We start from the raw sequence: 136,119 nt of genomic DNA on the forward strand, positions 1-136,119 counted from the left end.
TTATAGATTAGCATTACTACTATGTATTTTGTGTTTCTTTTTATCCTCAAGTTTCTTACACGAGAGCTTCTTCTTCATTATTCCTTCTTATTCTTCTCACAGTTCACTCGCATACATTTATGTGCTGCATTTTGTTTTCCAAATAAACTTCGCATATTTCCACTAAAACACTAAGATGCGTACTTCTGTGTGATGTATACGCGTTTATGTGAGATATTAATGCTTCATTGTAATCATTTTCAAATATTATTTCAGGTATAATTTTCCTAACAGTTACACTAGTGACTATTTAAAAGTAAAAATTGTTAAAAAAAAAAAAAAAAAAAAAGCTGAAATCTAGAAGAACTCCTCCGAGCAGCAGAAGTGTACAGGTCGAGATCAACATTGTTGTCTCTTTCTCTAGACGCGCAATGTCGCCGTCTAATGACACCGTCTGGGAGATTGGACGTGTTTTGAACCAGCGCTCGGCGACTTCCAGTGGAGGAACCTGAACCTCCCCTTTTCCTGTGTCCTCCAAGATCCCAAGTTCCCGTGCGAGCGCTGGATCAGGCGGGCGGGCAGGTTCCTCCCTGGATCCGGACGGAGCGCTGAAGAGGCCAGTCGAGCCAGCCTTCGCCGCCCGCTGCAACTTTCGTCCGGAGAGGATCTAGCCATGAGCTGGGGAACGGACCTCTGGGTAAGAGACCCGCCTCGCCCGCCGCCCGCCGCCCGCCGCCCGGGTCCTTTGTTGGCGCCTTTCGGCGTAGGTGCGCCGGCTTGTCAGCATTGTTACCAGGCGGCACCTCCACCCCGGCCACTTCCGGATAGAAATGCATTTTCACCGTTTATTAACTCTTTTTTTTATTATACATATATGTGTTTTGGTTGTGTGGTTTTTACATTTGAATTTTTTTTGTTGAAGTGATCTAGTGATTCCCGAGTCGATTCCCGGACGGCGAGTAAAAAAGATTCGGCTCCGGTCGTGAAGTGGGTTCCGCGTCTCGCTACTTTTCAACTCGCCGTGTCGTTGCGTCTCGCAAACGACCGAAATCCACGCGAACCGGAGGCGGGTTGATTTTTTTTTAAAAATGTGTATTTGTCTACTTGTTGTGTGTAACCTGGTGTATTTCGGGGGCCGGGACCCGGTTACGGTGGCGGCTTGACGCTGACGCTCAGCTGTCAGGGACAAAGAGCGAGTTCCTGCCGGAGGGGTGTTGGCCCGTCCCGGCGCTGCTGTAAATGCGTGGATGCCCACGCGTGTGCGTGGATTTGAACCCGCTGTTGCGGGTGGGGGGTCGTATCCGTCCAGTTTGTTCGGGCTTCGTGCTGCTGCCACCCCCCCCCCCCCCCGCACCCCGAGTCAGTCCGTGCGTGGCATTTCCCGGCAAAAAAAAAGTCCTTTACGAAGTCCGAACGTTGATTGTTGCATGGACACAGAGCGAGAAGGGATGATGAAGAGTTTTAGTTCAAAATCCAGCCCTGCTTGCTTTATTCGTCCGGAATTATGGGATTATCTGCCTAATTGTCTGGTTGCCTGTGGCAACCCCATCTGGCAACCCCATCAAAATCCAAGGCAATAAGATAAAACTCTGTCATGACGAACAGTACGTACGGATTGGATGCTCATGAGCTCATTAATGAGCGCTGTCACCGATTTGAAGGGACGTGCCATAGCAAAATTCAGGATGGTATCGGCGATACTCTCCCAATACGGTAAAAACCGGAACGTTTCGAAGCAGGGTTGGCACTGGGGTCGCCACTGAGTCGCGTTGATGTGCGGAGGGCAGTATTCCTACCAGCACGGTTACTTTCATTTGGAACCTGCTACCGAAACGGACGAGTGAAAATATTGTGCTCGTGTCGATCCAATACTGACACCGACTTTGCGTGAACAGTATCGATATTTAGGGTCGGTCCGCGCCCTCTGTCCTATCTGGTGCGCTTCTGCGCGTCTCTGCGATGTTACCGTACGTTAAAACCTGAAGCACCGAGGGCTGTGGCCAGGAAGCTGGCTGTGCACGAGAAGTGGATGCTGAGGCAGGGCTGGGTCAGCAGAAGGCTTTGGTTCTCCGGGCATGGGGACCATTGTTTGGTCCAGTCAGAACTAAAGCGAGGACGTCAAAACGGCGGCACTTGTCCTCCCAGCGTCACTCGGTGCGCTTTAACCCTTTTGCACGCGCTGCGTGTACCTTGCCACAACAGCAATTATTATCGGCCGTGTACAAAAATGTGGTTTTGGCTCAGTCCTCTTCAAGCGCCACACCAGCCTTAGACAACTTAAATATCTTCTTTTCGGTCTTATCCATTTTATTTAACGTGTTTGGTAAATGAAGTTAAAATTCAGTTCCGACTTATGTTGTTCTGGCTGAATTATTAATGTAATGTGATCCACCCAGATTGCATCTTGTATATCTGCTCTGTTGTTATAGTGTCAGTGATCTGTAGATCTGTGCGATTTCTAATCGTATCGTGAACCATTTATCGTGATACGCGCCCCTAATAATTATTGGCGCTCGGTGCCGCAGCCCCGCCCTGTTCCCGGCTGCGGCGTGCGCAGAGTTACGGGGAAGCGGTGCGGCTTTGATTCGGCCAAGACCAGACCTGTTGAACCTGTTGTGGAGCGCAGGCATGACTGTACGCGCCTCACGCCAGACGCCGCCTCTGTAATAATTTATCTCTGCCGTGCACCGAGGGCGAAGTTTTAAAAAACCGACGCAGCCTTTCCCCGGAAAGAGAGGTGGAAATGTGCGGCTTGTCCGGTTTTCGGGGAGCGCCTGGAACCCCGGATCGTCCCGCCCTCTTACAGCTTCAGCTTGGCCGAAGACCGTTGAGTAACTCTAATCCTCCGGGCCGGGCTTGGCAGCGGGGCCCTGCCACTTGGCTCGGCTCGTGTTTTTGACGAACCCGCCCCCCATCCTGCTTGCATGTTGGGTTATAACAGGACAAAAGAAGCTTATCAGCCTCAGGACTTTGTCACTGTTGGCGCAGGCCGAGGAGGGGACAAAAAAAAAACAATGGCTGATTTAATTTTTTTTTTTTTTTTACCAGACCTGTTTGTTGACCCGATGCGTGTGTCCAGCATCGTATTGTCCACTTGTTCTTTTGAGGTCATTTGTTTAGCCTGGTAGCCTGGAGATAAGGGCAACAATATGGAGTGTTAGTCCCACCATTATGCTTCCAGTTGTTTTAGAACATATTTATATAAAAGGATCGCTTCCTGTCTGAATATGAACTTGGCGTGCAGTGACTTTGTAATGCAGGACGGCCGAGCGGTGAGGGTGGCATGGAAGACAAGTTATATTCCAAAAAATGTACATAAATACAGTGTTTAAAAATCTACCCAAAAAATCAACCTCTCTAAAATCGCCAATCAACTCTCATATGTCTGTGTAGACCCGGATCAAGCCATTTCTCTGATCAGGCAAAAATCAATTATAAAGCTTTCCAACAGTTCACGATCATCAAAATGACAGACTAATATGCACTTTAAAATCATTAAAGATACTGATATTAGTTTAACACTACCGGTAACAGAACCCCAGCTCTACTCTCAGAACGGCTTCCTTTATGTACTGTATGTTGCCTCCCAGGCCTTCCCGGTACCTGGCCCGACTGGAATTCACCTGTAACCCCCGGGGCTGCAGAGACATGGGGCTGCTGGGGAGGGAACTGAGCCTGTTTTAATGTTGTTTTTTTGGAGGGTTTTTCCTGTATGGTGCAGACTGCTTTGAGTAATACTTTTAGACATTTCCCATAATGTTTGCAGTGAGCCAGCAGCCATCATTCTCTCCAAATCCAGTTCTGTGTTTACACCTGCTTCAAGGGCCCTTTTATGTCTCAGCGCAGAAAAACCTCCTCTGCGATCGTTCCGTAACGAAAATGACGTCTGTCTGTGAGTGCTGCAGCACAAAGGGAAGGTTCCTGCACAATCACGGCGTTGCGGTTTCTGCCTGTTGGCTCTGTCCCCATCATGAAAAAGCCAGCAGCTGCGCACTTCCTGCTCACCCTGGCCATACGTGGAAAACAAAAGTCTAGACTCTAGATTCATTTCTCCCAGAGCTGGTATTTAACCTACTTTGTAATCTCGCAGGTTACCTTTCCTTGTCCTGTATTTGTTGTGGGTAAATATAAGTAGGTACCCTCTTGAACTAACCTTAACATCTTGTGTATAGGTCACGTTTCCCCAGTTGTCGTCATTGTACATTGGTTAGGAAATTTGCCAGTCCACATATTTTCACGTAGAGTACCTTTGTAGCACTTTACAGAACTTTACATTTACAGCATTTACCAGACGCCCTTATCCAGAGTGACTTACAATCAGTAGTTACAGGGACAGTCCCCCCCTGGAGCAATTTAAGGTTAAGTGTCTTTCTCAGGGACACGATGGTAGTAAGTGGGGTTCGAACCTGTGACTTTGTGGTCTTCTGGTTTATAGGTGAGTGTGCTACCCACTAGGATGCTACCACCTGTTTATGGAAATGCTTGTAGATTGTTGATGGCGGAAAAAAAGCTGCTTAATATGGTCTGTGGTGTTGTATGGACTCTTGTGGTGTCGTTACCTGGTGATTGTAGCTGTGATTCTGTTAGTCACCGCTCTCACCGGGACTGTGTAAGTTGTTGGTTTGCAATATTTTTAAATTGAGGCATCAGTATATTACAACGAAGTTATGCTTGGTCTATGCCTAGAAGTCACCCATTATTGATCCCCTTTAATAGCCCCGGAACAAAATACACCCCCCACCCTCCAAACGGAGTTCCTCCATGCATGTATTCACGTTTTTTACCTTGACCACATACAGAAATATAGCCAAAAATAACAACAACATTTATTTCTTATATAGCCCAAAATCACATACAGTATGTCTCAATGGGCTTTGACAGGCCCGACAGTTGACACCCCCCACACTTGACCCTTGTGCACACAAGGAAAAACTCCACACAAAAAAAACTCTAGGAGAGAGAAAAAAAAGAGAGGAAGAAACCTTGGGAAGGAGTGATACAGAGAGGGACCCCCTTCCAGGGTAGAGTGAGCCTGCAAATGGTGTCAGTGCAGGGTTGGATATGATATAATGATAAGTCCTACGGTTGTAGGGATGGAGAAGTCCAGGATGTATTCAGTGTCATGGTCTAAATAACGAAGCATCAGAGCCAAGGAGAAGGGGTCAGAGCACCCTGCCTTTTAATATGTTAAACGCAAGCCTATTAAGTTGATTAAGATACATCAGTGCAATGTTGTCTCAGCAGTAACATTTTCACATTCATTTCTTAAATAATTTCTTGAAGAAACAGAGCCTTTGGCACCCGTGGTTCCCCCAGCGTGGAAAATGAATTCGGCTTTAGTGTGGACTCTCTGGGAGTTTGGCCGGGACCGTAAAGAGGGGTAACAGAGTTCATTGTTCCTTTTTACAGGGCGTCTTGCAGCTCGACTAATAGTTTGGGCTTGTTTACCCAAAGGTGGGGGTGTGGGTTCGTCATGCACGTTCACCTCCCAAACGTTAAAATACAGTTTGGACGTTGGATTGCCGTTTTATAAATAAGTATGGTTTTCTCGCGAGTGAAGTGCCGTGTGAAAGAGGCTGTTTTAGTGACCGGCATACTAACGCGTTAGCAGTGAATTGTTGTTTTGTTTCCCGGGCAGCGTCGTGCTGTGCAGTTACCAGCCGGTCTGGTGTCCTACATGTCCTCACCCAGAAGCATTGTTTAGTTGTTGAAGGTGGACGCAAGCTATATCCATTCGTTTAAGAGCAGTGTTGAGTGGGAATTTTTGCCTTCACTCTCCTCCCACCTGGAGGCCTGGTGAGGCCGTCCTGATTAGGGCGGGAATGTCGGGTATGAAAGGTATGCATGCAATGCATGGATCTGTTTATTGTCGCGATTATCCTGTATTTCTCATTATAATTTACTGATGTTCAACGCCAAACTGAATGTTGCGTGCCTCTCCACCGCCCAGTCTCGGCCCAAAGAAAATGTTAATAAGCTCTTCTTTTCAGGCCAAAGTCACCTTCACTGGAATGGTTGGGGGAAGGGGAATAGGATTGGGCCGGATGTAGCCCAACTGCTCCTCCACAGAGGGGTTAAATCAGAACAGGAAGCATGGCGGGGGAGGGATGCAGAATGTAGGAGCCGCCTCATCCTCCCGCCTCGAATCCCCCGCCTCACGCACAATGAATCTCTTCTGGCGGAGCAACCCACTGAAGCTTAATTACAAATGACAAAAACAGAACACGCACACGCCAAACAGCAACGCCTTCCTGTAGGGTACCAGACGTCTGTAAATCACAGCGGCCATCGATACGGTCGCCAAGTGCTCCTCAAAGGATCCTGTCCCCTTCTTGCTGCGGCTGCAATGCTGTGTCCTGATAAGTGCTGCCTCATCTGCGCGTACCTCACGTATCAACCAGCATAGGGTAGCCTGGAGGAGGGGTGCGCCGGGCGGTCATATAATGAAAACCAGTTGTAACTAACATGCTGCTAATGTTCAGCTGAGGTTTTCTTAAACATCTACTCCACACAGTAGGACAATTCATTCATTAAACAGTAGTATTAGATCAGCACTTGGGATTGGCCAATAAGCAAGCACCAGATATAGGTATCGCAACTGAGGCAGATGGATCGGTCCATCCCTAGGCTTATAGCAATTCGTTCTCCTGAACTCTTGCAGGAAAATACATCATTTTGTAAAATTACCTCTTACAGAAGGAATAAGACTGAGACGAGCATCAGTTAGCCGGTGCGGATTATCCTTTACATTAAAATACCAAAGGTCGTTGAAGTCATCTGCAAAAATCCAGCTCTGACTGAGACTGCAACATTGTTATCATTGATCATTCAAATATGTTATTTCTGTTATTACAGATCTTATTACGTAAATGTGCAGTCGGACCTGTTATTAATAGTTGTTGGGCATTTTATGTAAATTAAAATAAGATTATTTTGTACAGTGGCATTATTTACCTTCACATACCTGTATTTTGTTTACACAGGAATTAATATTAATCTATGTAATGTAATTTATAACAGTTTCCATCAAAGCTGTACAGAAGGTAAAATTTGCAGCAATTCTTCGGCCTACTGATTTAGCAAATTGAGCATCTAATATTTCATTTTTAGGGCTCTGTGCATAAAAAAAAAAAAGGTTTTCAATTATTGACCACCTATGATTTGTATGTACCGCAGTAAGTGTGATTTTGTAAAATATTGTGGTCATTTCACACATCCTGCAAAGATGGTAAAAGATCAAGTATACAGCATTTGAAGGACAGTCCAAAAATTTTCGTCTGAGAGGCCACAGTAATTTAGTTCAAATTCACAGAGCATATAATTTTACTGAATAGTTGTAGAGTTCAGGAGGGCTGAAATGCTGAATAAATGAAAACATGTCCAAAGTCCAAAACTTTGTCCAAATTAATCCTTAAAACCGATCACTGGGGCCCTTATTAAATCCTCAAGTCCAGCGTGCATAGAAATTACCGTGTCATGCCGAAGATGAGAAGGGCTGGCTCAGGATGCCGGGAGGCATTTAACGTTCCATATAAGTTGTTGTGCGTTGTAAATTATGTCTGGATCCTGGGATGGCCAGCAGCTAGGACTAGAGCCAAGCGACACAAGGACATGCCAGATTTGCTAACCCCTCTTGGTTCTTTGGCTTCACCCTAGGCGCTGAGCATATGTGCCAAGATCCCAGTGTTCCTCTGCTTAAAAAAGTCAGCTTGATTGTGACCCAAAGATTATGTATCATGACTTTTTTTTTTTTTTTTTTTGAAGGATGGTTCTCAGCAAACCCGGTTTTACTGCTTTCCAGTCCAGACAGCAGTGCCTTCTGGGACCTCTGACCTTTGTGTTTTGTGGATCAATCTGGTGTCAGTGGTGCAAAAGGACCACATCTGCGAATGAAAACCAGCTGAAAACAAGCTGGAGAAGGTGTTCCTAAATGGATAGTTCCTACATCCTCCTCTTCCTTTGTTCTTGTATGCCCTCCATGACTTAAGTGAAAGGAGATGTTGGGAAGGAAGCTTGTTCCCTCAGCAGCCGCCGTGCTGATGCTGAATTGATAACGTATGTCTCTTTTTCAGCAGCTGCAGCGCTCTTACAGCGACAGTCATCCTCATCCGTAGCATTCTTCCGCAGTGGTGTCGGGATGTTGGCGGTGGCCGGCGTGGTGGAGGTTAATCAGCCAATCTGCTCCTTAATTGTGCTGCGCTCACTTTGTCACCGGGCTGTGAGTAAGCGGCGGGTCACAGCTTCCTCTGGCAGAACGCTCGCAAAGCATCCTCTACCTAGAGTTCGATATGGCACAGGGTTGCCGTGGTACACCGATAGCAAAGGAAAATGCGCTATGCAATTTACAAACTTGGTAAAATAATGTGAATGTTTTAGAACAGTAAAAACAATAGTATAATTAGGATTAGAACAATACCGAATATAGAACATACCTTGCAGAATGGCAGGTCTGACAACATTTAACATTATTGTTCTATTATTAGCCAGAGCCGCTGCTGTAATGTTAGCTTTAAGACCGCTAATGTAGCTTTCAGCTAAGAGTAAAGAGTTAATAAGAGATAATCTTACTTTATCTTTTTTTTTTTTTTTTTTTCCACATCTCCATCAACCGTGGGCGTGAAGGCTCTCCCGCAGCATCATAAGCGTGTTGTGGCATGGTGAATGCTCATGGTTTCAGGGGCTGTAGGTGCGCTTGGCATGTTGCCGCGTGAAGCTATCAGACATTTATTTGAGAAAGCTAAGCTAATGACTGCAACGGGGGATCAACTATCAGACATTTACAGCATTTACCAGACGCCCTTATCCAGAGCGACTTACAGTCAGTAGTTTACATTACATTTACATTTACAGCTTTTATCAGACGCCCTTATCCAGAGCGACTTACAATCAGTAGTTACAGGGACAGTCCCCCCCTGGAGCAATTTAGGGTTAAGTGTCTTGCTCAGGGACACAAAGGTAGTAAGTGGGATTTGAACCCGGGTCTTCTGGTTCATAGGCGAGTGTCTAACCCACTAGGCCACTACCACCCCTAGCTGTGCATGGCAAAAGTGGCACTGTTAATATCCATACTGTTGTAAACGTACTACTGATTTAATGTCCGTATCTTTAATATCATGGTTTTTGCTTGACTACCATAGCGAGGCCAGCATGTTGACCGCTAGTGTGTATTGTAGTTTTGTCAAAAGAGCAACCGCGGACAGGTCACAGGATACCGAGTGAAAGAGCCCGGCAAGGCGCAGAGCTCCAGGCAGGGGACTTCGGTTCCCATGTGATTGTTACTCAGATGACACACCCTGGCCTGCTGCATCGGCCAGGTTGCCTTGTAATTGGAAACGTTCTGGTGGATGTCTGTGTACACAATGCCTTTGTATATATAGGCCCGCAGGTAATGGTCATTTTGTGATAACCATCAAACCCTAAAAAAACGCCAATGCGGAGGCATGTGTCACAGTTTCCATTTAAATGAATGTGTAAGGCTTAAAGCTGTTTTAGGAAAAGTCTTTTTTTCATGCCTGTCATGTGTTGAGGATGTGTGAGCTGGAATTGAGTACAACATAAACGCGCATTGAGAAAGCAAGCGTTCCTTGTCTCGTGTAATTTAACTGGGTGTACAACAGTGCAAGTTTAAGCTAGCATGGCTGCCTAAAGATGAGTCCGCAAACCTCACCAGGCGATAAAATCGCCTCCACTTCTTTTGAACCTAAAAAGAGATCTGCAAACTTTGCCAGAAATTGATTCGTTAGATATCCACTGGCATGTATCCCGCAGTACAGTCCGTACATCAGTTTTTGGTAATAAATGGACACTTCTCTACAAGTGTTTGATGAACAAGTGTGATGTGGTCCGTTGTATTAATATTTCAATTAAGCCTGATTCACTATTCAATACAACATGTATAAACTGAACTTTGAGTGTCAGGGTTATGATCATTTTGCATTGGATTTCATTGAAATTTTACATTTGTGAGAGGTAACCGTGTTTGAAATGTCTCCAAAAAGTACAAATATTCAAGCATTTTGGTTTCATTTTCCAGAATACTATTGTGCACAATACTACCTCATTTTTCTCTTTGCTTTTTCTTTCTCTTTCTGACCATGCTAGCCAAAACTAGAGGTTTTTTCGTATGTTCTATTAGCTGAGATGCATATGGAGCAGTACATCTGACAGCTTTTCATGCTGCCTGTAGGGTTTCTCTAGTGGACTCTTCAGAGTGTCATACCCTGCTGAATGTCATTGTCTGGCCATGGGACAATGATGAGCTCACCGGTTCCAGTCCACATGGTGCGGAGGTCAGCACTTTACTCTTTGCCTGGTCTCTGGAGGCTGAAGACCAAGAGTGCTGTTAAAATGGCAGGACTTTGGAACACATCACTGAAGTCCCAACAGTGCCTGAAGGTTTGAGGCCATTAGAAGTTTGGGACATTCATAAATGGCCCCAAACCAGACTGCTGATGTGAGGTTGCTCATTATCACACCTCGGCAGTGATCAGGCTGCACTATTGTTCCACTTCTCACCGGGCAGTTGGAGCACCAGACGCCACATCGCTAATTTTAATGATGTCATTCAGTAAAAGACTTGTTTATTGTGTCTGACTTGGATGCTGGAAGTTTGTCAGCCACCACAAAATAGTTGAATAGTGTAGACGGATCCTGGCATTACACAAAGTTTCCTCAGCCTGCGGAGCAAGTACATTCCCTGTGGTTGCTGGTACTGCAAGGCACTACATAGCAGGGTGGTAGTAGCCTAGTGGGTAACACACTCGCCTATGAACCAGGAGACCCAGGTTCAAATCTTTCTTACTACCATTGTGTCCCTGAGCAAGACACTTAACCCTAAGTTGCTCCAGGGAGACTGTCCCTGTAACTACTGATTGTAAGTCGCTCTGGATAAGGGCGTCTGATAAATGCTGTAAATGTAAATGTACATAGACCACATTAGGGACACATCAACTTGGGACACATCTGATTGGTGAACAGGCAACATGATTAACTGTCCTGACACCTGTCAGACCCCCCCCCCTTCCCCGCGTACATCGGAGCGGCGCCATCTATCGACACCATGGTCCCGTTCACCCCACCATGGCGTCGCTGCAGCTGCCTCTCTTCTGCCCGCATCCCCAACGCTCACTGACTGTCCCCAGCCAATACAACATGTCCGGCGCATACCGTGACATTAACCGATGGAGTCTAAACCTGCAAAATTGTAAATCAATTGTGATTTTGGATAAAATTCAATAAATTGTTCTGCCCTAATTCGTACATCTCCTCAAAAGGAGAAAAAAAAAATAAAATAAAAAGAATAATACTGGAGCACCCCCACTGCTAGTATGTTAACGCGGTGCCAGATTTATTGGTGAATTCACGCACACAGAGAAAATCCACGTAAGTTATATAAAACTCAAACACTTCTGGTTCAATACTATTAAAAAAATCCGGTTTAATCGGTCCCTGTGGCAGACGGAGGAAACGGGAGAAGCATCACTGCGGTGAATAATAATCCTCCTGTTGGTCCGCCGTGATAGGTTTGTTCTGCTGGGAGGGTTTGCTCGCAACATTACGCCGTTTTTTGGTATTTGGGATGATTTGTAAATGGTGCGATCCTTCAAATTACGGTATTGGCTTACGGCATCTCACTTTTTTCCTGACTAATTGCGACACTGCATTATCTATTGTGCTATCTACCTGTACTTTGAAGGAAAAAACGCAAGTCTTTCTGTCAAGTCATTTCTCGTGTAGCTGTGCTAAAAAATTTTTTTTTTTTTTTTTTTTAAAGCATCAGCTGATTACATTTATCGCCACTCGTGCATAAATATGATGGAACTAATGTGATTTTGTTGACCTGTGTTGTAACTGGCATTTCTGTCCAGCGTGCAAGTTTGTGACCCAAGGCTTATTGAATGAAAGGCTGCACTGGCTGGTCTTCTGAGGAGACGAGAGGAAGTTGATGGTCCCTGGTGGACTTCCTCGAGTCCCCTCCAGCCCTCTATCACAGTTTGTCTTTGTTCACTGCCTGAGCTTGACAGTATATGGACTCTGCACTCTTCCCATCACAAGAAGCCTTTGTTCGGACCCTCTCCACACGGAGCCCTTCAGAACAACTCCTCACAATCGTAATGACTCTGTTTTAAATCCCATTGACCCTAATGGGTCACAAATTACACGAGCACATTTTCTCTTCATCAATGTTTCCTTTTTGTACATAAAATATTTAGCCTTTGTGATGTGAAGCACAGTGCTGTTCTTAAGAATGCTGGCCTTGATTTGTGACGTTTTGTCTCAGTAAATGACAGCATTGCTAGTGGAATAGCTAGCATATCTGAAGCACCGAGTTCATATTTTTAAAAAAATCTTTCTCGAATAGGGCAAGTTAGGTAGTCTCTGTACTTTGTTGCCTTTATGCAATTACTCCTGTAAATAGTATTTGGCCAACATTGTCTTTCCAATACAGGTAGCTGCTAATAGTAGGAGCTTTAGCGCAAGCTACATGCTGCAATTACTTGAAGAGAAGATTGTTTTCTGTTATAGTGTGCGAGTTCTGTTGCGTTTTGTATGCATGCGTGGCCTTGGACCAGGAGGTTGCTGCGGTGGAGGAGGTGAATGGTGTGAGCCCACGTGACCACTGTTTTTATCTCGTGAGTCTCCCGGAGGTCTCAGGCAGCCATTGATTCCCCAGCCTCTGGAACCCTGCTGTGAGCAGGGACCATGCCACTGCCCGGAACACCGCAGCACCATGGACTCATTGTTTCTGCAGGCCTCCGCAGGCCCTTTAGCTTCTTCCTGTCCAGAGTTCCTCACAGCCTCAATGATTGAATTCGTTTGGCAGGCCTGATTGGATAAACAGGCGACACTCGATTGTGAGTTGTTTTCTTCTCTTTTCCTGTACCGCACCCTCATGTTATAGAAAAAAAAGAAATAACATCTTGAAAGTCTTTTAGACATTCTAGGAAAGGGATCTGGCATTTGAGTTAGGGTTGAGCAACATGATAAAAAAATATATAAATTCCATCTGAAATCAATATCTTATTAAAACTGACCAGTAGTTGACCTAATGATCAATGCTTGCTATAATTTTTCATCCTACATATGAGTGGGAAGTGTTTATCATTGTGAAACACATCTCAGCACACGGTGACACAATGAAATGTGTCCTCTGCTTTTAACCATCACCCTTGGGCAGCCATGACAGGATCCCGGGGAGCAGTGTGTGGGGACAGTTCTTTGCTTAGTGGAACCTTGGAGGATCAGAATTCGAACCGGCAAACTTCTGATTACGGGGCCGCTTCCTTAACTGCTAGGCCATCACTGCCCCATAGTGAGCAGCCATGACAGGATCCCGGGGAGCAGTGTGTGGGGACAGTGCTTTGCTCAGTGGCACCTTGGTGGATCCGGATTCAAACCGGCAACCTTGTGATTACGGGGCCACTTCCTTACCCACTCTTAGGTCTTAGTCCCCTAACACAGTATCGTTACGAAATTTAGCCATGGTTCAGAATTACAGCCACTTTTAGCCAGTCACACAGTGAGATTTCCCCAGGACGCGCCATTTCGGTGTCTGAAGCTTTAAATACTAATGAGGAGGAGAGAGGCGGGACTAGGAGGAGAGCGGCCTATAGAAGTTGAGGGGGCATTCATGGAAATGGCATCATCAGCACTTCCTGTTTGACGCAATCAGGAAGTCGTGTCAACCGTTTGAACCCAATGGTTCTTCAGAGTCTCACGTGACTGAATTAAAACAAACAAAAAATTAAAATTTGGGCTCATAAATCCAATCACAGAGCAACTGCAATACTTTCAAGTCATGACGGTCAATGGAGCCATTTTTTGGGGGAAGGGAGGGAAATTCTCTGGGAGGACAAAGCATGAGGAATGGGAGGTAACCTTCCCCCTTATGACAACATAAGGGGAGAAATTCCAGATCCGACCGTCTGAGCTGCTGCTCTCTTAATAGCAAAGCAGAATGACCAAAGCGCTCACCATTTCTAGCCACTGCAGGACCATAGACACACATAGACAACCACTCAAATTAATGTTAAATAATCTCACAAAGTGAAATTTTCATAATAGGGCACCTTTAATATGTTGCATTGGTTACATCATTATATGTGAAAAGCTTAAGGAAGTAGTGCATATTCATTATTAGTCTGATCCAATGGCCATGTTCAATATAGAGATGATTATGATCAGTGTATTGAAAATCTGGTGGTCATTCATATTCCAGCATGACTGTCCTGCTCTTATTTTATTTGATTCTCTAGTTATGTGAAACCTGTGTGTAAATGGAGAACAAGTAGCTGAGATTTCACTGATGACCCTCAATGTTTTCCTCCAGAGGAATCATCATGACCACCACCACCGTCGGAAAGGCAGAATACACCGGCGCAGATCAGTTAACTGCGGTCATGAATGTTTCAGGCAAATGAGCAACTTAATACAAGCACTCTCTCTTCTTTCCTCTCTCACCCACTGCCCTTCTCTGCACCTCAAACACAGTGCCAGGGAAGAGAGTGGTCGAGGGAGGTCACTAGGATAAAAGGGGAGAAGTTGTGGCCCTGAGGACTTCATTAAGGGCAACCTCAGAGCCACCAAACCCTTACCACAACACCCCCTTCTCCTCGTCCTCTTTTAGATTTAACACTCAGTTCACTTCGTCAGGAATATTCAATTTCCCATTACCAACATAGAAAAGGCACAGGGCATCTGAATTGAGGTGTGGCACGAGTGAGCAAAAACGAATCCACCAAATTTCACTGATTCCATGTATAATTTATGAACTGTAAGTGTCCTGTCTTCCTGCCTTTCTCCCTGGCAACCCAGTTCTGGTGCTTTGGTCGCATGTCAGGTTTGTGCCCTCCATGCCTAGTGGGAGCCCGGCGGTGATCAAAGCTATTCGGACATGGTGACATTTGCATCACTGCCAACACCTCTCTACCCGCCCCAGTCCAACTGACTTCTGTGTGGTGCTGGCATGCAATGTACTGTTTGTGCGTGCATGTTTTAAAAGTGCTGAGAAGACCACCAAAGCTGAACACACTGGGGGATTCAGTTGATTTCATTTTTTTTTTTTTTTACGTTTGGTTATTGTTTCACCTGTGACGTCACTTCCTGGCATTATTCTTAGCCGGGTTGGTTTCCTTTGACCTTGATTAGATTGGATTTCCTCAGAGAGCTTCTTGGATCTTCGCTCAGCTGCTCTGCTGGCTTTATTCTTCCAAATCTGGCAGGACACTCCCTCTCTCTATGCATTAATACACACGTGTTTATTCTTTTACAGGTATAACCACTTTTTACTGGCAGTTTTACCTGTTGCCTTCATTTAATATATCTGCAAATATAGTGACAATGACGTTCCAGATTCCAGCTTGTAATTGGTTTGATGGAATCAGTATTACTCAGTATTGACAGTTTTGGATTTATTTCTGGCATTTATTTATAAAAAAGTTATACATTCCTCTATGCTTATTTATACTATTTATACACTATAAATATGCATTTCCCGCAGCAACATCCTTCTGGCAGCATCAAAACAATGAGGTCAAATGATATTAAAAGAGATGCGTCAGTGTGGCATTGTCAACCCCTGGAGTCTCAGCCATGGAGCCAGGTGGGATCTGTATTGCAAAATGCTTCTCCTGGTATTAACACTGCAAGTACTTCTTGTTTGTTTTATTACCTGTATTCTGGTATAATTCTGTGTGTTGTGGTGCTTCTGGTCCTCTGCAGGAGAGCAGGTTAAGAGTTTTCTGAAAGGAAATGAAGAGATCAGTTCATAGCTGCAGAAATGATCCTGTTTATGTTTTGGGGTTCAGATTGTTGGTTGCTTTGGAGGAGGAATCCGAGCAACTGCAGATGAAGAGGGGAAAAATTGCAATCCAGAGTTGGAAAAACTCAATGGCAGTCTTAAAAAAAGTTTCTGTGGAAACTGGAACCTTAAGATTTACAGAGGAGGAATGCCTGGAGAAATCCTGTATGCTGGCATTTAAACTTCATGAATATCCAAATCCTGAGGATAGCCCTCCCAACTCTTAAGGAAATAAATAAAAAAAGAAGAAGAAAATGGATTTTCGAGGCCTGCAGCTGCTTCTCGTAGTGCTGATCATGACAAAAGCGATAGCCTTTCTTTGTTTCTGGAACCCTGGGGGTCTGGTGCATGTTTCTGTGTTTTTACTGATGAACCGAGCCCTTGCGCTGACAGAAACAACGCTGCTCAGGTTTCCGAAAGCTGAGCCCCAGTGCCTGCCTGGCTGCCCAGCACGGCGCTGAACCCTCACAGCAGAAGTTTGGACAAAGCCAAGAGGCAGCCGATGAGCTCATGGAGTTAATAATTCATGAATGTCGATCTGACAGGAGGATGGAAGGAAGGAGGACGGACTGAGCATGCTGGACGGTCACCTGGTGCACAGTGAGTCCTGCAGGAAGTGGCTTCTGGCCATCAAGATGGGAATCCAGAATAGAATCCAGCCAGCCAGCCTTGGCCACTCACCTTATCTACCCCACCCAGTAGAATTTAGAGTGCGTCACATTTTTGCCCTGGCTGAAACATTGCATGAGGCTACATCTCAGGAATGTTTTTTTTTTTTGTCTTAATTGTATTTCAGTGATTGAAAATCTTGCCAAACACTTTTTTTTGGTAAAGAACTCAATTGCAAATAGTTAGAATTATTTTTGTAATGTTGGCCAAGTATGAATGCATAAAACACTAATAAGTCATGGGCTTTCTATACATTTAAATTTGTTAGGGTTTGTATTGTAATAATTATGATAATTTCTTCCATGTAGTGTCCTTGAGGAGGTGGCCACAATCGGTGTTGTAGCCTTTCCTGACATATACGGATGGCGGTTGCCAGGCGCTGCTGTAACTCAACCCAACTTTGACTCAAACCACCAGTTTATATTTAATATGTGCACTCTTTTTCTCTCCGTTGACCTTTCTGGTGAATATCATTTACAAAACGTTTCATTTTATGGGGTAACCGCAGGTGACCGCAGGCACTTAATGACTTTCCATAAATCGTTCATTAACATTTAGCAACTGTTGATCAGCAAAAATCTTTTCACCAGCCTATTTAAATAGTAGCAGGGTTTGTTCATGCGGTTCCATGTGCATGAGCTCCTGCCACCTGACTGTTTCCTCCTCGGGCCATATTAGGTCTGTCGTCGTATCTGAGCTCTTCCCTGAAATGAAATCGCCGCCCACCACAGCATATCCATGGCACGCCGGATGGGGCCGTGCGTCCGGCTATGAACTCCGATAGGAATTAGTAATTGAAAACATCCCCGGGCCCTGTGGTTTCTCTGTGCCGCAGCTGGGATGGCCCACCAGGCGGCCTTTCCGTACGGGGTGCACAGGGCAGAGATTATCAATGGACTGAAATTCAACATATTGTCTGAAGTATGAAGTGGTTTCTGCTGGATGTCTGCATAATGAAAACATGATCTGCTGCTGCTTACGTTCTTGAATGAATATTAATGGTCTTCATAGGTAGTTTATAGAACTTTGCCAACCCTAAATGTGCATTAGGAAGTGATCTTTTATATAATACGTATGTGTGTAAGGATTACGCTGAGGCGCTTTGGGTTTTCTAAAATTAGAAATAGTTTTGAAATCGGAGTAGACACTCATATGGATGGGAACACCACACCTATAACCGTAAGGCAGTTTGCTTCATAGAGCCGACATCGATCGGTGTGGGGTTGGCTGACATGTTGGCACATTATGAAATTGTGGGTTTGTGACTCAGTGACTGGTGTGGGCCGGTTTGACCGTGTTGTAGTTGTGCTGATACTGGGTGTGATGGCTGGCACAAGTGCACGCGTTTTGGCAGGTTTCACCGTGAGAAACCTATTTTGAATCTGCTGTATTTTGGTACATTGTTGTCATGGTTACCGTTAATAAGGCGAATAAAAGTAGACATAGAGAACATTTCTAAATCTCAGGTAAGTATTGGATTGGTAGTGACACTCCAATTTCAAATAAGATATTTTTGGAGCAAATCACCTGCACACCAGTGATTAAATATAGAAAGCATTGTTGACATGTAGTAGTGCTGGAGTTTGTCTAGTGGTGTGTGTGTGTGTGTGTGTGTGTGTGTGTGTGTGTGTGTGTGTGTGTGTGTGTGTTAACTGACAGACATACTGGCTGGCAGGCAGACGCGTTTTTCCACTCGAGTGGAGAGCACCAGTCCGCCGCCGCACAAAATTTTCCTTCTGAAGGCTGCGGGGGTCTGGGTGCTCACTGCGCTGTGAGTAATCCACTCAGCGGCACCCTCTGTCTCTCTCACACACACACACACACACAGTGTACACACACACACACCTTCGTATTGCTACACTGAGATCACAATACAGAGATTCTGCTACGTGACATTTAGAATGCGGGACCCTGTTGTTGGTGATGGACCTCTGTTTTTGTTTTGGTTAGGGCCGTGGTTATTAATACCCAACAAGTTGTACACCACATTCCAAATGATTATGCACATAATCTTTTTCACAGATTTCCCTAAACAGTCGATGCGAATGACAGTCAGCATCAGTTTGAAGTCATAATTCGAATGATACTGAACAAGTGCAGAATGCACCAGTTGTGCACTTTGTGGGCAGTGGTGGCCGAGCGGGTAAGGAAGCAGACCCGTAATCAGGAGGTTGCCGGTTCGAATCCAGAGCCGCCAAGGTGCCACTGAGCAAAGCACCGTTCCTACACTATTAGTTAAATGCAGAGGAAATGCTGAGTGCTTCACAATTACAATCTTTTTTTTTCACTTTACCATTATGCACAACCTGTAGAAGATATTTTATAGGTTGTAAAGAACTGAAAATGGCAGCATTAGGAGGAATTGGCAGCATTAGGAGGTCATATTTACTGAAATCAAAAGCAATTTCAATCTAAAACATCTTAACAGGTTAAGTTACACTGTAACATAGGACCCTTATTTGATAGCAGCTTCATAATTCTTGCATCCATTGAACACATACTTCTCAGTATGATGATCATGGTTGCCACTGTGGGTGGTAGAAGCCTAGTGGGTAACACACTTGCTTATGAACCAGAAGACCCAGGTTCAAACCCCACTTACTACCATTGTGTCCCTGAGCAAGATACTTAACCCTAAATTGCTCCAGGAAGGTACTACCCCTTTAACTACTGATTGTAAGTCACTCTGGATAAAGGCGTCTGATAATGATCATGCTTAAGTTTTTGTGAAATAGCTAAGGTTTTTATATCTTGTCCAAAGCATTGAACAATTTCATGCTTTTTGGCAGCAGAGATAATGATAATCCCCATATTGCTTAATAAAGTAAAATGTTCTTGTTCAGTAGTTTTTCCTTTAATTGGACTAATTATCAAAGGTGTCAGATTAATTTTAGTGATCCGAAAAGCCCTGAGACACAATATGTAAAAATATTTCATCTTGTACATATATATAATTAGCATAATATTTTGGCAGTGTTTAAATGTATAACTGACACTAATTGGGGATGTTCCGGTACCTTTACCAGTACCTGGAGTACCAAACCAAATCCTATTCTAGAATGTAATGAATAAACCGGCTTACTGTGAAGTGATGCACTTTATTGTTCTGTTTAAGGAAACATCATGCTTAAATACTTAAACATTCCTTGTAGGACAATTTAACAATTACACATATATGTACACACTGCTTTAAACTGTCCACGTTTTTTGCTTTGTTGCTCGTGCTCTTTGACTTTGCCTATTAAATTGGTCATCTATTACTTTGCAGTTCTGCTGCTTCTTGAAACATATTAAGTTTGATTTGTGCTCACCACAGTTTACTTCACACTTAAGCAGTAATTAAATCGATTTACTGTGTGGGTCGCTAAAGCAGAAGCTGAAAAGCGAGGGGATTAATCTTCATTAGACAAAGACCCTCGCCCTTCTATCCCACCCTCTCCACTGCTCGCTCTACATATGCAGCTCATTTGAGCTCTGAAAGCCATTAAATAACTCAAGGAAATAACTCAAGATGCTGAGTCACTCCACAGGGAAGCCATTTCAGACGTGCAGCCAGTTTCCCATGGAGATGAGGGGTCTGTTAGCATTTAAATGGCCCTGTCTCCCTGTCTGACCCCTTTCCCTTGATATTGTGGGCTCCTGAAGAACCAAGAACAGTTTCTAACACCTCGCTTTCAGACACCCTCAGATACTGACTTCCCACAATGCACACTGCCAGGAAAGAAGGTGTTCGAGGTCCACGGTTGCCACTTTTTTCATGTACACAATTCCTCACATTGTAGAAATCTAAATCTAAAGCGATACATTCTGTATGATGTTAATAGCCAGTGTTCAGTACGGTATTAAAAATAATTAGGATTGGAAAGAATGGACTGCAGGATCCATCCATAACTTGACCTTGAAAAGATTGGGGTCAAATGATTTTGCTGCAGGGTACACATACCTGGTACCTTGTACTGCTCATTTAAAAATGTGGGTCAAAATCCACCATTGTGCCGGTGTGTGTAGAACAGGATGCCGCAGCATTTGCATGAAGGGACACTGCGTCTAATATCTTCAGTAGAATTACCCGGTGCATGTCTGGAAATAATCTAGAACAAAATAATGTAAGAATACCCCCCATAGTTTTTCTCACTGTATGGGGATGAATCTTCGTTGTTCTACTGCACCCAATCAGCAGCCTGCGTTTCACAGGCATAGGGAGAGAGACCTGGCCATTGTTCTGTTCAAGAGGAAACTCCCTATGTGCTGGCCCGCGAGATGGCCAGCCGTGCCAAATCTCCCCCCAGACCGGGGCACCAGGATACGTCTTCCATCACTACTGCACAGGGCAAGGGAGAAGGATGAGGAATGGGGGAAGATCAATGTCACAAGGGCGCTTGAGAACAGTGAGCCTTGGGCTTTTCTGCTCCGTTTGTCTGTACGAATGCCAGATTTGAACGTTTTCGGAATGTTGCAGAATGTATTTCCCAGGTTGGGATATCTCTTCCCACTGTCTGCAACATACGAATTAGAGACAGGCCTCTTCTCAGAGGGAGGATCAAATTGACGACAGCGCTTTGTTTCCTTGATTCTTGCCCTGATCGGTGAGCCGTCCATGATGGCCAAACCCTGCTTATTGTAATCATCACACCGCGGGTCTTCCGTCTGTCGCCTGCTGCATCAGGGTTGCCCCGTCAGCCCGAACGTCTGCTGAGTGGGGTTCATCAGGCCCTGCTGCTCGTGTTGTCTTATACCACCATGCATAGCTGCAAGTGGACAAGAAGTTCCTCTTGTTTTTTTTTTTGTTTTTTGGTTTTTTTAATTCAAACCACTTCCTCTGACCTTTCTGTCTGATGCTTTAGATTGTGTGCAATGTTTATTTGTTAAAAAAACCATAAATGAATTTTCATTTTGGGAAAAATATTTATTTGTATTCATATGATAATGTATTTAACACTACCTTTGATTTCAGCTGTGATTTTGGCAGAGGACCAGGATGTGCATGTCTCACTTGAGTCCAGACACATCTCTTAAACCATATTTTCCTCACCCCGTCCAAATGGACAGAAATTCCAGTGTCATTTGTGATTCATAACCTGGGGGGTGAACCACTCATTCTGGCTGGCCTTTTTGTGTGTGTGTGGCTAATAGTGTCATGATTTCTCATGTCTTGTTCTGCTCTTGTTGCATGTCCATTCGGCTGTGTCTCATTACACTTTCTTGTTTCTGCCGCCCCACAGGACCAATTTGACAACCTCGACAAACATTCACAATGGGGCATCGACTTCCTAGAGAGATTTGCAAAGTTTGTGAAGGAAAGGCTGGAGATTGAACAGACATATGCAAAGCAATTGAGGTAAGATTTCTCTCTCATCTACTGCTAGTGTTCATTAACATTACTTCACTGTAACTAGCTGACCAAAATTGATATAGTCGACATATTAATTTGGATTATTTTCCTCCTGTCTCTGATGCAGAAATGTATTCAATAAATACTTTTTATACGTAAGACGGTCCCTCCTCCCTGCAGCATTACCAAAGCTAGTTTAATCATTGCTGATTTTGATTGGCCAGCTGATGCAAGCAGTAAGGAGGGCTGTAAATCGGCAGCGCTCTGTCTCTGAGGACAATAAAGTGCATAACTTGGCTCTGTCTGATTTATTGGAACTTCATTTATATTTAATAGATAACCAATAATAATAAGTGTCTAAAGTATAAGGTGAAGAACGTGTGTGGGAATGGATTGTTAGGGGCTTTGTCCTTGTCTACTGCACCCTCAAGTCAAGCTTTTTGTGCTCATTTCACTTTTTAATGCTGCTTCAGAGTTTAATTTGGTTGAAGCATTTTGCACAGCAAGCTCTCTGATGCTGTTAAGTGATTAACCAGATCCTGTCTGACACTTTTATTTCCCTCAGGTCCATCCATCTTGGACAATAGCTGCATTCGAAAAAATAGTCTTGGCTGTCCTTTAATAAATAGATTTTTGTGGCGTTATTAGGGAGGGTCAGGAGGGTACTGGGTCATTGCATGTATTTAGAAAAAAAACAACGTGCTATATATATTCTGAAGTGGAAATCCTGATTCATTTTGGGTATTGCGATATTCGGTATTAATTTTAAAATGCCTCTCACAGAGCCAGAATATTGAATCAAGCTTGCTCCTAATGCCCCCCATCCTAAAAATAATATCCCCTCTGGTCAGAAGATGAGTTCCAGCTGTGGCCCTTAGTCTCCTGCAAGAACCCCACTTGCTCCCATTGGGCCTGTTGCCTTGGATACGGCGTCAAGTCCAAACTTCCCGTGCGAATGCGCTTACAGCGGCGGGGCTACGCTAATTCTGGCTGACGAGTAGCAGACATCAGGTCCACAGAGAGCACCCAGCATCAAGCAGGACGTTTTTTTTTACTTTAAACTTCATATGCCATTAAATACTGCTTTAGAGAAAATTATTGTGTGTGGACCGGATATGACACTAAAGCCATTGTGGCTGTCACAAGGTGTTTCTCATAAAGCGACACAGAATTTTTTATATTAAGATCAATACTTTCAGCATCAATAATCCGTCTGCTCCACATCAACCTTGTTTAATTATTAAACGCTGACCAGCCAGCGTCCCCTTTCTTCAGCGGGGAACATGTGTATCGGGCCTGGAGGCAACGCTCGTGGGGAGCGCGGGGGTGCGGCCGGCCCGGTTTTTGTAGAGGAAGTACAAGACGTCATTAGCCGAGCGCCGTGGGGGGAGTTGACAGTGGAGGATGGATTGTAGGGGGGTTGGTGTCTGGTACAAAGACACGTCCTCTGAGGACGAGAGCTTGCCTGAACAGAGAACATGTTTTCTGCACATGAAAGAAAGAAAGATCACCAGGGAAATAAATGATTTTGTCGTACCCCCCAGCTAGTGCATTTGACCTACTTCCGAATAAAATCATAATGTATTGGCATTAACATTTTTATTATTTTTTTTTTGTCCATGCTGAACAGGAACCTGGTGAAGAAGTACTGCCCCAAACGGTCCAAAGACGATGAACCCAGGTGAGACCTGGTCAGCTGACTCTACTCATTTTTGTTTTGCTGTCTCAATGTTGCCAGAAGGTAGATCTCTAACGGGAGTGGCAGCGTGTCGCGGTTGCTGGTAATGTGCTGTAACGGCCTTAAAGCGCCAGTTGCGGAAGGCGCTTTATAGTCTCTCGTGAACCATCAACGTGCCACCCTCCCAATTCACTAATAAAGCGCATTAGCCTCGCACCATTTCTGCCCCGGACCCTCCCACCTGCCATTTCAGAAGACTCCACTGGTGCCACCAAGCTATGAAAGTAAGCTCAGCTAAGGCTATGCTGTTAAATTCCAGCCAGAAAACATGGTGAACACACACACACACACACACATACTGTAAAGAGAAGATGTAAATGAGCGTATTCTGGTTTGACCCTCCTTGCGGGGAGTTTGTTTGTGTACAGCCTGAAAGACAAGGAGGGAGTTTCTTTAATAAAGCGAGCTGCTGATGGTTCACGCTGGGGAGGTTGGGCTTTCATCAACATCACCGATCCTCGGTTGTCTCCTAACTGGCAAGATGAAAGAGGGTGTCTAAATTTAGCCGCTGTCTGAAAAAGCAGGATGTCGTTCTGGGGTGCCATCACGGGCCTGCTGTCTGTGTCCTTGTCCCGGGATGTGTAAGATTATTTAAACTTCAGTACCATTTTGCTGATGTTAGACCAGCTCGATACACGTCTGAAAGATCAAAAACGGGCCTTTGGTAGGAGGCGAATTACCACAGAATGGTAATGGCATAGATTACATTACGCACAATGATACAGTGATGTCACATTGAAGACCAGTTTTTTTTTTTTTAAGAAAGAAACTGATCTAAAACTCTGGAAACGGGAGAGGCCTGGAATGCAGTGCACATACTCGCTTGCCGAAGAGGTTGTTTCCTCTTGTAACGTGTATGCAGTGTCATTTCTGAAACGAGCAGTTGCATTCTTTTGATATTATCGCCTCTAGGGAGGGGTAAGGGACTTTGTGAAGTATGAAAAGGTAACGTCTCTACAGACTCGTCCTTTCTTGGATGACTTGCATTGCCTCATAAATTCCACTGCTCCTCAGTGATGAGGACTCGGTGTCGGCTGTCGGTGCAGCCCACTGCATTAATGGTGTACGGTGTCTGGTCTGCAGGTTCACGTCATGTCTGTCCTTCTACTCCATCCTCAATGAGCTGAATGATTACGCCGGTCAGAGAGAGGTCGTTGCCGAGGAGATGGGACACAATGTGTACGGCGAGCTCATGAGATATTCACAGGATGTCAAGTTGGAGAGGAAACATGTATGTGTTTTTGGTTGGGTATATCATGATCTGTTAAGTGCGTATTACTACACAAATTTACATTTACAGCATTTATCAGACGCCCTTATCCAGAGTAGTTACAGGGATGTCCCCCTGGAGCAACTTAGGGTTAAGTGTCTTGCTCAGAGACAAAATGGTAGTAAGCGGCGAGTGTGTTACCCACTAGGCTACTACCACCCTACTACCAACTTTACTTTTATGCAATACTGATGAAATTGATGGAATCAATTCTGATTAATTGTGATGAAATTGATCACAACAGAATTACTACCATGTTAAATAATCATGCAGACATCAAGAAATTAAGTGTGGACGTATGGACGTATGGACCTGTTACAGTTACCAATAGAGCACAAGAAAAATAGTTGTCATTTCTGTATTCATTCTGATTAATGCAAATATAAATAATGATTTCCTCTTCAGCATCTCCAGGAGGGGAGAAAGGCACAACAGTATCTGGACCAGTGCTGGAAACAGATGGACAATGTGAGTTGTGGGATGGGGAGGGGGTCATGTGATAAACATACTGACCAGATTTTTTTTAATTGATGTGACCATGTGATTATTAAAGGCAGAATAATAATGGTTTGCTTATGAATGCGGATTGTAGCGATCTGCTCATTAATCAGGCCGGTTCAAGATATTTATACAACTTGCATTTTTAATTCACAATTTAACTCATTTTCATTACCTTCAACAAAATGATGCATACACCTGCACGCACACACACCCACCGCTGGGATCTGCTCACTGCTCTCAGCCTCCTTTACTTATGTACGTGGCACATTGAACATTCATTTCGTTTCCTGCTGCCCTCCCCCGCCACGTTTCCCCTCTGTAGCCATGTCCTGAATCATTGGACGTGCAGCACGACTTATTTTTGTAGTTTGGGTTTTGATCGCAGCCCAGCAACAGCTGAACGTAGCGTCAGGCGCCGCTGTACTGTCATTGCTCAGGCATTCGGTTTAGCTGCAGTGTCACGTAATTCAACCCAGATGTTCTGGCGGCGCAGACTAACGTCTGGATGTGTTATTTTTCTATTCCGTTTTGCCGCTGGCTTATTCACCTTCTGCTTACCTGCTTCTACAATGTGTCCATGTCCCTGTGTGTTGTCCCATCGTCTGGGCAGAGCAAAAAGAAGTTTGAGCGGGAATGCAGAGAGGCAGAAAAATCACAGGTCATGTACGAGAGGTTAGACAATGACATCAACGCCACCAAGTCTGAGGTCGAAAAGGTAGGTCCGGTATCTGAACCATTCGTTGGCCCCGTGGTTTGGGTGAAAGAGTGGCCTGAAACGGGCAGCCTGTTGTGGTCCCGCAGGCCAAGTCCCAGCTGTACCTGAGAACACACATGGCAGACGAGAGCAAGAACGAGTACGCGGCCCAGCTGCAGAACTTCAACAGTGAGCAGTGGAAACACTACAACGTGGCCATTCCTCAGATTTTCAAGGTGAAACTCCATTTCGTGAGCATGGACAGCGATGCTGTTTACACAGAGCAGTCTGTAATCCAACATTCCATCAACAAATCATGACTGTCATATGACGCGAGCACGATCCGTCGTACAGATGCGAAAGAGAATATATCAGGGATTTCCAGTCTTGTTCCTGGTTCATCATCTGACTAATGTATTCATTACAACCTTCTGTACGTTCAACTTACCAGATACATCATAATGTCGGTAATGATCATTTGATCCTAATTTTTAAAAAAAGTGTTTGAAATGAGCACCTCCAGGAACGGGACTAGGAATCCCTTCCTTATATTACTATTAATACTATTAGGAGTAAAGTATATTTCCTGTGTGATGTTGTCCAGAACCTGCAGGACATGGATGAGAGACGAACCGTGAAGCTAGGCGAGACGTACCGGAGCTTCGCTGAGGTGGAGCGTCGCGTTATCCCCATCGTCTCCAAGTGTTTGGAGGGCATGGTAACCGCTGGCAAAGCGGTGGATGAGCGCCGGGTAAGATGGTACAGGATGGCTATAGGAAATGCCATTGTCACTTTAGTGGGATCGAAGTGTCCTTTACTTTCTCTGTCCTTTGCCTTTTTCATAGAAGTACATTTGCAATATGTCTTTATTTCCTTGTCGGCTGTGTGCAGATGGCTGCTAGTATCAGTAGGCGTTATTAGGCTATGGGTGTTTGTGGAGAGCATTTTGTATTTTGGAAGTTTTTACGAGTCATTACTCATCTCCTGAAACCAAAGCCAGCGCTGATGTGGTCAGTCCCATGATTCCACTCAATCTCTGTCTCCTCCACACTGTTCACTGTGCTGAGCTTGCCAGAAATGTGGCTCTCCACCCTCATGCTGCCCCACACTTTGGTCTCATCTAACACAGCCAACATGCTGCTTTCTTTTTTTTATTTTATTTTGAGGTTCAGTTTAGTTTTTTTTGTTTGTTTTTTTTTTTTTTCTGTCGAATGCTTATGATGAATTCACTTTCTCAAAACTGAACTCTCATATATCAACAGCAAAAATGGACGAGCAGATCGTTGTTTATTTTCCCAAATGTGTCCGTTTCAGGATTCTGGTATTGTAGTGGAAGCCTTCAAGTCTGGATTTGAACCCCCTGGTGACTTCCCATTCGAGGACTTCAGCCAAAACATCTACCGCACAGGCTCAGATGGCACGATTGGCACGCCCAAAAACGAGGGGGTCAAGCCAGACCCCAAACACTCAATGAGCAAAGCGAAGAACAAGCTGTGGCTCTTTGGGAAAAAGCCCAAGGTGAGTGTCTTAGTTGCTGGTCAGAAATGGGTAACCGGCTGTTATTTCTAGCATCAGGAAAGCTCATAAGAGCCAGAGAGGAGCACTTTGACCCACAAAGTTTGAAACTTGCCGTAATCCTCGTTAATCAGTAACTGAACGGATGCAAAAACATAACCAGCTGCTTTTCTCACGTGCGCTTCTCTGCTGGTTGCTTTGGCCCCCTGTGCGGAGTACTGATGGTCTGTATACAGGGTCAGTGTTGCGTTAATTAACAAGCTTTTCTAAAGATAGCCCTCTGTTTATTCATGTGTCCAATTTGGAAGGGACTGCTTGCCAATTTGCCAGTTGACCCTGCCTTTGTTCTGTTGTCCCAGCTCCCCCCTTCATCCCCTCCCCCTCTTCAGCCTAGCTTCCACTCCCAACACTTTCAGTCACCCAAACCTGCCCAAGATCGGGTAGCTTACCGCCTCTCTGAAAAGAGAGGGGTCAAAAGCAAGGTCCCGTCTCTGCACGGCCTAAAGAGGGCGGTAAGAGCAAACTGGTGTGTGGTTGACGTGCTTGTTCCATCTGAATGTCTGTCTTATTCCCCCCGCCTTTTCTTTCTTTCTGCGGATAAACCATGCCAGGTATCGGGGTGTGTTGGGTAAAGTGGGTGGGGTTGCTGAGCAAGTAGATCTCAGACATTCACAACGTTTTGAAGACCTGACAGACCTCAGATCCTTTCTTTGTTCATTGTGATGGCAGAAGTGTGTCCCCAGGGACCAGTTACTGCAGTTAGTCTTTTCCTCTCGACCTTTGACTTCAGTGAACGAATCAAGTTGAATATAAAGCTGCAGTAAATGGTTCCTTTTTGATGTCACAGGTGTATCGTGGCCTCAAACTAATCACACCTCACACTGGGACTCTTCATGAATAATCAGTGGTGTCATTCATGAACAGCCCGGTCCTCTCATATGATTCAATTTACCCTCAGGCTTGGACTTTTTCCCCCTCCGCTGTGGTGTCCATTTATCGGTTTACCGCTGACATTTTGTTTTTGTCTTTCTTAATGGCATAATCTAACCCAACTGTACTCAGTGGTCAATGAAGCTGGTAAGTAGTGTGGTGTTCTTAAATAGTTTATTAGGGATCTCGACTACAGAATAGCGAATAGCTATCCCCCGCAGTGTGCTACAATAGAAGACTCAAGTACTCTCTATTTTGAAGAATGTCTTTGCACGGTCCGGATGTCTATTGATATCAGTAACTAAACCAAATTTTGAGCAATATGTAATTTCCCCACGACCCTTACTTGGATAAAGTTGAACTCACATTCCAGACTTTGGTAAAGACATTATTCTAAGCATTCTGATCCTGTGTTAAAGGGTGACCTGAGCTGGTATGAACAGCTAATGCACGATGATGTCTTTACAGGCTCCAACACTGGAGGACCTTAGCCACCTTCCCCCTGAACAGAGACGTAAGAAGCTTCAGCAGAGAATTGAAGAGCTCAATAAAGAGCTACAGAAGGAAATGGACCAAAGGTCTGACACTCCTTGCTTGACCAGCTTGCATTTTCATGGTTTAATGTTTTAATCTTCTGATTGTTTTTCTTTGAATTGATAGAGATGCCCTGAACAAAATGAAGGATGTTTATGAGAAGAACCCGCAGATGGGAGACCCCAGCAGTCTTCAGCCCAAGATTTCTGAAACCATCTGCAACATGGAGCGACTACGCTCGGAGATCCACAAAAATGAGGTCAGCATCCCATGCGAAGTGCACCACGGTCTTGGTCATATAAGGAAATTCCTCCGTAAACACGCGTCTGGAGCAATAAACTCGAGCGCTTTAGAATTGCATGTTAGCACCATCTGGAGGTGACCGTGCAGAGCTACATGTGGCAGTGCTGCCAGGCACTCCCTGTCTTTATCACCGCTGTGTGACTCACAATGGATTAGGGGTTGAATTATGGATTCAAATAATTAAGCAGCTTCACATACGACACTGGTGTGGCGTTTACACTGTAATCAAACAAAGTGGCGTGAAATTTTGCAGTGAAAGTGATGCCTCTCAGCCAGCCTGGAACTGTGGTGTAATAACACAGCCCTTGTCGTTCTTCCCCTGTCTGTTGACCACTCTGGACGCACATACAGAGCTGGCTGTCAGAGGTTGAGGGCAAACAAAGCTCACGCAGTGACAGAAGGCCCAGCGCAGACGTTAACCACCACGTACCTCACGGCAGGGAAAGGTAAGGGACGCTCCCGTCAGCCTGTCTTCTGAATAGCATGGATACAGTGAGCATTACTGTGGACCCTGGGAGTTCTCAGTGCCGTCTCTTCTGCTCTAGTCCGGAAGGAAGCTACACAGATGACCCTACCCAGGAGCACCGAAGCCCCCCACAGCCAGACCACCATGAATTTGATGATGAGTTCGATGACGACGATCCCCTCCCTGTCATTGGCCACTGCAAAGCACTCTATGCGTTTGATGGTATACATGCTTAGCGTGCCGCATTTGTTTTACTTCATGGTTCCTGTATGAATCAGTTGCTCAGTGTAAACATGTAACTGGCCACCAGAATACTCTCACACCTCGCAAGAATTTGTCTGACTTGGCCACCCAGGACACATGTTTTCAGAGGTGGTCCCTGTCCGCCAAAAATTTTTTTTTTTTTTTATTTTATTCTTGTGCATTTCAACAATTTGCCATGCCTTCCTGGTTCAGTGGTCAATATTATCTATAAATGAGGGTGTGTTCTTTAAATCCGGTCCTCAAATCAAGTCTTGGTTTACCGTTCAGCAAGCTGAACCCTAGAGATTTTGGCACCAGGCATCTAAGTAAATGATGGGGTGACCTCTGTTGAGAACCAGGTCTTTTGGATTCTCCTCGGCTTGCCAATAGTTTGCACAATCTAAGAAATGGGAAGGGTCGAGCAGTTTAATGAAAGGGATCAATTAAAAGAAGATGTAACAGAGCTCTCTTGCTCTCTCCCCCAGGTCAGAATGAAGGAACGCTCGTCATGAAGGAGGATGAGGTGCTGTACGTGATCGAGGAGGACAAGGGCGACGGCTGGACACGGGCGCGGAAGCAGAGTGGCGAGGAGGGCTACGTGCCCACCTCGTATGTGGACATCACGGTGGAAAAGAACAGTAAAGGTGCGGTCACATACATATGATGCCGGCGTATCGCCCGTCAGTCACCGCGCCGCTCGGCATGCTGGGAGAGGGAGGGATTCATTCCAGCAACACGCTTGTTCACTGTGTGAGCACCCAGTAGAGTAGCGAAGGACATTTTGCTGGAAGTTGCATATGTCTGTTCTTTCTGACTCCTGTGTGTGTGTTTTTTTTTTTTTTTCTGTTTTATACATGTTGCACATTATGTCTGGAGATTTGAGCAAATGGGGAACAAAGAGTTCAAGGTGCCATTTTGTTTTAAGAGTCAACTAGGATTAATGACACAAGAAAAATCTGTCATCCACTGTTCTGTGAAATGTCTCTCTGTTTGTTCATGCTCTGTTGCAGTATAACGAATGCAGTAATTTAATAATTATTTTCAGCAGTGTTTGTGAACATAAATACCATGAGCCAATGAAATCTTGTAGACAGCAGTATCTGCAGGTTTTTTTTTTTTCTTTCTCCCCTGAACATGCACGTTGACGGCTAGGAGTCACTTCAGCTCCATTCCGCAGATGATGGGTGCCTTGACTAAGCGGCTAATTTGAATTGAATAGGTTTGGACCAGTCTGCCGTTCTGACTCCTGTCCTCTCTCCTTCCCCTTCTGACTGCAGGTTCCTGAGTGTTGGTGGTGGGGTGCGAGCCACGCTTGGCGAGGCATTTGGTGGAGGGTGCGCACTGCTGTCTGTCTTTCTGTGAGGAAATTAGTGGGGTGGGGGGTTGGGAATTGTGGGATTCGGAGACGGAGAGATTGAGGGAGCCCGACGCAGCAGGGTTTCAGAAGCAGGCTGCACGTTTGCATGCAAGCATTCCATCGCTGTTTCCCATCATTCCGTTGTAGCTCATCTTCCTGTGGCTCTGTGACTGTGCACGCAGAGCGGGGGGGGCAGGTTTAGGCCATTTGGCCCGGTTGGTAAGAACAGGTTTGGCCACTTAGCTGTGATGTCATAGTCCAGCATGCACTGCCTCACTGCTTGGATAACAAGCCCATGCCTTGCACTAACTCATTGCAACTCAAAAAGAACAACACACTGCCTGTGCCACCGTATGCACTCGCCTTAACACACTCTCAACTGTGCAAACCTTTGCACTGTCATTACATCCTCGCTGAGCTGCCATTGCGACATCCCTCCTGGCACAAAAACATTTACATCTTTTCTTAATCAGTGACTTGATCACTTGTGTTCTTATTCTTTTCCCCCCTGTTGGAAGCTTCTTTTCTTTGCTTCGTCTTAAAACCCTACCCATCTCGCTTCTTCTCTTCTTTAATGTAAATGTTGGCTCTGGTTGTCATGCTTGTGCCAGTCTTTAGAAGCAGCACAGAATTAGCTTCCTCAGAATGGCCACAGCCCCTCGCACTCGTCTTCCTCTCCTTCCACCTTTCTGGCACCAGCACCGCTGCGAGTGGAACACGAGTCAAGAGGCGAAACTGAACGCTGTCTTGGACCAGCAGAGGGCGCCGTTTCACCATACTTAAAGAGTCAGGCTTCAAAACCAGCAGGTTTGAGAGGAGTCCTCCTGAGTCCCAGTGCTGACCACGCCTTAATACTCCTCTTATGTCCTTCCTGAGTGTCAGTCCCGGAATTTCGGGGTGTTTGGAATTGTTGTTGTGCAGTCTGACTAAAGGCACCATTTTCCTCCAACCTGTAATATCATTGGTGCTCAACCAACATTTTATAGTGTGCACAGGAGCTTTCAAATCAGTGACCACACCCACAATCAACCTACACCATAAGTACATATGTTGTTTTGTGAATGTGATTTTTATACACATATTATATGATTTTTATACATATACAGTGTGTGTGCACATAGACGGTGGTCTGTGTATACATATAAATATGTATATACTTAGCTAGGTTTTTATTACTGAAATGTATGGTTTTAACTTTCTGTTCTTGCATATAGAATGTGTTTTTATATTGTGATTTACTTCATAGGGGTTTTTAATCAAGCGAATGACTTTTCAGATTTAAGGATTGTGCCGTTAGGTCATAGTGCCCATGCTTTTTGTTTTTGTATGTGTGCGTTTCCTTGGACAGAATGGCGTTCTGAATAAGGACCTTGTCTTGACTAATGCACTTTCACCCTGTAACATTTGAAATAATAATGAATAAATGGATGAATGATGCTGGTGTATGCTACCTTTTGTAAAAATGTAAAGATACAACTGCAGTGACCACTATGGGATATCCTAACCAATAAGAATTAATGCTCCAAGCTTCTAGACCAGTTTTTTTGCAGTCCTGGTTTTTATGATTATTTCATTTAACTTCATTGTTTAATTTAAAACTCTGTTTTAAATAATTAAATCTATAATGTATTCCCATGGTCCTTGACATCATTGACATTTAATTTTTGTGTCTAACCTATGACACATTGCCACTTTTTTTTCTTTTTTTTTTACTTTTGTGATGTTTTTGTTTATCAAATATATCTTTTATCTGTTTGGCAGGATGGTGAAAAAAGCTACTTACCCATGATGTGTGCAACCTTATGGATACTGAAAGCTGTGAAAGTTTTGTTTCCTTCACTTTGTCATTTGTTGAGCTGCTGGGTTATGTGCAACACATGCTTTTTTTTCTAGGTATGGGGTTACAAATCTAACGTGTCTCTTGACGGTCAACAAAATAAATCATGCTCAACACATCCAAATATCCAAATGCGAAGAAGTAGGAACTGTTCGCATTTTGACCACTGGATGCCACTATGAATAAACAGTTGAACAGATTGTACCTTTTTAAGGTTTAAATTCCATTTTGATTAAAGTGACTTGAATTCAGATTCGAATGTACATATTTTATGCATCCTACATTTAGTCTGTAGAAAACATTTTTCTGCATCATTACTTTTCTTTGTCAGTATGAGGATTTAAAGTAACTCAGTTGTGCACCTTAAACTGTGCCCTGTGAAGTGATCATGGGTTCAAGTGATATTAGGTTCAATGCAGTTATTGTGCTTCCCTGAACACAAAAGAAGTGTAGGAATACTTGTGCATTGAAAATGAATAGACTGTGTAATGCAGTCTGTCAACACTGTAAATTAGCCGTGTACACCCATTAATACTGCGATTAACATTGCAAGTGGTTGGATTTGTAAACAGTGGAATTTTCAGGACCAGGGATAAACTTAATTTCAGGTTGGACAAGTTTAACAAGTATGAATGAAAAGTGAAATGATCACACAATAAAAGCAAAGGAAAATTATTTAAATCGCAGTATGTCTTTTAAATGTTGCATTGTGAGAAATCTTGCTCTCTCAATAAATTGTTTTAATAAAGTCTAATAAAAAGCTATGCATGATTCTTTTGCCCAGTTTCACTTGTTAGACAGTGATGTAACTCTTAAAATTCCTTTAGGAAAATGTCTGTGTCCTGCTTTCCTTGGTGATTCCTTTTTGCTTGAGAAAATGCAGCAATTCTAAGTATGTGCACGTTTTTCAGGACTGAATTGTGGTTTCAGGATTGGAATTTAAAAAAGGCATTTTATTTAGACATATTTTAAAGATATTAAACTTATGTATCACTATTTACATAACATTTGCGAAGACAATATATTACATAACTCAATATTCACATGCTTGCTTTGATTTTTATATTTACAACTCGTGTATCCAGATTTACACAATACTGACGTTTAGTAGTACTGTGTACTGGTGTGTAGAATTAGTTTTTTAAATGCATTTCCCCTTTAAAATGGCAATACTAATTTCATTACTTGTTAAGTGACAACACAAATTCTTTGTGTCTTTGGAGGCTTCATTGGCTGGGAGTCCATAATGTGTACTTTCAGAATAACCATCCAGCCATTGGGCGTCACGCAGTCGTCTGTTTCACGAGAGGGTGCTGTCCTACCACTTTAGTCTGGCTTTGTAAGAAGAGGCATCAGAGTTCGGTGTGCTTGACTGGGGACTCCAATTTTCTGGAAAGTGCTGTTAGGATGAGGGTGAACTTTTCATATCGTTCCGTCTGGTTCACTGCCGCCCCACGGCTGCCCCACAGCAAGCGCAGCTGGAAGTCTGTCTTCAATATCTCCAGCATGTCTTCATCCGGACTGAAGTCTGGCAGGAAGCAGAACAGCATGTCAGATGGGAAGGACAACCCGTAGCTTACTCATTTACGTCCATGTAATACGGTGGAAACCCTGAGTTGCTGGCAGCGCACGTAGAATAATTACCTTGTAGGAGGCGCTCGGCATTAGCAGAGTAGACGTTGACGTTTTGTGCCATGCCACGTGCCTCCTCTAGGTGGCGTAGCATGATCTCACATCCTTGGTCGTTGCTCTCCCACAGCTCCATGCCTTCGAATGCCACGGCCGGCCTCTCCATCAGTGTGAGCAGAGGCATCAGCAGCGGCACAGTGGTACTGCTCAGGGGGACTTCCACTGGTGGGAGGGAGGCAGAGAACACGACTTATCACGAGTAACCATTACTCTCTTCATTATTGCATGACAGCTACGGTCCATAGAATATATACTTCATAATATTTTGAAGGTAGACATATTTTAAAGATGCCCCTCAACTTAATAAATGCATTTCACAGAGCAAATAATGGGGTTGAGTCTCAGGTGTACCCTTGATCTTGTCATCCATTGTTCTTTTCATGACATCATTCTTTGTTCACTCAGCTAAGGGGAAAAAGCTGTAGCTGTGCCTCTACACATCTTCGTGGGTAGCTTTGAAATCATGTCTTGCGTGACGTAGCATTATTTATTGTTAATCTCTACTTTAGTTTTATATTATTCAATAATTTATTTAATCATACGTTTCCTTGCAGAACCTTTTATTTAAGATTAAAAGGTCATCTGACTGGTTCTCACCTGTCCCCTCATACAGCCCCTTGTAGAAAGGCTTGAGTGACTTCTCGTAGATGATGGCAGTTTGGGTGTATTTCCTCCTCAGGGTGGTCCAAGTGTGGTCCAGTCTTGTGATCTGTGAATGGAAGAGAGAGAGAGAGAAAATTACTGGCTGCAACTTGTTCCCACCATCTCTACAGCGGGGAAGTTGGTTTTGTTGAATGGACATTACCTGAGGCATGTCCAGAGCTTTCATTATGGAGGAGAAGGCAAACATGTCCCCCATGGTGTCCTTCAGCTCCAGGGCAACCAGGATGATCCGGTTGAGTGTTGCTGCCCGCTCTTCCAGACTTCCTGTACACCCTAGAATATCCACAGCTACGCCAACTGCCATGGTGTGGTGTCTGAAGAGGACAAGTTGCATTCAAAAAAATTGTCCATGTGTTTGGAAAGAATATTTGGAACCTTCTTTTTAGATACTTGCTTATCATCATTGTATGAGGACGGACTGGGTAGACTAGTTTTGACAGTTTTAAATGTAGGCCACCACGATCTCTCAGTGCTCACCTTTCCATCAAGTCCTGGCGCAGCTGCCTGCCGTGAGGAAGGGTCACTAGCTCCAGACCAGAGCTCACGCCCATTTGACTTTTCATTTCATCCGAAACGTGAAGCATCCTTGCAACCTATCAATGAAGGTTATATTAACAGTGAGCTGCTGGACTGGAAAATGCAAGAAAGGTTCTCAAGGAGTCACTTTGATTCATTTCAATTAAATACTTCAACTATAATAGTGAAGGCATTTTGCTGTGTCTATACATATTGGGAAAGGTAAAGTGATTGTTTTTGCTATTGTGAGGCATACAATGAAATTTGTCCTCACTGAGCTGTAGGCAGCCATGAAAAAGGCCCAGGAAGCTCTGTGTGGGGTCTGTACCTTGGCAGTTCGGTACTTGAACCCGCTTCCTTACCCGCTAGGCCACCACTGCACTTTGACACCATTTACTGTAAATTCTTCATGACTTTCCTATGGATTTACAGAACCTGACAGTCAGGTTTTGTCATGATTGAGTTCCCTGCACAGTGTGCCACTCCTCCTGTATCGTGGTGAGTGCTGTCAGACTGCAGTGTCAAGTCTGAGAATGGGGCAGGTTTGGCGAGTTGATAGCACTTCTCTCAGAAAAATGCTCTAAGCCTTCGAAACGCAATTCAAACACAATGTGTTGTTTTGCCTCAGATTAGATTCCAGCTTTCGTTTCTGAAATGAGGTTGTCACCGTTGGAGAGTTGTGGTTAATGGGTGTCAATGCACAGTCTGTGCTGGCTGCTGAGCATAAGACTTATGCGCAGAATCCATTCTCAAATCTGGGATCCCATGCCATGTCTATGAAGGAATCATGTTTTGTGTCATAAAATATATTAAATATGAGTCGCACTCTCATTTTCCATTAGCATAATGATTTTGTTCAGCATTCACAAAAAGGGTGTTTAAGGGTAAACCTGTGGCCTTCCCTACCTGGCAGTCAGCCTGGAGGATATGCTTGGCAATGGACTTGTGGTCATGGCTGAGAAGCAACTCTTTGGCTCTCCTCAGGACAGTCATCTCCAGAGGCTTGTTCTCTGATGATGGCAGGAGCCTGGACTTGAAGTCAGCAGGCCTGAATGCTGACTCGGTCTCATATACCGGTCGGCGGAAGCTGCCACGCTTCTCCTCCTTTACCTCTCCTTCTCCTCGACGTACTCCATCTTTGTCCTCCTCACGTTTTTCTTTCTCATACTCTATATGCTCCTCGTTCTCCTCCTCTTCCTTAATGTCTTCCTCTTCTTCCTCACTGCAGTTCTGTAGCGCTTCCATGGCATGGTGATATGAGCTGCGGTCCAACTTCACCCCATTACTACCTTTAGTCTCTTCACATTTAAGTCTGTCCACATAACTGCTGTTACACGGTGCTTGGCCATTTAGCTGCTCGCGCTCTGCTGTGCTGCAGGGACTCAGCTCACAGTAGCTGATCTCTTGATAGCTGGGGCACTGCTGTTGCTCTTGGAGTTGAATCCTCTGGAGGAAATGCTGTTTCTGAGGCTTCTGTGGGGGCACTGGTGGAGGAATTAGGGGCTGCAGGCGTGAAGAATGGGACATGCTCAAGGAGGGAACCTTGCTGGGTTTGGGAGGTGGCTTGGGGCACAGCTGACTGTCAGAGCCTCGGATGGCCTCTCCGGCTTGGGTCTGAAGGATCATTCTCCGGGGTACGGTTGGGCTGAGAGCCGGCTCGCTGCCCGTACGGAAGACCGGCGATTTTGCGCTGGGCTGGAGCTCTGAGGGCTGGAGCTTTGGCGGTGGTCTGGAGCCTGGATATATGGAATAAAAATGAATGAGGTAAATAGCTGGAACACTCCTCTCTCCGCTACCAACTAATGACCCCTGTAAAGACGTCTGAAAACCACTGTAGGCTATCAGGCCTTGTGGGCAATATCTGCATGCTTGCTTTGTTGGTGGACGTGGTATTATGAGTGAATAAAACGAAGGGGAACACAGAAGGCAGGGAGGAGACTGGATTCTTATTTGAGGAGTTTAAAATGAATCACATGGCTTTACAGTTTTGTACATGTTTACGGCACCTCGGTTGCATAAACGATGTCAGTGTCCTCTACTACCATGATTTAAGTTTGTGTTCTGGGTGACAAATAATGACAGTCAAACAAAAAGCGCTGGGTAAGTGGGTAGATACAAATAACTAACTGGTTTCCATCTGCTTATTTCTAAAGACATACTTGATGTGAACTGGCATACTGTAGCGCTTGGAAAATAGGGCCCTTAATAGCTATTGGCCCAGCTATTCTGGCCTGGACTTTCAAGCTGAAAAGAACGCAATGTTTAACATTGACTCTTGCAGACATATGAACCAAAACAGTGAGGATGAAAGATGAGTGGAGACCTACCTAGAGAGAGGAAGCTCTCTGACTGGTGCGTCTTCAGGGGCCGCCGTCTCTCCGGGACGTAGTTAAGGCAGGCCGGCTGGCTCCCACACTTATCTTTGTTGCTGTTCGAAGGAGCAGAACAAAATGTTAAGTTCCCCTGAGCATTCTCCTCCTGCGTTCACGCTCACATGGGCTGGCCTGATGCGAACAGCCTTGAGATGTGGAGGGAATACTTTAAGCCCCCCCCTGTTGGTTCGAAATGATACTTTTGCTTGTGGTGTGTGAAATGAAAACTTGTAATTTCTGAGGATATTTTTTCCTCATGGTTTGCATTGGTTTTGTGTTTCCATTTATTCTCCATGTAGGGCCGACTAACACACACCACTACTTTATATGAGTCATTGGAAAGACTCATTCCAGACATGTACTTATCTATGCTGGCTTCACATGAAGGTGTCACTTTTCGGGTACATGTGTGGTGTTTACTTTACACCAATTAGAGTCAATTTAGAGTAGAGTAATTGTGGAGGATTTTTTGGGGGGGAATATTTTTTAGGAGGAAAAATTCAGATCCCATTTCGGGAATCATACAAATGTGTTCAGATGAGGAAGAAGTCTTTGTTTAAATTGTTGACATTCTGCCTTATTCATGCTGGTTGTGAAACCCTGATGCCATGTTTCTACTCGACATCTTAGGTGTCGTAGAAAAACATTCTGACAAGTGATAATGACTGAGCGGTATTCCCAATACGGCAGAAAAACGACTCCATTACTGGGTATGTGCTTCGACAAGTCAGTTATGACGGGGCGGCTTCTCTCTGCTCTCACCTGAGGAGGTTCCCATGGCCGAGAACAGGATCTTGGCAGTGTCCGTTCACAATGTTCAAGCTCAGCCGTTTGGGGGTCTGGCTCTTGCGTTCGCAGTGGTGTCCGCCCTCTGGCCGGATGGCCCTGACGCCGTACCTCTCCTCCAGGCATCGCAGCGGCAGGCTTCGGTTAATGGGCTGAAAGATGATTGCTCCCACCACTTCTGACACAGGTCTACGGTTTCCCACGTAGTAGCGCACCAGGGCGGGTACGCTGTCGAAGCCCTCCTTCTCCAGCAGGTACTGCACGCGTGAGTAGGATTCATTCATGGCCACAACCTTCTTGTTGATCTTAAAGTGCTGCGGGCTGTTCTTCCACTGGCAGGTCAGAACGTAGTTGCCAGGACTGGAAACAGAGTCACGTATGAGGAAGTCTCCGTCTCTCTGCACCAAGTTCTCTGCAACCTGCCAGATTTGGAGATCAGAAAAGTTGATGATTATTTCAGGCAATATGATTATTTCAGAAATGGTTGAAATATAGCTGATTAATTCGTAAACCTAAGAGCACTACAGCCTGACTAATACAAGGATGATTTAAATAATAAAGAAGGGATTTGCTAAAAAAACTAAATCCTTATTGCAATGTAAAATACAACAAAAGGAAATAATTCCTCAGAATCATGGTTTTCAATTCCAAGTAACTAAAAAGGTTATTAAATGATTAAATGGCTCTTTTTTCCAGTAATATCTGTATCAGTGGCTCATTTTTAATGTGTCAGGATAGCATTGTTTCTTATGAGTAGGATGGAAAAGCTTTTTGTTTAATTTGTAATCTGTGTTCTACCTAAATTAATGAATGCATTATTAATGAAAAAAGGTCAGACACATTCCCTAATGTAGCATCAAGTTTGTCTACAGTATTTCCAGAAATATACCAATACAAACAAGAAATGTTTGCTGGTTATCGTATAGAACAAAAACTACCCACCCAGGAGTCAGGATTTCTGACCCCCAGAAGACTTAATGATCATTTTCAAAATGGATGAAGCCCATTTGGATGATTGACAGATCTCACATACCCTACTGCCTCATTCGGGATGATTTAACCCTCATCATTCCCATCATTTTCTATGCTTGGGCCTTGGGTGCTACCAAACCAAACATGCAGACAGGTCTTTAACTGAAGCATTCTAATTGGTGAACCCTTGTCTGACCTGACCTCTTTTAATACCACCAAGATCTTACATTTTAACAAAGGTCGACTGTATGTTATGCTGATTTTTTAGCACCAATATATTTGATCTGGGTTGCTTAAATGCAATTGATATGGCAGAAAAACTGCCGGGTTAACACAAATCAATAAATATTCAAATGGCCCATTGCCACAGTTATGACTTCAATATCAGGAGACGTTATCTGCACTTTTTTTGATTGAATAAGTCAGACTGTACCCGGTTTGTCTCCTGTGAAAAGTTCACGGTGTGCTGTTAGTGACTGGAACCGTGTTTGAACCCCGCTTATCGACGGGCCTTATCGTTCCTGGGATGACGTTGTAGGGATAGCTACTTTTCCTTCTCTAATTTTCAGACTTTTCCCAGGAAAACAGGAGTAAAGTAAAGATGTCCAAGCCATACACTGCTGTCATTTTACTCCGCAAGGAAGAAGTGGAAATCTTTCAGAATCATTTGTCTGTAAAATGGCACTACAAATCAGAGGTGACCGGGGTCACTCATTTCAAAGCAAACAGGAGACCACTAGAAATATCTTCAAGTTACTAGGAGACCTAGAGAAACGTCACCCTCTGAATGTGAGACTGAGGTATTTTTGACAGAAATCATTCCATTTCAGCTCAGTAAGGACTTTCTTGACAAAAGAAAAAGTCCCGCAAACCTCTATAAAGTTTAGGGGCTCTTGCACAATCTTACAACTTAAGCTGTGAAGGTCCTTTTCATCATTTTTGCATTGCTTAGTCTGTGTATCCTAAAATTCCATAACATGAACTAGAAAAAGTATTGACTTCTTGGCGAGTGGCTCATTTCAACTGGTGGGAAAGTAGTGTTATTAATGTCATTTGAATAAAAGCCTTTTTTCATTTCCATCTGTGAGGTGAAAGGGACTGTATCTTAGAAGAGTTGATCAGAATTTCAGGCCTGGTTTAGACTAAATTTACTAGAACCCACATGTCCTCTGACAATGTTTTGTGTGTAATCTGCCCTTCCCAGCCCATGAGAGGGCACATGTTCTCAGACAGGGAGTAGACTAAATGAAGAACATGACCTTTGTGATATCACCAGCTGTATGTCACCCCTGCCTACTGTGTGACTGTTGACATCCGGCACTGCTGGCTCTTCTCTTCACCATCACGGTACCGAGAGATGATGCCTTTTTTTTTTTTTTTTTTTTATCTGATTTCATTATGATTTTTTTTCCACTTCACAGAGAGCAAAGGTTCCTTTGCCAGAAAAGTGGCATGACTCTAACTAAGCACTTGCACAAACTTGATCAAGTCCAACGACATCAGTCACAGATAAGATTTCTTCAGTTCACTATTTTTCACCTCAAGCTGAACTGTGTGTCTTATATGAGCGAAATAAAACCATATCTCTATTTCCATAATACAAACCAGACTATATACATCCCAGTCACTCCACCGGCTTGAATGAAGTTACCTGTCGAGGGATGGCTCCATGGTACCAGGCGTGGCTGCGGGGCTCCTCTCCGCTCAGCTTCAGCTCTTCCTCCAGCTCCTTGCGCAGCTTCTCCGGTGGCCCGTCCATGATGTACTTGTCCCGGGAGAACTGCACATAGACGGGAACAACAGGCTCTTTCAGCCGCAGAGTCATGTTTGAGCTGAGGCACACAGCGGGTGTGTGTGTGTATCGCTAACTCTGCCGATTCCCTCGTCCTCCTTGTGTGTGTGTGTGTGTGGTAAGACGGGACGTTCCAGCAGCTCGCCACACCTAACAGCTCAATCTGATTCATTTTCTCTCAGCCTGATCGCTGTAGCTCCTCCCACCTCCTCCAACAACTCCGCCCCAATCAGGGCCCCAGGGCAAGCCCAACCCGTACCTGCAAACGCCCAGAAGCGCACCCTCCTACAGAGGCACGCTTCCTGACCGAAGAGGAACGAGTTACCGTGTGACTCATGCTTATCCAGGCCTTCAAAGGCAGATAGGGGAAAAACACACATTGTGTCATCAGCCCTGAAGGGTGAAGGGCAGTCACCACATTTCTCTCTCTCTCTCTCTCGCTCTCTCTTTTTCTTTTTGGTAAATCTGTGAATAGTACTCAGAAATATGTCACCGGGGCCAAGGGCAGTGGGCTTCCACCAGTAAAAATGCGGTGAAATCCGATCCCTTCACAACATTCAATAGTGTTGATGTCCCCCTTAAAAAGAGGTGCACTAAACAAATGACCCAACTCCCTCCAAGTGTCAGTACACAAACCATATAGTTGAGTTTAAAATTTTTAATAACTAATTTTAGGTGAAAGACATCTGTCTTTTAGCAGAATGTCATTAATTAGTCTGACACTGACGTTTCCTTTAGGTAGAACAAAGTACCTTTATACAAATTAAAGGATCTGAGAGCAGGCAAAGGTGTGGTGTAGATTTAATAACTTGGATTAATCAGACTGACCATAACAGGCACTGGCGTTCATATAAATTCATATAAAGAAAGATGCATGCCATTGACAACTGCATATGAGTACATATTTCTGTATTTCAGGCATGAACAGTATTTCACCACAAAGACGGTCCTCCTCTCTCCATCTTTGACCTGTTTCATTCTTATCCAATCACAAATAAAAGGAACACCAGTGATATGATTTCTGTGCCGTCTTTTAAATGGCACACTTTTAGCACTGCAGTGCAACCAGAGATTGAGACCCACAATGTCTCCACCCCACGCAATATGCATGTTTACTCAATTTGGGTAGATAATCAGTGTTATTGGCCTCGATATTTGTCCACAATATTGAATTTCCAATGGCCCCGGTGTTATCTGATGGAGAAATAAAAGAAAATCATTATATCATGAATAAAGGCAGAGTGACATGTTCTTCTGAAATATTATTTTGAAACCAGTTTAACTAGTCGAGCTCACGTCAAAGCAGATATTTACCAGGAAATCACTGATACAGAAAATTCCAATATTAACCAAATAGGCGCCTGATAGCTTTGCTGTATTAAATTAAGGAAAACAATAAGGAAACCAACGGCAAAGAAGTAAAAAGCAAAACTACCAATGGTAGTAAAAAAGGTTTTACTCACTTTTATTCTTTAATAACTAATAACCAAAAAAATGTATTCATTTGGGGTTAAGAAGAAATTTGGACTGTATTTTTATGTATTATTACACTGGGACTGGATGCCTGCTGTGGAAACACATCACCATGGCCTTAAACACCGCCACATGTAAGCTTGCTGGAGATGAGGGATTTTATGGTTTTTGGTTTGTACTGTACTAGCGGGACATTAATTGCTAATAATTTATACCTCCATCGAACTGTGCTTCAGCGGAGCACAGACAGACTGTCTGGCCATTGGTTAAATGTTTGGAATGCACAGAATGTGGCACTTTTTTAAGCATTGCGGACAAAAAAAAACAAAAACGTAAAAACCCTCAAACCACAGCAAGCGGCAGTCGGTTATGGTAGCGCTCCATAGAAGCCACACCTAAATCTTCAGGGCCGCTTCTAGACCCCTCTCCGGAGGGCTATATACGAAGGGCTGTAAACTTGAGCAGGCTATTGTGGTGTGCCGAATTACATGGCGAATAAAAGTGAAGCAGGGCTTCACGTCTTTTACTTTCACGAGGATGTTAGAGAAGAAGGAAGGGCCAGTGTGAATTAAAAATGGCGCTGTTTGCTTTTAACATGGGGCAAATTAAATCGACTGAGTCACGGGCGCTTGCACAGTGACGTCCCCTCTCCTTTATGAGCGAGGCGCATCCATCAGAGACAAACAGCGAGTGTGTATGTGTCCCTGCGACTCATTAGATTAAAATAGCTTTTATGACTTTCATTAAGTGATGCTGTAAAGCCAGGCCTGGTTAGGCAGCAGATGTTTTTAGTGTATTTTGGGCTCCTGACGTCTGCGTTTTTGTCACACAAGGGCTGATTTTAGGTGAGTTAAGTGAGGGATTTAAAACTCATTGAACACATTTAATGCTAATGAGGTTCAATAATGCATTACGGCCCTTGTTTACTATTCATGCGCCGCGCCTCCTGTCTTCCACCATTTTATTCAAGGCAACATGGGAAAATATTGGAGTGTTGGATGAATTCATGAAGGCAGAACTCTTGTCCCGGAGGACAGGAGCCTTATGGTTTTTGATTAATACTGCATAAGACAGACAGAAGGAAGGAGGAGAGGAAGAAAGACGAGAAGGAAGTGAAGTGAAGTGGGTAGTGGAGGGTTCCTGTCAGCATGGTGCCCACAGGGGGGAGGCAAGCTGTCACTCTCACTCCAATCCTCCAAGCTTCGGGGGGCTGGCAGGCCGTCCACCAACCCGACCCCTCAACGCCGGACCACCGTCCCGCCGAGACGGAGATCGGGCCAGTGAGCACACAGCCCACGGCTGGGGACTTGACCAGCAGGGTTATAAGCAGGCCCCAGCTGGGCTGAGGGGATCCGACTGAGACTAAGTGGACCGTTATGAGTCCTGACCCTCTAATGGTGACAGGGACAGTGTCTGGGAAGTAATGTATAATTTAACAGGTCTACAGCCAGCTAAAGCTCTGATCTTGTGCTTGTCTTCTGACCGACCGACGCAGAGCTTTATTAAACTACAATGTCAGTTGACTTATGAGCACTGGCTTACATCCATTTTCCAGTATTCTGTTTTCTGTTTTGACCAGAAAATGAAGAATGCCGAGCTTTTTTCACTCATTTAGAAAAAAAGTTCCTATATTTCAAAATACCACTGATTTAACATTCGCCTTTGTAATAATGTCTCAAAATAATCAAGTTATTTCGTTTTGAATATGATTTTTCTTAAACTTTTCCCGCAATAGTTTTAGGCTGTAACTGCATCATTTGAGCTGGTTGATGCTCTTCTTCTGTCTCTATCGATGGCCACGTGGGACGTGACCATCGCAGAGGACTGCACTCACAGGTCTGTTTCCATGGTTACGGGCCATAGGTGCGGACCCTTATGTCCGCGTCAGAAGCAGTGGTCTGAACAGGGTTGACAAGGCATCATGCCTTCGAAACGCTGGAGGCCATTTATTACTTGCAGATGAAAGGATCTGCTCCCTGACCTGTCGTTCTGGATGCTTGCCAATGTCGAAAGTGGTCACTGTCTTCAGTTTTTAGAATCCTGAGTCCTTTAAAATCTATCAACAGAAGATGTGATGGACACTGCTGGGACCGTTGGTCTGTTTATGGAGATGTCGTCGCCCAACTCCTCCCTGGGTATTTATATGTGTCATATGATATATAGCGAGAGAGCCACAATCTCAGCTCTATGAAGTCTGAAAATAAACAGCGATGGTATGACCATTGCAGCGAGGGATGAGCGGCCAGCTCTTGCTACGCTGTCAAGGCTAAGCCAACACCCCAAAGCCACAAATTACAGTGACCAGATGACAAATACATTTAACACAGACAGGGGAAACAACCTGCTTTTTAGCTAGTTTTTATGTTTTTATACATTTTTAAACATTTTTTTTTATCCCACACAGCATCCAATTTAATGAGAACTGCCACCAAATATTACCAGAGTGTAAATTATCCAGATATTCCAGTAGTCACACTGTGTCTCCATTTGTCTTTGGCTCTTTTGGCCAATAAAACCAGGTCTTTTTAGAGCCCCAAAGGGACAATAAATGTAAATCACAGCAGCAAATGAACATCATCTTCCAAAAATAAATAGATAAATGAGTACAATCTGCCCTGCAAAGGCTTTCGCCCTCTTGCACATAGATCAATCATACATTAGGCTTTCAGTCATGTCTGACCACCCATGCATTAGTCCAGTGGCTCTTTCTGTCACACATGGCTGATGACACGTCTTCTCCCTTCAACATGGTGTCTCTGAGTCATAATGGAGTGACTTCAGCCATATTATATTACCACCACTGTCCACTGAGAGCAATGCTGAAATCACTGGGTTGGAATAATAGGATGTCGTCACATCTGATCATTATCCGATAGGAAATAAAAAGTTTGTAAAGCGATCCAGTAAAAGATCGGACAGTGTTGAGTTATTTTGTGTAAATTTTTTCCAGATAGATGATCAAAGAATCCTTACATACTAACAATATGACATGGATTATTTTACCCAGTTAATAAACAGCACCACAGTAGCTTTCTCTGCACATTTAATTGCTTATGAACCATGCTCTTTATAATATATTGGTTTTGTCCTGCAATAATTTTTCATTCCACACAGGTACTTCCAGGCTAAAATGCATGCAGCATGTCCACTGGTTTTTATGCCCAAAGACACACACACACACACACACACACACACACACACACAAACAACAACCTGGTTTTTATTTCTGCAAAAAAAAGTCAAGCTGTGTGGTGTCTGTTGACTTGAATATAAAACCTAACCTTCAATGATGCATTTAAAGCAGGTGCCGTTAGTCTGGGTGAAATTCTCTTTTACTGGATTTTTTTTATTGAGTTACCATTTATTGAGGGTGTTCTCTTATTAGACAACGAGGCTAACACCCTAACACTCGAAAGCGACATATCACGCCTCTTCTAATCTGCTGGGTTCAGACCTGATCATAAACCGCTTTAGATAATAGCTGTCGATGAGCTGATTCTGTCGATGATTGTTCTACACTCAATCCTCTTTTCTTCCACCCTGCAGAGATAATCTGTGAACGCATGCGAAGCAATGCACTGCTAAACTCAACGTCCAGACAGGTTTAGTAGCGGATCAGATCGGATAAAAAATAACGACAAGCAGCGTGGTTTACTGTGGGGTCCTGCTTGATAATGATGGAGGCTTTCCAACTCCCTAAAGGTTTTTTGGGGTAATTAGTGGACACTCATGGCCAGGGTCTCGCCCTTCCTGTCCATGAGTAAACTGAGAGGATCATCTGAGTGTTGCATCGCTGAGCTCTTCCTCCAGGGAGATGCCCTGGTTTGGTTTATCTTGCTTTTTCTCATCCGCTTACATGCCCACAATGACAGGCAAGACAATGTGTCAGGGGAGAAGAACCTAAAGTCCTCTTGCCAGAAATGAAATAACATGATTGATGTAGGACCATATGCACATTTCATGATTTGTGCTCCCTGGGGTTTTTTATTCGTAATCTGCTTCATCAGCCCATCCCATCAGTGTTGTTTGCTGTGGGTTGTTAACAGCACAGCCCAAAAACATCAAATGTGACGGTAATGAGAGCTGATGCATTTTCATCAGCAGCAATGCTGTGTACAGCCAGCGACGGGATTGGATCCTGCATTTCAGGTCAAGGGTTGGAGAGCTCTGGTCTAGACCATATAGAAAGTACACTGCATACTGCCATACTTGATCACGGATAGCAGAGAGTGTCCTCTGCATAGGACATGCATAGGAAACACGATGAAGTGCCCAAACATGCTGCTCTACAGCCAAACTCTGTTAATGGTTGGACCGTTTGAATCGTGACCTCCTTTAATATTTCCTCAAGCATGTTGCTCATGATCCAGAGAACAAGGCAACATGACGGGAAGTGCTGAGCCCAGAAGATGCTACAAAGAAACCCAGCAATTCACCTGCAGGGTAAAAAAACGCTTGAAGAAACCGTGAGAGAAAGTGGGGAAGTAGGAGGTGAAAGCTGACCACGCACGTCAGATGCAGAACACACGCGCCGAGGGCTGACAGTGCTCAGGTGAGATCCAGTCTGTCGAAGCTGCGAGGATTTATGCAACCTCGGTGCCGCGCGCTGCCAGCACCGCACTTCGCCTGTCAGTCAGTGCTCCCTGCTGTCAGGAGAAAGGCGCTGAGTTTGTCCTTCCCCATTATGCTCCTCGCTGCCAGAGCCCTGAGCTTCGTGTGAAAACTAGCACTGACACAGTGATCCTGTGTGGAGCTGTACAGATTCCACATTGGATTCCACCTGGAATCTTCCCCAAAGTATTTGTGTGCATATATGTACTGTGCATCAAATGATGTCACTTTGCAATAGCTTTTATCCAGAGTGACTCACAAATGAAGAACATCACTCAAGCTTCACTTAGGTACTCGAAGTGATAAAAAGTGCTAAAATCAATAAAATATGACATGGCGTAACATGCACAGAGTATGAAGTATGAATAACTGCATGTTAGGCTCCAGCAGCTTATTATTTAATGTGTTATTGTCACTGCTGGAACACAAAACCCGAGGACTAGGCCCACCCACATCTTTCCTTTTGTAATAAATCTTTTATTATTTCATATCTAATGTGTGTTTTTTTGCATTCCTTGTTTGCTTATTCATAGTAAACTGTGTTGGTCGCCCCACCTGCACTTTCCCTTCTGACTCCACTGACGGTAGAAAGACCAAACTTGGAAAGCGCTGTGTGGCGTCGAGGGCATCTAACGGGTGTTAATATAGCAGTTTATATTGTAAGGAGATGAGGCAGCCCTGACTTCAGTTTCAGGTCCCCGAGAGAACGCTTCTAGTACAGCAGCATGGGCCCAGCTGTGTTGCTCGGGCCTACCATTGGCAGCGGCTAAATTTAAAGGGTGTCATTTTCATGGAGGAAACGCATGATGAGAGGTCACCGAGTAAAATCCGCCATGCCGCCTCTCACAGAGGGGTGTTAGGGTCCATTACAACACACCCTCTCTTGTCCTGCCAGACCCAACACTGACCACTCTGTTTCCCTGGACCATATAGCCTACGTCCAGAGACCCGGAGTTGCCACGGTAACCTTCAGCTATTTATAGGAGGGTGTAAGACAAAAAACAAAACTGCCCCAATGTCTGAGCCGACCTGCCAGCCTGTGTGCTGCCAGACTCGAGGAAAAACAAACTTGCTGCTATTTTGAGGCCAAAAAGAAAAAAAAATCCACTGCGCCAGCCAACCCGAGTTAAAGGAATGAATCAAACACACATGCATAAGGTCCTGTTTTCACTGTTAGTTGCTTGTGACTACTAGCATCAATGGCTCAGTTTAAGAGGCACAGCTGATGTGTTTTTGGTAAGAACTTTTTATTTAAAAAAAGGAATGAACATCATATAAGCAACTTAAAAGCAACTTTAATGTTCCCCTGAACAAGCGCAATGTGGTTCTTTTTAGTGGCTAATAATACAACCCTTGAACCCTTCTAAGATTACGACGCAGCATCACCTCTATATACATATTGTAAATGGACATGTATAGAATCACATTTCTATTTGCAGCATCCCTGGCAAGTTAAACTATTAATAAACACAGAATCATTTGCCAATCTCAGTCCATCCAAGAATCATTTCACGCCGCGGGATCGTTTGAGGTACACATGCATATTTAATGGCAGACTGGACTGTCCTCCTGGACATTTGAGTGGCGGCGAGTGATTGACACATACTTAGCTCTCCATCTTCAGTAAGTGTTTGGGGAAACAGAGGGCTGGCAGAGCGCCACACTCAGCATAATGAAAAGAACACGGGCAGCGGCGATAAAACCGCGCACCGGCTCGGCTGCTTAAAGAGTATTGGAAATCAACAGAGGGGGGGGACACACCCAGATCACCCGCTGCTGCACCTAAACAGTGGCTCACAATACAACACTCCTGACCTGCAAACAGGGCAGCGATTCACATCAAGAGAGGATGAATTTGAAAGTAAGCTCAGATTAGATTAGTTTCATTGCCTTGCGTGGTGGACACCAACATCCCCATCGCCTTCACCCCGTAGGTCACGCGACACCGGGGCTCTGGTCACTCACCTTGGCACCAATCACTGAGCTCTTCTGATAGAAGCAGCAAAGTGCCGCCGTGAGGGTCCTCAGGAAATGGCATCTCTCAGACATCTCCCCCAAATCTCCAGCCACAACTCAAAAGAAATAAAAAAAACGCGCCGACTAAAAAACCCCAAAAAATTACTCACACGCAAAAAGCATAAAACAAACTAATAAATAAACAATGAAATCCCCAAATCTCCACCCTGCTCATAAACTGGGATGTGCGGGTGTGGAGCATGCTTCCCGCTCTGAATGTATGGATGCTCTGTGACTCCGCCGCTTCCCACCCCGAGCCCCCCTTCCCCTCAGCCCCTGCCACTCCATGTAAGGGGCTGAGGATTCCCCATGTGATCTGGCTCCCCGGCAAATGAAATCTTAGCCATCTGTGAGTGCTCCGCTGCCGCCAGCTCTTAGCCCGTTCCCCACTCCTCCTTCCCAGCACCCAGCCATGGGGAGAGAGGAGAACTGTGCTGAGCAGCAGGAAATAGAAAAGTGCATTAAAAGCCTAAATTATTTCACTAGCCCTTCAGAACTGGTGCTTTCACTATTGTACTGAGATGAGCAAGTTCCCAAATGAACCCAAATTGCTCTCTGAGATTAATAAACTATGTACGGTATATTATGACCCTTTCATACTGTCCTATTTTCTTATTCACAATTTCCTGTAATAAATCTACACACAATAGTCCACACTGTCAAAGCTAATTGTCCAGTATTTTAATTAATTAAAAATAACAAGCTAAAAAAAAGAACATTTTCATAAATATTCACAGCAACGAGTCTTTTTGGGAATGGCCCTACAAGGTTTTGGACAAAATTCTTCTTTACAGAATCTTTCAAGCTCAACAAGATGTAATGATCAATGATGGACGTGTTGGAATTTAATACTTCGCCCCATCCAGGTCCAGGTCACTCTGATTATAGAAAATATTAATTTAATACATTTTAGCATTAGAGTAAGACTTAAAGTGGGGACAACTTGAAGGGATCTAAAACCTTTCAGAATCTTTGTCTATCTATTGTATTTAAATGGCAATGACAATTGTAACAAACAAGAGACTTTTCATTTTTAATTCACAGCACTGGTCTCTACATCTCGGCACCACACCAGCTGTTTTTTTAAGTCAGCATGTAAAGCAATTTTCACACAAAAGAGTGCATTCCCAGAACCAGAACATTCCCAGAGTCCATTGCACAAACCGTCCCAACTCCCAGCAAGGGACCTATAGCCCCCTGATGAAGTAATCCCAGATATAGAGCGATGGCCACAGATGACAAAACCAACGAAGTGGCTGGCATTACTAGAGTTCCCCATTTGCTTCACTGCAGCCTTTTCAGCTGTCCAGAGAGCCTAAACAACACTCTCCCCCGAATGCTTGTCATGATCAGTAACCAGCCTGTCACAACACTCACACACTTCTCTTTCAACACTGCTTCCATTAAAAAGGATTTTCAATGTCGTCTCAGTTCATAATGTTCAGGTTTTTTTCCCCACAGGTCGTACCGGACCAACCAGAGAAGCAAATGGTGCAAGCAAGGAAGTATTTAAATGGACAGTAATTTGCGGCAGTCATTAACAATGGGACAAATGCCAGAAAAGTCATGTCTAATCCTGTCCTTTACCAAATTAGAGACACAACTGGAAAAAGGAATACTTTTAATTTTCACTTTTTATTAAAAGGACACCTTTTGCCAAAATGTGATGTGCAGTATTTGACTATCAGAAGGCTATTGCCATCGGCTTAACACAAGTTCAGTAGGTTTTATTGCTGTTCACAATGGCAATAATTGGAGCAAACGGCCCAAATGAAAAGCCAGCTGGATACCTATCAGCTACGCTCCATTCCGCTTCCCAAAATCACTTGTAAAGGGCAAACAAAGACATTATGACAGGCTGGCACACCCCCCAGCCATGCCAAAAAGGCCTCCCGCTGTCCTGCTCTCCACCACGCCAACTATGCTCAATAAATCCCCAGAAACATGGGCAGAAACACTGGTTTGGGCTTTTTTCGCCATCTTTTTGGAAGAAATCTTATGGGAAACAGCCTCATTGAGTTTTTTTTATGCATCTAAATAACTACTTTCAGAAAGAAGCAATGGTAAAAACACAGCATTCCTCATCTCAGGAATTTTCTTCTCCGAAAGTAGCAACTGCAATTGTCAGGATAACAACTCAACTTACTCTGGACCAAACTGAAATGTGGTGAAAACTGAATTTCGTTCAGTTTTAGGTCTGAATTCACAATTCACTATAGTACAATCTTAACAAGTGTGGCATTTCTTAAAGGAAATGTTAGAAAACAGGAAAACTGGAGTTTTCCACCAGCAACTTGTCGGGGACCACTTCTTTAGTAATAGCCCTCAAATTGTATTGAAAATCTATTCAATGTTATAACAGAAATTCTTACTTATGTCTAAACATAGATTAAACTAACAGCAGTATTTAAGTGTATTTGCAAGATTTTATCAGGCAGTGTCTTTTGGTTGCTTATCAAAAACTTACTCAAAATTAGGCATATTTTGTGAACTATTCACAGTAGGGCAACCAAATCACTGTTGTAGCTGCATTAAACTAACACTAGATGGCAATGTCTCACTGTATTGTGTCATATTACAGAAAGTGACGCAATTATATATATATATTTTTTTTTTTTTTTTTTTTTTTTTTTTTTTCAGGTTGGAACGGTTGGAGACAAAAAAGTAATTACCCAACTCAGGCCATTAAATTAAATTCACTGAACTACATCTGACGCACAGCCAAAGGCAGGAGGACATGTGTCGCCCTGAGGGTCAGTTCGCTCCTGAAGCTCTTTTACTGTCTGTTTTTGTATCCCTCAGTCTGAAGGCAGGACTCCCAGCATGCATAGCTCATGGAGCCTGTGAGTACGTGTGCGTGAGCGTGTGAGTGTGCAGTTGAGGAAATTGGAGGAAATGAGAATGAAATTAAAGTAGCGATTTTCTAAACGATTTCCCCCCAGTGCTGTTTAGCCCTGATTCCTCCAGCGATGCATAATTCACTGTGGATGTATTGTAGTCAATACACATTTTTATTATCCAGGCAGTGATGTCCTTAAAACCCTTTGACATGCGTCTGAAATATTGTCTCTGGGGTGATTTAGGCGTTTGAAATGATTAAGGCGTTTAAAATGTAAAACGCTCTGTTTCTGCAGACAGCTTCGAGGGCATGAATGTGCGGGAGGCTATGGCAGAGCGACTCCTGGGCCCGTTCTTAGTGTCCCTCACGCCGCCCATCACAAAGCGCCATGTATTACTGCTGCCTGGGTGCAGACCACAGTGGGAGGCAAGAGGTGGCTTTATACCGGGCTCAGAGAGGATCTCACAGCAAGTACAGAGACCCATTGTTCCCCCCAAAAGCTCTTTCATGAGCACTTATCTGCTTAGAAGCCACAGCGCCTCCACCATGAGGGTGAGATGGGGGGAGAGAGAGGGAGAAGAACTGGTGTGAAGAGCTTTCTTCAACTCACTTCTGCAGGTCATTCTGTTCTTTCTTGCCTGGTCCTCCATGCCACTGGTACATGGGGTATCTCCTCGCCACTAGTACGGGTCTTTTGGTAGGGCACAGAGATTTTAAATTTTAACCCCATTTTAGGTGTGTCTTTGCAAACAGAAGTCATAACAGTACATCTGAAATCCCCCCACCTTCACAAATCCTACTCTGCTCGACCCCACCCCTGTATGATGTCACTACTCGGACATCATCACGCCACTTACTGTAGCGTTACTGGCGGCATGGTGTGATTAGCATCATTTGATAAAACATTCCCTCTCTCCAAAAAACAAGAAACCCCCAAAGTGCAGCATTTGATCTCCACCCAGAAAACACACTGTTTTTAGGCACCATGTTTCCTCGTGCAGTTTCCACGCTACCGCCTTCTGAGATCATCTTGGGCGATAGCGACCATGTCAGACTGGAGTCAAAGCCAGCGCTGTTTCACACACTGTTTCTGTGGGCCCAAATCCTCAACGCTACACACAGCGGAACCTTCTGTTCTACTGACTTCCTCTAGGAGCATGGAGTCATTTGCACTGACCGGCCGGATGTGGCTTTAGCCACCGAGGGTCTACTGAACATTCACTGCTGGGTCACCTGGCCACCGGAAATGACCTCAGCAAGAATGGCCCTATGGTGCTTTGAGGTACTCCATGTGGTGCTGTTGACTTCCTGCCACAGAAGACAGTGTAACAGCTGTGCTGTGTGTGTGTGTGTGTGTGTGTGTGTGTGTGTGTGTCTTTTTTTCCGCAAGGGGAGATGCTGAATGGGCAGCTGGTTATATTCAGTTCTGCCACACTGCAGATGCTGAAACAGGCAGGTGGAAAGTCCCGGTTGACTTCTGAGGACAAGAAGACATTTACTTTGACCTGAAGAGACAAGTCATGCCAAACACTGTCTTATGTGTCTTTGTGATGAAAATATGTAACACATATCTGACAAACCTTCCCTACGAAGAAATTTATAAGTGAAGGTACAGTACAGGCCAAAGGTTTGGACACGCCTTCTCATTCAATGTGTTTTCTTTATTTTCAGGACCATTTACATGGTAGATTCTCACCGAAGGCATCAAAACTATGAAAGAACACATGTGGAGTAATGAAAACACATTGAATGAGAAGGTGTGTCCAAACTTTTGGCCTGTACTGTATAAGCAAAGCATACGCTTCGGGTCTTTCAGATTTTGAAATTTTGAATAAAGAGCACTTTTATTTTACAAAATTGGTAGAAATGTTTCCCTTATATGGTCCTTTATTATATAACTGTATTTTGGTTTCATCAATTTATTCCAGCCCTGCACAGCTTAGATCTCATGTTCCACCACAAGCAATTCACACTCAAGAACTGGGTGGAAACAAGTGCCTTCCAGGACAAGGGTTGGACCTGGATCTATACCCTTGTTTCTCTTCCTGTGGTAACCCCTCTATGGGTACGCCAGGAGTCTCTATTTTAGTATAAAAGATTAAATAAACATTTAAAACTATGTATGGAATACTTAATAACAAATTTAATTGAAATTGTCTCTCTTGGAAATGCTGTTAATATGGTCAATTAATGGGTGTTTCCATCAAGTAGTCATGGCTGTGGCTGACAATTACTAACAATATTTAATTCATATTAGGAATAAAATTGCGTAAAATAGTTAGATAGGCCTGTGCTACAAAGGGCCCCGCCCTGCACCCAGTGTCCCAGGATGGGCTCAAGCAGCTGCGACCCTGTGTAACAGGACCGTGTGTAACAGGACAGTGAAAAGTTGGTAAAAAGTTTGTAAACCACTGATCTATACTATAAAGTACAGTGTAACAGCATTTAGTTACCAGATAGAATAACAATGACCTCAAAGCAGTGTTTACATCTTTGTGAGGACATTTCATTGTTAAAACCTCATAGCAAACAGTGAATTTCAACAAGAAGAAAAACTATTTGCTGCAGCCTGGCTAGTTGAGGACTGATATATGGGGAGTTAAACCTCTGGCTGTCGGGTTTACTCGGCTGCCCGTCGGACAGGAGCTGGGCTCTTAACACAGGCTTGAGAATACTCCGAAAAAAGTGAGAGCAGGAGGGAAACAAATGGAAAGTAAGCAAAAGATGAGAGAGAGGAGGTAAAAGGAGAGGAAAAAAGAGAGTTAAATGGTTGCGAAGGGGGCAGGGTCTGAGCTCTCAGCAGACTGAGAGGTCGTGGTGTGGTGACAGATCTCTCTGACTGGTCTCATCGGCCAGAGGCCGGCACTAGCATGGGGAACGAATTTGCTCCTGCATTTATTGTCCCCAACCTCACAATTGTCTCAACCGTGCATGTGTTGTCTTCTTCCTCACCTCCTTTTGCAGCCTAAAATTTATTACAGAAAAATTACAAGATAGAGATCCGGTCAAAGTCAGGTGATACACGTAATAAACAACTTTTGAGAGATGCAGATTGTGTCTCCATGCCAAAAGACTGTCGATACACTGATTGAAATCTCTTCAGCCCCACCAAAAACCTTTCCTGTAGCTTAGCAGCAGCAGCGGAGCGCTGAGTTTGGACTTTTTCTGTAAATCTTCTCGCTGCAAAGACGTCCATTGCCTGCGCCTCTAGATTTTAAGGCTGGAACAAATAATGGCCTCATGTCTCAGGCCTTATTCCACAAAAAGGCCATCACCTGACCTATATGTTTAACTTTTTGGTTCATAAATAATTTGAAAAGCATGAGATTTGCATTAACCAAATCCAAAGGAAGTGGAACCCAAATGAAAACTAACAGCACAGCGAGAAGTTTGGGTCTGTTTTTTTCCCCATGGTTGCTAATTCCTCCTGACCATTAAGCCCAGAATGTCAAAGGTGCTGGCTGTGTGTTGGTTCCCAGGGAAGGGGCTTAGCCTTGATTCAGCACCACTTACAAATCTCCAAAGAAAGCTTAACACACACACACACACACACACACACACATACACACACACACACACACACACACACACACACACCATCTCTTATAATGGGCCATTATATCACTATGTCATTCTGAGGCAACATTCAGACTGAAACGATCGTCTGTTCGGCATCTAACGCAGACATAAGCTGGGTCACAGTGAGGGTCTTACCTTGACGTACTCCATGGTGGGGTCCGCACAGCACGGGTCCCTGTGGGAGAGAGAGAGGGCTCGTTTCAGAGAACACATCACCACATGGGTTGTACATGCACTCTGCTCTCGGCGCTGTGCGTTAGTGCACTGCCTGTCCCCTCAGCGCTCGGGCGCAGTCCCCGCCCGCCTCGGCTCCCCCCTGTGCCGCAAATTCACAGGGCAGCTTGAGTTCAGGACTCGAAGCACAGCCTTCAAACATCTGCCGCTGAGGAATGCTGTTAGCGGGAGACTGGGAACGCCACCAGCCGCAGAGACCTCCCCCTCCCGAAAAAAAACTTCTCGCTGAGATTACAGGATGGGAGGAAATGCCTCATAACGAGTGACACGAGGCAGTCAGAGCCAATGACAGCGGGGCGGCTGTCCGTCATCATCAACACGCTCGCCTCATTGCTGTCTTTCAAACTTGTTCAATCGAACATTCTTCCATGGTGGAACCAGCATCTGCAATGGCAGGACATGGCAGCCTTTTGTGACATGTCCTTTTCCATTTATACGTTACATTTGTATTTTCACAATAACACACTAAATATAACTCACCCAACTAGAGCGCTGGTCTGTGGTTGGCTCTCTCCAGTGGAGAAGAACAGGAAGTCCGGCGACTGGTAATGTAAACTGTCGCAAGCAAGCGTTTGGAGCATCCCAGCCACTGCTCTATTTCAGCTCCCAGTCAGTCTGCCACCTCTACCCACTATGGCCAAACCCGACTCCCCCTCCCTGCCCTTTCATCCACAGCTTAAACAAAAACCTGCCTTCTTTCCTTTTTTTTCAGGGTTGGCCTGCGTGGTTAGGTGTATCTCCTCCCCTCTGCCGGTGAAGAAAGGCCGTGTTCTAGTTCGGCTTTGTGGGGCTGTGCCACTACAGGTGACTAAGCTAAGAGGGCTTAAGGCTGGACAATGAGCCCGGAGACCTGGAGTTGGTCGACAGGCCCATTCAGGACCCAGGCTCAGTCAGGAGTTTTGTCTGGTCAGGTCTTCAGGCTTTAAGCCAAATCCTCCTTTTTTAACAAAACAGAACAGGAGGTGCGGAGGTGGTTACAAGAAGTCACCTTTAGACGCCTGTCCTCCTCATGATTCGATGGCGAGACACTGACAGCACGGCCAGTAACCGGCCAGACCACAGCTGCATTGTCCCAGTCATTTGTATTTATACCTTACCACTGACTTTCCCAAAAGTCCCGTTGGCCAGTAGCCACCCAGGCTGCAGGTCACTGAGAAGTCAAATCTGAGCTAAACCTGGATTTCCACAGACAGAATCTTTGCATGGCCGCAGTGAACCTTTTGGCATGTAAAAAAAAAAAGAAGCACAGAAAATTATGGGTAATCTGCCCCCTCCTGGCCTACAGACACTAGGGCAATTATGACATTTGTGCAGGATGTGTCTTTGCAATACGTAATATTCTCCTGGCATCAGGCAGCATTTGGTCCACCCTCCTCTGAATGTAGGTATGACTGGCAGTAGGGTGCATAGGTTGCACTGTTTCAGCTGATGTTGAGCGGTGCACATGGAAACCATGAACAGCAGATGGACGTGGAGAGGGCAGCAGGCAAAAAGCAAAATGAAACAGTGTCTAAATGTGGGGAGAGGGGATTTGCTTTTTAATGCTCACATCAAATGTTGAACAATGAAACTAAATTGATCAATGACACTACGGAATGAATAATGAAACAAAACACACGCTTACTATCCATAACTGCTTATTCCTGCTGAAGTCCAACCTGGGACATTGGACACAGGGTAAAGACTCAGCCAGGGCAGGGCACAAACTCACCACAGGGTACTCCCACACCCCATTCACTCACACACATACACCTATGAACGAATTAAGAGTCATCACCTGGTGTGCATGAATTAGGAATGTTGAAAAAAAAAAAACGAGAACCCGTAGGAGACCAACATGGGGAGAACATGTAAACTCCACACATACAAAAGAACAAAGCTACTTTGTAGCTTTGATCTGTGTTCTCAATCAAACAGCTCCATCTAGTGGTGCTTCCATTTATGCCTAAAGACACCATCAAGTTTATTACAGTCAGAAATAATAAAGACCTTGATATTTAACCTCAATAAGACTAAAAAAGGCAAAGCCTTTTTGAAATGCATTTCATGATGACAGAGGTCTATCTGCAGCTCATATAAAAACGTATTCCAAGTAATTTGAATAATTCCAGTAAGTCCCTTTCACACACGTGCCTATATACACACACAAACATACATACATACATACATATATACATACATATACAAACATACATACATACATATACATACACATTTTAGCACTTTTACTGCTGCCTCATTATCATATACCCTCTACCAAATTGATTGAATCAATCTAATCTTCAGAGTACACAGATCCTACTACTTCTACCACAACAGCTGCCCAGCAGGTACCTGCAGGTATGATGCCAGTCTGGATAAAATCCCACGTGTGATTCACTGTTTTGTCTTTTTAGGATTTCAGTCATTCTGGTCAGTTTATGACTCAGCCTGGGTGTTTACATGGGTTAACCTGCCTTTAAATGCAGCATTGTCCCTGTTTACTGCTGCGACACACTTTTATATGCCATTCACCTGACATTTTTAAATGTGTTCCATTGTCCATGTCGCAGGAGACTGTCACTGTCACATCTCTTTAATTATCATACTGTCATAGAATGGTCTCACTTAGAATGGTCTCAATGTCACACATGTGAAACTGTTCTGCCTTTGCTTAGGAACAGTGAATTCATTTTATTTTTGCACCATTCATTATTATGTAAAAAGGTGGCATAAACCCAATAAAGCACTAGTGTACCAGTGAAGTATATTAGTTCTGAATTACATACTATGGATTTACTTGACACAGCTATAAGGTTAAAAGAACTGTAGTGAAAAAAACAGCATGTGAAACTAAACATGTGACATGTCGGCTACATGTGACTTTGTCTAAAACTTAAACACATTGTATATTTACACCTAGACGTTTTTTTTTTAACCAGCAAACAGCTCAGAGTGCCATCCTGAAACATCAGCCGCCACACCCAGGTAAATCTGCACCCGCCAGACAAAGAGCTACCAGCTCATAAACTTCAGCGAGTTCAAAGCTGCTTCCTTTCAGCTGCAGTGTAGAGTTACGTGAACCTGAGACCACTGGGCTGGTGTCTGTACCTGACGAACCGAGCGACTCTGCCTCCAGCCTTTCCCTCTCTTGATCTTCTTTCTCCCTCTTTTCCTCTCCATCTCACACCAATGTTCTTGCGCTCTCGCGTGCTGTGATGTTATGGAGGAGGTTGCTATGGAAAACTGTTTTTTTTGTTCGTAGCTGAGGAGCTTCTTTTGTTTCACCTCAGCTAAGCCCCAGCAGAACCGTGGAAATGAAATAGTGAGCCTATATTAAATAACCTTTAAATGTCAGGAGACACTTAGACCACACACACATACACACACACAAACACATAATGAACTAAAATAATACAATAAACTTAAGATGACGTGTAATTTTTATGTTTTGTGTTATAATCAAATTTTAAAATACAAATGCTTCTAGCAGTAGTTTGCTATTGTGTTCAATGCCAATGCTCAATCGCAGGAGCCAGGACACACACCACGATAGAGCGTTTGTTTATGTGTGTGTTTTGTGGAGACCTGGGAGTGACCCAGCATCCCTCTGAGTGCTGATAGTATCTTCTGTGGTGACTAAGGGCCCCAGGCCACCTCAGAGCAGGGCTAGTGCCGACTTGTGCTCCTCAGATCCCATCTCATCTGACCTGGTTACCGTGGCTACCACACCAGACAGTCGAGCCACAGCTTAGTAGGAGGCTGATGGGGCTGGTGGCACTGTCAACAATCCCTCTCTTACTGTGTGGGGCATCATGGGAAAGTGGCCTCTCTTATGACACTTATGTTACGCCTTCTCATAAGGTCATATAGAACCATAATTATGCAGCTACCCTCAAAAAAGGAAGAAATTAGAGAGTGAAAGCTTGCTGCATGCCACAAAATGCTGAGAATGTTTTTCATTTTATTTTTACTTCTCAGTGAGCAATTGCACTGCAATACAGCCTGCCTTTTTATCTAACTTGGAGACATGTGGTATGTTATTACAGTTTTATCATTTGTCACTCTTTAAAACATGCCATGACACATTCTTAGAAGAATCTTAACCTGTCACTGTTCTGCTGGTAATTAGAAGCTTTCTGTGACACGAAGAGCCAGGCGGTGATGAGTTTAATCAGGTTCTATAACACTGACTGAGATGCACCGCTATTTAGGCTCAATTAAAAATCAACAAGAGATTTGTTTGATTATGCTTTATTTGTACTCAGTGGCCTTCACCTTCAGTCTGGTATTTAATCACCTGTTCCACAAATTCTTAAATGGATGTGAATGAGATAGGTAACATCCCAATTAATGAGAATAAGAATTTTGGATAATCTATTGACCATATACTGTAATGAGGGAGAGTGCTGGTATGGTGAGATGCTGTGCACTTTGGTTGTCAGCATGAGGTTCATTAGACCAGTGTGATCTACTAATGCAATATTTTTTTTGCACCAGTGACAATGAAGACTTACTGAGAAACTTAACTTCTACCAAGAAAAGTAACCAAATTTTCTTAACCAATGTCCAGTAGACGGCACTGTATCATCTGATCAATGACCATCAGCAATTTAATAATATTATTAAATTAATATTACTAATATGCATCAGAGTGCTGTAAGGTAGTACTTTTTTATTTAGATTAACAAATGTATTAATTATTTATTTAACAAATAATTGTTTGGATGCCACAGAGCGGCTGAACTCACCTGTAGGTGGAGCAGCTGTCTTGTAGATCACGCAGTGGCTGGTGCTCCTCAATCACATTATGTATGAGCTGTGAGGAGTGCAGGCGCCCACGGGCGAGGGCAGGAGGAGAGAGGGTGGCGTCATGCCCATAGCCATCCCAGCATCTTACAGGAGCCCCTTTCTTCCTGCGGGGCAGTGTGCCATGGATAGAGAAGCCCTGGTAACCTCCGGTAACAGCAGGCAACTCAGCTGTCAGTGCAGGTCTGGCCTTCAGCAGGTCCATGGAGGAGGCCAGAGGGCACTGTCGCCCCATGTGCATGTTCCTGGGCAGGCTGGCAAACCTCCCCTCTGCCATCATCTTCAGTTCTGTGCAGAGATATCAAATTAGGACAGAAAAGAAGTTCATTTTACATGTGACAAGAGGGGATGTAAAAATATACTTTTTTCTCTCCTGTTACTTCTTTCTGTCCGAAAAACATTTTTACAAACAAATACTAAATGCTAACAAACTGCCTACAACAGAAATGACTGCGAAAAAAGAAGAAATAAAGAAATTTCAAAGAGTAGCAGTATTGCATAAAGTAAAAAAAAGCCATTGACGCCATGGTGCCCCAGGTTCACCAGGTGGCACCGCATCACTGTTTAATGGTCCTTGCAACTCAGAGGTGGGTAGTATTTGGTTTGTGTTGATTAGGACTATTATTTATGATTTGTTCTTTTTCGACCAAGTGACGCTGCTGCAATTGCATATCATATATGTTTTCTTCAGCTATCATGCCATGTTTATTTTTTATTATTAAAAATCACTCTTTTTCTTGATTTTGTCCCACCCAACTTGGCATTACAACAATACAGACCATTAAATTGCAAATGGTCATGACTTAACATGATTAATAACATGTTTAACTTAGAAGTCTTGCCAAACTGTGTCTGGCTGGTGTGCCCAATGCATGTCGGTAAGGCAATAATGATCTATCTGATTATTCGTATTATTATGATTTTACCACTTATTTCCATATCTCTGCCTTGGCCAACGCACATGAATTACCTGCATCTCACAGGCATTACCGGTTGGGTTATGTCAGGCCAGCTGCTGTTACTCATGGCTGACCTTGGCATTTGTCCGCTTCTCCTACGAAACCAAAGGCAAGTGAACAGGCTTGTTTTCACCGACTCATCTCTTTGTGACTGGAAAGCCACTAACCTCATTACATGAGATGCTTAGGCAGCGATGATTCAGACAGGTCTTCAAGACGGCCGGAGCCGTTACCTCTCACACCAGCAAACATGCCACCTCTACGTTCCACCTCTCCTTATGTAACTCGGTTATCTAAAGAGGAGTCTGTTTCCCCGCTTTGTTGTATAAGCACCGCGGTGTCACTTTTCCACCATGCTCTCAGGAGTCATAAACCGGATCCAGTTCCGTAGCATAAAAGATCAAACTCTGGCATATAATACGCTAAAATGAGCTAAGATGCAAAACGGTGTTGGGGTGGGAAGATGCATGGAGGATTTTTTTTGTCTTTTGGCACAGAATGGAGTTGGGAGATGCTGCAGTAGAGTAGGCAACTCCCAAGCTGACCACAAGGCAGCCTGATTACGATCCTTCCTCACTGCGTGGAAAGAAAACATGTTTACTTCTGCATTCCACATCAAGGTTGGAACACCACTAATTGGAGAAGATGTGAGAACCATATTTTCATCAAGGCTGCCTTTAAGTTGATATACTGTATCTGTCTCCCCGTTAAAGTGCAAATGAATTTGGTGTTTTTTTACAGGTCTAGGGCTTACTTCACTCATACATATTTTTTTATCTCGTCACCTGTTCCATCTGCCTGTGGAATTATGGATATGCATTATTCATAAAGCTTCATGAGACGCACTTGCCGTGACCCCGCAGCGCCTCCATCAATCAGGACATAATTTATTTCATTCAGACAGCATCGCCTGTCGCCTGGCCTGATCCCTCAGTAATCGAAATGCAATCTCTCCCAGGCAGAGATAAAGAAAGCAGGTTGGCGTTGGATCTGAGTAGCTTCACACCCCCGCTTTTCTCCTGGCATATTCATGGATGTTAGGCGCCCCCGGCTTAATTAAAAGAGCTGGGCACTGAAATGCCCAAAGTGAGACAATGAGCCGACTGGTTAGGAGGCTCGAAAAGAAGCAGGCTGGGGGTAAAAATGCTGGGTATGAGTCCAGTGACCCAGACGTGGTCTGAGTGTGTGTATGCACTGACCCCAGACACACACATACACACACAGACACACTCTCACACACTCTCTCGGTGGTTGCTGGTGGTACTCTCTGCCCCCTTTTGTCCTCCTTTTAGGGCGTGTGAAATCGAATCTGTGCTGTGCGTCAAAGTCACCACTTTTTGGGGAGCGGGGGTGTGGAGATGAGAGGTCGGTTCGCCCTCCACTAAAATCTGAGAGCAGATTTCATGCTGAGCTGCCAAAGTTCCTCAAATGGTTAAGATGGCCTCGGAAAATTGCCATGCAACCAGATATGCCTTCCTTCTGTTCTTTTTTTTAACTTCTGGATGATGAAGGACAGGATCAGGACTGTGTGGGGTGGCAAACCCAGAATGCACTGCATGGCCACTGTGTGGGAATCCCCCTGGGTTAAGGCTGGGTGCTGATGTCTTTTTTATTCTGTCCAGTAAATTCACACACAGCCACACATGCACACACAGTCATACAGCAGGTATGTCCTTGCTATAGGACCACACGTTTTGTAGTCCTCATAATACATAATACATAAAGCTCATACTAGCCAAAATGCTGAGTGTAGGTCATGGTCGGTGTGAGTTTAAATAGGTGTCCATTTCAAAAGGTTTAAGAAAGACAGCATGTGGGTTTAAACCTTTGAGGCCACTTGGACCACACTCAGAACTAAAAGGAAAGTTATAAGAATAATATTTGGCACTATTTTTAGGTCATTAATCATATTTGCGACTCTAAGGGAGATATTTGGAAGGCTATATAAATCATAACATGTGGGCAGTGTTTAGAGCCTCATGAACAAGTTCTACATTTTTTATTTTGACTGGGTAGCTGTCCATGAACAATAAGTCACGCTGAAGCTCTATTATTCTAATCGGGTGTTCTGTCTATAGACACGTAAACACACTTTGGGTAAGACCTTGTGTGAATACCCCTTTTAAACCCCACGGTGTATGAAAGTGTGCATAAATCACGTATGTGTGTGCATCTGGACCACCTGTTTATTGGCCCAGTCTTGGCTTCTGAATTGTGAAATGGGATTCACAGCCAAGCCCTGTTTTCCCTCTGTCTCTTTTATACCCGTATCATGTATCAGGTTCCGAAAAATGATAAATAACACGGATCAGCATGACAGACTGATTATTCTGGCTGTGGTAAACCCACAGTCCTAGTTCCTAGTGATTACTAGTGAGACCTTCAGATCAGTCTCACGCTGGACTTTTTTTCTACTGAATTAACCTTACTAATAGACAAATTATTACAATACATACATTGTAAATTGCATATGTAGAAAAAGACATACACTAAATCAATAATTCAGTTATTGTTTTATCTTCATAGTTTTGCCCTGTCTATGAGTCACTGCACTTTGCAAACTGAAGATCTGAATCAACATACACATCACACACCTGGCAGTAGGGGGAGCTAAACACACAACAGATTGGGCAGCCTATGCAAATTTGATTGGCCTTTCTCACTAGTCCATCTACACACAGATCTACATTTACACCTATGGCCTTATCCAGAGTGACTTACAATCAGTAGTTAAAGGGACAGTCCCCTTGGAGACACTCAGGGGCACAATGACAGTAAGTGGGGTTTCAACCTGGGACTTTGTGGTCTTCTGGTTTATAAATGAGTGTCTAACCCACATGTTAACCAGTCCCTGTATTCTGTCAATCTCTCACAACAGACAGACAAACACACACACACGATGTACACCTCTGGGTCATTCAGTCCTCACACTGGCTCTCTGTCCTTCAGACTCTGTTTGCCTCTCATAAACACAGATGAATACACACACAACCTCCCACACAACATTGTCCTCCCGTCTTCTATCACTCGTTCTTTCTTTGTGTGAGTGTGTGTGCATGTGTGTTTGCATCAGCTGACTGCTGTTGACTGGCATCATTCTTCGCATCATTTGAACAATACGCCTTCATGAACCTCACAAGCATGCCGCTTCCCTCCACTGTCTCGCTGTTGTGAAAGTGCAGCTGCTGGACGTTCTGAGAGGCAGCACAAAAAGGAGAATAAAAATCGCCATGGGCCCTAGTGCATTAAATGCAGCTCACTTTTCACTTACTGAAGGGCCCAGAGCATTACAGTAAATCACAAAGATGATCCAGACTGGCCTTTTTCAAGCATTCTGAGAGCTGCACCAGCAGTGGCCGGACCTTTGATTCTATTTTCCATGCAAATTTCATTTCCAAAATAACGTATCAAGGGAAAGGGGGAGTTTGCTAAATGCACATTACAGAGAACCTTTCCAAAATGCTTCAAAAACAAACATGCCATTATCATCCCTCGCTTTGCTAACCTCATGCACCTCTCTGCACCTCCAGCTACACCATACCCCCCGGCCCCCACCAATACGCCAGTGCTTCATGGAAATCCTGTGAATAATGCAGTGGGCCTTTCATTAATTCAGACCTGGACAGACTGGACAAAAGCCTCTGCTCGGGCCTGTGGGCCACAAGAGCACTCTGCAGAAATGCGAGGCATCAGTCAAAGAACCCCCTCCGGGGCCCACCCTGCTCCTCTTAGAGACAATAACACTCTGAGAGATAGGGGACAAAATATTCCCACCACCCCACGCTGCTGTTCTGCCACTGTGGACAGCTGTGCTGCTGGGCCATACATCCTGACCAGTCGGTGGGGTGTCTGTGACGTAGAGTTCGAATCCGAAACGAACAGCGGCCCTCGCCGTCGTTCCGACGTGGGTCTCGTTAGGTGCTGGTACATGCACAGGGAGGTGGACGCGGGCACGAGAGAAGGCGCTGAGGCCAGGCGCTGAGGCCAGCCACAACGTCCGGCCTGTCTGTCAGCTCACGTGCTAAAAGCAGAGCTGCTAAAAAATGCTTCCGGTCGGGCCCCTTAATTACGACGAGCACTGGGAGCCTTAATGAGTAGAGCGAGGGAGCAAACAAACATCCCAAATAAATGCTGGAAACCAGCAAGTGGACAAAATTACCCAGAGGAAACCGAGGCTGCCCTTCCTGTGACTCTGTATGTTTTGATAATTGACCGTGTGCACGCACACATGTAACTCACACACACACACACACACCCTCAGCGCCTTCTGTAGATCGTCCTCCAGACAATTCACTTTTAATACCCCCCCTCCCCTTAAAAAGAACAATGAAAGCCAACTGTCACCTGACACTGTTTTAGTCTTCCTTTGTTGTTGTGGAGTGGGGTGTGTGTATGTGTGTGTGTTTGTCAGGGGGCGGAGTAAAGTGAAGTGTCCCTTCTCTGTAACCTAATGGCTTGGCAGTGTCACACATTAATCACTGCACTTCTTATTAAAGTCTACTTTATTCCACATGAACACACACACACACACACACACACACACAACTAATACAGTTCCCTCATATCATCACCAAGAACCTGTACTTCACTTATGGTCATTTTCAGATTTCAACCGACCCCAAGTTCATGCAGAACTTTACATGAAACAGAATTAAAACTAGAGTAAAACTGCAAGATTACGGTCACGGCCATGTGACCTGAAATAGACTCTGTAAGCAGAGTCTATTTCAGGCAGTGAGACAAACAGACTGTTATTCTCCTGAGACATGTCCTTTCTGCCACCTCCCCTGCAAAATGAAGTTTTCCCAGTCTTCTGTTTGACACCCATCACTTCAGCTCCCATATTCAGCTTACCTGGATGAATACACTACAAAATGAGCTTTGTCTTTGTTCCAGAAAATGAATTCAGCATCAGAGTCCTCAGTTCTCAGTGAGACGCAGGGCAGGACATGGCGGTGCGGCGGAAAAAGCGTGCACACTCAGGAGCTGCAGTGGCGTGGATGTCCTCCCCTCTGAGTAGCCGATCCAGTAGTGTGTGAACGTTGGAGCTCCCACCAACAACGCAAACTCCCTCCTCCTCAGGAGTCTCTCCGTCCCTCCCCAGACTCACAATCTTGTCCCTGCCTCCTTACTCCACACCCCCAGGAAAGTGATTTATGATTTCCCAGCCACGCCCTCTTCACTCGACAGAACGTGAGGAGCCCACTCCATAACCCCACACCCCTTCCCCAAAATCTTGTCCTCTCCCCCACCCACAGGAAAGGAAAATCAAAGATGTGATCTCTGTATCATCTCAATTATTTCTAAATGGCGACAAAGAAAGCAAATGGATAGAAAGCTGACACTTTTACTTATGTCTCTGCTTCTCATTGTTTTCAGTTGAGCAAACAATAGTAATTCATCCAATGTACGTCATATTCATAGATATTCAACAGAGGTTTATTTACAGTACGGTATACAGAGTCTTGAAATGCTGTTTCACACAGAACCCCCCCCCAACATAGTGCAATCTCTAAAGAAATATATATATATAAAAATATTCACATTACACATTGTGCTCATCAAAAGAGACACTCTCAACCCTCATATATCTCACTGAAAAACGTTGTAATTTTGTAATGCAATTTCCTAAAGCAACTGTTAGAACATGGTCACCAACTATTTGACTCCTCACACTAGATTAGTATCAGAATTTGAGAAACCCTGTTTTTTTAAACCTGACCACTGTCTTGGTTCACTTTACGAACTACTGGCAAACTATCAGGTACAGTTCCCGCGGCTGGTGATACCCCTTTCACAGACTGAAAGAGAACTGGGCACCGAGGGAAGCGTTTGTGAGAGATCTAGCAGGCAGATTATCTCGCAATGTCACTTTCTCCTGTTTCTTTGTGCTAGGATTCCTCTTCTTTGTCTCCAGCCCATAACAAACAAGCCAGGATGTGTTCCGTCTTGGCTTGAGCTCCGCAAAGAGGCCTGGTGTCAGCCTGGCAGGGAGGACAGGTGATGTTTGTTTAGGCGCCATAAAGCAAATCTGGTGGCGAGAAAAAGGAGCTTTCCCTGGATCCTACACTACCAGCCAGAAACATCCCTGCGAGGCACTGAAAAGAGCAGTCTCAAGAGTCTCCTGTTACCAAACCTCGTCATACTAAACCTCATCATTACCGTCCACAGTGATGGCATATCTTATAGAGTTGTTCCAGTGAATTTTCCTCGCTTTCTACAGTGATTTCTACAGTAATGCTCTGTCAGCAATATGGCTTTGGCTATGCCATGAGCAGATGCATTCATCTTTGAGGCTAAATCTTCTAGTGTGAAGTGTGAAATGTATTGTTTAAACTCAAGACCTCTTGTGGCTTATTACTTTACTAAATGTATAGTCCTCTTACCTACACTAAGATATTAAACATCAAAAAGCCTTGTGGCTTTTTGGATAGAAAGCCAAAAATGCAAATCTAATATATTATATGAATTACTCTTACAAACTGCATTTGTAAGAGATTCTAGAGCCCTCAAGTCTCAGCACCTCATCTACTCAATGTAACCTCAAGGCACAAGAATTCTCCCCTCCAATCAAAGTCCAGACAACCTGGGGCAGAGGAGGAGGAGAACCTCTCCTTCCATAATCCAAAGCTTACCTCCTCACTACCAGGAATTTGTTTCCAAAAAGTCCCACAGCTGCATTCTGAGTATATGTGTTTGTTCCCTTAAACCCCACAAATATGCTATTTGTCAGACTTGCACTCTGTAATCTGTGTTTGTTATTCATCTTCACACATGGTGGCCTATGAAAAGAAACGCTATGGTGATGTATAAGGGGCCATCGGGAAGGATCTGTGAGCTCCCAGACCCCTTCTCTAGTGAAGTTTTTGCTGTATTTTGGATCTGAGACGGGAACGCGCGGCACGTCTATCCCTCACCCCCGCTGCCAAGGCTGAGAGGAAGGAACAGCTTATCAGCATTTGAAATGTAAACTGCTCCCTTCACCGACCAAGAAAAACACCTCACAGCTCCGCATATACGTGCCTTTTTTTAAGGCACTTGCTGAGTTTTAGCCCTCAGCGGATATGGGATAGATTTTAAGAACATACCGCAACCCCCATGTGATACATGTAATAGTATTTTAGGTGCATAGATCAGGCAAGTTATGTCCAGCAGTTACACAAAGCCATAAGTGGCCAGAAAATGGGTGTAGCCTACTGAGGAGAAGCAGACTATCTTAGGGTCATCTGTCCATTTCAAGCACTTCTGAAGGTATGCTGTGGCATCTGGTACCAAAACATCAGCAGCAGAACTTATGGAAAGCATCACACCATTTCATAGTGTTCCACTTTAAAGCACCAAATAAATCAAACAAGAAATGAAATGGTAGGAAATTGCATTGATATTAAATTAAATGTGCTGACATTAGCTCCTGCCAAAAACTTTAACCTTTCTTTTCAGTAGAATATATGGTCTTAATTTAGTCCTAGTTTGCTTTTTTATTGAGGTTTTACTTTTTATGATGTCTTGTTGCACTTTGCTCAAAATGTTTTAGGTAAAAAGTATTATAAGTTACTCAGGTGTCCAGTACACTTTGTAGCATGATGCTAACTAGCCCAAGTCTCAGCAGGCTAAATACAGTCATGCCAGCACTTGTTACTTGACCATTATGGAATTAACGCTCGACATAAATACTTTGCTGATTAAGTACAGTAAGTACAACTTTACAAGTGAGAGAGAACACAGTAACACACAACCTACAGACTGCAACAGACTGCGTAGCTGTTTTACTGTGGGCCCTTTTCATTTATGGCATGAAACAGGTCACTAGTAGCGGTTTGTTTTAACACGTCTTTTATAGAGTCTCATCTTCTTCAGTGACAGCAAATTCAGAAAACCAACTAGCTTTTCATCTGAAATTTAACAGATGTTTGTCGAAAATATGTCGTAATACAAGTGACTCATGTTATCACACTGTAGCTCCAAAACAGCAAAAATACACTGGCATGCTAACATATTCCATCAGCAATATGAGGTTCAGGCAGAAGCTGAAGAACGAGTCTGGTGACATATATTTATAGAAAATGAGGAAAGAGACATTTGTTGTAGTCCTACGCTTCCTGTCAGACTGAAAGTGACAAATAAAATCGGCTGTGGTCACTGTTGATCCTAGTTAATATGAAAACTTCTCAGATTTGGCTTCCTGTACTACTACTATTATACTAGTATGATTAATAATTCTGACTTCTTCGCTCCCTTTCAGTAACCCCTCCACTCCACTCACTCCACCGCAGGTATTCCACACCATTTCCACACTCTCACATAAGCCACAGACCAATATAGAGTCATTGGATGGTGGCTGAAAACCTGTGGACCTGCGGAAACTCATGGCAACAAACACAAACACGAGACTCCAATTTGAACCACAGACATTTCTATCATGTGTATTCTATCATGTGTATCCGCCAACCTATTTGATTTTTTTTTATCTCCATGGTTTCATAACATCTTAAATTTCCCCTGAGATGATATGCTATGGGCTTGGTTTCAAAAGACATATGAATAAGATAATTAAAGCGAGCCACCCTCGCTTGCAAGCACATTCCAGGCAACGCTATTCCTCAGAGGCACTTTCAGTCCAAAATAGTTAAGACAATTTCCAGGGGCGTAGCGCTTACATTATACTTACAAATCTGTCCTAATAGCAGCAGGGGCAGCAGGCCAAACGGTATGAGACAGAATCTCAGTAAAACAGCCATTTGTCAGCTACGGTTAGAAGACTGTGCAGGTCCAAAAAGAAAACTGCAGCATCTTCACTTTTGGCAAAGATCACGACACACCCCAAAAAGTATAAAACTAGACATTCCTTTAAAACTGATTTGTACCATAACAGTTCACGCTTTCAATGTGCACCTAATGACATTTGATGACTGGAGCACAGTGAAGACAAAACTCAAGACTTCACACCTCTGCATTCACCTGGGGGCCCAACTGAAACATCTCTGTGCGAGAAATACTAGCATTTCGCATTCAGGATGTGGTGACTACATTAGGTGAGTCAGTCCAGCTTTAACCACGAATTCTTGTAAGTGTGAATGGCAGATTAGCCAACACCTCCTTCTGATTCCAACAAAGGGTTTCTCACAAAACAGCACTGAGGATTGCCTTCAGATAAACAAAAAATTGGTTTAATAGGAGGTTTAATAGTTTTCATTAATTGATCTTGATTCAACCCATGAAAGTTGCCAATTTCTAATACACAATTAATCATACTGGTCTCTTTGCAGGAAATATACAGTAAAGCAATAGTTTGAAATAGATGAAGTATTACTTCATTGTGCTATGTGATCTACAAAATAATGTATGTATGTACAGTACAGGCCAAAACTATGAATGAACACATGTGGAGTTATGTACTTAACAAAAAAAGGTGAAATAACTGAAAACATGTTTTATATTCTAGTTTCTTTGCTCTGATTACTTCTTTGCACACTCTTGGCATTCTCTCGATGAGCTTCAAGAGGTCGTCACCTGAAATGGTTCTCCAACAGTCTTGAAGGAGTTCCCAGAGGTGTTTAGCACTTGTTGGCCCCTTTGCCTTCACTCTGTGGTCCAGCTGACCCCAAACCATCTAGATTGGGTTCAGGTCCGGTAATGGTGGAGTCCAGGTCTCCACTTTTACATAACTCCACGTGTTCATTCATAGTTTTGATGCCTTTAGTGAGAATCTACCAATGTAAATGGTCATGAAAATAAAGAAAACACATTAAATGAGAAGGTGTGTCCAAACGTTTGGCCTGTACTGTTTGTCTGTATGCATGCATGCATGTGTAACGTATATGTGCTACAGAAGATCAAGGATTTTAAAAAGCTGTTAAGCTAAATCTAAATGAATCACGCTGACTAAACCTATAGCTGGAAGTCACATGGTAAAGCTCCAACAACAAGAATCAGCCTGTCGGAAATCCATGCGGAGCCTTTTTTAAGACTTAATTACACAGAACAAGCTGTAGCCCCAAGCAAGAGGAGGCTACCCTGTGGCTGATTGAAGGCAAGCATAATCAGCTTGCTGGACCTCCACGTGTCACCACCCCTCCCCACACTTAAGGTGGAATAGGGCTATAACCCATGGACGGAGGTGTGCAAGGTGTGCAGAAGCACACACAGATGCCATGGGAGGAAACATGCCCCTGCACGACACAGTATCTGTGAGTGTTTCTCTGCAGGCCAGTGCTGGCCATGCCTGGCACCTCTTATCGCACAAATGCTGCTACCAGCACTCATATTGCTCTCATATTTCAAAACAGATTCCCTCCCCAAAAGAGACCTAATGAACATCTTTAGGGGACCATCATCACAAAGATCTGGAGCTGGTTTGTACAATTGAAATGCAAGTAAGGCATTGTAAATGTATGTAAGGCATTGTAACACACTTGTGTGATACATTTTGTAGTACTCTGGGAATCTGACCTGGGGCAGACTCTCATGGAATGATGGGTTCAGTGGTCATCCACCCCCTCTCCTATTGTCCAACTTGGCTAATGCATCTCCTGTCTGTGACACAGACCAAGCGTCGGGCCACACACCACCCAACACAAACAAACGTGGCCAGAGCCTAGTGCTGTGAAAGCAGCTCAGGCCGACGGTAGAGATAAGGCGGAGATAGACGTCCGCCTGCCCTGTGATTCTCAGGACACATCTCCTACGTGGACATGACCGCATGTATCTGTGTGCCATCAATCAGACTTATCCTCAATGTTTAGCCTTAAGAATTGCGTTGAGTTTGAAAACTCTCTTTATGATAAATAGTCCAGCCTAAGGTTTTGGGGTCTGCAGGGTGTGAATGTGAACCCCACTAACTGCATGGAGACCCGGAAGCGGCTGCATTTGTGGAAGTCTGTGACCATGACCTCTTCTCCGTTCCCGTTCCTGCAGTATCTGGATGCTGGTCAGGATGTGGAGGCGGTGCATGTGGTCGTGCACGCCGAGACCCAGCAGGTCCACTTCAGTGAGATGCAGCAGGTCCTGAGGAACACAAAAAAAAAAAGCCAATGACAGAGGGGGGAAAGGGTGGGACAAACAGGCAAACAGTCCGACTGGCACCAGCAGCACCTGAGGAGCTCTAAGTAAAGCGCTCACATCCCACTCTGTAGAGGAAGCGCTCTGTTGTCTGTTATTACCGGCCGCCACTACACCGCACTTCAAAACCCTGGCCTTGCTCTGGCTCCCTAAACAATACATTCTTGGTGTTTCGCAAACACCACTTTGTTTTCTGTCGCGTTCCAACTTTCATTGTCCCACCGAAAGATAAAACAGAGTTAAATTGTAGGTCGCGGGCTATTTTTTGCTGTTCAACATTGGGCTTCACATGCCTTACAATCTCGTGACTACACCAAAAAATCCTTACTAGAGTGGGAGGGCAACACAGGGCACTCTGAGGAGTAAAACTTTTTGGTGCCAGACAGAAAACGCTGGGATGCACAACAGTCCAAGCAATGATGACAAGAAAAACGAAGCCGTGTACACAAATTTTCCGGCCACGGAGACTTTGTTTGCTTTGTTCATATATCGTGTGTAAAGAGGCATGCAGCGAGGTGCTCAGAAACACACAGCTTCGTCGGATTAGGGCCTTTGTCTTTCTTATCTCCGCTCTCCCCCCCTCAGACGAATCTGGTGCAGGATCGCTCTCATCACTCCAGCATTCTTCACTTTTGTCCCGTCTGTGTTTTCTCAGGGCGGTTTGTAATGCAGCAGAACCCGTGGTCTTCTAATGGGGGCTCTCTGACACGTTTAAAAGCCCGTTTTTACTTTGTGCCCTCATGCCCACAGGCAGCTGAGATGAACCAGTCATGACTAAAACAACCCCAACCCCACATAAATACACCCCCCCCTTATTAAGGTTCAACAGTTCTGTCCAGAATCGATGCTCCAACCTGGTTCAATGTTTTGCCCACTATCCTCTCTACTTTAATCAGGAGTGTTGGATCTAGGCAGCACATATCAGCATGTGGGTGGGTGAAGGGCAGATTGCTGTATTGTTTGTACGGTAGTGGTGTTGAGAAGTTGACCGGCATGTTGCATGCAGCTGTGTGCATTCTTCAGAGAAGCTTCAGACACCCAAATCAACCCGGTTACTGTACTCAAACACAACCAACAATTAACACTGTGCAACCACAGTCATAAGACTATAGTTCCCCGGTGCTATGCATGGGATGTGCTCTTATTCACTACTCTGTCCATTAGAATGCTGGTAATATTCCACTGTATATAAAAAGGGAAAAATGTAAAATGTGGCTGGTCATGTTTGTAAAGTTGTGTAATATACACACAGAAGCAGATTTAAACTATATTTCAGAAGTAGGGTGTCAATCATACCTATGGGCTCCTCTCTTTAAACATTTGTTAACTTTCTTAATCTTCTGGGTTTCAGAAATAACTACATACAAACAGGGTGAGGAGAGAGGATAGTTAGTTTCTCCTCTCCAAGATGCAGTTAACTACCAAACAGTCTTTTCCTGCTTGTATTTCCAAATCCAGAAGAAATGAATGCTGTGACATTAGCAAAAACTCATGTGCGGGCCATTTGGCCCTCTATTTGAATAATGGAACTTTTAACTTTCTCTCCAACTCACAACAGAATGAAGGCAATGTGAAGCTGCCTGTGAAGCTGCCATCTGCAGGTGTTGTAAAACAGTAGCAGACTTGGCATTTCTGTGGAATTAACCGATTAGCATTCAGTAACAACCACTCCGTCATAAAAAAACATCCAGGACAATATATAGTAAAACAATTTGACTTCTTTTAAGGATATGAATACCTTAGTATGTGTATATGTATATGTTTGCAAAATCTAGGAAGTCAGGTAACCCATATGTATCTAGCTCACTGTTTGTATTATTCTAACCTTCATAAATTATGAGAAACATTATCTTTTAAAGACAGTTATGACATTATGTTCTATAAATACAGAACAGTGACCCAGAATGGTTTTGAATGTGGAGACTGGCTGTAGACAGCCTATCTCACAAACAAAAACAGCTTAGAGGAGGGCTGGGTCAAGTGGAACCAGTCGGCCTTGGGCAAATTCCACCCCAATCGTGTTTCCCAGGGAGACAGCGGGACAAGAGGCTCCTTCCATCATCTTCTTCAATCCCCCTAAAGGACTCTTGACTTAGCAAAGTATTTTGGCTAATAAATTTGAATACCACTCTCTGTTGGTCCATTAGAGACTCAAGTGAATTATAACAGCATATGCTTAAAAGCTAGAAATGGCATGTAGACGCCACCTAATCCAGTCAGTTTTAGCCACTTGTTCCCTCAAACTATGGCACTGTTCTATGGCACCACTCTCACCAAACTCTCTATTGTCCCTTGTGTTTCTTCCAGACAAAAATGCCAGCACTAAGTGGGTGCCATAAATCCCCGACTAAGACACTGAAGAACACCAATATGCCCCAGGAGGAATGGAAGGGTGGAATGGCTGGTGTAAATTGGAGGTGCAGGGGGAGGAGAACGTGGGTGTATTTGTCAACTGAGAGAGAGAGAGAGAGAGAGAGAGAGAGAGAGCAAGAGAGAGAAAGAGTGAGGGGAAGAGCGAGGTGAAGTGAGGTGAGGAGAGGTTGGCCAAGCCGGAGCTGAGAGCGAGGCCTGCTACTGTTTACAGTCCATAAATATCTCAATCACCCCAACAGGCCTGCCATCCTCAACGCTGAAGCCAGACTCACAAAAATTCCTGGCATGGTACACGGCAGAGAGCTGAGGATAAATTCATACTATCACGTGTGATGGATTTCCCAGAGGTTTCTGCTATGTTAGGAATCTCATAATCTGTTTTCCCTGGACCTGGATTTATTTAGGAATTTCAACAGCACTTGCTTGGTTCCAACACATGACTTCATGACTTAAGGAAGCGGCCCCATAATCAGAAGGTTGCCAGTTCGAATCCCGATCCGCCGAGGTGCCACTGAGCAAAGCACCGTCCCCACACACTGCTCCCTGGGTGCCAAGGGTGATGGGTAAAGCAGAGGACACATTTTGTTGTGTCACCGTGTGCTGTACTGCAGTGTATCACAATGAAAATCACTTCACTTTCACATATCACAGGCATATTACTATATATACATGCCAAATAGATGGTTTGTAGATTTGAGCTTGATTTGTACAAGATTTCTACAAGAAACATTGTATAAATTGCATGGGTAGATCATGTGTATTTCGTAGCAGTTGTACATTATACTATATGTTCATACTATATAATCATGTGTCAATACTTATGAGCCATTCTTACCTCGACCCCATCATATTCCTCATCAAAAAGGCTGCAATACTGACTCAGGCCCAGCTGGCTCAGCCATTTGGAGATTGGCACATGCTTCATGGTGGAAACTCCTCTTCAAGGTCTGGGATCCAGGCACCTGTGAAAAGAGAACTAAATTAAATCTGTTTCCTATTCTCAAGAAAAAAAAAATCACTGCAGAAACACAAACTGCCTTATGCGTCAATGTGCAGTCAGAACAGACATTTATATTTAAGCCAGGGACTTCTTTTATGCATCACACCTGACTCACACCGATCCATGGTCAGATGACATCTCTAAACTTGCCTGCGCTGATAGCCAGTGTGTTTTGTCAGTCCCCAATGAAGAAGTAATGATTGTACAGACTTGTATGAATGTCTGTAAGGGGTGATTTGCCCACCCTCACAAATACTAGCTGTCAACGGCCTATTCAATTACATTATAATAAATGTAATGTAATTAGCATAATGCATTTTATGGGAACTCGCAACAGATTGAGAAAACAGGAAGAGCCATAAAATTAGGAACTGACACTGTGTCTTCTTTTTTAATAACTTGGAAATCATTTCACAGCAGAGCCATTAGAGTTATTAATTTCTCCTGGCCCATTATACATCGGCCAGAACTGCATGGTAAGGGGATCCACTTCACAACACATGACAGCAGCACATCTTAAATAGCTTCAGGCTTTCACCCTTCAGGCAACCTTGGTTCTACCCAGGATGCAACAGAAGATGCAGGTTAAAGATGAATAGGCAAGTTGTTTTCAAACAGGGCTCACCACTCCCAGTTTCATTGGCAAGAATAATTATTTAATAAACCTCAAACCAAATGCACCCCAGTTTTCTGGCATTTCCCCATACCCTGTTGTTTAATAGGTCCAGTGGAGAAGGTCAGGAGGCTATAAAGTTGTTTCCGATCAAACTAGCACGACTGGGCCAGCTGAGCCCCTGCCTGTGTAAAGAGCCCCCAGGATGAAGCAATCAGGAATATAGTGCAAACCCCAAACAAGGACGTACCAGTCTGAGCCATAAATGACAATGCCATAAAGGCCACATGTAGAGAAATAACACTTCTTCACCTCCTGACCAAACAGATATACAGGAAGAGCAGCATCATGCTGTCTGTTTAAATATTGCCTATTAGCCTCTGAATAGCTCTGAAGGCTTCTAATCCACAAACCACAAAAATGCTTAGAATTGCATTTCCTCTCAATATCAGTCCTTCAAAGACCATTTGCTTCCATCCATCTTTTAAATTGTCCTGTGGTATCAGAGACAAACTTTATCCATAAATTTAAGGTGAGAGAAATGAAAGAGCTAATACTCTGTGACCTTGTCACGTGTGGCTGAGGTCAACTTATATGGCAAAACTGATTAACTGTGGTAGTAATTGACTCTCCGTTTTGAAAACCATCAAAATTACCAGAAGATAATCCCTTTAAGAACTTGGTGTCATGAGGTGTTGCGGGTAATAGTACAGATCAGCCACTGCACTATAGAAATAAATGAATAAAGGATTATGATATTTTATCTCTTAACTTATCTCTTGGTGAAACACTGCAGAACTGAAACATGCTGACTGTGTTTATTTTCTCACGTACCTGTATAATGAACAATTCCAATGTCAATTGAATTTGGCCTCTGATGTGTTTTAAGTGTGGGCGCTGAAGGCTGAGGGAATGTAGAGAATTATGTGAGAACCACAACCAGCGGCACAAAGGGTCTCCTAGGGTAACTGCATTAAGCCTGAGGAGCAATCAGCCTTTTCATTGAAACCAAGCACATGTTACAACCACAAGAGACTTGCAGCAACATTTGCAAAGCAGAGATTGGATGACCTAATGAAGGAGAAACTGACTGTGGTGCTCTGTTGGCAAGGAGACAACATCCCCACCCACCCAATACACACACGACCCCCCACCATCACCACCACTACCCTAAAGACACACACAGAGACAGACACACACACTACAATACCTCATGCATCCTGTTGAGGCCAATACAGAAGCCCATTTCCTGTTGCCTCACATGTGGTTTTAAGGCCTGGGGTTTTCGAGTCGACCACAACGAAGAGTTTATTAGTCTGGAAGATGCCTCTTTATCTTATATCATAGGAATCATAATTGCATATTTCTTATTTTATCGTTCCACCCAGGGCCATTGCGTTTTGTACTTCTCTTCATTAATTGAACCACTTTTGGCAACACTCACTAACAACAATGCCATCTGACTTTAAAGGAAGTAAACCCACTCAATTCTCTTGTGCATTAATCTGATTTATTAAGAGTTCTTAATATAGACAGTTACCCTCAAATGAACTCTATGTAACAGGTTCCGTGGGTCCCACATTTCCAGCTATCAGGCATTGTGGTGTACCAGAGAAATTCTCCATCCCTTTGTAAGCTTATAAAGAAACAAGGAACCTGTGTGCAGAAGCTCTGCTTAGTCTGCACCTTTGCCATTCCAGGTGGTGGGTTGGAGCAGCCTAGTCACCAACCATTCAAAATGAAGAAAACAAAAAGGAAAACAATTCCACCACAAAAGCCGTTCCTGTCAGAGCTCGGGGTTTTTGTCCTCCCTACACCACACACATATGCCACAGTCCAGGAGACAGCCTCCGCAATGGTACACACCAGAGCTTGTGTGCTGGAAGGGGATGGCACTGGTGTTTCTGTTCATGGGGGAGAAGAGTGGCTTCAGGAGAAGAAAGACTCTCCTTTCATTGCTGAGGCAGTTCAGTGACGTCAGTGTTCTGGGTCCCAGCGCTCCGGAGGACTGTGGGAGGTCTGGAGAGGCAGACACATGCTGACTACACTAATGAACACACCAAAGCAGGATTTATTCTGGGGCTGTATGCAAGCCTGCATGTATACAGTATGTGTGCTTATATACTTATAATTTATAGATTTAATAACTAAAAACACTGCTTGTGCTTCACTTCCCTTTCGTTTTAGTATATTCTTATAGTACATTTATCAATTATATACATGGAATACCATCAACACATGATCCATTTATACAAGTCATACAACCTATGTGAATAAAGTTTCGCACTAGTACAGAATTTTGGATGGGAGGGAAGGTGTCTTGGGTGATGGGGTGCAGGAATGGACACATTCACACAACGGGGGGTTTATTACAGGAAACACGAGCACACACCAATGAAGAACAATATTCCATGACCTGACGAGGACATTTCTGCAATACTGCATTGTAGCTACTACAGCTAAAAATACAAAACTCCGGACTGAACTCTACCGCCTTGTCATGTTAGTCTCAAAGAAAGTGGTGTTTGTGTGTTCTTGCCTGTGCACAGTTTGTTAAGTCTTCATCACGTCAGCACTCATCCAATAATTAATGTTCTCGGCTAAGTGGGAACAGGTTTATGGCACAATGCCTGTGCTCAACATGAGGTTTCAGGCCTTTATTCAGCGGGTGGTAGATGTTAAATGGAAGCTGTTTTAAGTACAGAAGAAACCAGGCCACTGGAAGGCAGGGAGGCAGAGACAGGGTTCCGCTGTTCCCCTGCAGGCACAGCTCTACTCTACACACTACTAATTATTTTCCTGACTCACTGAAATGTTTGCTGATTGAGGATTTGTGGGGAAAAATCTGGCGGCACCATGTCTTCAGCTTTGCAAGATTCTGCAGTCATTTCATTACATCAGCTACATATCATCACCTGACACTAGAGATCTAAAATTAAATCTGTATGCAGAACTTTTGAGGAACAAAAATATATTTGCATATGTTCATCTATTTGAAATTGATTACATGATGCTTTAGAAAACATTTTTATTAATTTAGCATTTCAGTATATCAGAATTTGCATTATGTCATACTTAAATGTTAATTTTTATAAGGAATAGGCGATTTGATAGACTGAAGAGCTGAACATTGATGTGAAAGTGGTCTGGACACGCTACTGATTGAAGGTGATATTGAATGACCAGTCTAAGCAGCTGTAATGAATGGCATTTGCAAATGTACAAAAATAGGCTCACTGGAACCTAAGGCCCTTGAGGAACCTAGTTAGGTCATACTTTTTCGCTAAATCACACTTTCACACGCTCTGCTTGCAGACTAGTGTTATACCGTGGAAAAATAACACCAACCTATTATGTTTTTCAGCAAGTCAGTGCGTTTATGGTTTATGATTTGAACCTGAAATGGCCGTTTTTCACAAGCTCACTCCAATGATTCAGTGTCAGACATTAACATCAAATTCCAAGTCACTGGCCAATCAGATTCCGTAAGTGTGACTTGATGTTAATATGTCCTGTCTGGCTTCAGGCATGGAGACTGTACCTCACACCAAAAATAATTCATATTTTTTCCAATTGAGAGATTTGGAAGCCATTATCACAGCTCCACCACGGCACCATTTCAGATTATCTTAATCTGTTTTTATTCCAATGCTTTATACTTCAACTAAGGCAGTGTTATATCTTTTCTGATGGGAAAGAAAGCAGAATGGTTTAATCTGGGTCAAAAACAGTGACATTCTGTTTTCATTCCCAGACCGGCATCTTCTTCTCAAAACAGGAAAACTCAGAAACTCAATATGAGTCTCAGAAGCAGAGTAAGTAGGTCAACAACCATGATCACAAAAACAGAACTTAAATAAATATATTGTAATGAAGCATAAGTAATAAGTGCTGTGTCTATTCAACTTTGTTGCAGCAATTTGAGGTCCTTCTTCTACTTTTCCATGGGTCATCAACTGTCCATGGGACTGTCCATGGGACTACATCAATAGGTAGCCTAGTGAAAAATCCAAATGAGATTTGCTATTATATAGTGTTAAATATTGTTTGAGGGCATTAAGAGGAAGCATTTTAAATTTGAAAATCCCCCTTTCCCAGTACACTGTGTCCCTAATGAGTCTTGCCAGTTTAGTGCCATAGGACATTTCACTGAGGACATTTCCTCTCTGTGAACTATTAGTCACTTCAGAGACATTGTAGCAGAGACATGTGAGGAATATAACTCTGCCATGTCTTTTGACAGCAGCAGCTACTCCCTATTTAACACGAGCACGTACAAATTCCTTGTCATTACTAAGAGAACTTGTGTCCTAGTCATGTTCCATCATTAGTCTCTCATGTCACATGTATCACATGGCTTCATGAAAACAAACGCCAAAAATATCTGCCCTGCTGCAGTGACTAAAGAGAACAGCTTTCAGCAGAACAGAGGGAGTCACAATCATTAATTCCGTTTGGCACTGATTGTTTTTCATTAGCCAAACAGTGAAGGGCATCGATATCTCAGAAATCAAATCAGCAATGAATGAGTCTCCATATGATTAGTTGCCAAGATCTCTCATACACGGCAACCTAACCTGTAGTCGCTGTACTGTTTTTTAAAATCTTATATTAAAAACAACCTGCACCTCTGACCATTAATATAAACTGTTGGTGGGTTTTAAGCACGCCAGCAAATGTGGTTGCTTCTTTAAACGCTGCCAGAACGGGATCGGGGTCCCACCCTCCCTCTGAAATTACAGTCAATGTTCCAGCAGCCTCCTGTCTGGCCCCAGTATTCATGTGCCTTCAAGTATAAATGATGGGATTTCTTCCATCTAAGAGATGCATTCAATCTGTGCAAGATGGGACACGGGTGGGACAGGGGATCTGCGTCTCCAAACACTCAGCATGACAGACATGGCAGGGATGTGCAGGACAGTGGTTTAAAATGACGAAATTACACGAAAAATGAAACTTTTCTGATGCTCTCAGTGATGTTCGCACTCTGCTTTGCACACATTCTATGGATAATGATGGTTTAAATGACACCAGCAAAGTTCTGCACATGCATCTAAACCCCGTTCCATTTGCTAGTTCAGTACGAGCTGACATGGTCTCTTTATAGAAGAATCATGGCTAATTAGAAAGTGTCGAGTCGAACTGAACAAGAAAACCTTACCTCGGTCGAACCCAGAAGAAAGTCCCTGCTGAGGAAATGCTGTCCATAAAACAATGTTTATTTTTGTGCACCCACTCTGCCAGCGCACCGCCTTCGCGGACCGTCGATCATCTCCATCCGTCCGGGCTCGGAGGCTGTCACCTTATCAGAGTGTCAGCAGTGCGCGCGTCCGCAGGAATGCGGGGCGTGCGGATGATCAGGCATTCCTCACAGGCTACTGGTGGCACCCTGCCCCGGCACACGCGTCCTATAAAACGGGGCAGGGCGGCTCGCTGGATCTGCGCGGGACTGTGCTGGTGAAAAAAAAAAAAAAAAAAGGCTGCATTAAATCAACATAGCTGTGATTTTTGACACGAGCCTTTGGAGCATTAATTTTTTTGGTTCAATGTCTGTTAAAAAAAAAGAAGATATTTTCGATAGTGCTACAGTAGTCTATAATGGTTGTTCAGTTTTGAGAAATCATGTGGATTCCAAAGTGCAATGTTCAACTGTTCAAAAGGCAGAGACAAACTAGGTAATAATCTGCATATTACAGCACATTTTCACGACTTTTCCCCCATCTACACACTTGACATTCCTCCTACCAAGTTGCCTCCTGGAGAGCCCATTCTACTAATGAAGGTTTCATACAATAGTCATATAATAAGGGCTTCAGATAATCGTTGTGGCACTGTATTTATGGTGTCTTGATTGTTATGAAAGATTATTTTGAGGTTTTGGGAATGTTTGGGAATATACTGAAAATGTGTAAAAAGAGTGTGCATTACTCAGGCCAGGATTATACTATTTCATGACCACAAGAAATTATTATTTAGTATTCATGCATGTGCTTTAATACCAAGCAACCACAGTGCTGCCAGTTTGAATGAATGAAAGTGAAGTGATTGTCATTATGAAACACTGAAAGCACACGGTGACACAACGAAATGTGTCCTCTGTATTTAACCATCACCCTTGGTGAGCAGTGGGCAGCCATGACAGGCGCCCGAGGAGCAGTGTGTGGGGACGGTGCTTTGCTCAGTGGCACTTCGGCTGCTCGGGATTTGAACCGGCAACCTGATTACAGGGCCGCTTCCTTAACCGCTAGGCCACCACTGCCCCTCCTGGATGTTATCTCACACTTCATTAGAACTGGGGCATGAACAACCCAGGGTAACGCAGTGCTGAGCAGGGGAGAACGGTTCCTCTTTCTGAGCCCTGGTTCCTCTCAAGGCTTGCGCAATATAGGGGTCTTGAGCTCTGTTCTAATGTGAGGTGACGTACTAGCGTAAAAAGTGTCGTACGAAAAAAAAAAAAAAAAAAACGGCCGATCGATCGATTGTCAAGAGTTTGCCATATTCTGATTCAGCCTAAGCCATTTTTAGACGCCCTACCCATCACTTCCAGCGCTGCAAACAAGGACAGGAGGGACATCAAAGCGTGTTTGTTATAAACCTTTGATCTTGACCTCTATTCTTTCAATCAAATATGAATGGCTGGTGCACAAGACTATCTGGCACTTAAAAATATTAGACTTCATCCAGGGCTGTCAGCCAAAAAGCAGCTCAGCTCTGAGTCTAACCTTTCTTTCAGAGCAGATCCCATTTGAGCGTTTCATCTGCAGCATCCTCTATAGTGTTAGGCCTCAGAATCCCACTTTACTATCCCTAATAATAATGTATATTATATTTTATATGTATTATAAAAGTTTAGCAAATGTGTTCAAAACCTTTTCCCTTGTAAATAAGTAGTGATTATTATTACATTTGACAACTACAACACAAAATACAGACGAGGCTTGTGACTGAGCACATACGTGTGTGCAGCTTTCCACGGCTCCTGGTAATGGATCCAGATTCTGTGTATTGGAAAGACTGAATCTTTCTCCTCCTTCTTGGGATGGTGGTAGCCTAGTGGGTAAGACACTCGCCTATGAACCAGAAGGCCCAGGTTCAAATCCACTTACTACCATTGTGTCCCTGAGCAAGACACTTAACCCTAAATTGCTCCAGGGAGACTGTCCCTGTAAATACTGATTGTTAGTCGCCCTGGATAAGGGTGTCTGATAAATGCTGCAAATGTAAATGTTTTTTTTCCATCGGCTGTTTAGGCAACACGGACATGGAATTAGGCATTATTCCACGTTATTCCATGTGGGTGTTATTCCAGTCGCACTTGTCTTGGTGTGGTACAGTAATTTGGACCGCAAATATTTGCATCTCACATTTAGCAATTGGGTGGCTACAACAGATGACAGGTCTGGCTCGGAAACAAGCTGTTCTTCAGCTGAGCCAAGAAAAGCACCGTACAGCGGGGAAAACAATGTACTCTTATTCACAGCAAAATATTACATGTGTGACAGTGTCTCTGAAACCGCATTTTGTTTACTGGACCAGCAGTGACAGCGCAGTCCCCCGGGTCCTCAACAGGGCAGCCCTGTTGGACGCACTTCTACGTCTGAATATGACAAACTAACACGACTGATGTTGTTATGTAATATCCGTGGTTTTTACGAGGGATCATTCAGAGACAATGCAACCAAACGCAGCTTGTCTTTACGCTCTGGGGCAGACTCGATAGATGTGGAAGGATTCGGACACCGTACTAGTACGGATTAATTCTGTCCTGACTAGTCCCTTAAGTGTCGAGTGGGTCCTGAGAAAACACTTGTGCACCCCGCTGGTGCAGCTGTCAATCTTTATTATGTTGCGACACCTGATCGCTTGGCTGAGGCGCTCCAAAACATAACTGTATAAAACCCGGGACTTGTGTTTATACTTATTTCCCTTCGGCAATGTGTTGAATGTCAAAACAAGTCACGACCACACTTCGATCCGGACGAGAACGCAAACCTGAATGTGTTTCCCCTTCAGGGGTCTGGTCCTCTGTGCAACTTCACCATCTGTGCTTCGTACGGCGAGCCTTTTTCTGCAACGCAGACATCATTTGTCACTGGCACTCACCTGCTCAAGATGACCTGACTTTGATGACACACAAAGCACAGCGATGATGAATTAGTGCAAATTATGAATCAATGTCACAATAAGGTCATTGATTCAGCCTGGCTCCTCGTGGAACAAAGGAGGAACTCTTATTGTGACGGACCTGAACAGTTTGCTTTTCCACGGCCCTGGCTGCGCGTGTTGAAAGGCGGTGGCTTTTATATGGCGACTGGGCGCAGACAGGCTTGTGCCTCGCGTCTTCGGGTGTCAGCTGGTTTTCATCTCGCATACAAGCACGTTGTGTGCGTGCTGTATGCACACATGAGAAATAACATGTTCTCCCCACCCCACCTGCTCCAGTGGACAGTAAACAGTGGCCGAATGAACTCATGATGACCCCACCCACACTGCGCAGGCGCCACCTGCTGGCTCGCTAGAGCAAAGTTTGCAAATTATTTATTCAAGAATAAATGTAAATGTTTTAGCTGATTTTTTTTTAGATTAGAAACCAGTTCAAACATCTGAAAGACTACCGGGAAATGGCTGCTTAGAAGTGGAGCATCTATTGCATCAACATTTGAGTTTTATTGTTCTTTTTCTGGTGGAAAAGCAAGGAAATTTCCGAATAATCATTGAACGGTATCGAATATTAAAAGGAGCCATATTAATTGCAGTAATTGGTGTATATCGGTGGGGGGAAAAAAAGGAAAGCGGGGTTTACACCATCTAGCGGCTAATAGTAGAAGAGGTTCGACATGAAAAGGAAAATTCCTGACGCGCAGTCACTTCATCTTTCTCTACAAATCCTTTTTAGACCCAGGCACGTATTTCAGTGAATTAAAACGCTGCTCAAGCGACGGCGCAGTTATGGCTGAATAATGTCCAAAGACGGTTCATTATCCTGAAAAGTACAAGCGACTCCCTGTATCCAGTCAGGAAGTGTCTTGACGTTGCTCTGAACGTTACTCTGACGTTGCTCTGAACGTTGCTTTGACGTTGCTCTGAACGTTACTCTGACGTTGCTCTGAACGTTACTCTGACGTTGTTCACTTCTACTCCACGCAGTGTGTTGTCTGTGCAGGGACGCGGTATGGAGGAGCGGCCCAGGGTGGTCGTGCTGGGAGCGGGGCTGGCCGGGATCGCGGCCGCCACCAGGCTGCGGGAAGCGGGCTTCCAGCGCGTCTTCGTGGTCGAGGCGGCGGAGGAGGCCGGAGGAAGGGTGGCCAGAGCCGGCGTGGGTGAGTCCGTATCGAACGGCGTTTGGTGGGAATAAACCTTCACACGGCACCTAGACAGCGACACACAGAGAGATGGGCGACACTGAGATATGCACATTCAATTAAATCGCTATTTAATCTCAAAGGGACATGAGTTAATTCTTAGTAATTATTGAGTTATTAAACAAAAAACAAATGGACTTAGCACTGAACACACAGAAGCAATTGGTGTTAAAAGGGGGGATGGGGACTACAATTATTATTTTGTTAATTAAAAAATGTTTTAGAATCAAATTTGCTGTCATAAGCAAATAAAAGTAACACACAAGTTAGATCAAAATGTGGTTTTTGTTTTGTTTTTTGTTGTACTGTAAAGTTGGTAAAGTGTCACTAATGCCCATATGATTCTCACCCTTTGATAGATATAGATATAAAGGTCTTGCTGTCTTTGCTGAGATGCTTTCTCAGCTTGTTTCATTGTAAACTTTCACTTCCTCACCGATTTTCTCTACTTCAACTCACAAGCTCTTGACCTATTTTTACCTTTCAGTTCAGGGTCATTCATGGACTGCATATATATATTCAGACCCTTTTTATCAGCAAAATAATGACTGAAAGATGCTTTGATTAAATATAAAAGGTATTTTGTAATCATCATGCTTGACTCTTCAAAAGAAGTGGCATTAAAAACTGAAAATAGTAACAGACAAAAGAATGCTTGGTAATATGGTGTATTTTGAGACGGTATAAATTATATGCAAAACAGCATACAGTATACTTTATATACGAGACAGTATACAGTATAATTATACAGTACAGGCCAAAAGTTTGGACACACCTTCTCATTCAATGTGTTTTCTTTATTTTCATGACCATTTACGTTGGTAGATTCTCACTGAAGGCATCAAAACTATGAATGAACACATGTGGAGTTATGTACTTAACAAAAAAAGTTTCTTTGCTCTGATTACTGCTTTGTACACTCTTGGCATTCTCTCGATGAGCTTCAAGAGGTCGTCACCTGAAATGCTTTTCCAACAGTCTTGAAGGAGTTCCCAGAGGTGTTTAGGCCCCTTTGCTTTCACTCTGCGGTCCAGCTCACCCCAAACCATCTCGATTGGGTTCAGGTCCGGTGACTGTGGAGGCCAGTTCATCTGCCGCAGCACTCCATCACTCTTCATAGTTTTGATGGCTTCAGTGAGAATCTACCAATGTAAATGGTGATGAAAATAAAGGAAACACAATGAATGAGAAACAGTCCAAACTTTTGGCCTTATACGCGAGACCGAATACAGTACACTTTATATGCGAGACAGTATACGTTATGGCAAGACAAGGTACAGATGGGCTTAGAACAATAGGTGGGGGTGGCAGTTCGAAGAGACCCTAAGAGACCCACTAGGTGTAGGCATGACTGTCGTGCTTGATATCTATTAAGAATACTTACTATTTACTGACTGACACAATGCATTCATGGTTTTATCAGGGAAGTCTTGGGTTGACACTGGGGCCCAGTTCATCCATGGAGCATCAGATGCCAACCCGGTGTACTCTCTCCTCAAACAACACAACTTGCTGAGTGAGCTGGTGACAGAGGAAGGCAGCGAGCTCTTCTTAAATGACAAGGGAAGCAAGGTTGACACGGAGTTCGCTAATCGTATGTATGAGGCAGGAGAAGAAATTATTTGGAGGAAACATGAAGGACTCATTGGGAAAAGCCTAGGAGAGCATTTTGCAGAGGAATCTCAGCAACTTATACAGAAATGGGGATCCCCTGAAGAAGAACAACATAAAATACTGAGTATCTTGCATCTGGTTGGTAAAAATGTGGCGGCTGACGTAGGAGTGTCTGACCTCAGAGCAGTGTCCCTCAACTCTTGGCAGTACTTCTGCAACATGGGAGATGATCTTAATGTTGAAGGGTACTTTCATTTTGCAGTTCTAGACATCAAACTCTTATGAACACCTTTCCCATCACTAAACTGCCACCGATGCTTGTCCCGCAGGAAAATGTTCATGCTGAAAGACAAGCTTCTGGAGGATTTACCTAAAGACCGTTTGCTGCTGAACAGGCCTGTGAGTAAAGTTTACTGGGAAGGTTCCTTCCGGAATGAGGAAGGGCATCAGTTCCCAGTGTGTCTCCTGTGTGAAAATGGGGAGCAGATTCTGGCAGATCATGTAGTGGTCACCGTCTCCGTAGGTAAGTGTGTAGATTTGAATTCGGCTACGTTTCTGATGACCACCACCAAGTTTAATGAATGTTCAATCATTATGTGTTAATGATTTGGGAGTTCTGATTCCATTTACGGTATTAATCAGTCAGTAGTTACAGGGACAGTGATTGCAGTGTGGATTTATATCAGGGAGCATTTTTTCGTGTAGATTTACTGTTGCAGGATTGCACACCTCTGAGAGACATAAGCAACATAAATCACAACTGTGGCGCGAACTCACCTCAATAACCCAGTCTGCCAGATTCAGCAGCCAAGCTCTTTCTGTGTGATGTTTCCACAGGGTACTTGAAAACAGCAGCATCTACCTTCTTTGACCCCCCACTCCCGCAGGAGAAGCTGGAGGCTGTGGAGAAACTTGGCTTTGGTTGTTTAAACAAGATCTTTCTAGAGTACGAAGAGGCTTTTTGGGAAAGTGACATTAGCTCCATCAGTCTTGTATGGGAGGGGGAGACTCCAGCCGATTTGTCCAGCAGCACAACTCGGTGGATAAAAAGCTTGCAGCATTTCACCGTCATGCGACCAAAGGAAACGTAAGAAGGCGCGCAGACGCCATAAGAAATGTGTGCAAACAAACAGCGCCTTCCAATAATGTGATTTACAGAAAATGCAGGTTATATTATTATACACTGATATTGTAATTCATGTTGTATATTGTAGCTTATTGTATGTATTGTGTTTCAAGGTTTGGTAATGTACTGATTGGCTGGTGTTCAGGGAATGTGGCAGAGCATGTTGAGACTTTGACAGAGCAAGAACTCGCTTGTGTCATCACAGAGAACTTCAGGAAATTCACTGGTGAGAATTAGTGTGGTACATCAAGAGTAGGTATATGCTTTGAACAGGCAGTAAAGTTTTTTTTTTTGCATTCTATTCATGGCCCTTGTGAATTCACAATGCTTAATTAAGCGTACAGTTAATTGCATATTATTATATGTAGACATGAACCATTTTTCCAAAATATATATTTATTTTCAATAACAGCTCTAATAACAGTCCATAATGCCAATTACATGTTAGCGGATCAATTAACAAGACTGCGCCTACTACTTCTGTTTTCTCAGGCAACCCTAGTATTCCTGTTCCCAAGAGGGTCTTGCGCACCCAGTGGCAGAGTAAGAAGTTTATCCAGGGGACTTACACATACATCCCACCTGGCATAGATGCCAAGATAATGGACAAGTTGGCCGAACCGCTGTCAAGCAGTAAGAAGCCCTCAGTGGTAAATGAATTTCAGATTTTTAACACATCCCTCCTGGTATTTTGTATTGTTGCAATCACAGCAATTAACTTTAAGTCAGTCAACCCCTCTTGACATCCTTGAATATAGGCGAGAGCAGCAAGAGCTTTGAGACAACTATTTTGCAATTCACTGTGTGTCCAGCAGACACCGCCATGTTGTGGTAAAATGTATAGTCATGGATATTTATAAAAAAAAACATGTCTTTCTCTCAGGATCTACAGGTGCTGTTTGCAGGAGAAGGAACAATAAAGGAGCTATATGGCACAGTCCAAGGAGCCCTGCTGTCCGGACACAGGGAGGCCGAGAGGTTGGCGCAGCATTATGGAAGAGCCGTGTCCACAACAGCAGCCTGTTCACTTCCAGATCAGGAGAACTGACAAATCTCACAGTATCAGAATCTTATGAATTAATACATCAATCAATCAATCAATCAATCAGGGTGTGAACCAGAACCAGGTTCTAATCCCATTTACTACCATTGTGTCCCTGAGCAAGACACTTAACCCTAAGTTGCTCCAGGGGGACTGTCCCTGTAACTACTGATTGTAAGTTGCTCTGGATAAGGGCGTCTAATAAATGCTGTAAATGTAAATCAGTCAATCATTAATTGCATGTTGATTCAAATTGACGAATCAATGTTTATGGTAATTGTATTTTAATTAGAACAGGTTACAAGTATGGAAACCTGAATTGATATGATTAATTAAAAAAATTGTGGTATTCCTTCATTGCTTTTGTGTTATTGGCTTCATTTTAAAACGCCTTATATTGCTTGGGTCATAGTTCCGGGAGGAACTAATGTTCGCTTTATGTGTTTCCAAACGGACCGCTCCAGCGACGCACCAGTACACGTGACCTTCGTGCTCAGATATGTATGTGCTATTTACCAGCCTGCTTTATGACCGTTGTCTTTAAGTGAGGTTTATAGATCTAAACAGAATGTGGACGGCAAACGTATCATTACTCAGGTGAATGTTTTTATTTACTTGTAAAAAATACAGCCAGACGTGCACATACAGGCTCGGGTTGAATTCTGTGGCTCTTGGCAGGTGTTTACACCGGACGCTGTTACGGGGACGGGCCGCTCACCACACCTCGGCCGTCCAGCTGAATTCGAACCGGGCGTCGATCGGCCGGTGCAACAGAGCCAAGTACGAGCGCCTCTACCCGCTCTTACTGGTTCGGCCCGACGGCTCCACCGTCAACGTCCGATACAAGGAGCCGAAAAAGATTCTCACGGTAATGTCGGTCCCGCCGGGCCGTCGGCTGCGCTGCGAGTGCGAGTCGCTGTTCTAACGGAACGTGTCCGGTTTCAGATGCCCGTGGACATCGCCACGCTCTCCGAGGAGGAAAGAAGAGCGAGGTCACGGAAAAGGGACCCAAAGAAGGGCGCTGCGCAGCACGAAAAGGACGAATTTGAGGATGACTTTAAAGTGGACGACTACAGCAAGTTCTGGAAGGGGGGATGATGAGGATGATGTGACGCTTCATGCTGTGGTTTTGTTAGATTTGTCGTTTCACGTCGACCAGTAACGTAAGACACGTGGTCACGCTCGTTGTATGAATGGTCATTTTTCCATGTGTTAATATAGTCTTTTAAACATCACGAATAAACTCTGCAGCAGGGATTGTCTTGGTTTTCATGATCATAACTGCTTGTGACTGTAAAATAATTTGCACAGCGGTGGTTCACTTGGATTGAAGTGCAGCTCGCATTTACATTTACAGCATTTATCAGACGCCCTTACCCAGAGCGTCTTACTTGGGAACCTGGGTCTTCTGGTTCAAAGGCGAGTGTTTTACCCCCTAGGCTGGTACCACTTTTTTGTGCAATTCAATTAAAACTATTTATACATGATTAGGTACATTCTTAAGTCTCACGTACGACACGTAACACGATATATATTGTGTACATCTTGCGATATTCTGCAGTTCACAGGTCTGTCATGTTGTGTGATTTCACCCAATTAAAAGTGGCCGGCTGTACAGCGCCATCTACAGGAGTGGAGGTTGTTTCATCTCTGCTGATCACCACTAAAGAAAACGCGCGGCAGCGCCACCCGGTGGACAAAATTTGTAAACAAAATAGTCGATATTTGACGTCCCTGCATCGATACAAAATCACCATATAAAATATCGCGGTATTTTGCTGTAGCGATTTTTTTTCTAACACCCCTACTGATAACCATATTATCATTGACAGAGGTCTGTGTAACCTTCAATATCTTTACCGTATAACTAGCCTTTAACTAATTTGATTGCTTTGTCGATGTGATACACAGCACACAGTGCACACAATGAAAGGCACCTGGGACCAGTGTGGGAGATGTGAACCCGCAACACTTCGATTACTAGTTTACGTCCTTACATGCCAAGCCGACACTGTCCCATAATTCACAGTATACAGTACAGGTCAAAAGTTTGGACACACCTCATTTTATGTGTTTTCTTTATTTTCATGACCATTTACGTTGGTAGATTCTCACTGAAGGCATCAAAACTATGAATGAACACATGTGGAGTTATGTACTTAACAAAAAGTGGAGACCTGACCTCCACAGTCACCGGACCTGAACCCAGTCGAGATGGTTTTGGGGTGAGCTGGACCGCAGAGTGAAGGCAAAGGGGCCAACAAGTGCTAAACACCTCTGGGAACTCCTTCAAGACTGTTGGAAAAGCATTTCAGGTGACGACCTCTTGAAGCTCATCGAGAGAATGCCAAGAGTGTACAAAGCAGTAACCAGAGCAAAGAAACTAGAATATAAAACATGTTTTCAGTTATTTCACCTTTTTTTGTTAAGTACATAACTCCACATGTGTTCATTCATAGTTTTGATGCCTTCAGTGAGAATCTACCAATGCAAATGGTCATGAAAATAAAGAAAACACAAACTTTTGGCCTGCACTGTATGCATCTGTTAAGGAGTTGCAGTCAAAGCATTACATACACACCACATGTACAGTATGAGAATTACGCAGGTGGCAGAATGATGTATCACACACATCTTTATTTCATGATAACATGTCCAGTGTTTCTTGTATTTGAGGTCAACACCATTCACCTGAAGAAAGACAGAAAAGGCCTGTTTTTAAGGTTATGAATGCATTTGTGCGCAATAATTTCTGAAAAGTGCAGGTACAGGATGATAACGCATGCATTTCCTGCATCCAATGCACCCAACACCACATTCTCATGCCTGACCGTCAGCGTGGTGTGCATCTGGTCACTCTGATTCTGTACTAAGGAGGGAGTGATACCAGTGACATCTGTGGTTGGCCTATATAGGAAATTTCTAGTCTATCCTTTTTTTTCAGGTACAAATGCAGTATTCTAATCAAATACAGCACCTCTCGTTTTATTTTTTAGCAAAATCAAATGCTGTCATTTTTTTGTCATCCTATGTTGTCATTTGCTCTCTTTGCTTACAGACTCGTCCCATGCAAAAAAGTTCCATAGTGTTAGGAAGCTACTTCTGTAGTTCCTTCTGTTCTTATATCATCAGCAGATTCCCGTCCTCAGGTGTGTCCACTGGACATGAATGTAGACCAGCAAGAACACAAATGGTTTCAAGATGTTGTCCCCAAGGCAAGCCAGCCAGAACATCTAGTTAATTGACTTGGCTGTTTGTTGGTAGCATACCTCGTATGGCTGGAATGAAATGAATGTGACCAAAGGCCCTGGAACCTTGAGCCAACATCTGAAACATCTTGTTGGCTGTCTGGTTTCATTTCGGGGATTAGGATTTCTTATCTCAGGCTGAAATTTCCAAACTGACATTACAATAAAATATCAATTGCCTAGATATTCAGAATGTTAACACAGCTGAATAGAGCACTGCATTGTAATAATTTTTTTTTACTATTGTGTGGTTTAGAAAAAACATTATAATGAGTAAGAGAAACAGCTCAAAATCAGCTTTGCAAAATCATTGTAAAAGTCAAAATGATCATTTATTCTAAATGTTATAAATAATTACATTGTAATAATGTGAGGCAGAATGTATAGAAAACCCAAATATACTCCTTTTGACAAGTATACCAGTTGGTCTGACCATTTTTAAATCTCCAGTTTGCGATTGACGTAATCCTGTACAAATTTCTTGCAGGTGCGCATAGAGCATCCCTAGTGTAAAACGGCTCCTGTACAGATTCAGCTGAAGTGTAAAGATGACATTCGGCAAGGCAACTTAGCCCACTGCATTATGGGATCTGAGGTTTGATTGTTATCGGCGCTTCATATCGCATAGCAGCATTTACATGAGTTTTGCCATGCTTACAGTACTCAATTATTGGCTGACAAAGCTGTAATTCCAATATGGGACCCGAAAATCACCCATATTTTGGGATGTCCTGGACAATTCGGGACGGCTGGCAACCCTACCCGTAAGAAAGATTCAATGAGGTTCATTAAATAAAATGTATTATGTGGACCATGATCCTGATTAGGAGTAAGTGGTAAAGTGGTACCGTTAGTGAGTGAATAGACTATTTGGAAAATTAACTTGAATTTTGTCCAAAAACCTGAATGCAGCGGCTAAGAATCAAATCTGGCTCGACTTCTTGGAAGGCAGCTATATTTACCACTTTTCAAAGGACACCTGGCATAAAGCCTTTGTGCGTTGCAATCGAGAAATGGGCTTCTCGCTTTATATCACCGCCATTCATCTTGGGTTTCAAATCCGTGGCTCTTTTGCACGTGGCCCAGTCTTCTAACCAAATATGTCGGCTAAACGCATGGTTTGGTATGCATATTATACGTAACTAATAAGGTGCATCTGAACAATTTCGATAACAGTTTGACTAATCATTGACAAGCCTTGTGTGTTAGCTTCAAAGTTCACACACTTTTCTGTAGCGCTCTTAAAAATGACAACACCGACCCCGGTAACAGGTTCTCCCGCGCCTGGGAACAATGGGACAATCACTTTGGAAGCTGCTGATATTGCAGTGGTTGTGGTTTATTTCATCTTTGTTTTGGGTGTCGGAATATGGGTAAGGCTTTACTTTAATGTAGATCATTTGCAAATATTACGGTGTATATTTTCCCATCCGTCGTGCGTGTTAAATGTATTTTAACGACTCTGCTGTCTTTAGTCCTCCGTCAAAGCAAACCGCGGGACAGTAGGAGGATACTTTTTGGCTGGCCGATCCATGACTTGGTGGCCTGTGAGTATTTTGATTATTCAGCAGCAAAATGTCCCCCTTTGCCTACAGTTATATGACAATCAAGTTGATGAGCATCGACAGCACAATATAAAAACAGTATGTAAGAACTATTTCGTTTTATCTGTATAATTGAACATTTCGTACCAAATTTAGTTTCCAGCTGATTTAATATTTGCATCGTGGCCTTAATATATATATTAAACTGGAACTCAGCAGCATGGTACTAATTTTGCTTTCTTCTCTCCCAGATTGGCGCCTCGCTTATGTCCAGCAATGTGGGCAGTGGCTTGTTCATTGGATTAGCCGGCACAGGAGCAGCAGGGGGCATCGCCGTGGGGGGCTTCGAATGGAATGTAAGCTGAACCTGTCAGACAATGAAAAGCATCGATAATGCTGATTTAACAATAAGAAAGGTCACGGCACCTAAATTCCACAAAGACCTGACCTATTGCCACATCTCATGTGCGTATGTGTTTAGCAGCTTTTAGCCCTTCATCAGAGGTCAACATCGCGATACGTGTCAATATCTGGCTGTCACCTTACTGTCACTGGTGTGTTTAGAATGGGTCCATAACTAGGTTTCGAGAACTGTCCATTGATGAATGGACTGAATTGTTTGGAGCGTTTTGCAGGCTGCTTGGGTTCTCGTTGCCCTTGGCTGGATCTTTGTCCCGGTCTACATTTCAGCTGGGGTGGTCACCATGCCAGAGTACCTGAGGAAGAGGTTTGGTGGCCAGCGTATAAGAATCTACATGAGTGTCCTCTCGCTAATTCTCTACATATTTACCAAGATCTCTGTGAGGCATTAACCACGCTTGTCAACTCACACCCCGAAAAAACAAAAGCTTACAGTAAAGTTTGTGTTATTTGCTGTGCACCGTGCAGACAGACATTTTCTCCGGAGCTCTGTTTATCCAAGTCTCCCTGGGCTGGGACCTCTACCTGTCAACTATTTTCCTGTTAGTGGTGACGGCAGTCTACACCATTGCCGGTGAGGAGCAAGAAAGAGAAGTTCTAATCATTCTATTTATTCTACCCATCGCTTGCCACTGTCATTGTGGCCGTCTTGATGCGTACAAATTTGTCTACATTTAATCGACGTAACAAATACGTTTGGTTGCAGGCGGATTGACCGCTGTGATCTACACGGACGCCTTACAGACTGTCATCATGGTAATTGGAGCATTTGTTCTCATGTTTATAGGTATAAATCCTACTCCTTTTTTTAATTCTTTCAATTTCATGGCTGTTTTTGTCTGTTTCTATAATCAGTTCAAGCTGGAATTATTTAGTGCACGTACCTGAGAAATCCTTTAAATGCCTTTGGCCCTGTTCTCCTGTGCTAGCCTTTGACGAAGTGGGCTGGTACGAGGGACTGATGGACCAGTATATGGCGGCATCTCCTGCCCTCACTGTGCCCAACACCACATGCCACCTGCCAAGGCCAGATGCCTTCCACATCTTCAGGGACCCGCTGAGCGGAGATCTGCCCTGGCCAGGGCTCCTGTTTGGCCTGACAGTGCTCGCCACCTGGGTGTGGTGCACAGACCAGGTCATCAGTGCACCTGCTCCGACAGTCACTGTGTTTTACTCAAGGAAATGATTCTGTCCAACGAACACACAGAATAATAATTAGCTGTGGGGGTGTTAAACTAATTATTTGTCATCCACCCTGAGTAGTAAAAAAAAAACTCTTTTGTTGGGCAATAACTGAATCTGAATTTTTGCATTGGCCTCATTTAAATAAAATTCAGACACTACATTTATTTGAATTTAACTAATCTTTTTCCTCTGTAGGTTATAGTTCAGAGATCTCTCTCGGCTAAAAACCTGTCCCATGCAAAAGGTGGTTCGGTGCTGGGAGGTTACCTGAAGATCCTTCCAATGTTCTTCGTGGTCATGCCTGGCATGATCAGCCGAGCCCTTTTTCCCGGTGTGTACCAAGGGCCGTCTTGCCTAATACAATGACACAGACTTTTGTGTCATTCTTTTGACAACTGAGTCAGAATGTCAAACTGCTTTCAAGTTGTTAACCTCAAGCGAAACACAATACATAGAATGTGGCCAAGGGGGTGAATGAAAGGCGGTATTTGCCACCCTAATTCCTTAAACCGGACTGGGTGGGTCTCACTTTTGCTGATCCTTATCTCTGTGTGTCTGCCCTGTTCAGATGAAGTGGGCTGTGTGGACCCTGCTGAGTGTCAGCGCATCTGTGGAGTCACCGTGGGCTGTTCCAATATTGCCTACCCAAAACTAGTGGTGGAACTCATGCCAGTTGGTGAGGCAGCTTCCACCAACAAAGTGTGGATAATATATGATTCCAAAACATGTCATAAGCCACAGCACGGATGTGTTAGGCTTTTTTATTATATTTATATTAAAAAAAAAGGTTATTTCACTGGCAACTGGGCTTGTTATGGAACCTTGACAACATTTTGCCCTTCAATTCCAGAGGGCTTTCTCAAGTCTTGGGTGGGTCTCACAAGTCTTTAGAAACTTTACTTTAGAAAGTCCTCTGGAATGGAAGGGCAAAACATTGTCAAGGTTCCATAACAAGTCCAGTTGCCAGTGAAATAACCTTTTTTCAAGATAACCAAGACCTGGATGACTGAGAACCTTCACAAATAGTCACATTTTGTAACTATAATTTACATTCGGGCCAACGTAACGCAGCCCCCCAACTCTTTCTGTCCCTTTTAGGAATGCGAGGGTTAATGATTGCAGTTATGATGGCTGCTCTCATGTCCTCTCTCACCTCCATCTTCAATAGCAGCAGCACCCTGTTCACCATGGACATCTGGCAGCGCTTGCGTCTGCAGGCCTCTGAACGGGAGCTCATGGTGGTAGGCAGGTGGGGCAGTAAAATAAATGGTGTGTTGGTTATAGACTGGTGGCCCATCTGGACAAAGAATCCCACAAGTATTGTGTAATTTAAAACCAAAAACCAGACACATTACCGACCCCAATATTAATCCATGCATCGCTCGCTAAACAAAAAACGTTTCATGGAGAATAATAGTGTAAAATATAATTTTTATATAATATAAATTATTTTATTGTTTATTGTTCTAATTCCATTTGCATCTCCTTCAAGGCTTGTCTGAGAAGATTCTACATCATTTCTGTGTATTCAAATGGAGTCGTGAGATATGTGTTGGTGGAACGTGTTATACCGACATGTGTTTCTCTCCTCTGTCTCAGGGTTTTTATCTTACTGCTAGTGGTTCTCAGTATCTTATGGATCCCAGTTATCAAGATGGCCAACAGTGGGCAGCTATTTGATTACATACAGGCCATCACCAGTTTCCTGGCTCCGCCCATCACAACAGTCTTTATTTTGGCCATTTTCTGGAAACGTGTAAATGAGCAGGTACCCTTTGCCATGCTAATCATAAATTATTCTGAGAGTGAAGTTATTGTCATTGTGAAACACTGCAGCACAGCATACGGTGACACAACAAAATGTGTCCTCTGCTTTTAACCATCACCATTGGTGAGCAGTGGGCATCCAGGAAATGGCATTAATGACAGTAGTTTTTTCCTCCAAACTTTTTGCTTTCAATATATTCATCTATTTTTTAACATTAAATATATTCAAAACATGTGTGCTACTCTACTTTCAGTTTATCTAAGTGGTGATATCTGTTATTTAGTTATTAGTCTATTTATAAGACTATTTCTCATCAGTGCACGACATCCAGAAGTCAAGACTAACTTCAGTCTAATTAAATGGGGCATATAATTACATACAGTTGAGGGAAGAAGTGACATCCCTGTGGCATGATGTGCTCAGTAAAAAACATATAATTATTTGCATGGCATTTATTTAAGCAGCCTGTGCTTGTTTATTGTTGTGATCACATTTTGTGACCAATTTGTGCAGAATTCCATTCCATATTTTAATTCCATATAAGGGTTCACTTGCTTCTTATTGTAACAGTATATGTAAAATATGTGTACACATTTTAAAAAGACAATTGCATCGGTGTATTACTCATATGATGCATGTGATGTTAATACTTATTTTACCAGAGTCTACAGTATTTATATCTTTACATGGGTGATGCATGTATGCATGTCTGGTGTTTGTGTGCGCGCATGTGCGTGTGTGCAGGGAGCATTCTGGGGGCTGATGGTAGGCCTGGCAGTGGGCACTGTCAGGATGGCAATGGAGTTTGCGTATGGGACTCCGTCCTGCGGAGAGGAGGACCTGCGCCCAGCCCTGATTAAAGACGTGCATTATCTGTACTTTGCCCTCATCCTCCTGGCCATCACCGCTCTGGTGGTCACCGCTGTCAGCCTTTGCTCTCCTCCCATTGCTGACCAGCATGTAAGCGCGTTGCACACACTGCTCATGGTATGCATAAGAGAACAATGTTTACTTTGGATGAAGGCCTGTTGGTCATGTGACAGTCACAGCAGTTGGTCCAAGACTCTGTGAACACACTCGTCATTATTTTTTAAAAGAGAACCACAAGACTCGCAATCAGCAGTTTACAGCATTATTGCACCCCAGAACCCTACGGCGAACGAGTAGAAAAGGGAATTTGATCAAAAACAAGTTGCTTCCTCATTTCATAGCTGGTGCGTCTGACGTGGTGGACGAGACGCAGCAAGGAGCCACGCGTGGACCTGGACGATGCGTGGGCCACTTCGTGTGAGAAAAGCACGGGCCCGGTGGCAGAGACGAGCCGGTGGAAGAGAGCGGCCATGTGGCTGTGTGGGCTCTCCGAGACGGCCAGCGTCCAGCTCGGTCGGGAGGAACAGCAGGCCCTGGAGAGGAAGCTGACGGATGTAGAAGAAGAGCCCATGTGGCGCAGCGTCTGTAACATCAATGCCATTATTTTACTGACGGCCAATGTCTTCCTGTGGGGCTACTTTGCCTGATGAAATGAGACTCTTTATTCCCACGTTCTGCTAATAAAACGATCCCCGTGTGGGGTTTGTATGAAGTATTACTGATTTGTGTTGAACCGTGTCATGATTACAGTGCACATTCGTCCTGCTGTAAAACGAGGACAATTCGGCTCCGTTCCAGGACTCCACGTCGCGTTTTACACATTAACCCGACCGCGCGGCGGGTAGGCGTGCGCCGGTCCCACGCTACAGCCCCGCCGAGCCCGACTTCCCAGTCGAGCCGGAGCCGCGGAGCGCAGCGACAGCCAGACGACGTACCCCGCGCAGGGCAACGCGCCGCCGCCGCATATGGAAACCCAGGTCACCGCCAAGGCGCTTCTCGACCACGCGAGCACCCTGAACCTGCACACGGGCAACCTGGTCAACCGGAGTCACCTGAAGAAGAAATGTCCCGCGTCGACGAGTGAGGAGGTGAGCGGGGTCGCGACCCCGTCGCCGGTAACCCTGGGATACGCCGTTAGCCGCTAACGCTAACGTAACGTCGCCGGTGTGACGGCGCGCTTAGCACGCTGGCTAGCTGCCTAGCTGCTCCTACCCCGACCTGCGTAGTGGTTCAGGCGGTGGAGGTGCGAAATACACGGCTGTCCCGCCGCGGCCAAGTAGCCGAAGGTCCTGCATGTCTATCGGTTTGGACGGTGTCACCAGTGCCATGTCACCGTAACCGCGGTGGCCTGTTTGCATGTAGGTGCAGGTAGCCAGGGGTCCTTTTTCTGCCACAGTGAGGCAAAAGACAGGACAGATATGTCTACTTCACTCCAAATACGCAGCAACATAGTTAAAGTGAGCGCAGTGTTGTTCTTAAATCTTAAACCGCAGCGCCTTGGAGATGCTGTTTGGTTCTTTAATTACGTCGTTAATTACTTTGCGCTCCCCCAGTCTCCTGGACTCTGTGCTTTTCAAATGCCACTCACATGTCACTAAAACTGTCTGTCAGCATCGGTCATTCGGTCGCCTTAACAGCGTTTTAAAATGACGTCACACCATGTAAGGAGTGTACAGTGTTTTAAATTGCATTAATTAACCGACTTTTAACTAATGTCACTCCGCAGCTTCAGGACTGCATTCGAGCCACGCTGGTCAAATGGCTCGGTACTTTACCCCCGACCCTGGAAACGGTGAGGCATCCTTTACTCGGACATTCACTCATTCAGAAGTGATGTTACTGTGCAAGCGTCACTGTCACTGGCTGTCATGCAGATGCATGCAGAAACTGTGGCTTGAGTTTATAACACACAAGTGCAAAATACATGTCATTGTCACTTCTCAAGTAATTTTAAGGTGCATTGTGAGGCATATAGCTAAGATGGATTTAAATAATAAACAAAAGTAGTACACATAATATGTACAAATTTCATATACAAAAATAACATGCAACAATCATATAATATACAATAATTATAAGTCTACCCCATGAAACTGAGATGCTATACACATTGGTAGCATTGTGTGGTTGATTTTTATGAATTGCATTAGCAGGGTACAGTAAATCTGCCACTGTGCAGAAACAAGATGGGAATTTGAGTCGCTCAGTCATTTAAGTGTGTTGTAAGAAGCTCTGTGGAAGTTCATGAAATTACAAAGTGCAAGTGGACGGTCCACAACTTCACTGTGGGGAAAATGAAGCACCTGCTCGTTGGTTGGCCACAAAAGAATTTGTCCCCTGAGATCAAAGGAACTGTCATAAAAATCGTTCATGGAGGGTTGGCTGCAAACGGTCCCGCATGTGCCTCTGCTGCAGGTCTGGAGTGGCTTTGGTCCCTCTCTCTTTTCTGCTGGTGTCAGCTAATCTGCTTCAGCATGCTCACTGAGTACAGAGAGGGTCTTACACACACACAAAGCCAGAGCTTACTGGGGTGCTGCTCTCACACTGTCCCCAACATAAGATAGTGGGGTCAAAGGTATTTTATTTAGCAACACACACTAATCTGTGGTCTCAATTTTTCTTTCTTTGTCAAGGAGCTCCCAAAGACCCTTGACTGCAGCATCCCTGAAGCGACAGAGGCCATCACCCCTGAGGAACGAGAGGAGCTGAAGGTTTCAGGTCAGTTGGTGTGTAGTCATCATCTATCCAGTAGTGTGCTATTGCATCGATACAGGGACATCGAATACCATAATTTCTGTATACAAATTTAGTCCAAATTCAGTTGTTTTGGCGCAATTATTAACGTAATGTGATCCACACAGATCGTACACAGCATCTTGTAAATCGGCTCTGTTTTTACATTTTCAGTAAAATGTAGAATATCTCAATATGTACAGAATCATGAGATCCTTGCCACTATCCAGCCACCCTTCCAGGCTCGTCCAAGTTACTCACTCAAGAAGGACAAATTACATTGTCTTAACATGATTTCCATTCTTATACTCTTAGAATCATATTTAGAGCATATGCATCTTTTAAAATTATGGTTCTCTTACATAACCCTTGATTTTTATAGTTAAGCTCTTTGTTGGTGAGTCAGAATGTTCTTCAATCAAAAATGCGGTTGACATGGGTGAGTAATACCATATTTAAACTAATTTTAATTCATATCATTTTATTTATAGTAGACATGATCATAATTTACTTGACATTTTGTCATTTCCTCTTCAGCTTGCATCTCACTGGGAGTCTCTCAGCTGGATTCAGTCATAGTTGCACCTCCACCTCTTCCCGACGGAGAGAGCCAGACTCTGGAGCACTTGCAGCCTTTATGGGAAGAGCTAGAAGCATTGGTGCAAAGTAGCAAGATTGCTGCAATCGGGACCTCAGATCTGGACAAGACGCTCCTTGAACAGCTCTACAATTGGGCGCGGGTATTTCATTTTATCTTTATTCACTTGGTTGATGTTATGTACAGTTTAGGAGGAGATTAAAATGTCAGTTTTTAAAACTTTGCATCTATTTTAAGAATTTAAACAAAATACCTCATAAAGAGGTATTTTGTCACTCTTTGCATGAGTGACTTCTCTATTCTGATTGTTCTGTCCTAAAATTATATTATACACTCGTAGTTTGGGTAAAGTTCTCCTAGTGAAGTAATCAATATAATCAATAAATATTCTTAAGCACTATTGGGTAAAACTTTGTTAGGCGTGTAAATCAGAATTTATTTAAATGTAGAAAAATGGATAATGAAAATTCATAAACTTTCCTTTTTTTCTGTTCAGGTAAAGCCCAGCAGTAACCAAGTGAATCTTGCCTCCTGTTGTGTGATGCCTCCAGATCTAACAGCATTTGCGAAAGAGTTTGACATACAGCTTCTTACACATAATGACCCCAAAGGTTATCTAAATTAAATGCATTTTTCTTCTATTCTTGTATTTTCTAACGTGAAAAATGTGTTAGCTCTGTCATAAAAAAAAATTCTACATGGAGAGAGAGACTCACATTGTACAGATCATTTTATTCCACAAGCACATATTAAATACGATTCATTTTCTTTTTTTTTTTTTTTTTTTGTCCAGAGCTCATTTCTACTGCAGCGTTTCAGCAGGCGGTTCAGGAGAGCACTCAGGACTTGCAGGTTGTGGACTGGCAGCTGGAGTGGGTCCTGCGATACTCCATCATTGTTAAAAGCAGAGGAATTATAAAGTCAAAGGGGTATCTGGTTCATGCCAAGAGGACCTGCCTTTAACACTCAAAATGCATGTGTGTGATGAGATTATTTCCCCGGCCATGTCTCATGGTTTTCTGCAGTGAAAGCTTTGTTGCATTGATCGTTTTTAGCATTTTGTTCATTTTAATGCAGATCTTTCCCATTCTGTCTATCATAGTTCATGTCAGGTGTCTGTCTAGCCAAGTGCCTGTTCATTGTGTAATGAATTGATTTTTCTCAGCAAAATTTGCTTTTTTTTTTTATCCAAATATCTGAGCATTGCATAAGTGATTTAAGTCTGTTTTGGAAGCTCACTGAGCAACATGGTCAGAAACATTCTGGGGCTTCATGTTTCACCCAATTTTAAATGTAATTTAATTGTTTTAACAATTTTTTTAAAAAGTAATTACATCATGTTTTATTGTACTGAGATACATTTGCATGGAATGTCCATTGATGATAAAAACATGGAAGTTCTTCCTGTCACAGGTTGGTTGTGTCTGGCCAATATATTTTGTTATTTCTTCATAATGGCTGCAATTCCATCTTGGGTCCAACCAGTTGAAGATTGATATTTTCTTATGGTGTAAATGTTGTTGCCATTTTGAATATTACATATTTTATGTATATGGTGAATTAATTTGGGTTTAAATCAGAAGTCCTGTAATCCATAAATATTCTGTACATGGGCTATGAATTTGTGAATATAAAAAATACAACACCTTTCATCTACAGATATGTTATGTTTTCATATGAATTTTATCATATTATTGTATATTATAATGCGACGGTGAAGCGTCACGTGCTTTAGATTTAGAAGATCGGGGTTAGTAGTAAATGGCAGGGGCTCAGTTCGATGAGTCGGTGAAAGAGAGCGATTGGTCGAGTCTGAATCTCCGGTCCCGGAAACGGCCGGAGAAGCGAGCACACGTGCGCGTCCCGGAAGCAGCGGGGCAGCGTAGCACGATGGTGGCCACCAGGAGAGGAGTGCGTGTTTACTCGCCCAGTAAAACGGCTCGGGACGAGTCCCCCGGCACATCGGTATTTTATTCTTTTTGCTTTTTCTGTTTTTTTTTTTCAGTTGAACTCCATTTCTGCGATCTATAGTTATATTGATCTCGCCACGCTGTTCCTCCCCGCAGCTGTTATTGTTGTCGATTAAAACGCGTGCGTGCCGTGTAATAATGGAAGCGTCAGATTATTTCGCGAAGCAGTGTGTAGATCTCCGGTAGTTTCTCTGTCGTCGAGCGCGTCGGAAAGCTCGTCACGTGGTCGGGACGTGGGTACACGTGGGACGCGAATAAACAGCAGAAATAAAATACCCCTACACGCGCCAAAACACAATCCGAATATTATTTAATCGCGGTTTACAAACAATGCATTTGTTTTGTCTAAACACACAATTAAAACACAATAACGATTGTTGAACGTAAAACGATGACTCGTGTTTCGTGGGGTGGGATTATTCATACAGTTCAGTGTTCATCCCTGTGTCCTTCAGACCCTGAAAACACCACATTTTACTGAGCAGGTTCTCCCTGAGCACTCATCTGAGACTCAGGGACTTCGTTTCCTCAGATCTCCATCAAAGGACCACAGACTGCTTACACTGGACCAGTGGCGGCCTATCGGGAAAGGACCCGTAATCGGAAGGTTGCCGGTTCGAATCCTGATCTGCTGAGGTGGCACTGTCATGGCTGCCCACTGCTCACCGAGGGTGACGGTTAAAAGCAGGGGACACACTTCGTTGTGCCACCGTGTGCTGTGCTGCAGTGTTTCACAATGACTTCACATTCAGATGTCATTTTATTGTGAATAGTGGCCTTATTTAACTAGCCTTGTTCTTACAGGACTCTACAGTGTCTTCCGCCAGATGGACCAGGAGCGCGGCTTTGAAAGAGGTGGTTGGGCCTCAGCTGGAGCAGCAAGGTGACCCCCAGACGGTCCAAAATGAGCCAACTGAGGAAGTCAGCACTTCAGAAGCCAAACCGGCAGCTGGAAATGAAACAAGAGCCTCCACACCTCAAACTGTGGAGGTGAAAGTGCTCGATGACACCCACGAGGCCGATGTTTCAGAGTCCGACTCCTGCTGCTCGACCATGTCGGATCTGCCCCACGTATCTGCCGCTAGGGTCCCCCGAAGCAGACGTGGCCGATCCTCAGCCCTGAGGGAAAGGGCTGCAGATGAAGGGTCTGAGGTTGATTCCTGCTCCTCTGCTGTCCCCGAAACCCCTCGCAGGTCCTCTAGGAGTCACAGGAAAAACGCAGCGACTTTGTCAAAAGCCTTAGCTGCCCGGATGCTGACCCGCAGCCAGAGGAAGGTCCTAGATGCCTCCTCCAAATCCCACACCGAGGACACCGAGTTCTCCGGGCAAGATTCCTGCGCCTCCAGCATTCAGACGTCCGTGGTGCGCCGCAGCAGGAGGGCCCGAGCCGCGCAGCCCGCGCCCATCGATCTGGAGGAAAGCGGGGACGCCGCAGCCACCCCTCTGGCCAGGAGAACGCCGGCCCGCAGGACCAAGGCAGCGTCTGGCGGAGTCCGGTCTTGTAGCGTGTCCGAGGGCTTTGAATCTGGGCCGAGCACGAGGACGACTCGCAGCCAGGCCGCATCGAGACAGCTGGACCCTTCCGTCCCGGTAGTAGATTCCGACTCGGACGAAGCTGCGTGCAGCTCTATGGGGAGCCCCGCCCTGGTTCGAGGCCGGTGGACTCCATGCAGTAGCCGCACCGGGTCTGCCAGCAGCAGCCGCGCCGTCCCCGAACGTCAGACATCTTTAGCATCTGCCCCAGAAAGCACAGATGAAGAAGAGTGTAACGTGACGCTGACCAACGCCATGGATGTCGAGGAGATGGTGGAGGAGGGGCCTGAAAGCACGGTTTTAGAGGCTGAAGAAGATAAAGAAACCGTAACAGAAGACCAGAGCTTATTCCTGGAGGGTGAAAATAAAGGCGTGAAGGTGGTGGAGCCAGATGAACCCGATCACACACGGGAGGTGGAGGCTGGTAGCCCTCGCGGACCGGTAACTGTATCTGAAAATACTGAAGGTGGGTCAGTAGATGAAAGGAAGTCACCTGATGAACATGGATGTCCTGAAGAAGCAGACCTTCAGGAGAATGTGGCTCCATTTCAAAAACCTGATGAAGATATTGAGGTGGAGAATGGTGAACCTGAAGAACTCCGCACTGCTGATTTAGTAACAAGCCAGGAAACAGCTTGTGAAGAAGCTGCCAGTTCTGAAGACCCAACTATGGAAATCGATCACCATATTGAGACCCGCATACCAGGAGAATCCGAGTTTCAGTGTTTGCAAGAACGACGGCCAAACATATCAGATGAAGAAGAGTACACAGCAGCATCTTCCGGGCCTGACCTGGGAACAGTGACTATTACCGACTATTATCAGCAGGATGAACCGACAGTAAGTAGCGGTGCAAGGGAACCGGCCCTGGTGAGTCTCCTGGACAGCAGTGAGGATGAGGATGACAGTGACGTCTGTAGTACTGGGATGGAACACCAAGACTCAGGAAGTGACGATGACGTGAGCTCCTCGAACCCCATTCCGCCAACCCCATTAAAACCTAAAGCGAAGCCCCAGCTTTCACCAGCTGACGACTTGTTTGCTATAGACACTGAACCGGGTTTTCAGTCCTCTGTGAAGTATTATTTTGATGGGAAACAAAAGGACGGAGCTATAGAAGACTACCAGGATGAAGAATTCATTGATGAGGATGATTTTGAGGAAGATGAAGATGCCCAGGTCCTGTTCACCGCCAGAACTCCATCCGCGTAATTAGCTTTTTTTTTTTTTTTTTTTTTTATTACTCTTTGCCTTTTGACCTTTTTAAAATTAATTTACAGGGCTCTAAAATGCACACGCGAAATGATTTTTACAACGCTAAAGAAAAATCTGATGTTGCGCTGGTGCAACCAGCTGTTCAGGGGGAAAACACACTATGGCTCACACAACAGGCCCATGACTTATTCTAAACCAATCAGTGATCGTGAAGGGTGGACCGAGTGGATGTAGCCACAGATTACAGCTTTACTTGTGCCTTAAAAGTTAAGACAGCTTTTTAAAAGCCCGAACCCCACGTTATTGTGGTGGTGGATGCCAGCCAACATGGCTGTTCCAAAATGCTTTGCACGCATTACAATTCTTATATATACACACACACACACAGTACAGGCCATAAATTTGGACACCTTCTCATTCAATGCGTTTTCTTTATTTTCGTGACTATTTACGTTGGTAGATTCTCACTGAAGGCATCAAAACTATGAATGAACATGTGGAGTTATGTACTTAACAAAAAGTGGAGACCTGTATTTTTTGTTAAATACATAACTCCACATGTGTTCATTCATAGTTTTGATGCCTTCAGTGAGAATCTACCAACGTAAATGGTCATGAAAATAAAGAAAACACATTGAATGAGAAGGTGTCCAAATTTTTGGCCTGTACTGTATATTTACACATTTTTCAAACACATCACTTGATTGCTCATTTACTGTGCAAGCCAGAGTAAAATGCTAGGAATTAAATGCTGAAAAAGCACAATGCGTCTATAAAAAACATTACATACTGTGACAAATGTACCAGCCAAGTGTCCCCTCTCCCTGCTGCCTTTCAGCGAAGGGCAGCAGCAAACAGCTCAGCAGGCCGAGATGACAATCAAATCAAACACTTGCACTTTTAATTTCGATTTTCTATTTGGTTCATTTCTTTTTTAATTTCCACTCACTGAAGCACTTTAAGCACCAACACTTTTTCACTAAGTTACCTTTCTTGTAAAATGCTTCAAATAACCAGTTTCATATTTAAGTCTAGAGCCCTGATTCAATTAATTGCTCATATTTCTTTTCCCTCCTTTGCAAAGAAAGTTCTGTTTCACTGTTGACCTATGAATCCTCAAAGATTTTTTTCAAATCGTTTTGCTAATTCTGTTTGACAATGTTTTGCAGGAAAGAGTTATCCTGCAGTATTGATCCGGGAGTGAAAGTGAAGGAGCTCGGGGGATTATACATCAGTTTTGATGGCAGCAAATCAAAGACTGTCTCCAACTCGCTGAAAAAACTGAAAGTCCAGAAGAAGCAAGATGAAGTAAATAACTTTTATTGATTTCTACAGTGATGTATAGCATACAGTGAATAATACATTATTCAGATATGATGTTGATCATATGAAATGATGACTGCTCCCTTCTAGCTGAAATGGAGGTCAATTATTTTTCTCCTCCCCTGCAGATAATGAAGAAAAGTGTTATTGGCCCAGATTTTGAGAAGAAAGACTCTGTTCCACCATATAAGGAGTCAAAGAATGCAGCCAAATTGAAACGCAGAGTAAGCTCTTACAATATTACTTTTTGTGACTCTTTATTTTTTGGATATTTATCCAGAAAATATGATCATTTAGTTTTTTCCTCCCCTCATAATTTATGTTCATGCGCACAGGAAGAGCGAGCAAAGACAACTGGGGACGGGTGGTACAACATGAAGGCCCCAGAAATGACAGAGGAGTTGAAGAACGATCTTAAAGTTTTACAGATGCGCTCTGCAATGGACCCAAAGCGATTCTACAAGAAGAATGATAGAGAGGGCTTCCCTAAATATGTCCAGGCAAGTGGGACACACTTAACTCATGCTGACAATAGGTTTAATTGTGATAAGGCACTGCTAACATACTGCCAGTAAGGTCCCAATTCATTGATTGATTGTCAGTATATGTATTTTATTTCCACTGCAGGTTGGCACAGTTGTTGACAGCCCAGTTGACTTCTATCACTCACGTATCCCAAAGAAACAGAGGAAGAGAACCATTGTGGAAGAACTCTTAGCTGATGCAGAGTTCAGAAGGTACATTTTAGATGCTGCACGGTTTTATGGTTTAATAATCAGTAATAACTGTGTTGAATTAGAATGATAATGGCAGGTACACATTTAAAAATGTTTTTATGTATAATAAACCTGCAGTAAAGTTACCTGCAGTAAAGTTAATTAACTTTAGGATTTGTAAAAGAAATTGTATTCTTATACCACAAGCAACAGATATATGTGAATTCTCACTTATGGTTGTCTAGCAGCTTTTCAGCAAAAAATGTGAATTATTAATAACTTAATTATTGATGCTTTACAATGGTCCAACATATCAGATTTTTTTTTCCAGTTACAACAAGAAGAAGTATCAGGAAATCATGACTGAAAGGACAGCCCTAAATGCTGGAAAGAAACACAGAAAGAAGAACAAATTCCGTAAGAAGTAGAGATATTAAACTGTGTATTCATCGCACCTATATTTACTTCAAATTCAATAACAGACATCAATAATAAACACACATATATATGTTTAGAATATGTGCTAGTGTGGAATTTTTTTTATATCTAATTGTAATTAATAATTATAGGATAATGGTATAGGAAATAATGGCATACTAACTTTTTCACTAGTGAAATTATAAAATTGCAAATCAATGGTCTGTTCAATCTCTGATCGTTAATAAATATCACTAACCCTAGGTGGTGAAGTATTTGGAAATAAAATGTAAACTGTCCTGTAATGGAGCTAATTAGTACAGTGGGTTTCTGACTTTAATAGGGTATCTGCAGATTCTTAAAGTCTTTACTTGAATTTTTGTAAAAATATGGTCTTAAATATCATTAAAAATGGTAACCTTTAAATTTGCCGAATTCCTAATATGTGTTTAGCATGTTTGTGTATGAGATCGGAATCAACAGCCTAAGGAAATAGACCGCAAAGTTCTGCACTCGCCGGCGGACTTGGTCTGAGAGAAAAAAATTCTCTGACATTACTGAATCAGGAAGAACCTAGAGGGAAATGTATGTTCCATGGTAAAAACTCACAAACAAGACAACTGGAAATATTGGTGTCATCCCCTAGTGGTTTGGTGCAGTACAAGGTAATATGAGGTAATAAATAATAATATTACTTAAGGGAAAATACAATTAATATTGTATCTGCTGAGAAAAACTCTGGCCCTTGGACAAATGTAGTTGACAACCCCTATGCAGGCTCCAATGAAAGTGTCCTTGAAAAGGTCTTAAACCTGCAGATAGCCTGTTTTTACCCATGTAACATCCTTCATCAGCTAAGTCATTGACTACAGAAGCCTCTTGACTATATTTGTAACCCCAAACCACAAGACATCTCACCGCGTCCTATGACACAGCACCAGAACAGGCCTGTTTTACACGTCTTAGCTGGTCCCGGAGGCGTTCCTGTACAAGTTCTTGTATATTTTTGTCAGGCTATCCTCGAACGTGACTCTGTGGGCATTCCCAGTGTACTCTGGTGTTTTATAGCTCTGAATGCCATCGTTGGCCAGTGATGTTCGTGCTTCACAGGGCAAAGTAGCGCTGTAAGACAAAGATAATGAGCATGAATATAAAATAACTTTGCAATGTTTAAACATTTCACTTTTTTTTTTTTCACCTTATTTGGATTTCCTGGGCATTTTTTAGCACAAGAGAATAGCACCCATTATTGTGATTAGTTAATGTTATAAAAAGAATATTTGAATACAGAGGTGAAAACCTGATAGCATGACATGCACACATGGATTTGTATGGATTTTTAATAATAACAATAGTACTGAAAAAATGTACATTGATTCTTCCAAGGTTAATGGAGTTTTGTGAACTCTTGATTGATTGATACATTCCTCCTCAGTTAGCATGTATGGTGCGTGCAGAAGGTCAAGTGGTTGTGAAAGATATGGGTGGTTTCAGGTTTTGAATCTCGGTGGAATGAGTCTATGTGTAGTTCATCCTGGGCCGTGACCTCCTCAGCTCAATATATAATTACTCATGTTTATGCAAAAGTAATGTAGTACCCATGGTTTGTTGGCCGAGAAGCTGAATCGACAGTAGCCTGCCTTCTGAAAGCCGGATGTTTTTCTCTGTGTATGTTTGTGCATTGGAATATATTTGTTTGTGGCATATTTGAAACTATCAAAAAGCATGCTTTAGTACTGTTTAATTGGTTAGATACGTCACTTCATGCTTTGTTCACATCTTTTACTTTGTAATAAGGTACCTTCCATGTTTGACGTAGCTTTTGGATTTGTGTTACAGAAAGACTACACAAACTACATGCACTTCATGCATAGTACATTTACATTTAAGGCATTTGGCAGACGCCCTTATCCAGAGCGACTTACAACGTGCTTTCAAGTTACCATCGATGAAGTGATCAGTTCTGGTTCACTAGGACCCCCAACTATGAATACAATCTTTTATTCACTCTTGTTGTAGATTCTGTACACAAGTTCGACAATAAGAAAAGTTACAAGTTAATCTAAATATTCTTTAAAGAGGAAGGTCTTGAGCTGCCGTTTGAAGGTGCTCAGTGACTGAGCTGTTCTGACCTCGAGGGGAAGTTCATTCCACCACCGAGGGGCCAAGACAGAGAAGAGTCTAGATGAATGTTTTCCTTTTACCTCCAGAGATGGAGGGACCAGGCGAGCAGTACTGGAGGCTCGGAGTATATGAGGTGCAGTGCGAGGTGTAATAAGGGCTGTGAGGTAGGATGGTGCTACTCCATGTTTGGCTTTGTAGGCCAGCATCAGTATATTGAACCTGATGCGTGCAGCTACTGGGAGCCGGTGGAGGGAACGTAGTAGAGGGGCGGTGTGGGAGAATTTGGGAAGGTTGAAGATCAGTCGTGCTGCTGCATTTTGTATTAGTTGTAGAGGTCGGATGGTACATAGTGGTAGACCAGCTAGAAGGGAGTTACAGTAGTCCAGTCTTGAGATTACTAAGGACTGAACCAGTATCTGGGTGGCCTGTGTTGACAGATAAGGGTGGATTTGTCTGATATTGTAGAGAAGGAATCTACATGAGCGGGAAAGATTGCTGATGTGAGTCGAGAAGGAGAGTTGGTTGTCTATTGTTACTCCCAGGTTGCGGGCTGTTGCAGAAGGAGAGAACCACATCCACAGCATGTATATATTACTGGCCATCCAACAGAATTCAGGAGCTTTGTTTAAGGCTCTATAAGGTTGAGCAGCTCTAGCCTCACAGTTAATGTGGTCCTACAGCTTAAATAAAAATTGTACAATACTGTACCTCTCTGGTGGAAGCTGACTGTCACATAAGGAGTCTTGACAGGATTTGGAGGTCGCCACACGGTGGCTGAACCCTTTCCTATAGTCCTCATCCTGAAGAACCAACACAGGGAAAGAGTACAGTTTCCATTTCTAATCAGGAGGCATACCTAGATTCTGTGTATAAATACCCTTCAAAGAAAACCGTCCCTGATCCTCTGTTTTTGGTGGAGAGTGGATTATATGTTTCCTCCTGTAAGCGGGTCTGCAACTATTGAGCTCCTGGCACCCCACGGAGAAGCAGTCACCTTCATCTCTTTTTGTGTGTGTGTGACGATGAGCTTACAAACCTTGCTCCCACTGACGCCTGGCTCCCTTTGCTTCCTGAGACGATTTCTGGGAGCTTTGGAGTAATTAGTGAGATTGCGCTTTGGTTTTTGCCTTTATGATATTTCAGAAAGAGCATGTGGGTGGTGATGCTGCTTAACTTAACACCTGGCGGCTCTCAACGCCCAGCGCTCTCAGCCTTCACTGGTGTTCAAGGAAGGCTTATACGAAAAGAAACGAAAGGCAACTAATGGGCTCATATACAATGAACACATGCATCTTGTGGGTTCCAACTGGAGCCCATCCAGACACACACGCACACACATATATCAGTACAAGTCTGCACATTCTTTATAATGAAAATGAACTTTTCAGCTGTCTGAAGCCTCGCTGCTTCCATCAGAAGAATATCTTCCACGCTGATGACATGCAACTCATTGTGAAAATGTCAAATGTTACCTACAAAGGAGAGTTTGCATCGCGTGCCATGGGTCCGTAGGATCCTCTGGACTCGGCGATGAATTTCTGTCCAGTTTGATGGGCTAGATGGGTCACTGTGAAACCTGAAAGAACATATAAAATTAGAAATAAATATGAAGGCCCACACCTGAAAAGATAATACACCTGCAATTGAATTATTTTATTACACTTTAAAAAGCACATTTTTATAAGAGGCAAACATAAAGATGAAAAATTACCTTATAATTCCCTTATACCTTTGACAATACATCATTTCTTTGCAATACCAAATTAGGCCGCTAGTCTGCACTGTGTCCCTAAAATAAGGAAGTCATCACTGAAAGCAGTATTTCAGGACAGAGGGGGGGGAAGCATATATATTTCTAATCTAATCCCTTCAATTAACACTACATACATGTTTTTATATATTTTTTTTAAAGACACAGAGAGAAGAAAATGGAAGTTTGGACAAAATGGTGCACACCTATAGGGTGCTGCTGCTTGTAATGGCCTAAGAAGGGCAAATCATTAGATAGTGAGTAAACTGAGTCCATGGAGGAAAAAACAAACTTAGAAATCCATCATTTCTCTTCCATCAAAGACTTCCCTCAGACGTGTCTCCTGCCTTATTGCCCAAATCTGCAGAGGCGAATTTAATCTCCCGCCCACTGACTGCTGTCATGCTTTCAATTGAGAGAGAAGCATCATACGTTTCACACAGTTTACTTTCCTGTTCAAAATTATATATTGATCTTAATGTTTACTCCTGACCTGAAAAGGGTGGCGGCTGGGACAAACAAATAAACACTTGCCAGTTTAGCTCGCAGCTGTTCGGATCAATCGCAGGGGTCCCTCGGAATTTATTAAGCTCTGCGGCGAGGTCAAACGCATTCGATCCGGCCAGGACGCAGTCAACACCATTTCCACTGGTTTTCTCTGCACTTTTTTCCCCCCTCCATGTTTAAATAATGAACAAACATGACGAGACATCAAATCCTGTAATTTGGTGGGAGGGAGTAAATTAATCTTGGCTGTCGTGTGTGATCACAGTAAAGATTTAAAGGACGTCGGCTGGTTTTCATTTGGCTGCTTTTCTCATGAGATCCATATTTCGTCAATATTGTATATTTGCAGATGCTTACAGGAGAAGCTATCTGTCCCGTTTCTCTTATTGATGCTGCAAACACAAATCGTTTGTCCAGGGATGACATATCTCGCCCAAACATTCAAACAACGTTTACCCGGCCATTAAAAAACGCTGCTGCAGAGAGCCACAGACACGATTCCTCCTGAAGGCGAACATCAACGCCGTCCACCACATTCTGCACCGCCCGCAGAGCAGAGACTCTGAGCCACAGCAAGGCTTCTGCCAAAGGGGTCGGCAGGAACAATCCTGTTGCTTCTCGCTTTTTTAAGCCGAATCCTGCCGTTCTGTGCCGTCAACGCTGACCTGCGCTTTCCCGAGACACGCCGCCGCTCTGCAGTCATAAACTACGTCCTTTTAACCCCGGCTGACGGGGTTATGGCACACTCGCGGCCAGCGTACCTCTCTCTGAGCGAGGAGCGCCTCAGCACCGGGCTCTGGGCCGACGCCGGGGTGGAGTGAGGAGGTGGACTCCGGTGACGGGGTGGAGATGTGCGACTCGACGCCGGGGTGGAGTGAGGAGGTGGACTCCGGTGACGGGGTGGAGATGTGCGACTCGACGCCGGGGTGGAGTGAGGAGGTGGACTCCGGTGACGGGGTGGAGATGTGCGACTCGACGCCGGGGTGGAGTGAGGAGGTGGACTCCGGTGTTGGTGCTTGGCAGGTGCCCTTTGGGGTGCGTGTGATGTCTTTGAACTGGGCCTCGCCTGCAGAGACAACATCATGAGTACAATAAACGTTTTTAGAATGTTTTGCTTTAATCACCATGGAGTCACTAAATCGAAATCAATAATGTGCTTCATAAAGCTTAAGATTACAACCTCATTATTAACACTGAATTCAATGTTAATAATGTTTAATTATTCACTGCTAGCAGTGGTATTTAGCTGCAAGACAGCTTACTTTTGCTGGGGTTGATGTGCGGCTGTTGGGAAGTGAGACAGCTGAAGGGAAAAATGCAAAGCAATATTGGAACATACAGTTGGCTGATATTTTATACAAAGTTGCTTTATATACAGTACAGGCCAAAAGTTTGGACACACCTTCTCATTCAATGTGTTTTCTTTATTTTCATGACCATTTACGTTGGTAGATTCTCACTGAAAACACATTGAATGAGAAGGTGTGTCCAAACTGGCCTGTACTGTGTGTGTGTGTGTGTGTGTGTGTGTGTGTGTGTGTGTGTGTGTGTATATATATATATATATATATATATATATATAGATAGATAGATAGATATTTTTGTCAATGGCCATTCACAGTCCATTGCCTAACAGCCGTGTACCTGAGTGCACTGCAGCATGAGTGGCTGACGGACTGAAGATCCGACTTCGGTTAGAAGAGGAAGAGGAGTGCCAGGGTGAGGAAGGCTCAATGAAAGACACGCTCGGACTGTGGGCAACCTGCAAAGAAAAACCCATCAGCCAGGCTGTGGTAGACAAATAATCGTGCTTTTGTTTGCCGATTTTGCTGAAGCCCCTTGCTCCGTAATTCTGTGTTAATCGCTGTGAAAGGAAGGTTAAACGCGCTAGAGGAACTCTGGAATCAACCACACCAAGCTCAACTCCACACAGGTACGTCTGGGTGTGAATAAAACTTCCATGAAACTGCAATGAGATATTTGCTTCTGCATAAATAAGTATGCTGACTTTAAACAAACAATGATAATGCATTCAACCAAATAATCCGCCTCAGCAGGAAACGTTTCTTTTTTTATTTTTTAAATCATGGCTTGACTCCTAATTACTCAGGTTAATTGTAGCCCCCGGATCCAATGTGAAACGGCGGCCGCTTTCTAAAGGCCGCACGCAAGGAAATGCCGTGGTGGTGGGATCACAAGCGAGTCCGGGCTTCGCCTCTGACAGCATGACAGCTTTGATATTTACACCGCGGGACCTGATGTTATTTCATTGAACGCTCTCAACAGAAACAAGCTGCTTTCAATCGTCTTTCGAAAGGCAAAAGGAAGTTTAGCTGGAGCCGCCCATGTCTGACCAGGGGCGATGTGCTCTACAAGCAATATAAATCTCCTGGTAATGACACGGCCTAATCCTCTGCAACGTGAAAGCCGGATTGCTGTGAAGTAAAGTAATTCACAAACAGCATAAAAGAAAAACCACGGTAATCTGGTTTAACGCGGCGCGATGGGGTAGAAATGCAACGTGAACCTGGCACTCACTACGAACGGGGGCTGGCTGGCCGTTTCCTTTTTAAAGGTGTGCGGCCCCAGCCGGAGGTGGCGGAGGCGCTGGCCGGCATCTTCGGACAGCTGGCACATTCGGCGGTATGTGTAGGGAGAGAGGGCGCGGGTCAGCGAGGCGACGGTCGGTCTGTTATACCCGCCGGAGGTTTCCGTCCTCCTGGCTGGTCTCTCAGCTGAGGGTCTACTGGAAGCCTGAAGAATGCGGGAAAACAAGTGAAAGTGAAGTGAAAGTGATTACATCATGAAACACAGCACACGGTGACACAACGAAATGTGTCCTCTGCTTTTAACCATCACCCTTGGGGAGCAGTGGGCAGCCATGACAGGTGCCCAGGGAGCAGTGTGTGGGGACGGTGCGTTGCTCAGTGGCACCTCAGTGGCACCGTGGTGGCTTTTTGTGTCTGTTTCCTTACCCGCTAGGCCACCACTGTCCAACAAATGAACAAGTATAGAAGAAAGACAAAAAAAAAAAAAAGATATTTGGGGTATTTTGCTGAAAAAGGCACCACCCTAGAAAAACAAATTGAAAGGCTGTGTTCTCTTTTATTCAGACCAAATTTCCTTCAATTAGCATTTATTGTACACTGGTAATGAAAAATTCTTTCCAAAAATGTTTGTGCATTCGTAATCGTCCTCTGGAAAGCAGACATCAGCCTGAGAACATTATTTCAAAATGGCTGATTAATCAGACGATCACCTCGGTTTAAAAAATTGGTTTAATCATAGCTGCTGACTGCTCATTAGTAAAAAAAAATGATAGAATGATTCAGGTTCGGCTGGGATACTTCAAGGATTTAACACCAGTTGTGATTGTGGTGGCTTCCATGATGGGTTTTCTACAAAGCACTTGGAACTAGAGCTGCAACCAACAACTATTTTGATAGTTGAATAGTCATCGGCAATAATCAATTAGACTCAAACTAGTCGAATTATTAATTGCATCGTTATAAAATGGCTCCTGTTTAGCTACCAGTTTTTACATTCAGCCTGAGGTTAAATTATGTGCCAAAGACAAGAAAAACGAGATGATGGCTGATTTGTGGCCACCTTTCTTCTACCTGTTGCCAAATGACACTGCGATTCTCACCAAAGTATGGTGTGTTGCAGACATCCCAAGTCTCCCAGACGTTCCTGGGGTCTCTTGCATATTGATAGCAAATCTGATTTCAGTGCGGTCAGGCACTTCTGGAGGGCCGAAGATATGAAGCCTGTTATGGGTTCGGTGTAGCATGGAGGAGAGCTTGATAATAGCGATTTAATTCCACTTTATAATCTTGCCGTGACACTGCGATATCGACTGCGAAGGCGATATCGACAATGAAACTTTATTGTTGATTTTGATCAAAAAATCATTTCACCTCTATTTAAACAATATTGTTCTAAATAGAGGTGAAATGATTTTTTGATCAAAATTCTGTGTCAGGAACCATTGAAGCTGTTCTGATGTATCGTTTGTTCCTTTAATTTGTCTATTGTCATATTGTGTGACACTTTTATTCCATTACAGATACAGAGCCAGCTTTCTGGAGAAGCATGTCATTTACGGGACTTCACAGAAATGACTTTGTAATGGCGGCGCTTTTGGCCTATTGAGATAATGGCCCTTCACCCATTTGGCCACTTCTGAACGAAAACAAGGAGCACCACCATGAATTACATACAACATAAACCAGCAGCTATTCCAATAACACCTTGGCTAGCAAATGGCTCAGATCGTTCGAGCAGCTAACATAATTCCCAGCTGCAATAACTGTGTTCCTGCGGGCGATGCTCCGATAAATACGTTTTTAAAAATGTTAATTGCATTTGATGGCCAGTTTCAGACTAATGTGATAACGCCATTACATGGGTGTAAAAACAAAGATAATTTAAATGCTAATTGGAACATCCTGGCATATTAACTCGTTTTTAAAGAAGGAATAAATAAATCCTGATAGAGATTGTTATTGGAAGAGAGGGGATTTAAGAAAATTAAACCAAGACACCCATCCCCTCAGTTTCATCCTTGTTCCTCTTCCCCTTCCCTCTTCTTCAGCTGAAACAAAAAAAAACCAGAGCCATTTCCAACCATGAGTCGTGCTTGTCTGATGTGATTAGAGGAACTGGGGGTATTGGTAACGCGTGATAAAGCAGGATGTCCTTGAAACAACAAAGCCTCCTCCACAAGTAGCTTATTAGACAAGAAACACGCTCCATTCAAAGGCATTCAAATCGTGCCGAGAAAAGCCATTTACTAAAACAGTGGCACGTCACGTCCAAGCCAGAGGACTCTACAAAGCTGGACACATGCATACATACTGACAAAATCAGAATGACAACAGTGGGGAAGGGGAACTCGATACGCGACAAAGGAAAAGAACTCGGCCGTCAGGACGGAGTAGATTTCCTTCTGAAGCCAAACTACAAAGTGCTTTCTTTCGATTTCAAGGGAAATTAAAAATGTGTCGATCATCTACATGCAGCCTAGTGAGTGTATAATCCTGCGCTCACCACTCCCTGAATATATGTAATTGACGTAGAGTTGATCAGATTTCAGTTATCAAAATATTACTATGAAGAATATGCTTTGATTATGGAACAAACCGTATCAAGCACTGAAACACCACTTCCAACCATTCATACACAAGTCCGTTACTGTGGAGTTAACATGCATTTTACCAGCAACCATAAAGGCCCGCATGGTTCCCATTCTTACGTTGTTACCATGAGAATATTTTACTTCCCATTCTCGTGCACTTCTGTGCTCAAACTGACATGGGTGTAGCCAACAGTAGCAGCCAACCCCACCGCCATATCTTAATAATTCCCTCTTATCGAAATAGAATAATATTAGAATGCCCTGTGAATATTAAGAAAGGAAGATCAGGTGAGCGCCTCACCTGGACGTGGTGGCTTGTTCTTCCATACAAGTCAAATAAAAAGGATCTCCAAATGTCAAATATCAACACGAATCAGCTGTAGCTTTTATAATTACCTTCACAGTGAAAGCACATTTTGAAACGCGCCGCTTCACCCGTGGGACAGCCGTGGCTGGAAGAACAAAGGGAACGTACTGTAGGAGACGATTAGGGCTGACTGACAGAACCATTCATTGGAACTCAAGAAATAATTCAACAGACGTCCGCCGACACGGAGGTGGCGGTGTCAGGGCGGTTATCTGTAACAATCATTTTTGCTCATTTCGCATTTCATTTGGATCATAGAGATATCAATGTGTCCGACACATTAATGCTCTCTGCTATTCCCAGGTTAAATATAAATGTCATTCCAATAACATTTGAAATTATATCTCAATGTCCTTGAAAAAGAAGCTTGGGAAATAAAAGCAAGTAGAACTGATGGTTTTATGTGTAAAGTGTGTAGAGTATTATCTATAAATCAGACTAGACAATAGGAGTGTGTACTGACAAGGATCTCACGATACAATACTTATCCTGATACATGGGTCACGATACAATATGTATCACAACAGAATTATATCCTGATATTGTGTTACTGTACATGATCCAATATTCTACAGTTCACTGAAAATGTAAAAACAGAGCTGATATACAGGGTGGTCCATTTATATGGATTCACCTTAATAAAATGAGAATGGTTGGTGACATTAAACACATTTTATAAGTGGTTAGAAACTTGTAAATAACTCATGAAAGAATAAAGTTACGTTAAAACCATTGTTTTTCTTGTGAAATTATCAATAAATTTGATGTGTCACATGACCCTCTTCCTATTGAAAAAACAAGTTGGGTGTTAATAGCCTAGTGGGTAACACACTCGCCTATGAACCAGAAGAGAAGAGAGAGGCGAGATGAAGAGGAGAGCGGCCTATAGAAGTTGAGGGGGCATTTGTGGAAATTACATCATCAACACCATTCACCAACCACAATGTTTGGTACAAACAGGAAGTCGTGCTGGTGTTTTTCTAGAAAAAATAAAATTAACCCGCTGGTTCTTCAGAGTCCTGCATGACAAGCACAAATGTATTATTATTATTATTTTTCCGTTTACATCCAATCACGGAGCAACAGCAATACTTCGCACATTCGACAGGCTATGGGAACTCGTATTAATGTTAAATCATCTCACAAAGTGACATTTTAATGTTATGGGACCTTTAAAGAAAATAAAAGAGAATGATGTTAATAAACTCAACTCAAATATTATTTGCATGTATTCACTATACCCCCACATAAACGTGGATACAGAACGAGTGACCGAATTAAAATTGAGCATATCGGCAAGTTGCACTGCAATAGCCACGTTTGACAGCATTTATCAGACGCCCTTATCCAGAGTCAGTACTTCCAGTCAGTAGTGACAGGGACAGTCCCCCTGGAGACACGCAGGGTTAAGTGTCTTGCTCGGGGACATATTGGTAGTACGTGAGATTTGAACCCGGGTCTTCTGGTTCATAGGCGACTGTCTTATCCACCAGGCTACTACCACCCACAAAAACACAACAGAGCTTTGTCATTATAGCGGCCCATTCAACATGCTAGAATGAACCACGCAGTATGGACATAGATACTGTCATGCTTCTGTTAAATATTCAAGCAACACAGCCAATTTACAAGTTCATCTCAGCAGGATCCCTCCAGATACAATCCAGCAACAGCCAAAGCCTATAGACACAATATGGCAAAGTACGCTGGATACCGCAAACAAACTCTCATCCAACTCGCCCCGTGCTCAAAAAGTGACGGAATATCTTGTGCATTAGTCAGGATTTTATTAGTCAGGATTTGTGCCTCTTTAGCACAGATGAAAACACCGGGTTCAGATAGATGGAGACACGCTCACATGCGATTGCTGGACATCGCGAGCCACGTGGTGATCATTTATTGGACAACATAATGATTGATCTGCTAAGTCAGAATTATGACATGTCCTATATACTATAACTTCTTGAATCCATTTAAGAAATAATACACAAAACCTTGTGCTAATCAGTGTTGTGGGTAAGATTGAAGAGTAGAAAAGTTTTTTTTTTTTGCTACAGCATGACTAAGTATATTAACGTGATCACCTGTTAATTCTTATCAGAATCAGAAAACTTTATTAATCCCAGAGGAAATTGCTTATGCTTTTGTTATTTATGACAACATCAACAACAAATACATTTTAAGACTTTTTGAAACTTTATACCTACTGTGATTACATTTATGTAATAATTACATTTATGATACTGCTGGACGTATTGTGGCTAAGCAACATGGCAGCTCAGGCATTTTACATGCTCTTCCTATGTTGGTGAGGGTTTCCTCCGGGTTCTCCGGTTTCCTCCTGCCACGCTAGGTGAACTGGAGACTCTGAATTGTCAGTTCAGGACTAACGTATTCATAACCACAACTGAGTCGAATTTAGATTTTCTCATTGTTAGAACTGAAATCCCTGTGCTGATGTGTCTAAAAGACATTCTGGAATGATCTCTGCTAATGGGATATTTTACTCAACAGCCATTACTGCTGGGCTATCATTCAACGGCAAACACCATTCATTACTGAGCAGACAAAACCCTGACGAGAGAAACAAAGAGCTCACACTCACGGTGACGGCCAGCCGGCTATCTTTCACATCACACTCCTCAATGATGGAGCGGGTGGTGAATTCCACTCTGGGGGATATTCCCTGTGGACAAACAGCATAAGACTTTAAAAAGACAAGAGACAGAGCAGAAAAAAAACAGCAGCAGATAACAACCAGCATGGCAGATCAATTTGGCAAAACAATCTACATCCTCAAAATCTAAAATCACACAAAAAGGGGGAAAGGCTTTTCAGACGCTTTACAGATATGACAAAAGCTGTCTAAGACAAAGACCTACAGGGAACGAAATGCTCCTCTTCATCAGCAGCTCCCTCTGGGCGCTAGGGCTTCTGGGAGCCAGCTCCGGCTCTGGGTAGAGAAAGTCGCGTGTGTTCTGCTCAGCTGTGGCCAGAATGTCCCCCTCTGTAAATACAATTAAAAAGCCTGCAAATCCCTGCACCTATACATGTAAAAGGTCAGTTCAGTTGAATATGCTTGTCAATAAGTGATTATCAATTCTCAATTTATTTTTGCAAGATATTACACTTCCTGGCAGACATTTAATAGAAATGTAATAAACCACAAATTCATTTATGCATCTTTATATCTAAAAAATACAATTTATCCATTACTACTAAAGCCTTGTTAGACATTACAAGGCTGATTATTATTCTCAGTGTGATTTTTTAGTTATATATACTTGCCCGTTTTTAAAATGCAATAGGTGGGCCTATTACAAAATCTGTTCTAAATGTATACCATTAAGAAAAATAAAGGGAAAGTCCTTTTGATCCCATTATTCGCAGGGTCAGGATATGATGTAAATGTACAGGGTTTCATGTAGCTTGCAGTGGCCCGAAGGCATGTGGCATTTGATGCAAATGTTTCTATTATTTTGTTAGCAAGTTATTTGTAGTGTTGTGTCCCTACAAATGCCACCGGCACTTAACTGATTGTGGCTCATAAACAGAACCGCTATACCGCTATAAAGAAAAAAAAGTTAACCATACCTGGTGGAACGAGCTGAATCAACTCAAATGACGTTGTGTCACCTGTAAGAAACAAAGTAGCACGAGACTACGTCAAAAAGCCCCAAGGGGACATGCTCCAACCCAGAAAACACGCACGATGTACTCACACTGTAAGAGTCTGGCGATGTCACCGGGGTCAACCACGTCGGAGAACCTCTACGAAGAGAAACAGGTCATGTCTTTCTACACGAGACGTGATGTGAGTGATGTGATATCGGGCCACGTTGTCCCCACCTTAGAAAAAAGCAGCTTTCTGCGAAACGACAGAGGGAAGACCGGAGGGACACACTGCGTCTTCTGGTACTGTCCCATCATACACCCACTCAGGTAGATGTCGTGTTGAGTGAGCAAATCCGCTCCCGGACAAGTGACCTGCGAGCAGGATAAATGTGAATAATAATGTCACCGTTGGCCTAGAATACATATACTGAAAGTATGCTTTAAAAACAACGAGTGACTGGGATGGGGATGTGACATCTACACAGTCAGGAATACACCGAATCAACAAGACACATCGGGGAAGGGGTGTAAAACAGGGGCGTACAGCCCGGCTTCGACCCGGGGACTTCGTAACGGGACGGCGATCCTGTCGATGACTGCGCTCTTACGCGGAAACGGTACTTACGGCTTCGATCTGCACTTCTACGGTACATCTTAAGGCTTGCTGCGGCATTTTGGAGGACGTGGGCTCCACCCGTGTTTTAAATGTTGGTTGTCACAGAAACCCGAGCCGACAGGAAGTGCTTCGTTGTATGTTTTATGCTTCTTAAAAGTACTTTGTTTGAATACTAATAGTTTGTTTTTTTTATACTCCGAAGTCTACTTTTTTTGGTAAATTAAAAAAAGAAGTGTTTGTATTGATAAGGCAGTTGTACGTTCGCGCTAAGCAGTCGCCAGATCTACAAATCATCAGCAGCGCAGCTTCCGGTTCAGTATGACGTTTAGATCAGCGCACGTTCAGAACGGTCACAATGGACGGGTTTTCAACTGTGATTTTGGGGCTTTGAGATCAATTTGTCTTTTTTAATGTATGAATATATTCGCCTATATTATTTTAGCTCTATTAAAACACACCCTATTAGTACATCATTTTACTCCAGACACTCAAGACTAATTTCTTTTAAACTAGGAAGTCTTCACACAGTAAGTTCCTGTCAGATGTTAAGCTCTTCAAAGGTTAGAAGCCACGCACATACCGATATTTATTAAATTCAAGGATTTAATTAATAAATCATTGTAACATGTAAGTTGATAGTCTTTAAATTCAACATAAAACTGAACCCTTACAGATGCTGATCAAATAAAATGTAACATGGGGCAAAAAGAAGCGATTACCCAGAGAATAAAATGAAAGCTGGGATCGAGAGGAACGGGGTCGCGCCCCGGGTTTTGTGCTACAGCCCTGTCGTTAGGAAAAGGGTCTAAGATAATTACTTGATCTTTATCGGGCTCTTATTTGATTAAGATGATTTATTTAAAGGAACTTATGTTGTAGTGAGATGCAGCCGAGTGAACTGAAACATTAACAGATACTTACGGTGTCTCTTGGCGTACAATTATCAGCTAATGTTGTCGGCTTAGTGAAGCAGGAGAAGTGGAATGGGTAGAATGATATGCAGCAGGTTAAAATGACAGCACGGCGGGGAGCTGTGTGGTGTGTCAATCCCATTACCCACGAACCCAGTGCGCGTTGTGTGTGTGAGACTGGCAGAAAGGAAGGAAGGAAGGAAGGAAGGAAGAATGAAAGAGGGTGGGGAAAGGGAACAGACAGATGCGGTGCGGCGGGGACGACAGAAATATGTGTCGATATAATCTTTGGATGGATGCTTTTCCTCATTCGCATTAGCGCTCTCCATCTTCCCGTCTACCGTGTAAAACGCAGAAGTCATTTGTTTAGGCCGTTTCTGACTGATTACCTCACTTATTCCGAATGACTGGCCTGAAAAATACACGTTGTTCTTCACACCAGCCCTGACTGATCGCCTGGACCATTCTGAGTCTCGGCCCATTGTGCCTGCCGCTTTCTGAGCCAGTGACATACATTAATGTGCAGCGAACAGCAGTGTTAACGATTCTCTTCCAGTTTGTTTCATGAGTCAAAACATAAAAGGAGAATAAGTAAAAAAAAAAAAAAAAAAAACTTTCTTAATGCCAGAAATCTAGTTAGTGATGTACAAATCACTTTCTTTATGACTTGAACCATTTCCTTCAGTTCTCTGAAATGATTAGAACCTTTGTTCAGGAATAACTCTTGGCATACCATGTTCCAAATTCCACTTCATTTCCTATCAGCCAAACTTCCTGTCTTAACAGAACTCCCTCACCGGCTTGGTTTCATTGCTGCCACCCAAATGAGAGGGAATCCAGGGTTAGTGAAAGTGGGCATTGGGAAGCCATGAAAGCCGCCCAGGCAGCAGTGTGTGGGGACGGTACCTCGATGGCCTGCTATTTGAACTCACAACTTCGATTACGAGTCCACTTCCTTGCCCGTTAAGCCACTAATAACAGCGCATTCTGCTCATACATGTAATCTTTAATAACAGGTTTGTTCATGAATCACACATCATTAGAAACAGGCCTCAATCTGTGTTTTTTGTTGTAAGATGCAGTTTAATCACGAATGAATGAATTTGTCCAGATTTTCTACTCAAAGGTGTCTAAATCCAGCAGGTACATAAATGTGTACAAAATAGCCCTGTGTGGCAGATACTTCTGAGATAAGTAAACTTGACAAGACACAAAAAAATCTATTAAATAAATAACAATGCAACATGGCAAACCATGCAAAAAAGCAAACATCAAGGCAAAGCAAATTATGTCTTGCAATACTGCTTTAAAACAGCAGAACAAACATTGCTGCTGATCACTAATAACCAGTCATGAGATCAAGAGTTTGTGTGTTTTATATTTTCTGTGGTCAACTAAGAGTATATAAGTGCTTTATGATTTAATGTTGCTTCTTTCATATGCACTTATTCCAGCTTCGTGGCTGCTTCTTCAGTCAAATGCTAAAAGTCCCCTCTGATACTATGGATCCTCCTCTCAACCTTCTCTCCATCTTGATTCTTCACATTTCTTTTCCCTTGGCGTGCGGGGGGTAATGCGTCCAGGCTGTTAAAGAACGGAAGAAACACGGTGGGATAACAAATATTGTTATACGACACGCACAAGTGACAAGCGGCGGCACAGCACCTGCTCATGTGACTCGATGGTTTGCTGTCATCCACCAAATGGTTTAGCTTGTAGTAATCCAGAAAAGTGCGAGCTACATTTCTACCCAGCTTCATATCTACGGAGACATGTTGAGGATTCTTACACACTGGTGAGCCAAAAAGAAAGATACACGCGAAAAAGGGGTGTCAATTCATAAAAAAATAGCTAATCAAACAATTTGCAATTCATTTGTTGTGAATTATAATTTTTTTTATTATTATTTATGATTATTTCATAAGTGCAAACACCACCCAGTTTGCCTGTTTTTTTGTAGGTTAAGATGGCGAGCAAGAAAAATGCATTTAACTTCAAAGGTCCCCTATTATGAAAATGTCCTTTTGTGAGATTATTTAACATTAATACTAGTTCCCCTAGCCTGTATATGTTCGATAGTAAAGATAGTAAAGAGTTGTAAAGAGTGCTTTGGTCATGGTGCTTCGCCGTTCAGAAAGTGGCAGTTCAGACAGTCAGATCTGGAATTTCTCCTCTGATGGCATCATAACGGGAAAGGTTACATCCCGTGTCTCATGCTTCATATGCGCAGAGAATTTCCCACCCCTCCCCAAAAAAAACAAACTCCGCCAACCATCATGGCTTCCAAACGTGTATTTATAAATCTGCTCCAAATGACTGTAAAGATGACAAAAGTTTCAAAGGTTCAACAGGTCGGCTTGGTTTGTGCTAAACAAACAATATTTAATAGAGTTGGTGGCTTTGCTGAGGTAACAATGCTAAACCCCAATGAGCCCCTAAGTCTCTCTTCTCCTGATGTTCCGCTATTAATTTCAACAGGAACTAAATAAATGAATAAAAGCCCTGCCCCAACACTCCTCTTTCCCTTCCTGAACTGATGCAGCCATTAGCAGTTAATAACTTGCCAATACCCAGCAGAGGAATACAGAGCATAAATTCCCCAGACACAACAGACTTCTCTATGCTAAATAACCGTAAATCAAGACTGTTTCAGTCAAGTTAGGCAAAAAAAAAAGGATCTCATAGCTGCAATTACTTATAGCCTGGGCTTGATTTAAATTCATGAGACCCTCCCTTCAACATCCTTCTTCCAATCGTTGCATTAAGGAGCACATCAATAAGTTCTGACTCTCCATCATTACATGCCTTGGCTACTCACAGTGCTTTTGCACACATACTGATTAGGGCTCCAAAACACTGGGAGGCTGGGAAACGATTGCCATTGGAGGCCATGGATTCCAGGTTTGGGTGGTTTATCTTCAACTGCGTTTGTGATGAATGGATGCTCAGATACAATCTTTAACCTTTTGCTGTTAGTTCTGTACTGATGTTCAAATGAGACCTGTCAGAGCTGCATGACTGAAACAAGAGCCTTAGAAGGAACACAAGAATTATTCCAATTTCTTTTTAACATTACATGGCACTTATAAACCAACAGATGGGATGCCATTCTTTGGGCTACGTGAACCATCCATCCTCGGTTTGAAGGAAATGTCTGGTGAATGGCTATGTCTCTTTGGTCAAGTTCCTAGCCAACCTGTATGTTTTGCATGAATAAAATCTTGATTTAGATGAAATAGTACAATGAAATTAAATTACAAAATTTAATATTCCATGTTTCTCTGTGCACAGTTCAGTATGTCTTCATTTTTACACGACAACAATGAACTCTTGAAGGTGTTTGCAAGCCCTGACAAAACCAGGATGAACCAGGTCCTCAAAACATCAGCAGCGTCTTTACTCCACACCCTGCGGGTCCTGAGTTCAGTCACCTTTGTATGGAAATGCGGTGCCATCTTGCGCCCCCATTCGTCACTCAGCAGGCTGATGGGAAGTCTCTCCAGGGCTCCAGCATCTGTATTTACACTCCGTCTGTCTGGGGCTGCAACCCCAGTTCCTATTTTTGGGACGCCCGAAGACAAACTACTTTAAAGCACAACCCATGCTAAATAAAACAAAGGACGGCACAGGGTACAAAAGCCTGCACCTAATTCAAGTCCATGAATTTTTCATCAGCCAACAAATTATAGCTATCACTTGATGTATTTCTGAACAGCACATCAGGTGAGAGGTAAATTTCGGCTGTAGCGATGCCTGCTCTGGCAGGTAAGCTGATTAAAAGGCTGAGCAGGGCTGTAAAATCTGTCCAAATCCCCCATATCCTTGACATCTTTACTTTGACCTCAGGAAAAAAAAGTTTTGTTTTCTCCTTGATGGGCAGAAACTCCTCTAGTGTGTACCTACATGTGTGTGTGTGTGTGTGTGTTTGTGTGTGTGTTGCATGCTCTGAGCAATGACAGAAATAGCCCAGGATCCTGTGGTGTACAGATGGCCTCTCAGCTTGTGATGTCACATCTCACGTCTATAACAGGAAGCGGGTGATGGACGGGCGGCTCGGTGAGGAGAAGACTTCATCTGCATCACAGCTGCAGGCGGGACGCTGCTGTACCCTGATTGACTGCTGGCGGCGCGCCAAGAGCAATGGAAGCCACCGGAAATGGGATGGGGAAACGGCAGGAGGACGGAGCACGGTGCCAGATGCACCGTTTGGGGTGCTACGGAAAGTGGAAATTTCCAAAACGCAGCCCTCTCAGAAGGAAGTGGGGCACATAAGTTGTTGCATAATCACAAAGTGTAGTCAGGAGGGGCAAACCTCACATTACTACACCTCTATGGACAGACCGCGTGAAATGAGAGAAATGCATCATCTTTCACGTGGTTACTGAATCATGATGAAAGCTCGGCTTTTCAAAGCAACAAAGAAGAAAAAGAAGGCCCAGTGCAAATGAAGATCTTCACTAGTTTTAAGAAACTAAAAGACCTTGAAGCATTTCCTCTGAAGAAGAAAGTGGTGTCCAAATGAGGAAGACCCTGGTACGTTTTTTTTTTTTTTCAAGCTCCCACGAAAAGAGATTAATTAACCACTGAAAAACCTAATTAGAATTTTGAACTTCTTTGCCACTTCTGAGCATCAGCTGTACCCAGATTTTCAAACGATGAGGAGTAGAACTGGGGTGAAATTCATCCAGGCGACACCAAGCTAACCCTCTAGTTTAATAATGTCTTTCACAGAAGTCTGGGAATTTTTTGGGGTGGTGAAAAGCTGGCAGATGTAGAGAGAGTGTAAAGGGCATGAATGCCTTTGTCATTGGCCCGTGAGTGGCTTTAATATGGTAGCATGTGAGCGCCTTCGATCAATAGGCTTCGTTTGTTGTGACTCAAGGACAAGGCTTCATGGGGGCTGATGAGGTGATGAGACAGAAGGGAAATGGACGTCTCTCCTCAACGTCCCGACAAATGATTTGTTTACTGGGGTGTTTATCCCTGCATGCTCCAAACAGACAGAGGGACAATGATGCCCCAGTGACAAGGAAGAAGGCACCGTGGTCTGGACCTGACCATCCACTAACAAGCAGACAAATTAGGCAACATCAACGCCATCAATACTTTCAAGTGACAGGGCTGTCACCAGGGTGTCACAAAGAGCCAATTAACAATGCTAATTAAAACAGTAAACAGGAGTGCACAAGGGGGCCAACCCCCCCGCATCTCAAACAATTCTGAAAGACCTTGTGTCCCTTTCCCTACAGGACAAATGAAGCAAACACGGTGGTACACATTCCTTATTATTTAGTGGGGCAGTGGTGGCGCAGCGGCCAAGGAAGCGGCCCCATAATCAGAAGGTTGCCAGTTTGAATCCCGATCCGCCAAGGTGCCACTGAGGTGCCACTGAGCAAAGCACCGTCCCCACACACTGCTCCCCGGGCGCCTGTCATTTACATTTACAGCATTACATTTGCATCAGACGCAACTTACAACCAGTAGTTGAACCTGGGTCTTCTGGTTCATAGGTGAGTGTGTTACCCACTACGCTACTACCACCCTGTCATGGTTTCCCACTGCTCACACAGGGTGATGGGTTAAATGCAGAGGACAAATTTCACTGTGTGCACCTTGTGCTTGTCATGTAGCCATATCAGACATATGTGCACATATCCATACATGCAGATACAAGGCACCAAAAATGACTCAGACACAAATATCCAAAAGGTTCAGGTTATCTTTGGGCTCCTGTCTGGAAACAGAAGACAGGCAATCAGAAGATGTCCCTGACACACGGTGGGTGTAGCTGTATCCATTTCCTGCTTTTCAGGCTCACATGGGTGAAGCTGGAGCAAAATTAGATGACCTTTCCCAATGAGCACTGCTGAGGTAATCTCCCCATTTTCTCTATAAACTCTCGGTGGCGCAGTGCTTTCTGCTCTTCCTCGGATACCGTGGTATCACAGGAGTCCACAAAAATGCAGACAAACAAAAGGGGGTGGTGTAACCAATGCCCCTCTAAAATTAGGATGCCAAATTCTCAGTGGGCAAATTATGATTTGCATAGTTGTCACTGTCCATCAATTGCCTGTCAACGCCGGCGAAGCCTGAAAATGTTCAATTAGGAGGTTTCGCATTCAGACGTCCTTTCTTGACACACGCCCCCCCCACCATTCTTTGAGGGTGCCAATAACGCGGCGTTGTCAGATCTCCTCGCCCGCAGAAAGCTGTCAGGCTGTATGGCGCATGGAACGCTGTGATTGATGTCGAAGTCAGCAGGAACCACAGAGCTGTCCAGCTGCACATTGTGCTTGTTCTGTATCAATTCACATGTGCGGAACATCTTCAGGACAGCACAACCCTTTAAGTGAAGCGATACCAAATGAAAAGGCGTTTGACAATATAGCGGCCACTTTGATTGAGTGAGATTTTTACAGAGGGACCAAGGATAATAGGTCTTTCAGTAGATGTCTGAAGTCTAAAGGACAGCAGAAAATGGCACGGGAAGTAACATGGAGCTGTCTTTCTCAGGAGTTGTGGACTTGTTAAGCCATCAGACTGAAAAAGGCCAACATGGTGAGTCCGGTCACATGACAGCCGCTGGTGACCGGGCCCAGAATGGCCTCTGTCTGGGGTAGAGAGTTCCTCAAGTAGGACACGGCCTCGGATGGACCTGGAAGGATCTCAAAGTCATGGAGCACGTCTCTTCATCAAAAGCTTCAAGCTGAGTTTTGAACCAGGTCCCAGATTCATTCTGCTACGCTCACCTGTTCTCACCAGTAATGATGTCCTGACCGCTTTATAAAAAGTTTCTGGTGCAAACATGGCATCTCTTCACGGCCCGGCCTTCAGCAGAGGACGCTTTCTGCAATGCAATCCAGCAGGGCATGTTGCTAAATTGAACATATCAGTCCGCCTAGGCTCATTCCTCCACTCGTTAAAAAAGTTTCTGACTCTGGCTCTTATTTTATGGGGTCTGTACTCGCTTCATCAAGGTTAGGAAGTCTGAATGCCCCATTAGCATTCACCAAACGCCTGTAAGAGACATAAAGAAATCAAGAGCCTGCGAGCTGCAGATTAGAAATAGTTATCCAACCGTGCCTGGGAGAGAACTCGCCAGCAGAGAAAAGCCTAATTCAGAACAAAAGAGGGAGCAGCGAGAGAACGTGGCGTAGCGTGCATCATAATTCTGTGTTAAATTGCAGGTGATGCTAAATCATTAAACAGCACATAATATTCCCGCTGCTTCGGCCGTCCAACGTTCGCAGCGTGGTCGTCCACTGTAATGAGACGTTGGGGCGGCGCTCGCCGCTGCCGCTCGTTCTCTCTGCTGGGATAAGAGAGCAGACCACTGGCAGGGTTAAGATTTCAATTCCACAGGCTGCAGCCACCACTGTCGTGGCTGCAAGAGAGGGAGCGCCAACGAGAGAGAGAGAGAGAGAAACAGAGGGCAGATAAGACCGAGGGAGGGGGTTCCGAGGAGACTAATTCACATTCAGGTATTTATTCATTTCGTGTTATCTTCTTGGCTCTTGATGATTCGCACGCTAAACCGAGCAGGCTCCACAAGAAGGTTTTTAAAATGTGACACCCGTGATTTTTCCAACCCAGCTGACCACAATCTTTGCACCACATGATGCCCCCCGAGCTACGCTCACCAAAACTCTCCACTCCTCTCCCCATGCTGCACTGCAGCCCACAGGGCATTTTCCTATCTGACCTTCAGCAGGGCTACGTTCATCCCGCCCTGCCTCAGCGTGCTTCAGTCCCTCGCTCGCCCACCAGCCCCGCCACCATAGCGGAATAACTATTAAAATGCTGTGCCATTTAGTTTAATATGCTGCCTCATCCATCTTCTGACCTGCCAGCACAACTACAGCCACATGCCGAGGGCCGGCGAAGAACGTCAGCAAACACAGAACAGAGAGAGGAACACAAAACAGAACGGTGACAGGGCCTTTCTGGACCCGACTGCTGCTTTTCTGCTGCCTGTGTGTTATTATGCACGCAGCAGAGACAGATAAGTACACAACAATTACGACCATGTACAGATTTATTTACAGATTATAATCAATCCATTTATTGGTTTGTGATTTTAATTCCCCTTTTATATAATTATGCCTATATGGCTTGTAAATTAAGTTTTGAATACCAATATATATATATATATAGGGTTAGGGTTATTTATATATATTTAAGGGTGATAGAGGGGCAACAGAGCGGATGGACGGAGCTGGAGCTGCTTACCACTAGAGGGCACTGAGGCTACACACAACTCGCGGCACAATGGCTGGTAGCCAGAAACAGAGACAGCAGGAGAGCATCCACACCCAGCATCTCTCTTTGTCTACTTTACCAAGAGCATCTACATCTTTAACTGTGTTTAAATACATCATTTAAAATAATATATATATATATATTTATATTTATCTCCTCAATGGCAACTTCAAATGTGAAATGAAAGCAAAATGTCATTGCATGTGAGCACAAGTGACGACTGAGAACAAATAGAGTGGTGCAATTCAATGGGGAACAATCAGTTGATGAGAGGAGGAGCCCCCTTTTCCTTTTCTGAGCTACACTGACTCCACAAGGATTCACAAAAGAGCAGCCAAAGAGCTCCTGTGGCCGAGAGCGATCTGAACCCACTCATGCTACAGCCCATGACCTCAACCCCCCCCACTGGGGCCTGTTGATAATCCTCCCACCTCCTGTAATGATTTACCAGAATAATTAAGAAATCAATGAGTTGCCACATTCTCTCACTGCAGATGAGGGCCTTTTACTGTATGGGCCGATAGTGAGATGGGCGGATGGAGCACAGCCACAAAGGAGTGACATTATCACCTCTCAGCCTCATTAGTCAGCCCTGAAATGTCTGAGGTTCACGTTGCCTGGTCTACAGATGCCGACCAGATCGTTTCAGGAAAACAGACTGTCGCACGTGGCCGGCTTTTGTTTACGCACAGACACACATTGATTCACTGGAATAAGGTCCCTTTTGTTCCAAGTTCAAAGCATCTTCTCTTGGAGTAGACACAGACTCAATTCACAGGTTGCTACCCACCTGCTGTAGGAAGTGGGCGGTCAGAAAAATGACCGTGTTTGTGACACTGTGACATATTGGGTTCCACATACTCATCAAATGCTGGTTAGAGTTTTGTTTGCACAGCCGGGCTTTATGGGCTCAGTGACGGCGCCACTCCAGCATGGTGCACAGGACCCAGAGGAAAAAGATGCTGCTGAAACTCCTCTCATTTACTCCCCATTCCTCCCTGAACCAATTTGCTCGGCCCTTCTGTGACAGCGAGACGTCACAGCTATAACATCAGCCTCTAATGTGACCATCCCGGTTCTACAGACGGAATGAACATATTGATGTGGGATTGCATTGACATCGACAACTCAGATGAAGTATTTATGAAAGCACCCAACCCCCTACACACACACACACGCACCACACCACACAAAAAAGCAAGGATACAGGTGTCCTCGGTGTAGGGCACTGGGGTGCTGCTTCCCGCAGTCATGTAGCTGTAGAACGAGACCTCCAGGGTGTAGCAGTAGGACGTGTCGTCCAGAAGTCCCCCCAGAAAGCGGCGGCCAGTGCCGGCCTTCACCACGTCCCGGTTAAACGATGTGCTGGACTGTGAGGGGACAGGAACAAACAGAAGGTGGTAGTAGCCTAGTGGGTAAGACACTCGCCTGTGAACCAGAAGACCCGGGTTCAAACCCCACTTACTACCATTGTGTCCCTGAGCAAGACACTTAACCTTTAGTTGCTCCAGGGGGGGGACTGTCCCTGTAACTACTGATTGTAAGTCGCTCTGGATAAGGGCGTCTGGCAAATGCTGTAAATGTAAACATGATATTGTGTTATGCAACACAGCGGGACACTCAAAGCGCCTCAAAGCCTGTCCTTGCTTTGTTGGCCCGAAGAGGACCATCGCTGTTCACCGGCGTGGTGGTGGTGGTGGTGTGCGTCCTCGATCGTGGCATTTGACGTAACAGCCTCCCATATGTCTCCTGCCCGCCGCCGGGGTGTAGAATGCTTACTCCGCGGATTACGCCCGCTCTGTGTCCCACCACCCCACAGCAGCAGCAGGATTTTCAGACATGCTCGCCGCGGCTGACGGCCAGCAGTGACCCGCCGCAACGTGAACGCGGGGCGTCGCCGGCCGAGTGCTGAACAGGCAGGATGTGGGGGCAAAGCGACAGTGGCCAGATCTTCATCGCTTAGCCGCAAGGGTCAACGCAACCGGACACTAACGCACATTAGCCCGCCATTTCTCTCTTTCATCGCCAGCGAAAGTCATAAATAACCTGTGAACAATGTGCGACATTTTTATCCCCTTCCTTTTTTTGCCATGCGGGCGGCACAATGATTTGAGGCGCTGAAAGGCTCTTTCTGTGGCCGCCTTCAATGCTGAGGCTGAGAGAGGGAGCCGTGAATAGGCCACTGCACAGAAAAGGTTATTCTCTGTGCTATATGTAACTGGCCCGGCTGCGAAATGTCACCTGCGTCTGAATGGAGAAGGTCACACCGAGCCGATCGTCGGCAGATGGAAAACAGATGACACCCACACCTGTGTTCTCCGGGCTGCGTTTGCATGGCTCATTCAAAGAAGCCGGTACTGCACCGGCGTTGGAGATGGTGAAACCAGGGTCTTCCAGCAACGGGGGGGGAAAAAAGACGTTCTCTGGGCAATGCTGATGTGGCTGTCTCCTCCCTGGCACCAGTGATTAATCCAATCTAGTTAATGTGGACCGGCAGGCTAAAACAAATCGTCTCCCTCTCCAAACATGTCAGCGGGAGATGGATGGCCGCTGGGGTCTCCAAACAGTCTGTCACAAGAGTACTTACAGAGGCTAAAAGAAGTCTCTAGCTGCCTCTCCCAAATCTCCCTCCGCTCCTTCTTCTTC

The 136,119-nt window shown here is 43.9% G+C and overlaps 9 protein-coding genes across 31 annotated transcripts in view; 6 read left to right on the forward strand and 3 right to left on the reverse strand.

The window, feature by feature from the left end:
* The first annotated feature begins 390 nt into the window (after positions 1-390).
* Positions 391-32,767, forward strand: fnbp1l (formin binding protein 1-like). 5 transcript variants are annotated; one of them, XM_029000801.1, is made up of 16 exons: positions 15,505-15,580; positions 21,670-21,785; positions 23,410-23,460; positions 24,601-24,748; positions 25,193-25,255; positions 25,899-26,003; positions 26,090-26,218; positions 26,587-26,733; positions 27,297-27,500; positions 27,857-28,009; positions 28,896-29,005; positions 29,088-29,220; positions 29,616-29,710; positions 29,810-29,952; positions 30,459-30,617; positions 31,251-32,767. In XM_029000801.1, exons 1-16 carry the CDS (start codon positions 15,506-15,508, stop codon positions 31,256-31,258), a joined length of 1,839 nt encoding a protein of 612 aa, XP_028856634.1. In that variant the 5' UTR covers position 15,505; the 3' UTR covers positions 31,259-32,767. The 5 variants fall into 5 exon arrangements, with proteins under 5 accessions (XP_028856635.1, XP_028856638.1, XP_028856634.1 ...); XM_029000802.1 differs by lacking the exon at positions 15,505-15,580 and adding an exon at positions 391-676 and having other exon boundaries at positions 30,459-32,767; XM_029000805.1 differs by having other exon boundaries at positions 15,491-15,580; positions 30,459-32,767.
* Positions 32,768-34,099: 1,332 nt separating this feature from the next.
* Positions 34,100-82,880, reverse strand: bcar3 (BCAR3 adaptor protein, NSP family member). Of its 8 annotated transcripts, XM_029000122.1 has the most exons (14): positions 82,662-82,880; positions 76,723-76,849; positions 73,346-73,460; positions 61,440-61,785; positions 56,611-56,650; positions 41,817-41,945; positions 39,170-39,612; positions 38,363-38,463; positions 36,942-37,771; positions 35,997-36,112; positions 35,662-35,833; positions 35,454-35,565; positions 34,812-35,018; positions 34,520-34,695 (listed from the first exon to the last, which is right to left on the reverse strand). In XM_029000122.1, the coding sequence occupies exons 2-14, from the start codon at positions 76,810-76,812 to the stop codon at positions 34,520-34,522; spliced, it is 2,877 nt and encodes a 958-aa protein (XP_028855955.1). In that variant the 5' UTR covers positions 76,813-76,849; positions 82,662-82,880. The 8 variants fall into 8 exon arrangements, with proteins under 8 accessions (XP_028855956.1, XP_028855955.1, XP_028855958.1 ...); XM_029000123.1 differs by lacking the exon at positions 82,662-82,880 and having other exon boundaries at positions 34,100-34,695; positions 76,723-76,755; XM_029000125.1 differs by lacking the exons at positions 73,346-73,460; positions 76,723-76,849; positions 82,662-82,880 and adding an exon at positions 67,311-67,539.
* A 3,443-nt stretch (positions 82,881-86,323) lies between these two features.
* paox1 (polyamine oxidase (exo-N4-amino) 1) lies at positions 86,324-91,001 on the forward strand. 2 transcript variants are annotated; one of them, XM_029000750.1, is made up of 8 exons: positions 86,324-86,402; positions 86,664-86,820; positions 88,286-88,721; positions 88,806-88,999; positions 89,314-89,563; positions 89,716-89,828; positions 90,095-90,252; positions 90,486-91,001. In XM_029000750.1, exons 2-8 carry the CDS (start codon positions 86,673-86,675, stop codon positions 90,648-90,650), a joined length of 1,464 nt encoding a protein of 487 aa, XP_028856583.1. In that variant the 5' UTR covers positions 86,324-86,402; positions 86,664-86,672; the 3' UTR covers positions 90,651-91,001. The 2 variants fall into 2 exon arrangements, with proteins under 2 accessions (XP_028856583.1, XP_028856582.1); XM_029000749.1 differs by lacking the exon at positions 86,324-86,402 and having other exon boundaries at positions 86,503-86,820.
* An 87-nt stretch (positions 91,002-91,088) lies between these two features.
* mrpl55 (mitochondrial ribosomal protein L55) lies at positions 91,089-91,901 on the forward strand. Its single transcript, XM_029000751.1, has 3 exons — positions 91,089-91,241; positions 91,323-91,512; positions 91,590-91,901. Exons 1-3 carry the CDS (start codon positions 91,213-91,215, stop codon positions 91,740-91,742), a joined length of 372 nt encoding a protein of 123 aa, XP_028856584.1. The 5' UTR covers positions 91,089-91,212; the 3' UTR covers positions 91,743-91,901.
* Positions 91,902-93,087: 1,186 nt separating this feature from the next.
* slc5a9 (solute carrier family 5 member 9) lies at positions 93,088-100,394 on the forward strand. 4 transcript variants are annotated; one of them, XM_029000317.1, is made up of 13 exons: positions 93,088-95,265; positions 95,368-95,439; positions 95,688-95,792; positions 96,072-96,236; positions 96,325-96,430; positions 96,563-96,643; positions 96,786-96,991; positions 97,237-97,372; positions 97,610-97,717; positions 98,140-98,290; positions 98,641-98,809; positions 99,554-99,769; positions 100,021-100,394. In XM_029000317.1, the coding sequence occupies exons 1-13, from the start codon at positions 95,140-95,142 to the stop codon at positions 100,324-100,326; spliced, it is 1,947 nt and encodes a 648-aa protein (XP_028856150.1). In that variant the 5' UTR covers positions 93,088-95,139; the 3' UTR covers positions 100,327-100,394. The 4 variants fall into 4 exon arrangements, with proteins under 4 accessions (XP_028856150.1, XP_028856151.1, XP_028856152.1 ...); XM_029000318.1 differs by lacking the exon at positions 95,368-95,439 and adding an exon at positions 95,488-95,535 and having other exon boundaries at positions 100,021-100,326; XM_029000319.1 differs by having other exon boundaries at positions 95,125-95,265; positions 96,563-96,612.
* Positions 100,395-100,471: 77 nt separating this feature from the next.
* gclm (glutamate-cysteine ligase, modifier subunit) lies at positions 100,472-104,668 on the forward strand. Its single transcript, XM_029000321.1, has 7 exons — positions 100,472-100,767; positions 101,406-101,471; positions 102,313-102,397; positions 102,795-102,851; positions 102,950-103,152; positions 103,507-103,621; positions 103,804-104,668. The coding sequence occupies exons 1-7, from the start codon at positions 100,645-100,647 to the stop codon at positions 103,971-103,973; spliced, it is 819 nt and encodes a 272-aa protein (XP_028856154.1). The 5' UTR covers positions 100,472-100,644; the 3' UTR covers positions 103,974-104,668.
* Positions 104,669-104,859: 191 nt separating this feature from the next.
* dnttip2 (deoxynucleotidyltransferase, terminal, interacting protein 2) lies at positions 104,860-110,591 on the forward strand. The gene is made up of 7 exons (XM_029001904.1): positions 104,860-104,975; positions 105,785-107,721; positions 108,898-109,036; positions 109,180-109,275; positions 109,387-109,551; positions 109,679-109,788; positions 110,099-110,591. Exons 1-7 carry the CDS (start codon positions 104,901-104,903, stop codon positions 110,193-110,195), a joined length of 2,619 nt encoding a protein of 872 aa, XP_028857737.1. The 5' UTR covers positions 104,860-104,900; the 3' UTR covers positions 110,196-110,591.
* On the reverse strand, positions 109,033-124,571 carry spata6 (spermatogenesis associated 6). Of its 3 annotated transcripts, XM_029001912.1 has the most exons (14): positions 124,313-124,571; positions 123,922-124,059; positions 123,795-123,843; positions 123,667-123,708; positions 122,955-123,079; positions 122,678-122,758; positions 117,104-117,319; positions 116,210-116,327; positions 115,828-115,868; positions 115,327-115,631; positions 113,785-113,884; positions 113,017-113,108; positions 111,103-111,306; positions 109,033-109,173 (listed from the first exon to the last, which is right to left on the reverse strand). In XM_029001912.1, exons 1-13 carry the CDS (start codon positions 124,358-124,360, stop codon positions 111,147-111,149), a joined length of 1,515 nt encoding a protein of 504 aa, XP_028857745.1. In that variant the 5' UTR covers positions 124,361-124,571; the 3' UTR covers positions 109,033-109,173; positions 111,103-111,146. The 3 variants fall into 3 exon arrangements, 2 of the variants coding, with proteins under 2 accessions (XP_028857745.1, XP_028857744.1); XM_029001911.1 differs by having other exon boundaries at positions 109,033-111,306; XR_003751767.1 differs by lacking the exon at positions 109,033-109,173 and having other exon boundaries at positions 111,292-111,306; positions 113,781-113,884.
* Positions 124,572-126,275: 1,704 nt separating this feature from the next.
* Positions 126,276-136,119, reverse strand: part of agbl4 (AGBL carboxypeptidase 4) — a 260,027-nt gene continuing 250,183 nt past the window's right edge. For 5 of the 6 annotated variants that reach the window (XM_029001908.1, XM_029001905.1, XM_029001909.1 and 2 more), the window contains 2 exons: positions 134,681-134,843; positions 126,276-126,976 (listed from right to left, as the gene is read on the reverse strand). In XM_029001908.1, the coding sequence (XP_028857741.1) occupies positions 126,696-126,976; positions 134,681-134,843 (444 nt within the window). In that variant the 3' untranslated portion in view covers positions 126,276-126,695. The remainder of the gene's footprint in view (positions 126,977-134,680; positions 134,844-136,119) is intronic. The other variant, XM_029001907.1, reaches the window with a different exon arrangement.

This window comes from Denticeps clupeoides, chromosome 13 (assembly GCF_900700375.1).
Source record: "Denticeps clupeoides chromosome 13, fDenClu1.1, whole genome shotgun sequence".
Classification (NCBI taxonomy): Eukaryota; Metazoa; Chordata; class Actinopteri; order Clupeiformes; family Denticipitidae; genus Denticeps; species Denticeps clupeoides.

Excerpts from the sequence above, each read along its gene's own strand:
- fnbp1l (XM_029000805.1), top strand. The coding sequence starts at position 15,506 with ATGAGGTCAAATGATATTAAAAGAGATGCGTCAGTGTGGCATTGTCAA. Across the intron at positions 23,461-24,600 it reads TCCAAAGACGATGAACCCAG|GTTCACGTCATGTCTGTCCT; the intron begins GTGAGACCTGGT and ends TCTGGTCTGCAG. Across the intron at positions 29,953-30,458 it reads AGCACTCTATGCGTTTGATG|GTCAGAATGAAGGAACGCTC; the intron begins GTATACATGCTT and ends TCTCTCCCCCAG.
- bcar3 (XM_029000122.1), bottom strand. The coding sequence starts at position 76,812 with ATGAAGCATGTGCCAATCTCCAAATGGCTGAGCCAGCTGGGCCTGAGT. Across the intron at positions 39,613-41,816 it reads ATGGAGCCATCCCTCGACAG|GTTGCAGAGAACTTGGTGCA; the intron begins GTAACTTCATTC and ends CAAATCTGGCAG. Across the intron at positions 36,113-36,941 it reads TCCTCCAGGCTGACTGCCAG|GTTGCAAGGATGCTTCACGT; the intron begins GTAGGGAAGGCC and ends CTTCATTGATAG.
- paox1 (XM_029000750.1), top strand. The coding sequence starts at position 86,673 with ATGGAGGAGCGGCCCAGGGTGGTCGTGCTGGGAGCGGGGCTGGCCGGG. Across the intron at positions 88,722-88,805 it reads GATGATCTTAATGTTGAAGG|GAAAATGTTCATGCTGAAAG; the intron begins GTACTTTCATTT and ends CTTGTCCCGCAG. Across the intron at positions 89,564-89,715 it reads GTCATGCGACCAAAGGAAAC|GTTTGGTAATGTACTGATTG; the intron begins GTAAGAAGGCGC and ends TTGTGTTTCAAG.
- mrpl55 (XM_029000751.1), top strand. The coding sequence starts at position 91,213 with ATGTGGACGGCAAACGTATCATTACTCAG. Across the intron at positions 91,242-91,322 it reads GCAAACGTATCATTACTCAG|GTGTTTACACCGGACGCTGT; the intron begins GTGAATGTTTTT and ends GGCTCTTGGCAG. Across the intron at positions 91,513-91,589 it reads AGCCGAAAAAGATTCTCACG|ATGCCCGTGGACATCGCCAC; the intron begins GTAATGTCGGTC and ends GTCCGGTTTCAG.
- slc5a9 (XM_029000317.1), top strand. The coding sequence starts at position 95,140 with ATGACAACACCGACCCCGGTAACAGGTTCTCCCGCGCCTGGGAACAAT. Across the intron at positions 96,992-97,236 it reads GGGTGTGGTGCACAGACCAG|GTTATAGTTCAGAGATCTCT; the intron begins GTCATCAGTGCA and ends TTTCCTCTGTAG. Across the intron at positions 97,373-97,609 it reads CAGCCGAGCCCTTTTTCCCG|ATGAAGTGGGCTGTGTGGAC; the intron begins GTGTGTACCAAG and ends TGCCCTGTTCAG.
- gclm (XM_029000321.1), top strand. The coding sequence starts at position 100,645 with ATGGAAACCCAGGTCACCGCCAAGGCGCTTCTCGACCACGCGAGCACC. Across the intron at positions 100,768-101,405 it reads CCGCGTCGACGAGTGAGGAG|CTTCAGGACTGCATTCGAGC; the intron begins GTGAGCGGGGTC and ends GTCACTCCGCAG. Across the intron at positions 101,472-102,312 it reads TACCCCCGACCCTGGAAACG|GAGCTCCCAAAGACCCTTGA; the intron begins GTGAGGCATCCT and ends TTCTTTGTCAAG.
- dnttip2 (XM_029001904.1), top strand. The coding sequence starts at position 104,901 with ATGGTGGCCACCAGGAGAGGAGTGCGTGTTTACTCGCCCAGTAAAACG. Across the intron at positions 109,037-109,179 it reads TCCAGAAGAAGCAAGATGAA|ATAATGAAGAAAAGTGTTAT; the intron begins GTAAATAACTTT and ends CCTCCCCTGCAG. Across the intron at positions 109,276-109,386 it reads CAGCCAAATTGAAACGCAGA|GAAGAGCGAGCAAAGACAAC; the intron begins GTAAGCTCTTAC and ends TCATGCGCACAG.
- spata6 (XM_029001912.1), bottom strand. The coding sequence starts at position 124,360 with ATGCCGCAGCAAGCCTTAAGATGTACCGTAGAAGTGCAGATCGAAGCC. Across the intron at positions 116,328-117,103 it reads CCAGCCAGCCCCCGTTCGTA|GTTGCCCACAGTCCGAGCGT; the intron begins GTGAGTGCCAGG and ends TTTTCTTTGCAG. Across the intron at positions 115,869-116,209 it reads TCATGCTGCAGTGCACTCAG|CTGTCTCACTTCCCAACAGC; the intron begins GTACACGGCTGT and ends TTTTCCCTTCAG.